Source organism: Microchirus variegatus (assembly GCF_963457635.1).
Source record: "Microchirus variegatus genome assembly, chromosome: 19".
In the NCBI taxonomy this organism is placed as follows: domain Eukaryota; kingdom Metazoa; phylum Chordata; class Actinopteri; order Pleuronectiformes; family Soleidae; genus Microchirus; species Microchirus variegatus.
In genome coordinates, this window is record NC_139820.1 from 15,712,114 (window position 1) to 15,856,292 (window position 144,179).

The 144,179-nt window shown below is 41.3% G+C and overlaps 5 protein-coding genes across 6 annotated transcripts; 3 read left to right on the plus strand and 2 right to left on the minus strand.

The window, feature by feature from the left end:
- The first annotated feature begins 7,568 nt into the window (after nt 1-7,568).
- On the plus strand, nt 7,569-58,024 carry ndrg3a (ndrg family member 3a). Its single transcript, XM_083906179.1, has 17 exons — nt 7,569-7,680; nt 30,287-30,370; nt 31,750-31,782; nt 44,117-44,222; nt 44,327-44,447; nt 45,034-45,096; nt 46,198-46,258; nt 47,051-47,137; nt 50,603-50,659; nt 51,187-51,290; nt 51,607-51,672; nt 52,630-52,681; nt 52,780-52,827; nt 53,392-53,427; nt 53,571-53,622; nt 56,972-57,010; nt 57,802-58,024. The coding sequence occupies exons 2-17, from the start codon at nt 30,314-30,316 to the stop codon at nt 57,972-57,974; spliced, it is 1,155 nt and encodes a 384-aa protein (XP_083762305.1). The 5' UTR covers nt 7,569-7,680; nt 30,287-30,313; the 3' UTR covers nt 57,975-58,024.
- Nucleotides 58,025-61,025: 3,001 nt separating this feature from the next.
- On the plus strand, nt 61,026-64,250 carry LOC310941000 (src-like-adapter 2; the record flags this gene model as incomplete). The annotated part of the gene is made up of 7 exons (XM_083906071.1): nt 61,026-61,098; nt 61,452-61,551; nt 61,643-61,729; nt 61,979-62,082; nt 62,230-62,382; nt 62,459-62,588; nt 64,127-64,250. The coding sequence occupies 7 exons, from the start codon at nt 61,026-61,028 to the stop codon at nt 64,248-64,250; spliced, it is 771 nt and encodes a 256-aa protein (XP_083762197.1).
- Nucleotides 64,251-66,132: 1,882 nt separating this feature from the next.
- On the plus strand, nt 66,133-86,300 carry trpc4apa (transient receptor potential cation channel, subfamily C, member 4 associated protein a). The gene is made up of 18 exons (XM_083906177.1): nt 66,133-66,259; nt 68,993-69,121; nt 69,223-69,339; nt 69,443-69,500; nt 69,615-69,670; nt 69,790-69,918; nt 71,380-71,581; nt 72,289-72,474; nt 75,294-75,436; nt 75,518-75,649; nt 76,668-76,726; nt 76,813-76,998; nt 77,149-77,239; nt 77,353-77,493; nt 77,594-77,705; nt 78,136-78,248; nt 79,906-80,112; nt 83,968-86,300. Exons 1-18 carry the CDS (start codon nt 66,134-66,136, stop codon nt 84,103-84,105), a joined length of 2,325 nt encoding a protein of 774 aa, XP_083762303.1. The 5' UTR covers nt 66,133; the 3' UTR covers nt 84,106-86,300.
- Nucleotides 86,301-86,515: 215 nt separating this feature from the next.
- Nucleotides 86,516-108,070, minus strand: myh7ba (myosin, heavy chain 7B, cardiac muscle, beta a). Of its 2 annotated transcripts, XM_083906174.1 has the most exons (44): nt 108,036-108,070; nt 107,606-107,746; nt 106,829-106,932; nt 106,366-106,509; nt 106,132-106,288; nt 105,988-106,015; nt 105,643-105,739; nt 105,089-105,109; nt 104,905-104,997; nt 103,614-103,677; nt 103,426-103,524; nt 103,248-103,351; nt 103,025-103,163; nt 102,796-102,914; nt 102,502-102,651; nt 102,169-102,339; nt 101,891-102,070; nt 101,678-101,810; nt 101,520-101,596; nt 100,527-100,614; nt 100,330-100,447; nt 100,102-100,225; nt 98,524-98,660; nt 96,822-97,077; nt 96,480-96,722; nt 96,193-96,369; nt 95,970-96,115; nt 95,775-95,865; nt 95,309-95,698; nt 95,100-95,226; nt 93,554-93,672; nt 93,279-93,475; nt 93,010-93,193; nt 91,557-91,722; nt 91,337-91,461; nt 90,490-90,605; nt 90,208-90,400; nt 89,724-89,927; nt 88,954-89,079; nt 88,712-88,882; nt 88,498-88,602; nt 88,255-88,350; nt 87,994-88,128; nt 86,516-86,663 (listed from the first exon to the last, which is right to left on the minus strand). In XM_083906174.1, the coding sequence occupies exons 2-44, from the start codon at nt 107,700-107,702 to the stop codon at nt 86,652-86,654; spliced, it is 5,823 nt and encodes a 1,940-aa protein (XP_083762300.1). In that variant the 5' UTR covers nt 107,703-107,746; nt 108,036-108,070; the 3' UTR covers nt 86,516-86,651. The 2 variants fall into 2 exon arrangements, with proteins under 2 accessions (XP_083762300.1, XP_083762301.1); XM_083906175.1 differs by lacking the exons at nt 105,643-105,739; nt 106,132-106,288; nt 106,366-106,509; ... (1 more) ...; nt 107,606-107,746; nt 108,036-108,070 and having other exon boundaries at nt 86,519-86,663; nt 105,988-106,004.
- Nucleotides 108,071-137,769: 29,699 nt separating this feature from the next.
- snai1a (snail family zinc finger 1a) lies at nt 137,770-139,840 on the minus strand. Its single transcript, XM_083906180.1, has 3 exons — nt 139,620-139,840; nt 138,693-139,208; nt 137,770-137,975 (listed from the first exon to the last, which is right to left on the minus strand). The coding sequence occupies exons 1-3, from the start codon at nt 139,693-139,695 to the stop codon at nt 137,791-137,793; spliced, it is 777 nt and encodes a 258-aa protein (XP_083762306.1). The 5' UTR covers nt 139,696-139,840; the 3' UTR covers nt 137,770-137,790.
- Nucleotides 139,841-144,179: the final 4,339 nt, after the last annotated feature.

Consider the following 144,179-nt stretch of genomic DNA (forward strand, 5'->3'; position numbering starts at 1 on the left):
TCCTCCAAGCTGACTTGTCATCCTGGTACCGCTCGAACCCTCCAATTCATCAAACAACGCTTCTGGTGGCCTACCATGTCCCAGGACGTGGCGACCTTCGTCTCTGCCTGTCCCACATGCTCCAGGGGCAAGACGTCCAATCGTCCTCCGTCTGGTCTTCTACACCCTCTTCCCATCCCCCACCGCCCATGGTCACACATCGCTGTAGACTTTGTCACTGGACTTCCTCCCTCCAATAGTCACACCACTGTCCTCACAGTAATTGACCGTTTTTCTAAATCTGTACACTATATCCCACTACCTGCGCTTCCCTCTGCCATGGAAACTGCCAAACTTCTGGTCCAACACGTGTTCCGCATCCATGGTTTCCCTAATGACATTGTGTCCGATCGTGGACCTCAAATCGCATCACAAGTGTGGAAGGCATTCTGCTCTGCTTTGGGGGCTTCTGCCAGCCTGTCTTCCGGCTATCACCCCCAATCGAACGGACAAACAGAGAGGGCAAACCAAAATATGGAGGTAGCTCTCCGATGCGTCGCCGCCCACCATCCAGAAGAATGGAGTACATTCCTGCCATGGGTCGAATACGCACACAATTCCCTCATCTCTGCTTCAACTGGCGTTTCCCCATTCATGGCATCCCTAGGCTACCAACCACCCCTGTTCAGTGTTCAGGAGAGAGAGGTCGCAGTTCCGTCCGTTCAAGCTAACCTCGAACGGTGTCAAGCAGTGTGGCTTCAGGTCCGGACAGCACTCCAGAAGGCCTCCCAACAGTCTCAACGACAGGCTAACCGTCACCGCACTCCCGCTCCTGAGTACACCCCTGGCCAGAAGGTCTGGTTATCCACAAAAGACCTCCCTCTCCAGGTCGAATCCCGCAAACTGGCGCCCAGATTCATCGGACCTTTTCCCATCGACAGAGTCATCAACACCACATCGGTACGTCTCAAGTTACCTCCTTCTCTCAAGATCCATCCCACGTTTCTCTCATTAAGCCCGTAGTCGAGTCAGATTTGTCAGGCTGAGTTTCCATTACGCTACCAACAGCCTTTGATCTGACGTCAGAGGCGACGGGACAATCGATATAGATGATATATCTATAGCTGATTCAGATAGTTACGTTAAATAGTGATTGTTGTGATTATTTATTGCATTTAAATGTGCCTGGAACTGTTGAGGTTTTGGTGACGTGTGCGCACTGTGCCGCCTGCGCTTCGCCGTGCACCAAGAGTAGACCAGGTTAGAGCTGGACCCGTTAAGGTAAAGCGGGGTTCCCAGTTCCTCCAGTCCGGGGAGCATAGGTACGACTCCTCCTTGAACCACAAACTGCAGACCAAGGTAAGCCCATACCAGTACAAACACACATTTCTCCTATGGATATCTATATTTAATTTATTCATATATACCAAATAAGAAATGAATGTGCGTCATCTGTGAACGCGTAGTTGAACATGCTCTGGAAAAGAGTAATTTCCTGATTTACAAAAAGTATTTTTGTTTATGGATTTCTCAGAGGATGTGCGTAACCGCAGCCATGTGCGCGCACCGCTGTGCCAGTTAAGACCTGCCTTTCAAACGTGCTAAATATAGACACAAAAATAAGCACCGCAATCAGTTTCAGGTTTGATAAATCACTTTGCGCGTGCTAAAATAACATTTACATTTTCTCCTCCCATCACACGCAAAATTGCGTGTAAACGCCCCACTTTGCCTATGCATAAGGCAAGAACGATAAATGGGTTGCGAGTGCTATGAGGGACGCACTGTTAGTAGATCAGCGTCAACGCAAATCTGCACCCGCAAAGCTTTAGTAAATCAGGCCCTAAGTGTTTAAGATTGGCATCTAGCTGTACCTGCGCTGTTTATGTAAACACTCAGTTCAGTTCTGCCAGCAATGGTGTTGGTGTCAACATCACTTTGACCTAACCCTGAAGCATTTGAATCATTTAATAGTTGCATTACGTACGTAGAGCTTACTCTATTTAGTTTGGGCATTTCATTTCTGAGCAGGGACTCCAAAAATAGGGTCAAGGAAGAAGAGGGTAGTTGTCCACCAATTAATTGTGCTTGAAGAACTGCGTCAAAGCAATATCACACTGTAGGTGGTGCTGTTGCATCGAAGAAACTGCGGCCTATTCTTCAGTGTCTAAACAGCTGTACTTTCTTACCTTCTATTACAGTTTTTCTCAATTGTTTACACACAAATACTGGTACTTGAGACACAATGACCACAACAGGTAACTCATGCACCAACCCCCTCAACCAACTCTGCTAAACTACAAGCACAATTCCTGCTTTACAAATTGCAGTTGTAAAACACACTTTTTTCAAAACACTACACACAATTCTCTGCATTTGGCACAATTTTCATGAAGAAAATCTCTTGTTTTCACAAGGAGCAAACTGTCATTCAAAATTCTAAAGTTAATTTCCCTACTATGCAAACTGACTCATCACATGGGAAAACACCTGTCACACAGGTTTACAATTTGAAATCTGTGCATTAGCATAAAAGGGTTCTGTTTTGTATGTAGACCACTGTATGTGCAACTTTGTGTTGGTTGGGATGTACACTGTGTACATTGTTTTTGGTGGGAAATACATAGGAATAAAATATATTTGTTACTGTGTATTTGTGTGTTTTGAGTATAAAAACAATCCTTCCGGGGTGACATAGGGCGATCAGCGGGGTCACACCCTGGACAGTTAGCCAGTCCATCACAGGGCCACATATAGAGACAAACAATCATTCACTCACACTCTCACACCTACGGTCAATTTACTACACCAACCGTGGGCCCCCTATAAAAACAATATTCTAAAATATTTTACACACTTATGTATGTAGTGTCTGTAGTAAGTGTAACACTAAACACTAAAAAAAAGGCCTAAGTCATTACGATCAATAGAGAAGAAGTGTTTTCCATTCTTCATAGTGTTTTACATTGAGCACATCAGTGTTCAACTGGTTGTTATAAATGTTTATTCATATGATGGTTTGTGTGTCATTTGAAAACAAAATACCATTTTCAGAAGAAATAACATTGTTTTGAATGTAAAGTTTCATTTTGCAGGAGAATTGAGGGGTTTTGCCCATTGTTTGTGTGTTTTTTTTGTGTAGATTTGTGTGTAGAGTTGTGAGAGCATGAGGCATGCTTTCAGAAAATGTGTGTAAACAATCGAGAAAAACTGTAATATGTGAGACCAGAGATCCGTCCTCAACATGTCTGTAAATGTAAATTTGAGTTAGCCATTATGTGTGATGCCCTACACAGAGGAAGCAGACAGGGCCTGGAGAAAGCAGCGAGCATGCGTTTTTTTTGTTGCACAAAATGAAAAACACACGTTGCCCACTTCCCTCCCTCCCTTTTGTGAATGTTCACTGTGTAAAGCTGCTTCTACAGAACTCAGAGTGTTGGATTGTCTGTTTTCAGTCCTGATTATGGTCCGTGCAGGTAGAATGATGTGCAGCAAGTGTTTGCTCAAGTGCTACATGTTGTTGTTGTTGCTGCTGCTCCTTATAATAAACTGTCGGTCACATAATTGCTGCTGTCCTTTCAGGAGAATGGTCCAACAACAGTGGGCGATGAGTTCTCGGATCCAGGTGTCATCGTGACTTACCAGGGAGCCAGGAAAACAACCATGCTGGAGAAACAATTTGTGAGTATTATTCAAAAAGAACGTAACATAATATACAAAAATGACTTTGGATATTGCATATATAATCCCATTTGCTTTTTGAAAGTTAGGACACAATGGACAACGGAAAAATACCATTTACTTCTATTGCTTTATCCTCCATATGAGGGTCGTGGGAGGGTGCTGGTGCCTGGACAGGTTGTCAGTCCATCACAGGACCCCCATAGAGACAACCATTCACTCAATTTAGAGCAGTAGTCTCAGACACGCGGCTATATGTGATTCTTTTTTCGCTTAAGTGCCCAGCAGCGAACGCAAGAGTCCGCACATCCTCAGCGGCCCGCCACGCCCGTAGAGCTGCAGTCTCTCCACCAGGGGGTGCCAGGGGGAGATATAACCGCGGTGTTCAACAGAGTCAATGGCCCTTTAGTGGGAAGTTCGAGGATAACACTGACTATGGGATTACGGTAATGTGACGAAGACAGGACCCAAGCGTCTTGACATGCGTCAAGACTCAGCCAACGTTCTGAAGAAATGTTCATGTTTTGAACAGTTATTAATAAAGATTGAGAAGACTGGACAGTTGTACTTTTTTTCTCAGTACTTGATGCGGCCCAGCCTCACCCAGACCCTAACTCATGCGGCCCCCAGGCAAATTGAGCTTGAGACCCCTGCTTTACAGTATAATAACAACAGTATGGTAATACATTTGTATTAGGGAGGAAATATTGTGTACATTTCAACGCGATTTCCAGCTTGGTAATAATCTTGTAACCTCCTTTAGGTCCATTATAATCACTATAAAAGTACTTTCTCACAACAAAATTATTATAATTTTCTTTTCATATATATATTTTATTTGCATTTTTTTACTTACTTTACAAAACATACCACAACAAAGAAAGAAAACACTGTTACACTGAGAAAAACAGGCTTAATCAGCATTGTGCAAACTCATTTGAGTAATTTATGTGTGTGTGTATGTGTGTATACATATAAAATGTACACTTTTAACTTCGAGAATGTTTTTATAGAAACACAATTGCAAACACTAACTCTTTCTGAAGTTGACAAAACTGGATATCATGGCGTAATGAGACAGTTATAACAGGACTATTTCTTGTTATAATGGAAAACATGTATCCCTTTCTAACTTTCTCGAGTGTCCAATTAATTCCTATATTGCATGTTTTTGTACAGTGTACGTAATCATTTGTTAACATGGGCATTGAAATGAAAACATCCAGTGTGAACCTGTAAAATATTTATAAATAATAATAAAGTAATAACACACACACAGAGCAAGATGAACCCCAGAGATGTACAGTATCTTACAACCCAACACCAAGAAACTAAATCAGACTGGTACCAAGATGGCCCCTAAGACCCAGACGCTTTTATCATGGTAATCCTCTCTTTGCATCTGTTCTTTGATTTTCTGTCGCTCGGCAGCCTGCCTCATCTTCATCCACTCCGGGCTCTCGAAGTCTCGCTCGTTGACCAGGTTTGTTGGAGGTGGATGCTGATTGGCTACTTGAGTACAGCAGCTATTTGGACACCTGTTCCTCAGCTGATGGGACGAGTAAAACATGTAAAACTGTGTTTATGAACTACATACTAGTGAGTATTCATATGTGTTATAAACTGTTTATGGCAATGGTGCTTACTAACATGCATATAAGTAGCATACTAGCCCTTCATTAGTAAATATTAAGCATGTATTTACCCTAACTCTAAGGGAGCAGCCGAAAGAAAAAGAAGAAGTAGAAGAAGAACATCCATTGGCCTCAGAATGCACAATTACCTCCGCAAATGAGGTCATGTTTTCTCCAGAGTTTGTCTGTCTGTACATAACTCAAAAAGTCACGGACGGATTTGGATGAAATTTTCAGGAAATGTCCGCAATGGGACCAGGAACAAGTGATTACATTTTGGACGCTATCACTGGTTACAGCACTCACTGTCTGACCATAACGTTATCACTGGTTACAGCACTTTCCCTCTAAATGATTAGGCTAAAATATTTTTATATGTTGCCAAAATATCAATGCTAAGAGTAGGATCACATACACAGGAGCTTCCCCTTACTCTGGGACAAACAACATGTCTGAGAATGGTGGTTGAGTCATTTTCCAGAACTCAACATATGTAAATATTACTACTCCAAACATGAGTCACGTCAGTGACGTTATTGTCTAAAACCAAGATTATTCAGTGTAAAAAAATGAATATTCATTTATATATAGTAATATGTTATTATTGTTTATTAATAATCACGTCCTTGGTTTAAAGGTACCATATGTAAGAATGTGGCCAAAAACGGTTACTACATTCAAATTCAAAATACAGAGGTCTTTTAGGTTTCGTTTTCTGATGTAACTGGCAACCCGTGGTTGCTTGGCAGCTGAGACTCTACTGACTGCAATGATTGGTAGATGGCGGTAGGTGGCGCCACATGCCAAAACATTATTTCAAAACATAAACATGATTTGCAGTCTGCAAAATATCATTTTTAATACAAATATTTTGGCGGTACTGTTGTTGTTGGTGAGTTCAGTTTGTTATATGAACATTATTCCTGAGTCTCTGTGACATATTAGGAGGATTTTATGGCCAGTTGCGTTAGATTTATTACATAATGCACCTTTAAATGCATTTATTGTCAGTGTCAGGTGAGGGAAGACTTAACTGATGCAACATCGCCCCTCAGTGGCGTCTTCAGTGAATTACTTAGCCTTCAGCAGCTAGTCCTGATACACTTAACCTCATCCTTTGAGACTCGTTAATGTTTAATATAATGTATTCACTTATACCTTGGCGATTCATAAAGCCGTATATTGCGTCAAAATGCCCGAATACACGATACGAAGTGGAAGCTACTGCATAGTAACAAGCTATCGCTTTCACAGCCTCCTTCTGTCAAGACTAATAATAATAATAAATTTATAATAATCTGTCCTCACACAGAACTACTTTTTATTTATCAACACTCGGTAAAAGAGCAGACAGAACAACACAGCCAAGCATGTCATTCGCTAACTAACAGCTAATTGTGGCTGTGACTGCCTTGGTTTTATCTGACTAACTTGTTAGCTAGCTAGCTACTTCACCCACCTGCTTCGTTGTAGCAGTGCTTTCAACGCCAAGTAGACCGTACAGGTCCCTTTGTAGCATATCGCTGGCTTATTTGGACACGTCTGTCAACAAACAGCGCCAATATATAATAATTCCAGCAGTAACTGCAAGCGCAATGGCATCGTTCAGCTTCGTCTTCTCCTTCTTCTTTCTTATAAATGGCGTGTTACAGCTTTTGTTTGCGTATACCGCCACCTACTGTACAGGAGTGTGTAAAGGGACTGGATGGGATAGGCTCACATTCTAATTTTTGGAAGGAGAAAATATATAATAAATAAATAACTAAGTACAATAATAATACATACATAAATAAATAAATAAATAAATAAATAAATAATCAATCAATCAAACCTAAATGATATCATTAATCTTGTATTCTTTAAGTAACTGATTAGGGCTTTAATTCTTTTCCTCTGCATACCTTGTTCTTCTAGTATGTTGTGTATTCCTGTTTCTACTTCCTGTTTACTCCATTCCTGTCTGAAAACATGATATTTTGTACAGTACATTAATACATGCTCAACATCTTCCTTCATTTTACATTCTATACATGGACCATCACTTTTCCCTAATATCTGCAGGGTTGAATTAAGGCCTGTGTGCCCTAGTCTCAGTGTTGTGTACACTACTCAGATTCGTCTTTTTCTTCTTCCCCATGGATGTATGATCAAATCTGGATAGAGCACCGCCCCCTTTGGCTCCGCGTCCTCTCATTGGCTGCTCACTCTGTCTGTGACACAGCGTGTAAACCCCGCCCACAGCCACGGACAAACACTAGTTCGAGCACAGCGGTACGGGCACACAGTGTACGTGTGAACCGAAACACGCGTTAAAATCCAAGACATCCTTCACCATATCCAGCGTGGAAGTGAGCGGAGCCGCGGACACCGAGTTTCCATTGACACGGTGAGTGAGTCTCCACCGTCACCTGCAGATGTGGCCGATGCCACAGCAGAGGAGCTGCTCTCTCTCAGCGGGATCATCCGAGCCTGTGTCCACGCTTCTGTCTCTGTGTCTGTCTGTGTCTGTGTCTCTCTCTGTGTCTCTCTCTGTGTCTCTGTCTCTGTCTGTGTCTGTCGTGTCGTCAGTTAAGAGAAGGACCAGCGGTTCATTTAGCGCGAAAGCAGATAAAAGCACACATTTACAGCAGCTGGACAGCGTCACAGCCAGGCAAGTGAATGGAGTCCAGAGCTGCTGCTCTTCTTCAACACTGATGCGACATTTTTCCTCTTTTTTATTTTATTTTATTGACACATTTGACAATTGTCTCTTCCTCACTGCTCTTCTGTCTCACCTCGTTTGATTGTGTTACAGTGGCTACATGCTAACGCTAAGCAGTCCACTCGAATTCTTACAGAAATGAGGCCAATAACGACGGAAGCGTTACGTTCCGTTTTACATTGATTAACATACGGAGTCAATACATTAGCATCACCTCAGCTGTGTTGTGCTAATGCAGCCATTCTTTAGAGCATTAACAGTGTTTGAGAATGACATTTTCTCATCACTTCAGAGGTACAAAGGTCAATGTGTGTGTATTATCTTCTATGTCTCAGTCAGGACTGTGAATCAGATCAATGGCAGTCACTGGTGTAGCTGGAGCTGCACGTGACTGATGACAAGGTCACGGGTGGCCCTGCAAAGGTCATGCAGGTGGGAAGTGTGTATGGAGGGGGTGTGGGCATCAGGTGCTTTCCCTCTTTAAAGGTCCACTCCGTAAAATTAAGGCGACGGATACAACAATTAGACTTTTTAAAATTATTATTTTATTTTAAAAAAATGTAAGCGCACATTCACCTGATTTTATGAATAGTTTTTCATTTCCCCAGAATGAGCCTTTCACATTAATGTCAGGAGCAGGGACGGCTCTATGGAGGCTGCCATTTTGAACTGCTCTGTGTTTACAGTAGCCCATAATGGACAAACTAAACGTCTTTTGAGTTTTGATGCTAAACGAGGGCTACATATATTCTCCTGTTTACTTGGTAGGGAAGGTGAGGGATATTCAACTGCAACAACAAACTTCACCTGTACATGTTTAAAATAAAAAAATAACCACTGCCAGCCAGGACTGCAACAAGTAATCTATAATTAATTGATTATTAAATGAATTGTCTACTAATTTTATAATTGTTTATCCGGTTTGAGTGAAGCTTGGAAGTTCTCTTAAAAGTGAATATTTTCTGCTTTCTTTGCATCATATAACAAAGAAATTGTTATATCTGATTTTAATCTGAATAATTTTGGTTTGTAAACAAAACAAGACATGATCATTTTTAGCCGATTTTAGCCGATTCCTCATTCATTTTAACATAGAAATACAATCAGTTAACATCCAATATCCAACTAAAAATACAAAAATGAATCACTACCTGTATGTGTAGTTTATTTAAGTATAAACATATTTCACAACATAGTACCTACACACAAATAAGTAAATGAACTAATGACCAAGAGCGCAGAGCTCTCTCTCTCTGTCTCTCTCCCGCCCTGTGCCAACAATGCCTCTCTCTCTCTGCGCACACAAGTTTAAATGACAAACAAACAAATGCTGAGTGCTGATCAAAAGTTTTGTACAAGTGATTTAAGGTCCTGACTCTTGTCCCAAATATGACAGGCTTCATTCAGTGATTGAAACAAATATATAAACATTAATGAAACATTTACATGCAGAGCGCTAAGGCTTATTAAAATCAGAATATTTCTGTCTGACCGGCCGGTCACTGGCCGATTAATCGGTGCATCCCTACTTCTGGGTGTGAGAGGTTTTTGACAATAAAAGCTAGTTCATGTATGTAAGTAGACCTCCATAACTAACATATATGTGCAACAGGACCACTCTATGTGAGCTTTATGTTAATGTGTTATTAAAGGTTTGGCATCATTTAATATGTGAAAGAACTGCATTGGAATAATCAGTAATGGTAGATATTGTTGAAGATTGTCAAGGTTGTTTATAAGATTGTGACATAGATAGTGTCATGTGATCAGCCAGGCTTACACAACAAGCAACAACAGACATGTGTTGTTCCTCACAACATCATTACCAAAGACAGTTATTCAGTGCAAGTAGATGTTAATCTGCTCCCTGTAAGATGACATGTAAACCAGTCTTTAGTTTTATAGGCTAGGTTTGACTTTTCAGGTTTATTGCCTCTTTGTTAAGAGCGCTGCTCCTGGTTGATTATTACAGTGAAAACCTACCGCTTAACTCATGGGCGTGTCACAGGTCAATTATTAAACCATATGTTGTTCTTGAGATTTTAAAAACTAAATTTTTTTGTCTGGTCTCTTTGCTCTGACTGTAGATACTGCACTGAATTTATGAATAATTTAAAACATTTAGTATCTCTGCTCTTTATTACCACTAGTTTCAAATGATCAGTTTATAGGATTCAGTAACATTTGGAGGTGACTCAGAGCCCTCTGCGTCAACGCAGAGCCTGTCTCAGAGCCTCTGCGTCGTCTCCGACTGCACAAAATAGTTTTTAAGTGTCCGTCACTCCGTCGAGGGACAACGGAGATGGCAAGGGCTGCGATTGGTCCTCAGGACAGGCCAGCTATAGCTGCTCTGTGCCGGCCACAATGCGCAAGCGTCCACAGAGGCGGAGCTGATCACCGCTGACAACGTCACTGCCAAACTATAAATATGTTATATCTTAATACACACAGCACATGTTTAGACTCTAAGGGTGCTTTCACACTTACAGCATTTAGTGCGCACCAAGCGCTGTGGTTCAGTTTGTTTGCGTAGGTGTTAATGCAATCTCTGTACTTTGGTGCGCACCAAATCAACCGGTCCGAGACCAGCCTGAAGGGGTGATCTCAGACCGCTTTATCCACTCTACTTTGGTGGTACGAAACAGTCCAGTGTATTGCATTATGTTATATTATTATGTTATATTATATGAGATGAGATACAGGATTACCGGGTGCGTCAGTGGGGCGGGGCGTCAGCGCCACGGTTTTGCGCTCTCCTCTGCCCAGCATCAATCCCCACCGGGCACATTACAGCAGCGCTGCCATGGGCACTGCCTTGCGAGCCAGCCGTATTCAGCGAGCCAGCTGCAGTGACCGCGGCACTTACGTTCCGTGCCGGTGACACGCCAGGTGAAATCTGGGGTTAGTCTCCGGTGCCAATGGTCTTTGCGGTCTATTTTGGTTAGTTTAGAACTCTGCATATGTGAAAGCGAACCACACCCACGTCTGTTTGCTACATTGTAACATTTTTCTTATTATCTTAAATCTGTGTTCCGTGACACAGAAAAGTGAGAAACGGCCACTGTTTCAACAACAACAGTCTTTCTCTCTCGGACGCCATTGCTCACTGTAGCCAAAAGCACAACAACTTTGCGTAGCGACCCCTACTGATCAGACTGGAAATTGCAGTGCGTATCCGTCACCATGACGGAGAACTATGAAGGCTCCAGGGGTCTCCGTGGTTACTCAGTCGGATAACCATAGGCGCGGGAAGCTGTTTGATGTAGGGGGGGCTGGGGGCTGGGTTGTAACATATGACGTCACAATGATTTCGTGGCACACGTTTTCAGCAGGTTCAGTAGACCGTTTCCACTCACTGCCATTTAGGCTACCGCTATGACAAACGAAATAAACAATGATTTCTAATGACAAGTTTCAGGTTTTATTTTTTCTGTAGCGCGCACTCACTATTAACAACAAGGTAGCCCATGCAACATTGTATAGAGGCCACAAACTTCAGTGATAGGAGTAGGAAAATCAAATACCTGTGATACGTAGCATGTTCCATATTTCAAAAAGAATATATATATATATATATATATATATATATTTCTTGATTAACTTTACATTTCAGCAGACAAAGGAATTTAAGATTCCGCCTCAGGAGTAGGCTATCCACAGATCAAAGAGCATAACAAACTGTAGACTCTCTTTTTGGAGTCCCTGCTCGAAAATGACATGCCCAAACTAAATAGAGTAAACCTCTGCAGTTACAGAGGAGCTCTATGTGGATTATCTTGATATCAAAATAAAGATAACACTTGTGAGATTCCACCAGAGGTGCAAGTTTCACTGTAGATGCCACTGTGTCAGAGTAAATGTACATGGAACACAGCATAACTGAAGGATTTTTTTTCTCTCGCCTAAATTTTTTTTAAAGCAAATATCACCTTTAAAATATGCAGTAAGGAGCTTAAAAACACACAGAGGTCATGTAACAACATGTGGACATGAGCTGTGCAAAGTCTGATGCTGCTGAAATAAAGCAGAATTAAATTACAGAGGTTTTAGTAAAGAGATGCCTGGGCGTTCTCACTTTTGGCTCAGCTTGGCACCATCTGTGCCATTTGAGATTTCTTAGCTACCAAATTATTAAAAACCAATTAAATTTTATTTATATGTCAATATTGGTCTAAAAAGAACTTGTTTTGAAAAAAAAAAATAATCGATGTTCCCTGTGCGGTGCATAATAACAACTCTGTGGCTCTGAAGTGTCGTCAGTTACGCAGCGCCATAGCTCTGGCTTACCTTGGTCAATTAGGGTGATTGACAGCTCGTTTTAAACCTCTAAACCGGTAGAATCAGACCCCGGTCTCCAAATGTGTGTGAATCACTTCATTAGCGAGTCAAAAGGACATAAATGCATATGACGCATTTGGGCGGACATTCGCCCTTCTCTAATCAGAACGATCTAATGTCGCTCTGTAATGATCAATCAGACCGGGATTTGTCCCCAAAGCATGCTGGGAAGTGTAGTTCTTCATTAGAAGTGGTTTTGTTCCGGTGGAAATAATTTGTTTTGATAAACAGCAAAGGTAAGACAATATTTCTGGTTGTATTTCTTGAAAGTCAGTTGTTGTTTTTCCCTTATTTTGGGGCTGGATCTGTGAATCTTGGTCGTAGAGTAATATAAAGGGTACCGCTGGAATCTTTAGATTCTCCATTGTCCAGCCGACACGTGTTTTTTTGTTTACATAATCATGCTGGCGCTCCGGTGCCGCTTTTCATTGTGTGCGCTGTGACGGTTTTTTCCGCTCCTACTGTTTGATCAATCGGTGTTTTAACTGTGTTTCGTGAACATAAGAATGATTTATATGAGCTTTTAGCTGAGTTTCTGACCTTTTCTGTGGCATGTCTGTGTTTGTTAAAGTTAGATATGGTTTTATGACGCTTTTGTCGCTGCGTCTGATGCTGCCCCCGATCCCGGGGGCAACCGTGAAGAAGAGGTTAATGACATTCTTAGAAAAAAGAAACAGAAACGGAATGCTAGATACAAACAGCACTGGACCAGTTGTTTTTGTCGTACACACTTCAAATGAGTTCAAACCCATGCCTAGCACACTACACACATTATTAATCATTTTATTTATTTATTAATTTTTATATACAATATAAGATGCTAATCCACAGCTCGACCAGGGTGGGCTGCAGCTGACGCAGCACCATATGTTCCCGCGCCTTTGCGGATAACGCATTACGCAGTCGGAGAAGTATAATGTGGCCTTAATTCTTAGTTTCACATGAAGACATGAAGGCAGTGATTAAACCTCTGGGCTGACAGTCACTGTGACTGCCGTTCACTTGTATACCTCAGCATTACTGGGACTCGTGGTTTTCCACCTCTGCAAAACACAACATTTTCAGTGACGTTTACTGTCATTTCAATCAATCAATCTCAATCAATCATTTGATAAGTTGTAACTTCAATGGGGCTAGAACTAACGTTTATTTACATAATTGATCAATCTGTCGATTATATTCTTGAATAATGGAGTAATCGTTTGGTTCAGAAAATATAAAACACAATTGTTGATCAGTGTTTCTCATACCTTGATATGATGATTTTCTTGAATGTCTTGTTTGGTCAACACATTTCTTTGTTAAAAGGAACCAGGAAAAAAAATCATATTTAAGAAGCTAAAATAAGAAGTTGTTTATTTATCAAAAAAAAACACTCAATTAATTGAGTATCAAAATAGCTAAAGATTTGATGTAGTAAAAGATTCATAATTGAAGCAGCTAATAAAACACCTTGGTGTTTTCTTTTTTATTTAATTTACTTGACTGACTTAAACTTACCACACAAGGTAGCACTGGACCAGCAGCTTCTGTGTCCTTGAGAGCTGCAAATGCTGTTTTTTATCTGGGTTAAAAAGTGCATGCTTTTCTTTGCTGTTGCTGTCGATTGTTTTTCTTTTTTTTATTAATTGGTTTGAGTGTTTGTTCAAAAATGAAAACAAGCTTCATGATGTTTCAGCTTCTTAAATGTCAATATTTACTGGTTTCTTTGCTCCATAGAACAAAGAAATCATTAAAATGTAATTACACATGACCTAGGAAAATATAATTTCCAGGTTTGGTAAACACCAATCAACAATTTTTAAACTTTTATAAAATAATCAACAGAATAATCAATTATGAAAACAATCCTTGGTTGCATTGTAATTCATTTGTACACATGTGCATGCGTTATGTGTCTTCTTCTCTGGCTTTGGTGTCTCTATGTAGCAGTGCGACAGCACCACATATAGGTCTGGCATATGTACTACAGCATTTAGAATGGTTTTTTTGTGCATTTGGTGTGGGTGAGGACATTTCCTGAATAAACACCACACAGTGTTTATGAAGAACTTTTTAAAAATATGACAAAGAAAAAGATGGTATAGTAACATCTCTGTTTCCATGTCGATAAGCTGGTTCTCTTCTCCAGGGGGTGCACACTGAGCAGACACTGCTGACTTTTAATTAGAAGAATTAGAATTAGTCATTTGTGCACACACACCAATTAGTGATATCGAGTGTGTCCTCTGCATTTAACCCATCCCTTTTTCACAGTAGTAGTGAACACATAAGCAAGCTATGAGGGATTGCAGAGGTGCCTCTTGGCCATGGGCGGTCAGTACCTACCATCCAAACACACCTCAGAAAACACAGACTATCCCTTTAACTGCTGGGTTGTTATTTAGAGTAAACACACGAATGACAAAACACCTGGCATTGCAGCCGGCAGGTTTGAGTGACAGTGTCCACACACTTTTCTTATCTGCGGGCCCAATTCCAATTCCTATCTTAACCCTCAACCTTAACCCTCAAGCTCAACCCACAATCTTAACTGGCCCTCAAAACCAAGTGTTGAGGATTATTTTGTCACTTAGAAATGGGACACCCCTTAAATGCTTATACGTCTTCAGACTGTCGGGGGCAGAATAACGCCAAAGCTGCGTCCAGTCTGTCAGCAAACGATCGCTTTCGGCGCCATCTTTGTTATGTGAAAACCCGCAATGCATTATGGGTAGCCCTTGCTCTCGAGGGTGGTCTCGGAAAATCTCAATATTGAGGGCGATACAGCCCTTAAACTTGCCCCTCAACTTAATTTTTCTGAGAATCGGGACAGCACTTGCACTAGAGGGAGTGCACATTTTTGAGATTGAGGGTTAAGATTGAGGGTTAAGCAAGGAATTGGAATTCACGCCTCAACTCTCTGTTCTCTCTCTTTCTATCCCTCTGATAGTTTGGATTAGGGCTGGGTGATATGGGTGATAATGTTTTAGATGCCATGGATTTTTTAATATATATATATTTGATATTTAATTTCACAAATGTATTCAATGTAATAAATATGATGATTATCAATGCAACAGACTCATGCTATTATGATGACAATGATGAACATCTTGTCTCATGTCGCATATAGAGATAATATGGATTTATTGCCCAGCCTAATATTGATTTGGGGGTCCCTGCTGAGTGTGTATGTGTAGTGACTTGTACATGTCACACATGTTGAACTGTTGAACACGTGAGGTTGAGAGATGCTCGTCTTTGTCTTCGCTGCATTCTTGAAAAAGAAGCTGACTGTAAGCTAAGATGAGCTTTCTGTGACACGATGATGAGGAGAGGATGACTTTATGTAAATGATGGTGAATAAGGTCATTCCATTTCAGCAGTGCCACCAGCTGAGCCCACTGGCTCCACCCCACCCCATGGTTACCAAGGACACCAAGCATCCACACTCAGTACTTGTAAGGAAAGACACCAGAGGAGTCACCTCTGTCTTTCTGTGGGAGACTGATGTCATGGTGGATAACTCTCCTGTGAGCACACATTCATTCAGACGGGTTAGGGTATAAAACGTCACTGGATACACTGTCAATGGATTTTCTCGTCTCTGTGCTCCGTTAATGTTTTATGGAAGCAGATTCTGTTTCCATCCAGCTTGTTGAACTGATGCTGTCTGCATGTGTGTGATAGTGTGTGTATCAGAGAGAGTCGTGCCTCTTGGCCACACTGGCTGCGGTCTACAGATTCTACTGGGCCTCAGGTAGGAGTCCACTCTTATGGAAGCTTCACCTCCATCCACTAGCTCACATCCAGGGTTGTTAACCCAATAGCATCCCTCTTGTACTGTCTTTCTCTGGTTTGTGAGCAGAGGAAATCCCCACAGACTGAGTAGCAGCTCATCCAGAAGAGCAGAAAGGGGCAGGTTCTCTATTAGCAGGAGTGAATGCAGTGGCCGACAGGCTCAACCATTCAGGCTTATTTATAGTCTGATAGCAGGAGGACCTTAGCGAGGAGAGGCTCGTTGAGCACCTCTGTCTGACCCATCACAGCAGATTTATAGACACTCATCTTTCACATGGTTCAGTCCCTTTGAACAAGTTAACGTGTATATCTCAGCGACATCTTTGTCATGCTTATGTGAGAAGGTAACGCCTATAGGCAGATCTGTATAGATCCAGAAAGATCCAGTGGATCAAAATGCAAACATTTAAGGTGCCAGTATGTCTTGTAGTGCTCTTGTAGTTAATATATTACTGTTTGAAGGATCAGCCGTGGAAGAGGTTATTGTGGGGGAATTAAAGAGAAGATGATAAACCTTCATCCCCCAGTAAGCACCCCCTGTGTCTCTGTGAATAAGTGTTTTACAAACTTCACTTTCCTGTTGGTCAGCTCTGTCTGATAAGCGAGATAAAGATCATTTCCAGGTTGGGAAACACTGATCAACTTTTTCTGGACCTAACATTTGAGACTCATTGACCGATTCATTTGTTATTAATATAATTGTCAGTCTGATGACATGAGATGAGATGTGTGGATGCATTCTTTTAGGACACATTCTGACTTGAAGTGGATGTGACTGGATCACTGAGAAAACATGTTGGTTCCAGGTCTGAATTATTTGTACAACAACAACAACAACAACAACAACAACAGCAGTGAGTTTGACATTGTCTCAATTCCTCTTGTGCAAAGAAAAGAATAAAAACGGAGACAGCATTGTTTATGCTTCCACAGCTGCCCTAAATTATTTATTATCAAATAATTGTTAATGTTTTCTGTAATGGTTAGCACACCAGTATAAATTATATATTTAATTATATATGTATGTGTGTATATATATATATATATATATACATACATGTACATACATATTGGCTGGCCAATCACAACATAGTCTTCTGGGGTGAGATAGCGCGGCTGACAAGAGCTTCAGTAAGGAGAGATTTTGATCGGCTCGTTTACAGCAACTAGGAGGTTTTTGACCATAAAAACAACTTAATGTATGTAAGTAGACCTCCATAACTCACATATATGTGCCATAGGACCACTCTATTGGAACTTTCATACCACTTGCGGTACTAGTTATTATCAGCACTGTCCCTGCACGTCGGGCTGTGGAGGCAGAGTAATTTTTTACTCCTGTTTAGTGCGGTCCACTTCCTGTTGGGAGGTCACGTTTTGCAGACATGTTCAGGGCGGGTCCGTGGTCTCACATATCAAGTTTTAGGTGGATACAACAATACCAGATATTGTGAGTTACAATATTCAGGGTCCCTTGAGGTCCCAAAGAAATGACACTTTTACCATATCTCAGAAAATGATGATGATAAAGACATAAAACTGGTACTTAATGATGCATATTGTCCATGTTTATGTTCAACTTCAATTGATAATATAGGGCTAAATTCATTTGTTATTGAAGAAAAACAGATTGTTCAGCCCAGATTTAAGGCCGTCTCAGGCACTTAATTTCAGAGGCTCGGTGGACCGAGTAAATATTATTCAAGCAATCTAATATTCCACAGATTTTCTTTTGTTTGCTATTGTCACATTTTAAAATTGGGTACAAGTTGAATTTATTGAATATATCGACACAATTCTCTTCTTTTTGGCTTTATACACCACTACTAGTGGATTTAACAGAAACAAACAAGATGTGCTTTAACTGCACACTTTCAGCTTTAATTTGAAGGTATTTACATCCCAGGTGAACAGTGTAGGAATTACACTTTACTTAACTTACACTAGGAATTATTACTTTCTAAAACACTTACTTTATTTGCCTCCCACTTTTTAGAGGACCAAAAGTAATGGGACAAACTAAATCATAAATCAAACTTTCATTGTTTAATTCTTGGTTGTAAATCCTTTGCAACGGTCTTCAGTTCCTGCTTGTTCTTTGGGTATTTTCCCTTCAGTTTGGTTTTCAGCAAGTGAAATGCATGCTCAGTCAGATTCAGGTCAGGTGATTGACTTGGCCATTGCATAACATTCCACTTATTTGCCTTATAAAACTCTTTGGTTGCTTTTGCAGTATGCTTTGGGTCATTGTCCATCTGCACTGTGAAATGATGTCCAATGAGTTCTGAAGCATTTGGCTGAATATGAGCAGATAATATTGCTGGAAACACTTCAGAATTCATCCTGCTGCTTTTGTCAGCAGTTACATCATCAATAAATACAAGGGAACTAGTTCCATTAGCAGCCATACATGCCCACACCATGACACTACCACCACCATGCTTCACTGATGAGGTGGTATGTTGTGGATCATGAGCAGTTCCTTTCTTTCTCCACACTCTTCTCTTCCCATCACTGTGGTACAAGTTGATCTTGGTCTCATCTGTCCATAGGATGTTCTTCCAGTTCTTCCAGTCCCTGTATTTAACGCTCACCAATGGTTTACATCTTGTGGTGAACCCTCTGTATTCACTCTGGTGAAGTCTTCTTTTGATTGTTGACTTTGAAACACTTTCCTATATGATATATTTAACTGACATTTCTTATCCAAACAAACAATGATTTATAAAGGAAAATAACGAAAATTTACAGGGGTGCCCAAACGTTTGACATGTGACATGACAAAAAAAGAAATCTTTCAAAAACTTGTTTAAAATTAAATAGCCTTTTGTTATTTATTTCTCAAATTACAAACGGAATCGTCATAAGATTCAAATATTAAAACTAATTTTTTCTGTTCAGCAATGTAAGTAAATAACTAGACATCTTAATCAAAACATTTTTGAACAACAATAATAATATATTTTACCATTTAAAAAAAATATATATATATATGTGTATATATATATATATATATATATATATGGGTGTGTATATATATATATATATATATATATATATATATGGGTGTATATATATATATATATATATATATGGGTGTATATATATATATATACACATTTCTTTTTTTTAAATGGTAAAATATATTATTATTGTTATTGTTGTTCAAAAATGTTTTGATTAAGATGTCTAGTTATTTACTTACATTGCTGAACAGAAAAAATAGTTTTAGTGTTTTAATCTTATGACGATTCCGTTTGTAATTTGCCAAATAAATAACAAAAGGCTATTTAATTTTAAACAAGTTTTTGAAATATTTCTTTTTTTGTCATGTCACATGTCCTACACAAACATGATACACATACTAAATTCCGAAGTGCTTCATACATGTCCTTGCCTGACACAGGCCTAATGAGTGATTTCAGCTTTCTATTTGCTAGTCTGAAAATGTCATCAGTGGAAAATATCACTGTTGGTCTAAATAGGTATAGTAAATATAGTATGCTCGTGTTTAGAGATGACAAATAATATGAATGTATGAAGCCACTTGGCTGTTCACTGTGTGTCTTTATATATTGTGCGAGGTTCCGCATACTGATGATGTCCGTTGATAAATGGTTATAATTCACTACTGTCATAAGCTAGTCTGTAATCTCATGAGACCATTAGCAGATAAAGTTGTCCTTCATGTAATAGTGCAATTCTGTAAAAGCCCTCAGAGTGTAATGAGATGTGGTCTTCACTTGCACACAGTTGCTCTGCTTTTAGTTTGATGTGTGCATGGATATTACAGTGTTTGCCTGTTTACATTTGTGAGTATGCTGCTGTCCTCCGCCCTGCATGGGTATAGATGTTAGAGTGTCAGTGTGTTTGTCAACACAGTTATTCTTATTATTTACGGTGATTATTTGTAACATATTAAAAGTTATTATATCACAAGGTGGAAGCAGCAGCACCAAGCATTTATTTAGTGGACTGCATGCATAATTTACCGGGGTCTTTTAATGCATCTCATTGTCTCAAAATGCTGTAATCCTACATTACTTTCACTAGCTCTCGTGCTGGAGTTTAGAATATTTGAACATTTGCTGAATAATTCCATTGCATTTTTGCTAGAAATGCCCCTCTGTACTCATTAGGACCAGGTTTTGGTCTCCTTGAGAAGCGGTCCCCAACCGGTTTAATGGCTGAATAATATATGTCGCACAAGTAAGCGAGTTTTGCGATCCACTCCTTGTCACTGAAATGTCCTGCCAGCGGTGACTTCTTTTCTGAGAGAAATCTCTGCAGCGGCTCTCGTAATTCAACCACTCTGGCCAGCAATCTCCCTCGGGATGCGTCAAGAGTGAGTCATAGACAGATGTAATGGAGGGAATCCGGTCATTTTTCAAAATAAAACATTGTTCAGACCCGGATAATAAATAAAACGGAAATAATGTAAGTTATTTATTCTTTCTGTGCGGCCCGGTACTGGTACCGGTCCGCCGCCCGGGGGTTGGGGACCGCTGTCCTTGAGGACTACTGGTCTTTACAAGGCTAGTTCTAATGCCAGAAGAGGTCTTACAAACACACTGACACACACAGAAGAGACTTATTGTTGTACTAGCGAGGGAAAATACATGCAGTTTTCCCTCTATATAATCACATCCCTATTGTTTCACACATATTTCATACACATATTAAGCCCTTTTCCAACAGTCAAAATAACCACTAACATATTCCAGCACAGTCCAGGTTTCTCCAGGTGTTTCCTGTTGGAATCTAATGCAAAGATAAAGTCAACATACTTTTTATTTATTGTAAACTTGAGTGGCTGTAGATTATATTAGATGAGCCTTTTGTTGAGGCTAAAATGTCGGCCTGGCCAATATATCAATCGTATATCTACAGTATATTGTGACAAACGACATGATCAGGTATCTGTGATTAATTTTCATGGGTTTAAACACTGTTGCGTTGATGATCATCATATTTATTATATTGAATAAATGAGTGAAATACTTAATATTATATTGAGTAAAAAATGACATTGTATTTTCAAAGAGAGTCAATTAATAACACATGTTTAATATTAATTGTTTGTGTTTATAGTCAATTTCATTGTTTCTAACATATGTCTATATAATAGTAATATATTAGAAGAAATGATTTTTAAGTAAGTAATAACTGTGTTTTAAACATGTAGTAGTTATAATAATACGATATTATTTAGAAGCCATATTGTCCAGCCTTACCTTTAAGCTTGACAGAAATATTTGATTTATTTTGTGATATATTTCGATCTCAAATGATATAAAAAGGTAAATCCTCCTGCATCGCCCAGCCCTGCTGAAGTGGCAGACATGTTTTCAGTGCTGGTTCCTCATGCTGGAGCAGTCACAGCACACTCACTCAAGTGTCAGCACTTCATTCAAAATCCTAGGCTTTCACTTTGAGTGAGACAAATATCAGAGCACTTTGACAGAATGGTGACTCATTAAAGACCTGTTGGGTAGTTTTTGTCTTTTTTAAAGAAGTGAAAATAATCTGGCACCATGAATCGTGAGAAGAATAAGCTAAGGAGAATGATGATAGAGCCTGAGGAGAACAAGCTGACATCCAATTTGACAGATGTGACGCATGGTGAGCTGTTTGTGAGTTTGATCTGGTGTTCATGTGTGTGTACGTGCATGACGTTTGTGTGTCTTTGTTCATTGTGTTTGTTTGTGCGCATGGGCGTTGGTAGTGCTCGTGTTTTTGCTGACATCGTCAGCAGGGGATGTTCTCTGGGATAGATCAGCTTCTCTGTGATGGAGAACAACACATCAGATTTTTAGCCCTCACCTCACCTCTGAACAGAATTGAGCAAACTAATAAAACTCTCCTTTCTACTCCACATTGTTATTGCACCTAGTCTGAGGCTACAATGCCAGACAAATGGATTTGCCTTTTCTAATTCTCGATCCAATGCAGTAAATAAAGCAGTAATCTGCAAATGAGCCTTCTCATAGTCTTTACATTGCAGATTGCAATTTTGTTGTGTATGTAATCTGCATAATTTCAAATAAAGGCTATTCTTCTATTGCTTAAACAAATTTATTAGAGAGAAAGTGATTTCATTTGGAGAAAATGATTGATAGACACTTCTGAAGCAAAGCAACTAAGCTACTCTGTTGACTGATGACAAAAGTCATATTCAAGGGTACAAATTAAAATAAACAAGGAGACAAATCTAAAAGAATGTCTAACACAATATACAAAACAATATAAATAATGAAATACAGCAGTGGCAGAATCTGATTTTATAATATTCTCATTGTGCTCCAGGATGTCAGTGTGTCATCTCTCTTTCATTCCCTGGAATTAGAATGCTTAGCGTTAGAACAACGCACGGTTGTTGTGCTTCTGGCTTACAGTGAGCAATGGCGTCCGAGAGAGAAAGACTGTTGTTGTTGTTGTAGCGGAATAACATTGAAACAGTGGCCGTTTCTCACTTTTCTGTGTCACGGAACGTAGTTTTAAGATAATTTGAGGCGAGAAATTGGCCATTTAGAGTGCAAACATGTGCTGTGTGTATTAAGATATAACGTATTTATAGTTTGGCAGCGACGTTGTCGGTGGTGATCAGCTCCGCCTCTGTGGACGCTCGGTGCACACTGTGAGCCTGCACAGAGCAGCTTAGCTCGGCCTGTCCTGAGGACCAATCGCAACTCTTGCCGTCTCCATTGTCCCTTGACGGAGTGACAGACACTTAAAAAATATTTTGTGCAGCCGGAGACGACGCAGAGGCTCTCTGACAGGCCTCTCGGAGAGTCTCTGCGTCGACGTAGAGGTGCTCTGCGTAACCTACGTAGAGCACTTTACGCAGGAGTATAAATTGGGCTTTAGTCTGAATCATTCATACTAATACACTGGCTGAGTGCAGTAAGGATGTAAAACTTTGAGGGGGTGAATGGTGAGAGACCATGAGGTGGGAATGGGGGAAGGGCTGGAGAAGTGTGAAGGAGTGTTTCTTTCTTTGTGTACAGAGACGCAAAAAACACACCTTAAGACTGTGTGCCAGATAGAGCTGCACGATGTATCGTCTTAGCATCGTCATCTCGATGTGTGCATGTGTGTGTGAACATCGCTCGCTCACTCACTCACAGTCAGCCCCTCCCCCGTACAGATGCTGTCCCTCACACCCCACACTGAAGATGAGCGATAAACAAGAGGTGAGAGAGAGAGAACAATCTTTTTCTTTGCCGTTTTCAAAATGTGTCCCGTAAACACGTCGTCATTTCATCTTTGAATTTTGTTTTATGGGACTTGCAATGTTACATTTAATCCACAATCTGGATGAAATTAAGATTACATTTATTCTGATGGTTGAGTATCTGATCCTGCATACATACATCTAACATCTTCATTCTAATCCCATGACCTTTGACAGAGATATGATTTATTTTGCTCATAATGAGACAGGCATTTCTTGAATATGTGAATGTAAATGTTGGTGCCATCAATGGGTAGATTCTTACCAAATGTAATGGAAACCTCCTTGGGTGATCATAATCTGTTTAAAAACTGTAGACAGGAAGTTGCTAATAGGACAAACTTACAGATAATCACACACCTATGAAAACATAAAGTAAAAAATCTTTCTACTCCAATGACTGCCTAATTTGTGGTGCAAATGTTATCACAAGGTGACAGCAGCAAGCTTTTGGTTAGTGGACTGCATACTTGAGCTAAGTGATGACATTTGCAGGGTTTCTTGAATGCACCTTCAAGCTGCTCCTTGAAGCTCAACACGCTGTAGATTCTGCAGAAGTGATGGAATTTGTTGTTGTGTCTCATTTATAAAGAAGTAGTTGAAAGCTTTTAGCTGCTTAGTCTGCAGAAAAAAATGCATAAAAGCTTTGCAAATTGCTGTTGCGGTGAGAAGCAAAGCAGTTGCAGAGCAATCCTGTACTATGTGCATCTTCATCCAGCCACTGAGTCCTTTCTTACACGTGTGTTAAACCTATGCTACTTAAACTTCAATCAAACTTCATCAAACAACCTACACAAATTTGAGTGGACAGAGGGTAAGGAGAGTGTATCACAGAAGTCCTCGATCCTCCACCACAGAAAAACATGGCTGGTCACCAAGATCCATACATTCTATTACTTAATTCAGGGGTATTCAATTAAAATCAAGTTACTAAAATGTCCAACGGTCCAACAAAGGTCCAAACCTCATAATGTCTACATTGCATCCAACAACTGCACACATTTCCTTATTTCAGCTCTCAGTCCACGTCTTACACTATACATGGGTTAGAGTTGATGATCATTACTTATCTGTTTTGAGTGCTAAAGTAGTAGTAGTTAAGGTGTACACAATGAATACTATAAAATCTGTCTTCATTTTAGGTCATTACTACCTCCCTGTTGTTCAGTTAGTTGGTTTTTCTCATGAGTTTTGTTTTTGATGTGATAAAAACAGAGTCGGATCACAGATGGCATCATTCACAGCTGAGATTGACTTGAGCCGAGTTGGAAAAGTCTGTGTTTCTGCAGAACATTAGCACCACAACTCCACTCATAAGTTACCAGGCAACACAAACTCTGGCTGCAGGAAACGTGACCAGTGCATGATGGAAAAGTGTCATCTAGCTATAACGTTTTCTCCACTTCAGAGGGTAATGACTTGAGAACCTTTAAGAATTGTTTGGCTTTGTATCACCATGGTAATCTGTCCGTACCGTTTCCACAGACAAGAAGATGTGGGATGAGGATTAGGGGAAGTGTACATTCATCTCTTGGCCCTGTCTGCTGACTCTGTATCCGCATATCCATGAAGTTTGACACCTGCACCATAGCATTAGGATGATGTTCCAGGATGGATTGGATGATGCTGTGCGAGAGTGATAATTGGGTCAGCATTGAAAACCTCCTACTTTCCCTGAGGCTGACCTGACATGAGTGAATGCTGACCATAGCAGTGTAGGAATGGTGTTTATTTGGCTAGCACAGCTACTCTGACCCTCACTGTGATGCCTTCTTAGCTCTGAGATGAGCTGCTGGCAGCTACATACTGAGCAGATGAGGGTCAGTGTGTAATTTGTCTTACTCGTCGTTTTCAAGTGGAACAGACTCTGGTGACAAGGAGAACATTTGTAGAGCAGTCCTTTACAAGAGGAGCTCACTCCTTTCCCTTCCCCTCTTCCTCATTCAAACGTGGGTCTGCCATTTGTTGTTTTCATGTTGGAGAGCTATAAATAAATAGAGTTGCGGACTACAGCTATAAAGGTATTTTGTGAATATGGGTCAAATTGAATTTTCCTGCAGCTATAGGGGAGAGCTTCTCCTGATGCTATGTTGTGATTACACTAATCTTCTCTGTCACATCCAGATGGTCTGCATGGTTCATCTGAGTCTGTGAGATTGTCAGGGATAAATGAAGCTGAAAGCTCATGTTAAGTCTCACGCAATCAATTTCTCAAATTTTTTTTACCACTATGAGTATATATCCCTCTCACATCTCTCCCTGAGGGCTAGCCCAGCTTAGAATAAACATCAGCAGCCAGCTTTGTCTCTATGGCAACAGCTGCGCATGCGGAGAAGGTTTACCAGGGTTGGGATGGTGGTTGATGCTGCTGACTGTGATCTGGTACTTCTTTAAGGGGATATGAGGTAAGAGCTGTTGGAGACCACAGTTGGCATTTTTGTATGTGAAATGGACACAAAATGAAGAATCACGTGATATTGGTGAGTCACTGATGGTTGTTACTTGCTTGAGTAACTGGGTAATGGGTCAGTTGGCCTGTGAAAGCCACACAGCCAATCTGTCAGTTGGTTTAAGCTCATCCTGACTCCTCACTGTCATTATTGTCATCTACAATTAAAGCATCCTTTCTTTGCCTTTCAGTGGTGGGTTGATCCAGGCCAAACTGCTCGAGCATGCAGAGTATTTGTTTTTCTTTTTTCCTTGTTCACTTTTATAAATATTATTTAGTTACACCCTTGAGCCTGATTTGTCAGCAGGGATTTTGCTCTGCGTGTTTTCTCTCCCCATGCTGATATCTGAGTCCTTCCAACACTCGCTGTTCCTAGTTTGTTTTCTGTAATTTGAGGATTGTGCTCTGTTGCATCCTTCTGCTTCCCTGGTTGTTTCCAAGCAAAGTACATTCTGTTACCAAAGCAGGATGACCTCTGACCTGATTAATGCGTCATCCAGCAGCTGTGTGTTCACACCATTGTCAGGCAATCACAGCCATGATGTGACGTCATTGCTGGTTGCAATACTGTCAGTGGCCACCAGGACAACAAAACAAAACTCCAGTCAAAAACATACCTGCTGTTAAACTTCTCAGGATGCTTCTCCCTTATGACATGGAAATAATGTGCAAATGAGAAAAGTACAGCATCAGTGCTCGACTGTTGGATGAATTATGGTGAGTGTCAGAGTAAGTCATGAACGGGTCTCAGGTTTTGAAGAATTTCTTGGTTGACCCTTGGTTGACCCTCTAATTTCATGTCAGAAAGTATTTCTGATTTCCATTCCATCTGTATTCTTCTCCTTGCTATTAGCGTTTCAAAAGCAACTATGTTTTCTTTATTACTAGGTGTTAGAAAGTCGCCTCCTTGGACCCCCAATATGGCTGTTGAAGGACTAGGTCATACATCTAGATCAAAGGCTTCATTTAGAATCCTAAATATCAATGTCCAGAACATGTGGCATAGATCTGCTCGGTCCGGTCTGCAGCGGTCGCATATGTTCATATTGGAATATATTTTACTATAGTAGCAGTGAGGAACTTTAAACATTCACCCAGCTTAAAGCTCTGTCCCATACAGAGCTTTTGATATGTTCCCATTTTGTTTTGATGTCATCCATGGCTACATGACTGTCTGTAAGATATATTCTAAATGTGAAGACTCGGGCAATTTAGAAAATGACAGGATATGTGTTTGGGTAAAATGACGTATCTGAAGGTATTGGAAAAAGTTTGATTGAGATTTTGAATTTATTTGTTCATTCATTGAAGCTGGGAAAACCTTATTTATGAAAAGACTTTTGCATGTAGTAAGGCCCAAGAGTTCCCACTGCTTGAAAAGATGTTTATTACAGATGGGACTAAGGGTGAATTCCAATTCCTTGCTTAACCCTCAATCTCAAAAATGCGCGCTCCCGCTAGTGCAAGTGCTGTCCCGATTCTCAGAAAAATTAAGTTGAGGGGCAAGTTTAAGGGCTGTATCGCCCTCAATATTGAGATTTTCCGACCCCACCCTTGGGAGCAAGGGCTACCCAGAATGCATTGCGTGTTTTCACATAACAAAGATGGCGTCGAAACGATTACGCTACAAATGAAGTATTTTCTTTGTTAATAGAGATATAAAAATTATGAAAACCATGGTATTATCTTAGTTTAGACCCATATTATGAATTACTGACGTCATTGTTGAGTAACATTTATTTTTATTTTACGATCTTTTGTCAATAGCCGGCCGGTGCGCACACGCGATCATTCGCTATCGTTTACCCTTCAATAAGCCGTGGTGTGTGGTAACTGTCAGCTGAATATGTCCGTGGTTGTGGTATTTGTATGAGTATCATCTTATAACTAACTGACAACCTAATAACTTGACTGAAATATAATAATAAATAAATAATCAAGACGTAAATGTGTTCTTCTTCTTCTTTTTTGGTGTTGACAGACTGGACGCAGCTTTCGTGTTATTCTGCCCCCCGCAGTCTGAAGACGTATCTGCATTTAAGGGGTGTCCCATTTCTAAGTGATAAAATAACCATCAACACCCTCAGACAGGTGAAATGCATCCAAATCCCCCGTGTTGAACTTACTGCCGAGGAGAAGCGTTTGGGGATAAAGGAAGTTTTGATGTTAGCGGTGCAGTGAGGGATGACACCAGAATCAAACAGAACAATGCCGAACTGTAGATCAGTTAAAAAGATTTAAAAATCCTGAAACCTCCTGTTTAGTTGTCCTTGAGAAGGCATGTTGATTCTTTTTGCATAAACAAACATTATTACATTTGAGCTATGATGGTGGTGAATTAATTTATAAATACAGGTCATTATAAATTAGTTGGTTCTTTTTATATTTTTTTATTTTACAATTTAAATACAATAAACAAGAGGTGTTTCCTTTTAATGTGTCCATTGGTAGAATCTGTAAGCAACAATAAACGAGTTATATTATAAAGGATATTGGCTAAATATCCATATATCGTCAAATTGTAGTATTATTTGTTGCCAATATTGCCCACCCCTATTCTGATTTTGGAAAAAGAAAAATGTGATATGATCCACCTGTGATGTAAATGCTTTACCAAACAACATGGAGGAAAGAGACATGTGGCAAGTAGAATTGAGCCATCCTTTCTCTTGTTGTTAGGCTGAGAGATTTAACCAGTCCCCAAGGTTATCTCCTCTCAAGGTCATTCCCTGGGTGTTGGCTCTGACTCGTAAAGCTTGGTCCTTTGCCCAGAATTTCTGCTTTTTGATCATTGATCATTTGTCTTCACTTTTTCTCCCAGTGAAGCTCTGACCAAGAGGTGGCAGAGGCTGTCTGTGCTTTTTCTGTGAAACATGAGCCTCTGTCAGGTACAGCCAAGTAATCCAATACCACTTCCTGTTCTCACCTTGTGCAAACAGGCAAGGCTGAGTAGGTGTCATTTCAGGGACACTTTTTTTTTTGGCCAGCCTTCTTGTTGTTCAATAATTATCTGCCTGGAAAATCCCCTGCGATTCAAGGGTAAAACGGATGATGTGGGCTTTAGAGCTTCATGTGAAACCCAACCTAAATCCATTTTCATAAGTCGGTGTGCATTTTTTCACATCACCAGTGTGCACTGTGTGACCTTTACTTTATCTTTATCTGTACAGTATTCAGATTCAGAGTCTCATACAGCACACACTGTGCCAGTATGGAGTTCTTCCTCACCAAACTCATCAAACCATGTATTTATAGTTCTGTCTTTGTGCATTGGAGCACAGTCATGTTGGAATAGAAAAGAGTATTCCTCAAACTGTTGCCACAATGTTGGAAGCATAGCAGTGTCCAAAATGTCTTGCTATGCTGAAGCATTAAGCTTGTCCTTTATTGGAGAGTAGGACCCCAAAGCCTGACCGAAACACCTGAATTCAATACTGACAATGATTATTAGCGACAACAACCATTAAACATCAATCAGATATCAATGTAGGCATCTTTACTTCATTTTGAAATAATTTATTGGTTCAGTTTTTTTTTCTTGTTCAATATAAAATCATGTATTAAAGCTCACATAGAGTGGTCCTGTTGCACATATATGTTAGTTATGGAGGTCTACTTACATACATTAACTTGTTTCTATGGTCAAAAACCTCCTAGTTGCTGTAAACGAGCCGATAGAAATCCTCTTTTCTGACGCCGTTTCCCAACTGCGAGATTTGAGACTCAACTCTCTCATCCAGAAGACAGAGTCTTGTGATTGGCCAGTATATTCAGCACACCCGCTCTCAGAAGCACAGCTCCCTCCTCTGGAACGGTGGATGCACTGCTACTCATTATCAAAACATTGTTTTAACAATGTTTAAAAATAGCTTCTTCACGACTCCCCGCCGCAGTCCCTTTTATGACTTTGACCCGGAGTCAGACCCAGAGTCAGAAGACACTGTCGCTCGTGAAACACCTCCACAACGGACGTTATTCTTCTTCTGTGGTTCAATGTACGCAACCAGATGTGCCCGGACGAGTGCCCGGAGCAGGAGGATCTGCTGTTCAGGAGAACCGGTGTTTACGTAACCGGACCTGGTTTTTTAAGAGATCTCGCTGACCCTGAGATTACAATAAAACACAGCGTTCTCAGCAGTGGCTGAACTGTTTGTTAAGAACCTTCAGGGCTTCTTAAACAAGGTAATGACGCATATACACACTAAAAAACAGCGTTAATAGGAACTTCTGGTCTAGGTCCGCTTTAAGAAACCATACATAAACCATATTTGTTCAATATTCATGCACAATTATTTGTACTGCAGTTCTATTTATGAGTGCATTTAATGGGGAATTTCTTTTTCAATCTTTTTCTTTTTTTCATTCTTTCATCAGTATATATATAAATGGCACTGATTTATGATGAAGGTATTATTATTACTGTGGTCCTCTCACCATCTAATTCATTTTTGATAAAGTGATTGTGATGTTTTCCTCTTTTTCCTCAGAGGAGTTCACAGTGATCAGAGAGGAACATGGATGAGCTGCAGGATGTACAGCTGACTGAGATCAAGCCCCTGCTGACCAATAAGGTGAGTTGCAGGCCCATGAAACTGCAAAACCTCACACACAGTTTTGAGGACACTGCATTGCCTTCCATTCATTTGGACAGCCTAAACCAAGTGTTGTCCCTAAACTTAACCATAAACATTTTAATGCCTAAACCTAACCACAATTTAAATCTGAGCCTTAACTTAACCAGTTCCTCCTAAATGAGATTCTGCCTCATTATGACCAGGAACGACTGGTCCTCACAAGGTCAGTAATTATGCCTGAAATGTAATGAATGCACACACACAGTGTGCTCTAAACACAAATGAACATCCCATATGGTTCTTGCAGGCTTATGCATATTTTGCAATTCCATTCATCAAAGTGAATGATTCATATATCTTCTCAGCTGTTGGAAGGGAAAAATGAAAAGAAGGGGGAGCACGGGATGGTAAGTCAATTAAAAAGAGAGCTTTTTACTCTCTGTATTAGGCAAGATAAGAGAATCTGAGAGAAAACCAGGTCTTGATTTCAGAGATATCTTCTTTTAGGTGACTAATGTACGGTCCATCATAAAACAGCTGAGTGAAGGAGACTGGCACTGACCTCTCACTCCACCTAGTGGTCAGCACATTAAAAAGAGACAGCAGTAGTTTTGAAATCAGTTGGAGATGATGATGATGACGTGACAGAGATAGATGTGGTGAGGGGTGTACAGTATGTACTGCACTTCTGCTTGGCTGTGACAGTGTGACATACAGTACACATGAGGAGATAAGAGGGAGCGTGTAATTACGTCCCAGACAGTTGGCATGACAACAAATGAAACTGGTGCATCACTCCATCGCTCACATACAAACTCTTGATCTCTGAGGGAAATGCAATAGTCCTCACACCCTGTCTCCATATTAAACCAGGGCCAATGTTACAGACAATACTGACATGTGGTCGATGTATTTGAAATGTCTTCATTGTGTCTATGCAGCTGGATTAGGGTTAGGATTAGGGTTTACCAGCTCAGAACTGTATCACAAGAGCTGATTATTGATATGAGACATAACTTAGACACAGTCAGGGAAAGCATCATACACTTTTATGATCACTTTAAGCCTCATCCCAATCAGAATTTGTGTTCACATTTAAGATTTTGACTCCACTTTTCATTGTTTCTTTTGTATAAGATCACAGCATAATCTGATCAAGTCTCTGTACTGGACAACAGCATTAAAGACAATAAAGATTGTAAAATTGTGTGCTCTTGGTGCTAGCATACATGTTTATTCATGCATACACAGTTCAGAAGACGAATGTGAGATCATCTCATGTAGACCATACTGTACGTCACTAACGGGTGCACTCATATGGCTTCTTTCAATTCTTCTTCTCTGTAGTAACCTTCCCCCTTTTTCTTATCATGCAGAATGCTCGCAATTTCCAGGACTTCGACTGCCAGGTGAGAGGTGTTTTTCTGCTCCATTAAAAAGCATTGCTGAACGATTTTTAGAGGATAGTGATTATGGCACTGGGACATGGCCCCATTTTCAACCCCCACCCTTTTGTTTGTCTGCTTGTCCTCATCGATTTTACCACTCAACTCCCGTTCTCTCAGTGGATAAATAAGAGTCTTCCACCACTGCAGCTTTTGTGTTATCCAGGTTTCTTATTTGTTCTCAGTGACAGTGAGGGGTCGGCTGTGTGGTAGAGTGGCTCATCTTCCAACTGAAGCGTTCAGAGATTTTAATCAAGGCTCCTCTAGTCTACATCATTGCTGCCTCTATCTTTTCTCTATATCTCTATATTTTCTGCTTCCCCTGGGTTCCATCCTAAGAAAACATGGCATCTCATTTAATTTTTATGCCGACGACAGTCAGATTTATGTCCCACTGAGAAAGAAAAATGCCTGTCTGCAACCACTTCTATTATGTCTTGATGACATAAAAGCATGGATGTCACTGAACTTTTTAAAATTTAACAAAAAGAAGACAGAAGTGATAGTGTTTGGTCCAAGCGGCTCTAGTGAACGCCCCCCTGCTGATTTGGGCCCTTATGTGAAGCCTTTAGTCACAAACAGGTTTTATTATGGACAGTGATTTTAAATTGGACCGGCAAATTGGGGCAACAGTAAAGTCCAGCTTCTTTCACCTCAGGCAGCTGGCAAAGGTGAGGCCATTTCTGTCTCAAAAACACTTTGAAACAGTAATCCATGCCTTTGTTACATCTCGGCTGGATTACTGTAACGCTCTTTATCTCAGCCAGTCCTCCCTCTCACGTCTCCAGTTGGTCCAGAACGCTGCTGCTCGCCTCTTAACTGGAGCACGTAAGAGGGAGCACATTACTCCCATTTTGGCCTCCCTTCACTGGCTGCCTGTGCATTTTAGAGTCCATTTTAAGATTATTTTATTTGTTTTGTTTTGTATTGTTTTAAAGTTTTATTGTTTTAATATATATATATTTTTTTTAATTGTCTCCTATGTTTTATGTGCCATGTTTTATTCATTGTATTGTTAAGCACTTTGTCCCAGCTATAGCTGCCTAAAGCGCTCTATAAATAAAGTGGAGTTTAGTTGATTATGAAAGGTTTAGTTTGTATCATCCATTGTTATTACTGAGGAATCTGACATCAGATCTTTCCACAGTTGGAATGCAATATGTCCTACTTTAGCCGTTGCTGCCTGTCGTGGCTGCTGCCCGAGGCCATCTCGTGGACCGATTATGAAGTACTATTCACATACACACCTGCATTTATAAGCATAGGGAATACAAAAAAAGTGAGGGTAGAATACACAAGCCTGTATTTCTCTGTGTTTTGATGCACAGGCTCCAACATTTTCATCCTATCTGCTCTTTGTAATCAGATTACACTCTTCATAGCTTCATACCTTAACAAGCTAGTAAGTCACAGCCATGACAGTAAACAGTGGAAACAGATGGTGATGTAAACAGTGATGGCATTGACGTGTTTGCCCTTTGTAAGTATTACAGTTAGGCCCATAAATATTTGGACATCGGCACAGTTCTCTTTATTTTGGCTCTATGCACCACTACAATGGATTTGAAATGAAACGAACAAGATGTGCTTTAACTGCACACTTTCAGCTTTAATTTGAGGGGATTTACATCCAAATCAAGTGAACGGTGTAGGAATTACAACACTTTCTATATGTGCCTCCCACTTTTTAGGGGACCAAAAGTAATGGGACAAACTAAACAATCATAAATCAAACTTTCATTGTTTAATACTTGGTTACAAATCCTTTGCAGGCAATTCCAGCCTGAAGTCTGGAAGGCATAGACATCACCAGACACTGGGTTTCATCCCTGGTGATGCTCTGTGAGGCCTCTACTGACACGCTCTTCAGTTCCTGCTTGTTCTCAGGGCATTTTCCCTTCAGTTTGGTCTTCAGCAAGTGAAATGCATGCTCAATCAGATTCAGGTCAGGTGATTGACTGATAACATTCCATATTTACCTTAAAAAACTCTTTGGTTACTATTGCAGTTTGGTTTGGGTCATTGTCCATCTGCACTGTGAAGCTCCGTCCAATGAGTTCTGAAGCATTTGGCTGAATATGAGCAGATAATATTGTTGGAAACATTTCAGAATTCATCCTGCTGCTTTTGTCAGCAGTTACATCATCAATAAACACAAGGGAACCAGTTCCATTAGCAGCCATACATGTCCACACCATGACACTACCACCACCATGCTTCACTGATGAGGTGGTATGTTGTGGATCATGAGCAGTTCCTTTCCTTCTCCACACTCTTCTCTTCCCATCACTGTGGTACAAGTTGATCTTGGTCTCATCTGTCCAGAGGATGTTCTTCCAGAATTATAACAGCTTTTTTAGGTGTTGTTTGGTAAATTCTAATCCTGTCTTCCTGTTTTTGAGGCTCACTAATGGTTTGCATCTCGTGGTGAACACTCTGTATTCACTCTGGCGAAGTCTTCTGTTGATTGTTGACTTTGAAACACATACACCTACCTCCTGGAGAGTGTTTTTGATCCGGCCAACTGTTGTGAAGGGCTTTTTCTTCACCAGGGAAATAATTCTTCTGTCGTCCACCACAGTGGTTTTCTGTGGTCTTCTAGGTCCTTTGGTGTTGCTGAGCTCACTGGTGCATTCTTTCTTTTTAAGAATGTTCCAAACAGTTGATTTGGCCACACCTAATGTTTTTACTATTTCTCTGATGGGTTTTGATTTTTCAGCCTAATGATGGCTTGCTTCACTGACAGTGACAGCTCCTTGGATCTCATATAGAAAGTAAACCGCAACATATTGAAAATGCAAATGTCACTCCTGGAATCAACTCCAGAACTTTTACCTGTGTCATTGAAGGTGAAATAATGAGGGAATAGCCCACAATTGTCCATGAAATAGCTTTTCAGTCAATTGTCCAATTACTTTTGGTCCCCTTAAAAGTGGGAGGCACATATAGAAAGTGTTGTAATTCCTACACCGTTCACTTGATTTGGATGTAAATACTCTCAAAAAGCTGAAAGTGTGCAATTAAAGGACATCTTGTTCATTACATTTCAAATCCATTGTAGTGGTGCATAGAGCCAAAATAAAGACAACTGTGCCGATGTCCAAATATTTATGGGCCTTACTGTATATACATTTTTATATTGTTACAATACAAGAATGCACCATTTGTGACTTTTTGCAGATATCTCATATGCCAACATAGTGGGAGTGCCTGGGCCAAAATGAATAAACACAAATAAATGAGAGTTGATGCCGGTTTAGAATCTAGCTCTGATTCTTTATTTCATGTCATCCTGCTTATGAGATAAACATGCTGCAAAGGTACCATTGAGCACCATTGAAAACACTCCGGTCCAGAACTGCCTTTATGATTTTTAAAATTCAATGACTTAGTGATAGGTGTTAAAATGGACCTCTTGTCTCTGTTTGTGTGCTTGATCTAGGTGGTAGTTGGATAGGACAGTCCTTTGTTAGTCCCACAGTGGGGACATGATGTCACAGAAGCAAAGACTGTGAAGAATAAGCACACATATCCATGTCTATGAATGTGACTATTTACATTATACAGTGTCCAGGTGATCTTTATAGTGTAATGTGAGAGTGAGGAATAGCAGTCCAGCATGTGCAGAGTGTAGGCCCTCTCTGCTCTGTTACATGGATATTATGATATTGTGCTTGTGAAGGGTTAAACCTTTCACCAGCCCTTTCTCTCTCTCTTTTCTGCAGTCATGTCTGCTCGCTGCATCCTACCAGAGCTAAATATAGCCACGCAGTTAGGGCTGAAGCAGGCATATACTGCATGTTCCCCATCTACTGCTCCATGTTAATGAGATGATGCTGTTGCTGCTGCTGCTTGCTGCTGCTGCTGCTGCTGCTGCTGCTGCTGCTGCTGCTGCTTGCTGCTGCTGCTGCTTGCTGCTGCTGCTGCTTGCTGCTGCGCTCACGCAGATGCTCATGATGATCTTCTTTGAGGTTCACTTCAAGTGTATTTGACCTTATTTCAGTGGCAGCCATTTTGACCTTACACAGTCACAGTCATTAGCCTCAAGGACGGAACAGAAGTCCTTATCATTCTCATTCTTTGGTAGAATCAAATGTACATACAGTACATCCAAATGTAACATTTTTTCTGTTTTAAGTGACAGAAATTATGAGAAAATGGCAGTTGATTAGTATCGATTTGTCAGTGCTACAGTTTATATTGACTAAACATATAAACTACCAATAATATGAATTTGTCTTCCTCTGGATGATTGGCTAAACTCAAACCTAATTTATTTGGACTGGACTGTAATAAACACAGCAGGAGTTCTCCTGAAGGGCCATCACTGTGGCCATCGCCATCTCTCTGAGCAACCTCTGTGACACTTGAGACTTCTCTGCTGCTAAAGCGCCCACCACAGGCCGTACACTGGTACTGCATGGTCATGTCAGCATCCCACGACCTGATGAACCTTAAGGGTATAGTGCTGTGGTCCTGTGGTTCTCCTGTGATGTCCAATCACACCACTTGAAAGATCCTTTGTTTTGAAGTTTATACTTCAAAATCACCAGATTGGATATTGGAAAGAAAAAATGTCAAATCCGATGAGAACCAGAAGTCCTATATATTGCATACCTCACTAAGTAGAGCCTGTAAAAATGTAAAATAAGAATCAGCAACAGCATTTTAGCTGAGCCATTGTGGCCTGTTCTTCATGAGAAGAATATTTGTTCCACAGTTGGAGAAATATGTCTTTAGTGAGCACAAATTGGTTGTGAACAGCTTCAGAGTTAAAGAAGGAGTGTAATGAACTGAGTTTGTTATATTGGTAATGATATTGGACACAAAATGTGGTATTGTGCTATATCCCTACTTCAAAAATGTAATAGAAATAGAGAGAGAGAGAGGGTCTGATGCTGCCCTCATGTTCTCGTATGTATTTTAAAAACTACTCCAATACTGCTGCACCTGATACCACTCTACACACCTCCAAGTGAGCGGAGCAGGTGTGTGGCAATAAGTGTATGTGTGGCAATGTCAGCAGTTTGGAAATATTTTAAGATAAGCAACGACGACAAAAGTAGAGCTGACTGTAACCTGTGCTCTGACTGTAAAAGAGGAGGAGGAGCTGAAACAAAGTCATTTGATAAAACATCTAAACACGGTGGATCGTGTTGGTGTAATGGCCCTTTTCCACTATGGTCCCAGCTCGGCACGGCTTAGGTTGCTTTTCCAGTACAAAATACATATAAGTACAAAATACCTACTCAACGTGGGCGGAGTCATCGCTGCACAACTGCATGAAACTGTGGTGACTTTGTTTTACACGCACACACACACATTGACACAGTGACTATTGACTTGTAAAGCAGTTGTTTTCAGTGTAACTGAATCACAGACTCCGTCTGACAGTCTCTGGACTGAAATACAGCAGCAGGGTTTGTGATGCCGCTCACAATCAGCACTGCTGTCCCTAAATACACCTCCTCTGTTATAATATGATATATAATATTTCCCTGGTAATTGTTGGAGATTAACCCACATTTCTAGGATTAAGTCTTTTTAACTGATCTACAGTTGAGCATTGTTCAGCTTGACTTTTGTGTCAGACTTCTCTTCCTGTGACGACGTCATGCATAGTATCAGCTCAGCGGGCTTGGAACCTGACCAGAGCAGGTACTAATGCTAGTGGAAATGCAACTTTGTCGTGTCGCGCCGTGGCGAAGCGAGACAGTGGAAACACACCATAAGTATTGAATTCAGACCCAAATGTTTTAAGTGGAGAGCAAAACAGTTATAGTGAGTGAAAAAAAAATGTTTTGTCAAGTAATTTAAGACATCTAAAAAAAAGTGCTCATTCAGGAAAAAGTGATATTTTTGCCTCAGAGGTATTTGTTTTTATATATGGTATGCTCCAAATCATTTTTAAGATGTCATATAATTGATGAATGGTTATAATTCTACTAATGTCATAACTGTGCTTTATTTGATGGACTTTGGCTGAGAAGTGAAATCTTCTGTCTCAGTTGGCCCAGCAGAGGGCGCCATAAGGCAGCTTATTATGTGGCTGCAAGTCTCAGTATGCTGTGTTTCTGTGTAAATGTCCTCGCGTCATTTTCAGACATTATCAGATGTAAGTTGCATCTGAAACCAATCAAAAAGATTGAAATGGATTGTCTTCTAATCATGATGTAATTTTCCATGTATTATTCAAGTCAAAGATGCTGTTGAACTGTGAGTGTTGGTCTGTGTGCAGAGCAGGATCAATTTGCTGAGAACCTTCATTACTCATTGCATAACACAAAGAGACACCTGCTCTATTGAGGACAGAGTCCGTCACACACAGGTCAATGTGACTGACTGTAGGCACTGGAATAGCTGATTTATATGCTAATAATAGCTTTAGCAGGAACAAACACAGAAACATGGAGTGAATGGTGTGGAAATGAATGGACTGAATATGGTTGTCTGTGTGGTCTTATTTGTTTACTCTGGTTCTACAGGAGTAATGTACACACTGACATACAGTAATGGTCAGTGTCGCTCCCTAAAGGAAAAACAGCAGCCAAACCTGCTGCTACACTGAAGAGCCAATCAAGAGCCCTGCCTTCTTTTAGCCCCTCCCCCTCCTGCAGAGGTGTGACGCCCTGCACTGCTGTGTATGACACACACACACACGCACACACAGAGGAGATCCATCAATAATATATGATATGGCTCTAATGACTGAAGTCATTGATCCTCTCATGTAGGCTCATAATTGTGCAATAAAAATAGTATCTTGATGGAAAGAGAGGAAAGGAAAGAGGCTGTGTTTTCTGGTAAATCTGAAACATGATGAGGTTTATTTTTAAAAGAAGATGCGCATGATGATGTGATTTCTCAATCTGTGTATCATTCGTTCATTTGTGTTTCAGAATAAAATGAAAAAACGGATATCTGTTTGTTTAGTTTCCAATTCACCCGACAGAGTAGGAGTGAAGTATTGTTTTAGTGGCTCTGTGTCTGTCTGTCTGTCTGTGCTCTGTCTGAAGGCGCTAATATGACCAGCAGAGACCGCCAGAGGCTTGTTGCGTGAATGGGGAGAAGTCTGCCATCACCGATTGCCTTGTTTGTTTTATTTTGAAAAACAAATGAATAAATTATACACAGATTGTCCTGCAGCACTTTAATACTGCTGCATCTCAGGCAGCTCTGACTGAGCGATTCACTCAAAAACATGTTTTTTCCTCCATTCGCTTTATGATGCATCACTTGGGTGATGTTGGATTTCTCTGTTTGGGCAAAGTGAAGCTAGTATTGAGTTGGAGGCATTTGTGAAGTTGCTGTGATGAGAAGCCATTTGTGAGCCAGCATCAGACTAAACATGATGTTGCAGCATACATCCCAGAATGAACTCTCTCCTCTCCTTTCCTCTGTGACGTTAGCACCCTGCCCATTCTCTTGGACTGCCTCTGCATCTTTTGCACCCCATCACCCCTTCTCTGTGCACCTACCCCTCCCACCTTTTCTCCCACTCTCCTCCTCCTCTCCATTCTCCTCTAAACCCCTCCCTCTCTCTTTCTCTCTCTCTACCCACATGACCCTCAACAGTCCAATAAGCTGCACTGATGCCTGGATGTAGGGACGCGATGTGACTACCAAGCACAAACTGCAGTCTCCCTCTTCTCCACCTTCTGTGTCTTTCTCGTCTCTGTCTCCCTCTCTCGTCTTACCCGCCCTCCTCGTCTGTTTTCATTCAGACTATTTTCCAATCTCCTCCTCATTCCTTCTGCTGTGTCACTCTCTGTCCTTTCCTCCTCCCTGTCACTGCTGTGCTAGCCTCCTCACTCTACATTCCTCCCTCCTTCCTCTTTCTCCTCCTCCTCCTCCTTTGGGAGAGCTTCAAAGCTGCCCAGCACACACTTGCACATAGCATAACACCCTTCTCTCCTGCGTGGGAAAAACATGTCAGCTATTCTGGACCTGGACCAGATTGCATGCTCTGGGAATGGAGTGGTGAGTGACATGCATCTTGCCTGCCTTGACACACCTGGCTGGGTCCATGCAGCAGGGGCTTGTGGTTCAGATTAGGAGAGAGCGGCTGGTGAGTGTTTTCTCCAAAGACGTGGAGACAACAGCTGGCTCCAGGAAGTGGAAAGCTGTTGGTGGTCTCTGCCTGGTTGCTTTTCACCACCTCCAGCAACACGGCTGAGACTTAAGGTTTTTTCTTTTGGGGCAGCTGCTACCATGGCTTCAACATTTGGTGTGTGTGTGTGTGTGCGTGTGTGTGTCCGTGGGTGTGTCCCCACAGGTCACACAGTGTCCATGTGTGCTCAGACTTGGCTGAACATGTGCAGGATGCAGTGGTGCATTTTAATGTGATGCTATGAAAGATGAATGTGTGTGGTGTGAATCTGCAGATGCTTCAACCACATAATGTGTGTGTGTGTGTGCTTCTCTGTGCGTGTTTGTCGTCCATCCACGCGGTCATTCATGTTTGTGTTATTTATGGGTTGCATGTTTGAGTTCAGCTCTAATGGCTTTCTTTCTGTGAATCCAGGATTCGCATGTCACCCTGTTTAAAGATGAATATCAGTCGATGCATGTAGGTGCATGGAGCCAGCGTTGTGTTCTCTATGCTAGAGGCAGGCTGTGAGAACACTCACCTCCCCCCACACACACTTACACTGTAGCAGCAGCCACACTCCTGCCTCCTTGCACAGACCTTGAGTTTGTAATGTCAGCACTGCCTTGATGACACCCGCATAAATACTGATGTGTGTGTGATGAGATGACATGATTCCACATATGTGAAGAACACACACAGCATGGATGTGTGTATGTGCACACAGGCTGCAGAGTTTCTGCCCTGTACTCCTGGCGGCGGGGGGGGGGTATAACAGCATGGCATACTGCTCTCCTTATCTCACCTCCTTCACTCTTCTTCATTTTGGTACTGAAAACGCAAGAGCACACCTCCAGAGGAAAGCTTCCCAAACATGCACACCCTCACTTTCTGTGCACTTTCCGTGCACAACTGAAGTATAAGGGACAGAAGGTTGCTGTCATTGCAGCGCTCTGCTTCCCTTTTCTCCTCTGGCTGTCGAGACTAACAACCCCGCCCTGTTTTCGTCTGATGCCTCACCCGCACACACACACACACACACACACACACACACACACACACACACACACACACACACACACACACACACACACACACACACACACACACACACACACACACACACACACACACACACACACACACGTACACCCGGGTGTGCGTTTGTCTGCTGGAAAAAGAGAGGCAGATGAGTTCCAGATCAATACATCTTCTATTAAACCATGTCAAGACCTAAATGGACAGATAAAAGCTCCTTCACTTCCTTTTCAAATCCATATTTTCCCTGAAGTCTTCTCCCTAGTTTTGGTTAGTCATACAGGTCTCCTGCTCTCTTCACGCTCTTTCCTCCCATTTCCTTCTTCTCTCTCTTTCTCCTTTTACTCTCTGTCTCTCCCACCTTCATTCTCCAATATTAATTGTAAATTAAACACCATTTAAATTACTATCACAGGCTGGCCAGAGCTGCCTGCTTTCTTTGGCACATGTTCAACACACTGGCTACACGCTGCTAGAATGACTGCTGGTTAAGACCGAGGGCCTTTCTATGTGGAGTTAGTTTGTGTGTGTGTCTGTGTGCACACGCGCATGACCAATCACTGGATAAAAATGTTCACCATACACAAACAAAAGGAGGCTGACTCCTTTTCTACACTGAGTGTCCTTGACTCTGTCCTTGTCTAAAAATGAAGTGTGTGTAGCACCACATCCATGGAGCGATTCCTTTCCTCTCTGTATAGAAGTGGTTCAGTGTTTCATATCTCTAAAAAGTTGTCAGCAGATTGGTTTCCTTCAGGGTTTATATACTATCTTAGGAAGAGAGGTCACATGCAGTGAGATTGCTTTGTGTTATTTAGCTCGTGCACAGTTTATTTAATATTTCATGTGTGATTTCCAATCCCAGATGCAAATTACTGCAGCCTCCGTCCCCTCTGAAGACACATTTGTGACACTTATCTGTCAGCCACACACACGCACACACACACAGGGAGTGTAGGGTCGGAGTCCCCCTCGCTCTACAACCATGCACGTAGCTGCTGGGGATGGCAGCACATTTATTTTTGCATGTTTCGATGCCTGATACAATAGCACTCATTTTAGACCTTTAAACTTAAACTACGAAGTTGTTTGTGTGCTCATGTATTCACCACCTACAGCCATTTCAAGCTATTTCAAAAACATCATTCTGCAGTGTGGAGCAAATAGTCTTCTCCCACAAAGAAGAAATGACTCGGCTGAAATGCTGTTGCTGATGATTATTTACGTTTTTACACTGTGTACCCAGTGAAGCATGCAGCATACAGGGTTTTGGATTGAATCAGTTTTTACATGTATTGTATTGGCTCGTCCCAGGAGCTCCATCCTTGTATCTTGTCGCACTAACCATGGGAAGAGTGATGTGCTTGTTGTTTGTGTGATTATAATATGATGCTGTGTTTCTTTGTCACATCCTGTACTGTACATCACCACATGACTTCCCACTATGTCACGCCCTGCACCAATGACTGCAAGCCGGCTTTTTTGCTGTCTCATCTTTCAGCCGCTTTCCCTGTCAAATTTAATGACCTTTAAGCCACTTCTAGCACTACGAGGCACTAATATGGGGCTCTTTTATTAAATAGATTAATATTTAGATAGCTGGTATTGACTTTTACAATTTTAATGGGTCATTTCATAATGTTTAAGTGCTTTGGGTTTCACACCATGCCCGGTTAACTATTTACCCAAATGAAAAGAATGTTTCTCAGAAAACCTATTCAGAGCATTGTTTTGTCTGAGGGCACAGGGGTTGTGTGGTGGAGAAAGAGATAGGAACATGTTCTGCATCCTTAATCTGAGATACAATGTGCTTTTTCTTCTCTGGCGTCCATTATCTTCAGGCTTCTTTATAGCCTTGATGTAGGGTGAACCTATTCAACTGCTTGTGGTACTGTAGCTTGAATATTATGATTATTCTTGTCTGGGGAATAATGTGTGCAATGAAGTATTTGTCCTTGGCTGAGATACTGTTCATTTAAAAAGATAATGTCCACAGATAAGAAATATCCCACGGGTTAAAGGGACAGTTGTATGGTGGTATGAGGCACTGCACATGGTCGGTGCTGACCGTGCTGTGCTCGTGGCACAAGTAAAAGCTGATTTTAGCCACCTAATGAAAACTACACCATTTGTTTGATATCAAGAGTATTTTTGACACTTTATCTCACCATTGGACGGTCTTTATTCACTTTGCAAACCCCTCACTTTCCCCTCACCAAAGACCAAAGAGAGCTTCAGTGATTTTACAGCATCACAGCACACATAGGTTGTTGATCCACCATATATCGTGATATAAATCAAATCAGTATTTCTGTAAGGCTGGGCGATACGGCTTATACATTATATCTGGATATTTTTTGGCTATATATACTATGTGTAGAGAGGGTAAATGTACTCACTACACAAAATAAAATATCTGCTATTTATGATCTCTACAGTTATAACCTCTCATTTCAGATAAGACATGGTTTATTTATTTTATGTTAAATAAAGTACATTTACTTTACTTTAATTTATAGTCAATGAAATTGTGGCAATATCCAAAATCTAAGGCCAGATCGTACGGACCAAAGTCCATAGAGAGTATCAGTGATTTTACAGCATCACAGCACACACAGGTTGTCGATCCACTGCTGCGTCCACCTCCATCAATAAGTTCAAATGTGATATTTTGTATTTTTTATTCTTCAGTCTTGGGAAATTTTCATTCCCAATTTTCGCTAGCGCACAAACTTACCAAATGAGGCAACAGCAGCAGCCCAGCAGCTCCTGTAGCCCCATGATCTAAAATCACTGGTTTTCTCTATGTGAGTTTTCACAAACTTCACTTTCTAGTCAGAAACAGTGAGATTGGAGTTTTAGCTTCTATAAATCATTTAACGTCTAATGTGGAGACTACAACGAGAGTTTTGTTTTGTTCATTTTATGGTAATCTCCATTTGATTGGGTTAATTTGACACAATAAATGAAACCCAGCCACAGGGGCCACATCCAGTGTTCTCCTCGTGCTGGTCCCAAGCGTGGATAAATGGGATGATTGCATCAGGAAGGGCTTATTAAAAACTCTGAATATTATTATTATAATTGAATATTATATATGGATAACTAAGAAGAAAAAAATGTGTGTGTTTTATTGAGCTGTATAGCTTTATTGTTTGCTTTTCTCTGCAGGAGCATGATATAGAGACTCCTCATGGCGTTCTCCATGTGACGATGAGAGGTGTTCCCAAGGGCAACCGACCTGTCATCCTCACCTATCATGACATCGGGTTAAACCGTGAGTCACACAAACACATACTCATGCACGACGTCCATTTACCATCAATCAGGTCTTCAACAGTCTGAACTACTGCTCTGTGTCCTCTGGTTCCACCTTTTTAGACAAGTCATGCTTCAATACCCTGTTCAATTATGAGGACATGCAGGAGATCACACAGCATTTTGCAGTGGTTCATGTAGACGCACCCGGCCAGCAGGAAGGTGGACCTCCCTTCCCCAGTGGGTGAGTTGTCTGGCCACTTTTACACTCTGACAAATGGGAATGCCTTCATTTTAGTGGAGGAGGAGCTGCAGTCAATGCATTGATGTGAGCTGAGAGTGCACAGTCATTCTTAGCAATTATCAAACTCCTAAGTGTTTGAGTATTCATTTAAATCTATAGGACTGGGAGATATGGGAAAACATCTTATCAATATACTGTTTTATTTCATATGATATATATCATGATATAAATCAAATCAGTATTTCGGTAAGGTTGGGCGATATGGCTTATAAATTATATCTGGATATTTTTTGGCTATATACTGTATGTATGTAGAGAGGGTAAATACACTCTAAAATAAAATATATTTTCTCTATCTATTTCTCTACAGTTATTACCTCTTGTTTCAGATAAGACCTGGTTTATTTATTTTATGTTAAATATGGGATATTTCCTTGCATTAGAAACACAATTTGTAGTAAATGAAATTGGGACAATATCCAAAATCTAAGACCAGATCGTGTCTCATGTCATGATATAGATGTAATATTGATTCATTGTCACTTCTTTGATTAATCCTCACATGCATGAATTCATTTGTCTCTAGTTATCGCTACCCCACCATGGAGGAGTTGTCTGAAATGCTGCCCTCTGTGATGACTCAGCTCAAGTGAGTATAGCTGATCAATGCTCATGTGCACACACTGATGGTTATGTTCCAGTCCAACAAGCCCTCCAACTCATACGACCACATAGGTACGAATACGACCCATGAGAGCGTTTCTTACGTTAGCGCACCCCCGCCCCGTAAACAGGCGAGCATTGCGGATTGCGCCATCATATGTATGGTCAGACAAGTAAATCTGAAGTAGTAAGTACAGTAAACGTGTTTAATTAACATTTGAGAACCATAGAACATGTTGGCAGCGCATTTTAATGTTGTTTCGCCATCTAGTATAGTATCTAGAATTAATACAGTGGATAATATTATAAGTGCTAATATTAACCGAAAACAGCGTTAGCTAGCTCATTTTAATGCGCCATCTAGTATGGTATCTAGAAATAATACCCAACCCAGTTACACCTTCAACAAATGGGCTTATACTGAACTTTTATTATGCCTGGGTATTTTGACACTTTAGAACTACAGAACTTGCAGCGCACCACACCTCTCCATGTTGCCATCTTGTACAAATTGTAGTTCTTCAAGCTTTCTTCCGGGTTAGGGTTATCTTAGCACACTCGCTCTGTTTCACCGTCTAAAGGGGGTGCGTTCAAAGGCAGAACTTCCGCAACGTTTGAAAACAGAACTTCTGGGGATCGTATTTGGATACTTTTTTTTGTTGTGTAGTGAAAATGTGGCTTAAAGTTTGTTCAGACATAATGTGGCTTCCTACCTAGACGGTGCCCCATATTAGTCAATCCATCAGATAGATTAATAATAAACGTTGATTAGCTAAACGTTGCCGCTTGTGAACATACTGCAAGGACGCAATTGGCGGACTTACCAATGCTACGATGTCCAATCACGAAATGATGCAACTCCGCTTAGTATGTCTTATTGCAATATTTGATTGGTAACGAAGGTCAAAGTTTATGACGAGTCCCGTGAGACACCGGAGGGTCGATATTTACTCGACCGCAAGAGGTCGCTTGATTTTAAAACGTAACTGGCGGTCGTAATAGGCTGCTTGTACAAACGACCTATGTGGTCGTTTTTTCCAGGAGGACAGTCTCTCCAGTCTCATGGTAACTAGTACTTTCTTTGCAGGGTCAACACTGTGATTGGCATCGGTGTGGGAGCAGGAGCGTACATCCTCACCCGCTTTGCAGTGAGTCCACATCACTATCACAGCAGTCACATCACCTGTTCCTTTTTTGTTCTTTTCCTCTGTTCCACCTCGACATGCTATCGATATGTAATGACGGTTCTCAGGCCACAAAGCTTTATACACTGAGCATTAAATCCTCCTGTGTGTCCCACACAGGGCATCAGGTTGTTCCATAGTTGGCTACATGTGCTACCATTCTCCACATGATGACTCATCTTGGCTAGGTCTTGGCTTGGATTTTTTAAGCAATTCCAAAACTATAGCCCCTAATTCATCCCCCAGTGTGTATTCATTGTTTCATGTCTTCATTTAAACAGACAGGCTTCACTTCTGTCATGCTCCGACAACTTTGCAGTGTTTTATAATAATAAAAATAATAACAATAATAATAATAATAATGCAAAGACTCATGGGTACATGCAGGATGGAACTATACAAGTAAAGCTTGAGTCCAGTACTTCATGTGAGATGGGGGCACATGAACACATGCTCCATTAAGATATAATTTTTATTAGGACCATATGTGAAAATCCTTTATTTCTAACTCAGAATTCCTGAAAAAATGACTGACTGACTTTTTTCCAGAATTTGGCCCTAATCCTCCTCTGTACTTTCTTAAACAGTATCGATTACATCATTTTAACCCATTGACGGCGGGAAAGCATTGCGGCACTTCTACCATTGACGCCGGGAGAGCGGCTGCGCGTTTTATTCTCTCATAGAAATTTGAATAAAACAATCAAAAATATACTATGTGGACAAGAATGGTTGATTTTTTTTTCCTCTTCACAGCTGAACAACCCCACTCTGGTGGAGGGTTTGGTTCTGATTAACGTGGACCCCTGTGCAGAAGGATGGATTGACTGGGCAGCATCAAAGGTGAGGTTTCTTTGTCTTAATGTCTTCTATCTGAAATCAGAAGGAAACTAGTTTTAGAATTATGACATACTTAATAATATTGTTGAATGACATATTATTATGTCTCTGAGCTTCTCCATCCCTACGCTCCTGCTCGGTGCCCCATACATACATACGTATATATATATATATATATATATATATATATATATATATATATATATATATATATATATATATATATACATACATACGTATATATATATATATATATATATATATATATATATACATACATACGTATATATATATATATATATATATATATATATATACATACATACGTATATATATATATATATATATATATATATATATATATATGTATATGTGTATATATATACATATATGGGTCAATGACAAATAAAGCTTCTAAAAAGGTATTTTTTTAAAGTATTTTCAAAATGGATGTAATGCATATTTTTGAGTCGAGAACAATGTGTTTGAACATTTCTTATATATTGAATAACTATTCTAACTGTTTTAACTCATTTTTTAACAGTATTTTTAACTTCACAACAAAAGAAATGTCATGTGGCACAACCAACTATTTATATAAAAAAAAAAAAAACATTCCTAATATTTATTTTGAAATTAATTATTTGGCAACTATACCTTAAGGTGTCTACACTAGATAAACATTATTATTTTTTATCATTGTGTTTTTTTTTTTACAATAATTTAAGATTTTTGCTTTCTGAAGGTCAGGTTTTAAGCATCCTTAACATCCAATTTTACATTTAAAGACAGGAAAATAAACACACAAATACACAACTTCATATATTCAGTATAATAACTTCACACATTACATTTATAAACCATTTGGTCACTTTGACGTATCATTTATTGGTTTAAATTGGTTGCACCACTTGACAAATATTGGTTGCACCACCTGACCACATTAGTTATGACATGAAATATGCTGAAAAAATGCATTTTCATTTCAAATAGTAACCTGTGTTTTAGACATCAGTTAAACCTAACCCTAACCCATCAAAAACAATTCACATAACATTACATCTTTATGATGAGGATCGAGCACAGTCACGATGAAGTGCAGGGGATCTGGGTAGATGTTACTAAAACGAGGTAACAGACTCTTAAAGAGCAGAGCTCACTTTTCATTGTTTTCACACCATGTTCTCAATCTTTGTGAAGAAGACACTTTAGCGCTGCAATTAATGGAATAACAGATGCATCAGATGAGCTGATGTCTTTAGTTAACTGCTCAGAGAGAGAATGTTCTCTGGTGTGAAGTCAATGTCGCAGGGAGTTCATAATCTGCTCCTTATGCAGCCAAGTTTCGCTTTAGCGCAAAGAGACGTTCCAGCATTGAATAGTTGCTGTTTGGATGCAAGCATTATTTTCTACCCTTGTCATGAAGGTCACACAGAACACTTTTTTAAAAAACAAATAGTTTTATGATAAAATAATTGTTTTTCTAGTTTTACAATGGTTTACATTAATTTTCCACCTGACATGGAAAGTGTACCAACCTACATATAGTTGAAAGTAGTTATTTTTATCAGTATTTGACAGAGATCAACACAACTTTTTGCTTAGTCCCAAGGTTCTCTGGAGTTCCTCTGGCTGATGCAACATTCAGTTTACAGCTATTGTCTCTTGACTTCAAAATAAAGTCCAATGTTTATGGTTGCACCACCCTGATATTTAGGAAATGTAAATTGCTAAACAAGAGTTTTGCAGTTATTTTAGCAGCTTTAAAACTATTGATATAAGGGAAAAAACATTATTCAAAAGACTTCAAACATAAAATTATGCCAGAATATTTTATTTTGAGTTTATCATTATTAAAATAAAATGTTTAATAGTTTTCTTAGTCTGCTCACTTGCTCGGACAGCTGCATCACCTGATATCTTAGGGGTTTGAGAAGCCAAAACATAAAATAATATAATTATTTGAATTTACTGAAAAATGTATGAAAATTAATAGGTTTTATGGAATAAAGTGATAGATGTCATGAAAAGATAAATTATGTTTTTTTTTATATAATGGACTTGTCATTGTCATTGACCCATATATATATATATATACATATACAGTATATATATATATACATATATATATATATATATATATACACAAACCATTTACCATTTATTATTAATTATACCTGTTGTGGTTTTGAGTTGAGAGTCCAAAGTTAATCAAAACCAAGCTTGATTTTATACAAAAGAAACTTAACAGAACAGCAAACTGAGTCTCTCTGTGCTCACTTTTTTGGATTACTTTAATTTTGAGTGGATTATCTGGCTTCAGTTCCAGAGCACAATGAGCCACTGTACTGCTTTATTCTAATACTGTATGCAGTATTATGTTCAGGGACCACATTCTTTGTTGTGTTCGTGTTGCTCACAGTCATGGAACGTGTTGATTCAAAGGAATAGTTCAGGAATTTTAACGTCTGTTAGCATTAGAGAGCAACAAAGAAATGTATCATCTGCTCCCTCATAGTGGCACTGACTCATATTGTAGCACAAGAGCTTTAGAAGCACCTGGTGTACAGTTGGACAGTTTCTCCCCTATAGATCTCCCTGAGTTAACATCATTAGTTTCATCATCTAAACCATCAGCCTGTTAGTTAGAGCCCATCCCTATGAAGCTGTTTAAAGATGTGTTTCTTTCAATTAACAGTTCTATATTAACTCAAATTAATCTATCCTTATTAACTGGATATGTGCGCCAAACTTTTAAAGTAGCAGTGATTAAACCCCTCCTTTAAAAAAAAAGTGGGCAATACACGCTATTAAGAACTGGGGTATGTAAACTTTTGATCAGGGTCATTTGGGTAGTAGGGTATGTAAACTTATGAGCACGACTGTATGCTTCCTTTAGGGAACATTATTAGAAAGCACAACATACACTTTCATTTTAATGCAGATGACACACAGTTATATGTATCAATGAGGCTGATGAAACATTAAGTCCTGGATGACCTATAACTTGCTACTTTTACACTCGGACAAAGCTGAGGTCATTATACTCGGCCCTAAACACTTTGTCACTTTAGATGACATCACCATGGCCTAGATTAGATTACTTCCACTCATTACTATCTGGAAGTTCCGATAATTATGTTAAAACCCTTCAGTAAATTCAAAATACTGCAGCTCGAGTTCTGACAGGAACTAGAAAGAGAGACCATATAACTCCAGTGCTAGCTTCTCTACACTGGCTCCACGAACAGTTTAGAATTCAATTTAAAATCCTCCTCCTCGTGTACAAGGTACCTGAAAGGTAAGAAGGCGAGCCTGATTGGTTTGGTGGGTCACAGCTTAAAGGTTGTGAATCACTGTGTCACAATATTGTAATGGCAACATACAACTGTATTTCTTCACAGCTATCAGGACATGAATATGCTTGAATGAAATGAACTGGATCTGTGTTCTGCTCCTGTGTTGCAGTTGTCTGGATGGACCAGTAACTTGGTGGATGTCATCATGTCTCATCACTTCAGCACTGTGAGTTTCTCTTTCACTGCAGTGCAAAAATAATCAGGCTTGAAATGAAACGATATCATTTCATTTCAGTTCCGTGTATTTTTTTTTTTAATCAGTGTGGATAATATCTAGTACATATCACTGATTTATTCAACATAATGAATATGATGACTATCAATTTAACAACTTTTAAAACCAGAAGAAGTCATCATGTTCTCACTCACGCTCACTCTCATCACTCATTCTCTGTATTAAGTCTGGAACTGAATCCCCGGATGCTTTGCTGTTATTTATGTAATAGCTTTCTATTTCCATCCTCCTGGAAGCAGATACTGTGATACGTAGATTTCAGGCTCTAGTTTAATACGTGACAGTGTTCTGAATCTTAGCGCATTGTTTATATACATAATCCCACTTCTTGGCTGGATGTTTAATGCAAATGTATCCTTGTAGATTTAATGAATTCATGTTAGCTTTATTGTTTCTGCTCAACCAAACATGAACAATATTACTCTTCTGGTTACTATTGTCTCTTTCCTTTCCTCCAGGATGAACTGACAGAGAACCAGGAGATCATCCAGACATACCGTCTCCATATCGCCCATGACATCAACCAGGACAACCTGGCTCTCTTCTGTGGCTCCTACCAATAGTAAGATACAGCAAGTTATTAAAACATAGTAAAAACATGGTGTATATGCAAATGGTGGCTACTTTGAGGAATCTAAAATATGAAACATATTTAGAGTTTCACACTTTTGTGATGACTACATAATTCCTTATGTGTTCATTCATAGTTCTGATGCCTTCAGTGAGAATCTATAGTGGAAATAGTAAATAGTCATGAAAATAAAGAAAAACCATTCAAATGAGAAGGTGTGTCCAAACGTTTGAATGTTAGCGTGTAAAGAATTGTGGTGTCTTAGCGTCCTCACACTAGCTGATCAAATTTTCTCTCCTTGCACCAGCCGTCAGGACCTGGAGATCGAGAGGCCAATCGTGGGTCTGAATGAGGACACAGTCAACACACTCACGTAGGTTTTATGACTAACTGACACACATTTGTCCCTGAGCACAGTGATCACATGTGCAATCCACTGCCACTGAGTCTGTGTGAAAAATGCCCAATTTTAACCAATGCCAATACAACCAAATGATGTTGTGTAACAGACCAAGATTGAATGATTTTTTTTAAAAGTACATACTAAGCAGACACTTTTAGAAACTGTCACACTCATCTCTAATTATACAACACAACTTATTTTAGGTATTTGAAGGACATTTTGACCAAATCCCTCTTTTCTTTTACCGAGTCAGTCTTTTGTTCAGCTCTGACTCAGTGGGTTAAGTGAATCGCCAAAGATTCACTCGCTCTTTTCTCATTTCCTTCTCTTGGCTGGCTTGAATGAATAAGAACTGGAATTTTAATCTTTTTAGGGAGGTCCCCAATCCTGATCTCATTTTTTATCAGAAATCAGCACAATCACATCACGTTTCTTTCACATTTTCTACACATTTGAATTAATTGGTCATATTTTACCGCAATGCCTCATGTCTTCACCATTTCTCTGCAGGGTAACACCCTCACTCATACACAGTCTGGTTTCCATGACTCCTGGAGACTTACTCTGGCCTTAATAACTTCTACTGGCCTAACCCTAACCTTAACCACACAACATGTCTTCACCATAAAATGTAATTAATCATTTACATTATGGGGACTAGATTTTTATCCCCTTAAGGCAGTCAAGTCTCCATAATGTTACTGTATAAACATATTTATGTCCCCACAGCATGAGTTGGAAACACACACACACACACACACACACACACACACACACACACTCACTATGTTCAGATGCAGTTGATGAATGTCACTGTGACTCAAATTTACAAAAAGAATAGTCTTGTTTGTACAGAATATAAACATAAAGCCTTTAATATTTATATTATATTATATTATATTTACTGCCTGTTATATTCCTCTGCAGATGCCCTGCATTGCTGGTAGTTGGTGACACATCACCTGCTGTGGAGGCTGTGGTGAGTCACACACCAACCATTACTTTATTTATTGTTTTTATGCTGTAGTTTCTCTTTCCATTAGCAATTAGTAATAACCTTTTTTTTGAATTTTTAAGGTGGAATGCAATTCCAGGTTAAATCCAACCAAGACCACCCTGCTAAAGGTGAAGGTTTTTTAAAGTATATCATTTTGTGATTTTTGTTTTATACTCCTGCGTAAAGGGCTCCACGTCGGTTACAGAGACCCCTCTACGTCGAGAGAGCCTCTCCGTCGTCTCCGGCTGCAGAACATATTTTTTTAAGTGTCCGTCACTCCGTCAACGACAACCGATAACGTCGCCGCCAAACTATAAATACGTCATATCTTAATACACAAACCACATGTTTAGACTCTAAATGGCTAATTTCTCGCCTCAAATGATCTTAAAACTGAGTTCCAGGACACAGACAAATATTTATTTCAGGTGAGAAACGGCCACTGTTTCAATGTTATTCGGCTGCAACAACAACAGTCTTTCTCTCTCGGACGCCATTGCTCACTGTAGCCAGAAGCCCAACAAGCTTGCGTAGCGACCCCTACTGTTTGGGTGGGAATTTGCAGTGCGTGTCCGGCACCACGAAGGAGAAGTACGAAGGCTTGAGAGGTCTCCGTGGTTACGCAGTTGGATAACGCATTACGCAGTCGGAGAAGTATAAATGTGGCCTTGACACTGATGATGTTCTTTCAGATGGCTGATTGTGGAGGTTTGCCCCAGGTTGTGCAGGTGGGTTGTTGTGCTTTTTTTTTTTTTTTTTTTTTTTTTTTAAACACATCTAGCAGTTGTCTTGCCTTCTTGAATATTATTATCTTCTTTTAGATTATTATCTAATCTTATCTATAATAACTTTTATGTTTATCTTTCTACAGCCAGGAAAACTTGCTGAGGCCTTTAAGTACTTTGTTCAGGGCATGGGCTACAGTAAGTAAATATGTTCATATCTCAAACTTAACGTGAGTAAAACAGATAAATTAACTGGAGGAAAGTTCAATGTCAAAATTGTTTACATACTAACTCTTCTTTGGGCTGACGTGTTTGTGGTCAAGGTTTGTCTCTGTTGTTCACTCAATTTCCTGTTGACGTGAGTGCAATGAAAAGTTACTCGCTGGGGGTTATTTTCACTGCAGTCACCTCAGAGCTGGTACTAAACAAACGCCCTGCTGACGGAGTTTGGACTGCAGCCACCGGTTCATGAAAAGGCTGAGTTTTTTTTTTGTCAGCCTGGTCACGAAGAGGCAGCCTGTGCACCGAGGTGGATGCTAATGCAATTTCCTCTCTGCTCTTTTCAGTGTGTAGCACCCACAGTCCTCAGTAGGTGAGGTGTGTGTGTGTGTGTGCGTGCCTCTATCATGTCACGTGAACTGAACAGCAGTTCTTTCAAATCTGAGTTTGCGTGGGTATGTTTGTGTTTTTCTTTTCTAACTCGATGTGTTCACTGATGCGCTCTCTTATTACAGAGACATTAAGTTGTATGAGGTACTGAAACACTGTTAGCCCTGACTGACAGTCTTTAGCTGAATCCCCAAAATCTTATCTGCATTTCATCCACACAGAAACAGTGTTTTGGGAGTACTTATACAATTTTCCCAGAGACGGGATTGAAACGGCAATATCTACTAAACGTAACTATATACAGTGTGTGTATCTGTGTCAGTACATGTCTGTGTGTGCACAGACCAAATGGCTGAGTCGGATAGAGTTACACTACAAATCAAGATGGTGGTTGACAAAGAAACTACAAGACTGCTGCTGTGTTTCTTTGTTAAGGACACGTTTGTAGGGTGAAGTCCAAGTTTAGATGAGAGGTTAGAAGCATGCACAGCTAGAACTGAACGCTAGAAAGCATGGACATCACTAATATTAACCTAAATAGACAAGACAACAACACTTCCGTTCGGCCCAGTTACGTTACCAAGTCTTTGAAAGATGTCCTTTAGTGGTGCTGTCTGCTGGTCCAGAGGCTGTAAATGGATAACTGTGTTTTTGGTGTCTGTTGCTCAGGTTCCTCCTCACAAAGTTAGCTAATTGGAGCTAACTTGACTCAGGGTCCTTGGTTGATCCTTAGGCAGGCTCTGGTGTCACTTCCTCTGATGGGAGCATAACAGGCTGCTTGGAGATCAGCAAAGTGGGTTGTCTTGTTGCTGGGAGCTTGTTTAGCTCTGTACTGAAGGATCTTCAGTTGGAGAGCTGATGTCTGGCCCTTGGTGGGCTCTTGAGATGGGGCCTCTTGAGAGACCCTATGGCTCTCTGGTCTTTGAACAAAGGGCCATTTTTTAAAATTTAGTTTCTGTGATTGTATACATACACATGTAATGTATACTCTGAATAAAAAGAAACAATCTTGTACTTCGTACACAGCATGCATGCTATATGCACATGCTCAACGTCTTCTTTTGATGTAGCAGCGTTACAGCGCCACATACAGGCCTGGCATATTTAGAGTGGTGTTTTGTGTGGATGAAGACATCTCCTGACACGACTGCTAGTTTTACAGAGGACTTTTTATCAACGACAAAGAAAAAGATTGTTTAGTGAAAGTCCTGTTTCCGTGTGGATGAGGCCCAACATGGCTGCCAGCGGGGACATAAGGCCATTTAACCAATCATCACTGTGAGATGACCTTTTCTCACTAGAAACATAGAAACACTCACTCTCCCACACCAAAGGACATAGTGAACATCAGCACTTTTTGTCATGTCAACTTTCAGCACTGATTTTATCTGTGGACATTGGTATAAGAGAGTTAGTGTTTTCCAAAGCGACACAAACTTCATTAAAATGAGCCATATCTCAATCTTCAAAAACAGCAACAAACAAAATCCTTTGACTTCAGCCTATTTCTTCTTGTCAGTTGCATATTTAGACAACTTGCTATTCATTGTTCTTTATAATGTATAAATGAATATCTCCATCATCATCATCTGCAAGCATGTTCCTGGTGCTGTGACTGTTATCAGTACCTCATACAACCACTCTTCAAAGCTGAACTATCCTTTTAAGGTGCATTCTTAAACAGGCACGTCTCCTGCAGGTCGGACTGAACTGCAGTTTGTAGTGTTTTTCTAAAGCTGTGTCTTGTTTGATCTCTTCTGTTCCCAAACCTCTCTCTGCTGTAGCTCATATTATGTCAGTGTTGCCTCAAAGACCACTGAGTCCCCCTGTTGAGTAAATGCCAGCGCAGGATTAAAACGGATTAATTTTTCTTTAAAGCATTGAAAGAGTGGAAAATAAATGAAGACCTCAGCATGTGCCTGAAAGCTGTTTCTCCCTCTATAACACACTGGCACTCTTTGAAGGAAAGGAAACAAGGAAACAGCAAAAAACGGAACAAAATATAAAACTATTTTAATTTTACAAACGGTCAGTTTTTACCTGCTGTTGCTGTGAGTTGGAAATGTTGCTTAGTAAGATCTGAAACATAGACACAATTTGTCTTTCTTGACTTTATTGCATATTTGGTTAAACAATCATACAGAGTGCAGACAGTCTGTGGACAATCTGTAGGAGAGCATGACAAAGAGTTCAGGCTTCTCCTGCAGAAAAAAGACTGAGCATAGATGGTTGACACCAGTCATGATATCAGACGGGAGTATGTGTCTTTTCCACCTTTATTTAATTTAATACAACAAAATGAAGCAGGAGAGCAGCAAAAGTGAAAGGGATGGTCCACAAGACTGTAGTGACGCCTGCTTTGATGTGGCTTGGAAACAGAAAGATTTGTGTTTGGAGTGACCAAGATGAGCAGGATTAGAAATGAGCATATATGAGAGACGGCTCAGGTTAAACAGTTTGGAAATAAAGTAAGAGACTCAAGGTTGAGATGATTACGTGCAGACGAGTGATAGAGATTATATTGGACAAAGGGTGTTGAAAATGGAGCTGCTGAGCCGGAGGAAAAGAAGAAGACCACAGAGAAGATTCATGAATGATGTGAAGGAGGACAAGAGGACAGTTGTTGTAACAGAAGAGGACAAGATGGAGGCAGATGATCCACTTTAGCCATTCCTGATGGGACTACTTTTTTGTTTTTTAGTGTCAAATAATGATATAATTATATAATAAATAACTGAAAATAATTCATCTTTGGATGAACAGTTTGTAGAGGGATCATTAAAACAGGACTATGGTCTATATTTCATGTGATTCCAGAACAGAATAGTAAAAAGCTATAAAAGGGTTTTCCAGATTTTCCATCAAAGTGGGATATAGCAGTGTAAAAAAATGTCTCCTTTTCTGTCTCTTCCCTTCCTTCTTCCATGACTGCATCCAGTTCCCTACGTTCATCTCAGTCACCTGAGCAACGAATCAGGTATCAGGTTGTTAAGCAGTCGTCAGACTGAAGGCCATGTAACTGTTCACAGTGGATGAATGAGTGTATGCAGAGCGTGTTAAATGTAGGCAGTGTGCTTTTTCTGCATATTACGACACACATTCATCTCCCTGCAGGAATTAGCATGGAATGTGTCCTCAGTGTTCTATTTTCCTGCATGAGCTGCTGCTGCTGTTGCTTCCATTTAGTTGAGTTGGATTGCAAACATTGTGTTTACTGCTTTCATGTGTGTTTGTTTTTACAGTGGACACAAGCAAAGATACCTTTGTTACACATTTTCTCTAATGACTCTTTGCACAGCAGCTATGAACAGGTCACAGTGGGAAAATCACAGGTGTAAATAATCAGCTGATGATGACCATGGTCCATTTAGCATTTGTGGGTGCATGCTGGTTCACTGTCGCGCTGTCCTGACTTGTACAAACTGAACAGAGCCATCATTAAATGGAACTAAACCCCCTCTTCTGCAGCAAACTCCCCCAATGCCTGATTTTGAAAAATGCCAAACAAGTGGGCTGAGACCTTAGGGAGAGATTGGATCAGTGCAGTAGCCTGGTGTTTGACCAGAGAGCAGTGATACGTTTATTCAATACTTTACCCTAAATGTCATCAGTAACACCTGTGCTCTTCCTGTTCAAATCAAAAATGGCTGCTGTACAAAGACCCATTTTATTTTATTTGACTGGCCTTTGCATGGTAAAGCTATTGTTGTGTTGAGCTGTGACAGTGAGTCTGTGTGAGTGACACTGGTGCATGTGTCTCTGTTCCAGTGCCGTCGGCAGGAATGACTCGTCTGGCTCGCTCACGCACCACCTCCTCCTCAAGCATCACCTCCACTGAAGGAAGTCGCAGTCGCAACAACCTCAACAGTCTGCTGGAGGGCAGTGCCAGTGGGGGCCTGGACAACCAGTCCAGACCCCAGACCATGGAGGTCTCCTGCTAAACCCCCCACCCAGCTCTCTGTACCTCCCATAGTAACTTATATGCCCCAAATCTCTCTCTCTCTCACTCCTCTCCAGTTCCGCGGGAGGAGCATCTGTAATGAACTGTGTGATTAGTAAAGAAGATGTAATAAATATACTAACAGATGCATATCATTAAAAATTCTATTGAACACACAAGTTAATTCACATTATTACCTAAACCCACCACTTTATTTAGATGTGTTGTATATACAAACCAACTGTCCAACATCACCCTGCTGTATTTTTTTTTCATGTTGTCCTCATTTGTGTCTTCACATGCTGTAGAATTCTTTTTACCCCTATAACAACAACAATAATAATAATATTGTACACCTGTAGTGAAATCTCAAAATGTACTGATAATAATTCACCTTCGTATTTGACAGTTTGTAGAGGCCAGGTCAAGGGCTGGACTACCCCTGAGCAATGCACCCAATCCCCAATGCTCATTGTTAATTGGACACTCTAAATTGACCCCAGCCAGTGTACTCCTGGTGCTGGTCCCAAGCCTGGATAAATGAGAGGGTTGCGTCAAATCACATATGTGGATCATCAGTAAAATTCTCTACAGGATCACAGTCTATATTTCAAATGATGCTTGAACAAGTGATGTTGAGTGACCTGTGCAAAGATTACCAAAGTATCTAAAACTAAGTGGAAGCTGTGCAGAGGATGCTTTAATACAGAGAAGAACGTGATATATGTATGCACCAGTCATGACACACAGGACGTGACTCTTTCTTGCTGATTTGTGTTTGAACACTTTGAGTTCCTTCACTGAGAGGAGGCTCAGTGGTGCTTCTCATTGTCTGCTGATTCCCCTCATTTATATTACTACTGAATAAAGCTATACCATGAAAACATGTCTGCTGCGCTTGTTTATTCGTGCACGTCAGAACAATTATTCAGCAGTAGTGCAGTCTTTAGAATGAAAGCGAGAGAATGCATTTGCTTGTCGTCTTCACTCAGAGGAAAAGTGAGGTGACTGTGGTGCGTATGTTTCCATCAACCAGTGTTTTCACAGATGACGTGGTCTATATTTAGCATCCAACAGTTGTTGTACAAATGAGAATCAGAATAGAAGGAAATGAAGCAAAATGTTCATCTGATGTACAAATCATGCACTCAGGCTTATATATATATAAACATATATTAATATTTATATATATAAACTTCCTGATAACAGCTTTGCAATACAACCAAGGTTAATATAGAATAGAATGCCTTTATTGTCATATTGCATTAAAACGCATTGGAGTGCTGCTCCAGTGAAGTGCCTAAGCCACACATTCATAGATAAAAACAACTGCATTAATCAACATAATCATGTCACTCACACAATCAAATAATAGTAGAAATATATGAATGGTTTGTATTTATAAAGCTCTTTTCTCATCTCGATGACCTCTCAAAGCTGCTTTACACATGCATACAGTACATCTATGTTATCACACATCTATCATACTTCCATCTTTTCATACACACACTGTATTAGGAGTTTTATGATGGTGAGATCTACGACTACAGGCTGTGACAGTTACATTCCCACCAACTACACAGCCATGGTGACACACGGGTAAGTGTGTGTTTGTGTGTGTGAGGAGTCTCCGTGTAGGTGATTCAGCACAGACGTGACCTGCTGTGATAAAGAGGTGTTTAGTGTTACCATGCATCTCTCTTACAGAAACACAGTACATCTCAAGAAATGATCATGCTATGACCTCATCAAAGCCTTACAAGCATTACTAAAGGAGTCTATGTTGGCTGCTGTGTTACTGCAGTCTCTGCAGCATGATGGTGGAGGAGCACAGGAGTGGGCTGATAAGAGCAGCTTCATTGTTCATCTTCTGCACAACTTTGTCTCGTATCTGATGAATGGAATTGAATGGAAATGTGCTCACACGTTCCCATCAGCAACATTCAGCTATAAAACTGAAGTGTCATCCCTTCAATATCAATCACTCAAACCCCCACCTATGACAAGGTGCACACTGTCGTGTCAGTGAAGGTATTTACGCAGATATTCACGATAAACCATAAGCAGCGTGTACGTGTTCATAGGGATCGTCATGCTCTGCTGTTCTGAGTCACAGACTGGTGAAGGTGTTGATCGTCACAGGAAACTGCATCACCGTGACAAACAGACCATAAAGAACACACACAAGGAAGAGTCTTCTCAAACACGTCTCATCTGTGGAGGAATGAGCAGCTGACTCCACTGTGTGAACCTTCTACACTAACAGTGAAGGAGGTGAGTGCATCATGTTGTATTGTGTGTATGTGTATGTGTGTACATTCATATTTAGCATCATGTAACATATCGTAATGTTTGTCTTGAAAGTCATAGTTTATGTGATGTATGTATGTTGGGTTTATGTTACACATTATGAATTACATGTTGTTTTTACTGGATAATGTTTTGAATATTTGTGCACATTTAATATTCTTCTTAACTTAGTGGAGGTGCGGGCATGTGTATCATGTGTCGCCATCTTGTCTTCCTGTTGAGGGCCACATTACAAATAAGTGTGTGTTCATTTTTTAAATATCAGGTTGCAGTGTTTATATACATTTTCAATGTCAAATAAATCAAATCAAATCTATTCTGACATAAGATTTTTCTTCAAGGAAACATTATTTCATTTATTTATTTATTTTTTACCTCAATTAATGTAAAAAAAAGTATTATTTTGTGAATTATAATGTACTGTACTAGGCATTAAATCGCTTTTATTTGGCATTACATTTACTTGTTTCTACTGTCATGAGTGTAAGATTGAATTTTTACCGTTGTTTTTTGTGTGGAAAGTGAACAGAGGATATCAGAGCTGCCTTTTGTTGTGGTGAAGCTCTTTCCTGTGTCATCTCACCGTGCAGCACTTGTGAACTGTTTCACTGATGATGTGAACACGGCCAATCATCAGAACGTGTTATTAAAAAGCTTTATCGATGTACCTTGTTCACTATTTAACCCTCTCTTTTTTTCAGTTTTCAGCCTGAAGACATTCCAAATCAAGACACCAAAGAACATGGGCACCTGCCCCATCAAGTGTCAAACAAACCTGCCGGGCTTTGACAATCCACCTGAACCTGCATCACTAGGTAAGATTTCTTCTTCTTCTTCTTTGGGCTTCTCCCACAGCAGATCATCTGCTTCCATCTTGCTCGATCTCTTTTGCCCTCTCTTCTGTTGCACCAGCTGTTCTCATGTCCTCCTTTACAACATCCATGAACCTTCTCTGTGGTCGTCCTCTTTTCCTCCTGCACAGCTGCACCATCTTCAACATTCTCTGTCCAATATAATATCTATCCCTCCTCTGCACAGGACCAAACTATTCAAACTGTGCTGCCCTTCAAATGTCACTACTTGTCTTGTAGACTCTCCTAATCAATTCCTAAGACTAAAATAAAAATAAGAACAATGCGATCAATCATCTCCTCCTTTCCTTCCACAGAGCTCCAGGAGCCTGCTGTTGTGTCCCTCTGTAACTACCCTTCCTTTGGTCACACAGAAGTGACCATGTGCATGGGAGAATGTCTCACAGTCTTGTCAGAGTATGTGATGCAGCTCTTTGTGCTTCACCTTCACCCTTGTTTTTACTCAAACAGACACAATTAGTCATGAATGCATTTTTTTTTCCAATAGTGATGGGGATTTTATGATGGTGAGATCTACGACTACAGGCTGTGACAGTTACATTTCCACCAACTACACAGCCATGGTGACACACGGGTAAGTGTGTGTGTGTGTGTGTGTGTGTGTGTGTGTGTGTGTGTGTGTGTGTGTGTGTGTGTGTGTGTGTGGGAGACTCAGTGGAGACAAGCCTTCTGTTCTCTCCATCAGCCTCTGCCTCCTGTAGTTTCAGCACTCCTCCAGTGGGGGATGTCCTCATAGTGGATTTTCCAATCTAACAAACAGCAAACACTTTCTTTCACTGTCTTTGTTGTCCATTAATGGCTCATGTGTCCTCCTTCTTCTCAGGTGGATGTTCACAGGCATCAGCAGGTACAAAGCAGTGGAGCTGCTCCTGCTGCCCAGCAACCAGAGCGGCGCCTTCCTGATCCGAGAGTCAGAGACAAACCGAGGTTAGAACTCTTTCTTTCTTTCTTTCTTTCAATGGCTGTGTTTGTGACCATACATTGAAATGATGCTAATTTACTTGAATGGTTTTGTGTCATTGAACATTCTTACAGTAGTTCATAACTAAATCCCTGTATTATTTCTGTCTATAGATTGTTACTCACTGTCCATCTTGAGGAGAACCAACCCCTCATATTTAGATAATGTGAAGCACTTCCGCATCTCTCAGCTGCAAAATGGCTGGTTCTACATCTCTCCGTGTCTCACCTTCCCCTCCCTGCATCACCTGGTGGAACACTATACAGGTTGGTACTGAGCTGTTTCCTCACTCCAATCATTCCACAATACACAAGTGTAAATATTTCCTTTCTCCTTTCACAGAGTCTGCAGATGGGCTGCCCTGTCGACTGACACAGCCTTGTTTCATCCAGGGTTTGAGTAACAACAGAGAGGCCAGGCCTGTACCTATGACTATCAGGAGGCCGACCATCAACTGGAAGGACATCAGCAGGTCAGGATGACTCTCTCTCTCTTTGCTTCTAATAATTACGACCACAAGATGTCACTGTTACTTGGTGTGAAGCACTGAGAGTGAGCTGCAATGATAAATAGAGGCACGCAAAGATGTTGATTCAGCTAAATCAGGGGTGTCAAACTCAATCACAGAGGGGACCGACATTAAAAAGTGTGACCAAGGTAAAGGCTGGACAAGGTCAAATAACATAACATTCAGAACAAAGCAAGCTATATTTGAAATAAAGAGACAAATCAGATAAAGATGTGTCATGTTAAGATATTAGTGAATGCAATTATTTAGCCATGGAATAGCTTCAGAAGGGCTAAAATTGACTGTTGAGCACTCACAACATAAATGTAGAGGAGTGGTAAATATTGTTGAAATGAATGATTTTCCAATTGAAATCAGCAAATGTCCGTCTGTCTGACCTGAGTTCATACAGGCCTGCAGTCACATATATCTTAGCCAATCATTTGATGGACTTCTTTTTTACTAGACAAGAGAGGGAGCAAAATACAAATTATAACTCCCCTCTGGTTCCGGCTCTGTGTTTCACATTTAATTTGTCTAAATCTTTTATGGGCAAGGTAACTTGATGTGTGAAGTTTGTCAGTGGAGTCAATGGAGGAACCAGAATGATTATCTTGCTTTCAGACCTACTCCAAAATCTAGACATTTTCCTGAAATCATTTCGAGCAGATGAGAACACAAAAGCTGCTCTGAACTTTCCTGGCTCCTATAGTTGAATTTCTGGATTTCAAATGCCACTGTAACTCTGCAGCTGTGTTCATCACCCAGTATATGAACAGAAATATTGTTTCCTGACATGAACTCCAGAAAATGTCCACACCCAATTTGTCAGAAATGATGTCAGAAAATAGCTTTAGTCTCCAGAAATGAACATTACCTCACAGCAAGAAGATGGCCAGTTCACAGCCTGTTTTTGCTGGGTTTCCTCATGCAGTCTATACATGTTTGCCCTGCGTGATGGACTGGCGACCTGTCCGCGGTATACCTCGCCTTTTGCCCTATGTCAGCTGGAAGTGGCCCCCTGAACCTCATGTGGAGAATAAAGCTGTAGAAAATGCATGAATGCTAACAACAGCTAGTTTGTCAGTAGCCTAACGTCTGTTTCTTACTTTATGATCAGCAACATTTTTTTTGGCTACGGCTTTACATTTCGAGGTGGCATCAGAGTTTGGTCTAGTTTGGTGTCGGGCTCCCCAGGACATGTTTCCCAGGGGCCCCAAACTCCCTTGAACACCTCTGTCTATGTGCCAACTGAGTAAGCACGTTGTGTCTGCCAAGCGTCAGTGTCTGTAACAATATGAATGTAATAGAGCAAATAATGTTTAATATCTAGATGATCATTATTTGTCTCCCTTTTTACACAGTGGTTAAAACAGAAGTGTCATCTACGTATGTTTGTGACACTGTGGTAAAAAAAAAAAAAAAAAAGGTGTAAATGAAGCACTGCTGTCTTATCACCAACACAGTAATCACACTGAAATCCTCACCTGTGTCCTCACCAGGTCAATGATCTTCAAGAGGAAGAGGACAGAGTCAGACAACTCCCTGGTGAGTGACGGGCTGAGGGAGGCCATCAGCTCTTACCTGCAGATGACTGAGGGCAGTGGTGACAGCTGGGACATGTGAGGAAGAACAGTGAAGAACAGTGGACCAGTCAAACAGACAGAGATACAGTTAAGCCCAGACCAGTCCAGGAGGTCACCTGCACACTCACATGTATTCTTCATCATACACCATACTGTGGTGGAGGAGGATTGAGACACTACAAAACAGCTTACAGCTGTGGGGGTTTTGTGCCTAATGAGGCACACGGGGTAAGAGTGAGCTGAAACTGTGGTCACGTGATTAGTAACTGTTTTGAATGTAACATATTTATAATCAGGGCCCACGGTTGGTGTAGTGGTTAGCACTCTTGCCTTTGCAACAAGAAGACCCGGGTTCCTGGGTTTGAGCCCTGTTTGGAACAACTTCGGAACAAGGGCCTTTCTGCAAGGAGTTTGCATGTTCTCCCCGTGTGTGCGTGGGTTTTCTCCGGGTTCTCCGGCTTCCTCCCACAGTCCAAAAACATGCGATATGGGGATTAGGTGAATTGGTCACTCTAAATTGACCATAGGTGTGAGAGTGTGAGTGAATGTGGTTGTTTGTCTCTATATGTGGCCCTGTGATGGAATTGTCCAGGATGTACCCCACCTATCGCCCAATGTCTGCTGAGATAGGCACAGGACCCCCTGCGACCCTCTGGTGGAGGATAAAGCGGTAGATAATGGTTGGATGGATGGATATTTATAATCTAAGTGCCGTTTGAATGTGCACTGTGACATCTTTGTAATATTGGGTGTGTAATTGGGATCCAATAGTTCTGATATAACGTAACACAAATTACTCAGTTTAAACTTTCATTGACTTTGTCTTTGTGTCTGCATTACAGAGCACTCCTTCCTCTTCTTCTTCTTTCGGCTTCTTCCTTTAGGGGTCACCACAGTGACATCTGACGTCTTCCATCTTGTCCTCTCCCTTGTGTCCTCTTCTGTCTTCTCCTGCTCAGCAGCTCCATCTTCAACATTCTTTGTCCAATATAATCTCTATCCTTCCTCTGCACGTGACCAAACCACCTCAACGTTGACTCTATTACTTTATCTGCAAACCTTTCAACCTGAGCTGTCCCTCATATATATATGCAAATTTCTCAAATCATGTTTATCGCAAAGAAAATCTCAGCATCTTCAGCTCTCACACCAGTGTGAAAAATGCAGTACCATCAGACCAGGGAGGATGTCATTCTTTATTTGTGAAAAGCAGCTGTCAAAACATTGCATATCAAGATGGCAGTCTCTGTAAAAGCTTGCCTAAAGAAAACCTTGAGCTCCATCCTCTGAGGTTGCTCACTTGTTTTCGATGATGCATACTCTTTAAAATGCTTTCTTTTTTTTCTCTTGTGCAGGTTTATTATAATATAAGCGTGTTGTTCTTTTATACATATTGCAAAAATAAATTGCACTTTTTGAGCTTTTAATTAATTTCTTTGTCATTACTTTCAACTCTATAATCGGATCAAACTTTATTACTTTGCCACCATTTCTATTAGTTGTATCATTGTTCTAGCGCCAGGCTGAGGTTACGTCATGAAGGGCATCTTGTGTAAAAGAATCTCCACCAAATTCAATACACAGTTAATTCGCCTTTCGAGACTTTCGCCTCCCTTCTCTGTAATTGTATCTTTTTATGTTCACATATACTGTATGTATGTTGTGCAAAAACTAAACTAAGCTATACTAAGGCTACACATACCAAATCATGTTTTATCCTACGCAAAGATACACTTGTATAAACATACTTATGGGTAGAGAAGTCTATTTAATTTCTGCTAATAATCATCCAAAAGGTTACACACTGAATGTATTTGGTTGCAGTATGAGCATCTGCCAGCAGGTGTCGCATAATTGCCTCCAACACTTCATCAAAGCTTTTTCACTTCCTGCTCGAGCAGCTCAGTTCAGGAAGAAGAAATAATGGCGACGCTTGTGGGGTCCGAGTCCCCTTGTACTGGAGCAAAACGAAGACATTGTCACCGCAATATTGTCACTAAGTTCACGGCCAGTAAAATTAGTGGCCAGGGTTTCAGTCGAGGCACACAGGTAAGAGGAGCGATGCGTGTTGTCTCAGTAGTCACAGCCGAATGTTGATCCACTGACACTAGGGACTTGCGCTTGGACTCTGGCTGAAAACGAAGGCGTTATCCTGGGATAGGATTAGGAATGTAGTCGCCTATGTCAGCCCTTGGTTAACAGTTAGCTACAACAATGTGGCATGTTTTTGTTGAAATACATACCACTGACCTCTGTATTACCGTGTCTGTTTGCTGACAAGACGAATAAGGACAGCACAGCACTACAACAGCCGCAAGACTGGTCTTTTGTTGTTAGCTCTGCGGTAGCTTGGTAGTGCAGGCCAGGTTAACGAAGTCACAAAGGCAGACTTTTAAATGAGATGTCATGTACCGTGGGTTGATAGTTGGTGTTACATGATAGCCAACCGTGCAGTTACAGAAGCACTTAATCAGCCAGTGTTGCTATGTGGCAGTAATGTGTGCTAATATTAGCAAACATGGTACCATCAGCTAGCTAGCTAGCTAAGGCAGCTGAACAGCGTCGGTGATTACGTAACGAACGACACAACCGTAACTATCGTCCATAAAAGCATTCGCTACAACAGCTGTGCGGACACGTTAGTGTTAACACATTTATTTTATATTTTACATGTTATTTGTTGCTTGGAAGATAACATTTGGGATACTTTCAGCGTGATGTTAGCTAACGTCAGCAGCTTATGCTATGCTCATGTTACACTTTCTACACGATTACACAAGAAGTGCCAGTTTCGAGCCATTATGTTAGCGATTTTCAACGTGAAACCCTTGACGTATTGTAGAAGGTTCATTGTGAAAAGGTCGTCTGTGGTCTCTAAGACTGTGCTCTGTGTGGCAGAGATGCTTCATGTGTCAGTGCCTCTGACAACACCACATCTTATCAATGAGAGCTATGACGTCTTACAGTCTTTATTTACGAATGGTTACTGCAATATGCTTCAGTGTTTTTTTTATGTATCTCAACACTTCGAGCATGTACTAGCTCTGTATAGTCTTGATGTAACACAATATTTCTATATGTTTAGGATGTATTCTAATATATACGATATATCTCCCGATATAAAGCTGCACACAGGTTGCAAAGTTTTCTTTTGAGGTGGTTGCACTTCTCAAAGAGTGACAGTACACTGTAAATACTATAAATACACTGTGAAACCTTTCATTTCAGATAATACTTGGTCTATTTATTTGGATTTTAATGTTAAATGAGGGATATTTGCTCCAATCGCTACAACGCAAATAATCAGATTTATGAATATAATTAATTAATCTTCTATGGCTTTATCTTCCACATGAGGATGGCAGGGGGAGCTCCGCCAATTTCGGCTGAAGTGGCGAAAGGCGGGGTACATCCCGGACAGTTCACCAGTCCATCACAGGGACACGTACATCGACAAACAACCATCCACTCTCACACCTATGGTCAATAGTGTCCAATTTACCTAATCCACATATAGCATATTTCTGGACTGTGGGAGGAAACCGGAGAACCCCATTACACTTTAAAGAGGCACTTAATAATACTTATATTTTAAGCCTAATCCTTTAGGTTAAAGCAAAATGTGACCATATTTATAGGCAATTTCATTGTTTCTAAACCATGTAAACAAGTGCAAAAAAAAGCATCATTATTTTTATTATTATTATTACCACCTGAAATGAAAAGGTCATAACTATTGTATAATGTAACCATATTAAAGAGTTTATTACCACTCTCCTTTGAGAAGCACAAACATTACAAAAGAAAACTTCATAGAAACAACCTGTGCAGCTTTATATTCTAATAGATCTCGTATATGTTGACATAGGCTGGACTATATGGACTATATTGAGATATTATTTATAAGCTATATCGCCCAGCCTTACGTTTAAGCTTGACAGAACTATTGATTTGAATAATATGATATATCAATATAAAATTGTTATTTATCTGTTTTATCCAGCCCTATGTGGAATGTGATAAATATTCACGTTTTATCAAACACTTTTACCTGTGTTTTATTTAAAGCGGACTTAGACCGGAAGTTCCAATTAACGCTGTTTTTAGTGTGTATCTGCGTCATTACATTGTTTGAGAACACTGTGTTTTATTGTAATCTCGGGCTCAGCGAGATCTCTGAAAAAACCTGGCCCGGTTACGTAAAAAGCAGTTCTCCTGAACAGCAGATCCTCCTGCTCCGGGCACTAGTCCGGGCATATCCGGTTGCGTACATTGAACCGCAGAAGAAGAATAACGTCTGTTGTGGAGGTGTTTCACGAGTGACAGTGTCTTCTGACTCTGGGTCTGACTCCGGGTCAAAGTCGTAAAAGGAACTGCAGCAGGGAGTCGTGACGAAGCTATTTTTAAACATTGTTATAACAATGTTTTGATAATGAGTAGCAGTGCATCCACCGTTCCAGAGGGGAGAGCTGCGCTTCTGAGAGCTGGTGTGCTGATTATGTCACTTCCTAGTATTGGCCAATCACAAGACAGTTGGGAAGGCTCTACGCTGGCTGGCCAATCACAACACACTCTGTCTTCTGGGTGTGAGAGTTCAGTCTGAAATATCGCGGCTCAGGACAGTATTAGAAAAGATTTCTATCAGCTCGTTTACAGCAACTAAGACCTCCATAACTAACATATATGTGCAACAGGACCACTCTGTGAGCTTCAAATATATCTAGACTGCAGCCACTACTTTCTGACACTGTTCAAGTTTGCCTCTGCTCTTGTGATTTACAGTTGCCAGGAGGTTTGCTCCTGGAGAGAGATAAACGGGCCAAGTGGAATGGCATCCCTACTCTGCTGCAGAAGCTCTATGAGAGCAGCCATCCCAACAGCGACCTCTCTCATGCCCACAGCTTTCTTAAGGTAGACATGAAGCACAATTTCACCCACCAATAAAGTTGCTTTTAGCCAAGTGATTGTGAATGTGCCTAGGTAATGTAAATGACCTGTGAACAATTTGTCAGGTTTTATCATCTCAGCTCTCCATGGAGGCCATGTCCTTTGTCACAGAGGACAGGAAGACCGCTCAGGAATCCACCTTTCCCAACACACACACCTTTGACCTCTTTGGTGGAGTCGATGTAAGTGTGACATTTCTTACAGACGTACCTCATAGGCACTGTCATGTGAAGTAATGGAAGCTAAAAACAGGATTGAATACTCATTTAACTGTTTTCCTTGAAGCTGCTCGTGGAAATCTTGATGAGACCCACACTTTCTATGCAGAAGAAAACACCCAAAAGTAAGTAGGAGTCACATTCTCACAGTGCACATCTGCACTAATAAAGATTTTAAAATGTTTTCACGTGATCAGTAACTTGAGTTCAAATTACAGTTTTGTATTCTATTTCAACAGTGAATGATGACCTGGTCAAGGACTGCCTTAGCGTTCTCTACAACTGTTGTATATGTGTAAGTCAAATGTCAGAGTTGTTTTACATCTTTCTTCAACTTAGCACAAACTTAGTCTGTGCAGTTACATGGTCTAAAAACAAACGGAGCTTTTATAGATGACTTTTTTCAATTCATAGACAGAGGGTGTTACAAAGAGCCTGGCAGCGAGGGATGACTTTGTTCTGTTTCTCTTCACCCTGATGACAAATAAGAAGACCTTCCTACAGACTGCTACCCTTATTGAAGATATTCTTGGAGTCAAAAAGGTGAGTTATACTTATACTATAATTCCCAGGCTGACAATAAAACAAAATTGCCCTACTGTCTCGTGAGAAGGTCTTTGTTATCTTAAAAATGCAAGTTTCTTAAACAAGCAAATTAATATTTAATCGTAATACAGTTGTTGTTAACTGTTTGCTCTGCGCTATCAGAGCCTCTAATGTCTATATATATATATATATATATATATATATATATATATATATATATATATGTATGTGTGTATATATATATATATATATATGTATGTGTGTATATATATATATATATATATATATATATGTATGTGTGTATATATATATATATATATATATATATATATATGTATGTGTGTATATATATATATATATATATATATATATATATATGTATGTGTGTATATATATATATATATATGTATGTGTGTATATATATATATATATATATGTATGTGTGTATATATATATATATATATATGTGTGTATGTATACATGTATGTATATGTGTGTGTGTGTGTGTGTGTATATATATATATATATATATATGTATATATATATATATGTGTATGTGTATGTATATATATGTGTATGTGTATATATATATGTGTATGTGTGTGTATATATATATGTATATGTGCGTGTATATATATATATATATATATGTATATGTGCGTGTATATATATATATATATATATATATATATATATATGTATATGTGTGTGTATATATATATATATATATTTATATACATTTGTGTATATGTATTTGTCCAATTGTCTCTGAGCCCCTGAAAATAGACAATACTGTATTTATGTATAAAAATGCTAATAATTCCTCAATGATCAATACAATGCCTCTGTTCAATCCATCATTCCATTTATACCGCTTTATCCTCCAATCTCAGCTGACATAGGGCAACAGGCAGGGTCACACCTGGGACAGCTCTCCAGTCCATCGCAGGTCCACATATAGAGACAAACAACCATTCACTCTCACACAGTTAATTCAGAGTGTCCAATTTACCTATTCCGTATAGTGCATGTTTTTGGACTGTGGAAGGAAACCAGAGAATGCAAACTCAATGCAGAATGGCCCTTGTTCTTCAACCGTGTCCTTAGTCCACACTTCACAATGACATGACATCTTGATAGTTTCATTTCTAATTCACTGTGGTGGTGTACAGAGGCAAACTTACAAAATGTGTGTCTTTGTCCAATTATACAGTATATGGCCATAATATAACTATATTGAATAATGTAGAACAAATGCATTGTGGTGAGATTTTTGCATATCACCAGGCCATATTTTTTACAATTTGTAACACCAATATAGAAGTAGGTGCTTCTCACTATCTGTCATGCTCGTCAGTCCCTGATGACCCTTTTCTGTAATGCTTATTGTTTGACATCTGTCCTTAATGATTCCAGTCTACTGAAACATTTTTAACTGTTCATGTCTTGCATTTTAAGGAGATGATCCAGTTAGAAGGTATCCCCAACCTGTCAGGTCTGGTCCAAAGCTTTGATCAACAACAGCTGGCCAACTTCTGCCGCATCCTGTCCGTCACCATCTCAGAACCTGATGTAGGAAATGACGACAAGCACACCCTGCTGGCCAAAAATGCCCAGCAGAAACGTAACGCTAGCCCCTCACGGGCAGAGGTCAATCAGGGTGAGTTAATGTCATTTGGAGCTTTGATCAGACCCAAAAAAGTCTGACCCGACCCGAGCCTGTGCACATCGTGTCCGTGCCCAGCCCGGTCCCGACACATTAACTGTAATTACGAGTTTGAGCCCGATTTAAACCTGACAATTTTTTAATATGTTAGCCGCAAATGTACACGTACGTCCACGTCCTCCCCACAGCGGGAGCTTGTTGTACCTGCTGCCACAGTCTAATTGACAACAATAACAGAGCCACTGAGATCTGCTTCCATGAACGCATATGTTGCTAATGAGGATACGCTTCCTGGTTTTTAAATGATGCGTTCATGGTCACAGGTTTTTACACCTTCACACAATACGACGTGCTATACCACGCGAACACAACGAGGGAGAACTAACACAAATGCTTGATCAAGGGCCTGACCCGGCCCGCCCCGAGGATAGTGGCGGAAAAGTAGGTGTGCAACGGATCACAAAACTCAAGGTTCTGATCGTGTCAGGGTTTCTGAGTAACAGATCGGACCATGTTTCGGATCAAAAACAACACAAAAAGGCAAAGTTGGGGGGTGAGCCGTACGGATCATGGATCAGCTGTGATCCGTTGCACCACTACGGGAAAGGGTCGGGCTCAGGCAGAACTCTACTGTCATTACTCTCACGATAGCAGTTATATTTTTTGTAATGTGAAATATTTTCTTCATATTTGAATTGCAGTAACTCTGCTGAGCATCCCGGGGTTTATCGAGCGGCTGTGTAAGCTGGCCACTAGGAAGGTGTCCGAGGCCACAGGAGCTAACTTCCTGCAGGAGCTTGAAGACTGGTACACATGGTTGGACAATGCTCTTGTACTGGATGCACTTATGCAGATGGCCACTGAGGAGGCTGAACAAAGCAGTACAGGTGAGGCAACAGTCACCATTTCATGAACTTGTGAACTAGAGTTGGGCAATTTCCAAATTTTTATACTGTATTACGTAGGGGTTACACCATCTGATCGACTATTTAACCACGCCCTCAGTGTGACGTCCTGCAGGTGTGCAGAGGAGGAACAAACAGTGTTGTGGTTGTAGCACGAATACATGTTACCTACCCCCGTTAACCCGAAGCTGCTGCCAACTATTGATTTGGGTGATGCATCGGCCAAACTCCCACACTCACTGGTGTGGAAATATTTTTGCTTTCCCCGTGTGTTTTAAAAACCACGGTGTGTGTGCTATTTTATGCCCATGCAAAGCACAGGACATCTCTGCATGCACCATAAGGACTTGGACGTAACTACAGCGATAACTAGTGACCTAATTCAGTGGTGGGAAACCCTGGATTTAAGCATTTAATTACTGGAACCACGCTACGAAAGGCCAAGCAGGTGGCATCTTACCACAATGGTGTTTGACCTTCAGAGCAACACAGAGCTACATGACTCTCTATGACATCTCTTCTTTTTACAGTTTCCAATTGAATGGCTATTGTTACATTTAATATTTTAATGTGTGACAATAAGGCCTTATGGTGCTTTTCCACTACACGGTTCCATGCATTTACTTTTTTTTGTAACTGCTCTTGTGAGATTCCAATTGAGCTGAGCCAATACTATGTGTGACATCGTCAGACTGCCATCCACTAATTGGTCAGTGTCGTCACTGGAAGAGTCACGAGTGCGACTTCCGACATAAGAATCAAACCGAACAATGCCGAACTGTAGAATCAGTTAAAAAGGTGTACAAATCTTGAAAACATGGGTTAATCTCCATCATTTAGCAAGGAAATGTCTAAAATCTCACATTGAACAGAGAAGTCGGGTGTATACTGCTCTTCATTGTGAGCCGCATCTCGACCCCTTCCGCTGTATTTCAGTTCTGTGACTGTGTTCTGTCTGTGCTCCAGTCATGGAGGAAGTACTGACCGATTCTGTGAACAAATATTTTTAGTGAACTGAGTCTAATGTTTGAATGAGTTATGATGATATAAAACCAATGATCTTAGATTAAACTAGACAAGTCTAAAAAAGGCAGACCCATCTGTGCTAAATGAGAGGAAAAAAGATGGCATTGCGGGTGTGGAAACTATTCTACAGTGTACTACTTTGTTTTAGGCTAAAAAACATGGCTGTAATGTCCATTATTGACCATCAAAGCAGCAATGATAAAAATGAGGTGCAAAAAAAAGCAGAGCAGCACAGGTGTGTCGCCAGATGGCTCAGTTTTCGAACCTGCGCTTATTCTGTCCACCAGAGTGCAGGATCTTGACTGTGTGAGATGCCGTCTTCATTCGTGTAGACGGCTCATTGTTGTGTCCACCACCCCCGTCCTAAACATTAGCGCAAGCTCGTTCGCACTGCACGCACGCACACACACGCTTGGACATGCACAGCCACTGGAGAGAACAGCTGTTGTCATGTAGGCTACAGTTACTGGTAACTGGCCACACACTCATCCTACAAAGCAGCCTTTGAGCACCACAGACAGCGGCTGAAGCTCCACAGTCACCTTACTGACCCGCCCTCACCTATTCCATTCACAAAAACGGGCCAGTGACTCGTCCTCCGCAATGCGCGCACCATCATGTGAGAGCGCAGGGAGTCTGGACAGCAGGATCACCCTTTCATGCACGACCTCATTGGTCGTGAACTTTACGCATTTGTGACACAAATTTTTTTTGTCGAGGTGCGCACGTGTCGATTGTCGATCGTTTTGTTGACAAAAAAGTCCCATCCCTAGTTGTGAAACCCCTAGTATTACACTTGATTTGGGTGACAATGGCTCAGTGGTTGAGCATGTTGTCATGTGTCCTTGGGCAAGACACTTGACCCCATGTTGCTCCTGGGGATTTGTCAGTGAAGATTCTCAGTCATCTAGGTCATAGTCTTCTTCAGTAGTTGGCTGTAGGTGATTGGACTGGGTTAGGTGCTCTCCTGATGTGTTTCTGTTCCCTTGTGTTTCCCTGCTTGGTTGTGGGTATGTTAGTCGCCTGGTGGTGTACCTGTGCCTCTGAACAATCCTAGATAAAAGCCTGACCCACTAAATGCAGGTCACGTTGGCCACAGTTCTGACTAGGCGTGTTGGTTGTCATCTACAACAACACAACAAATCCAGTCTGGAAATAATTAATTAGTGGTGCTCAGGTTCAAAATCAGCCAATTTTTTTATGTTAGACATTCTCTCCTTTGAGATGTGGTCTAGGTTGGTTTATACTCTATTAGTTTTTCTTGTTTATCCAATTCATCATGATAGTTTTCTTGGCAATTCTTAGGCTAGTGATTAGTATGATAGCAATCCCAGATACACACACACAACACACCCACACACACACACAATAAATAAAAAAAAGAGGGATGATGCATCGTAGGACACCATGGTTTCTTCAGGTCCAGCTTTAATCCCCTAGTTGCAAAGTCCTGGGAGATTCTGATGGAATTCACATCCATCCACATGTAAATGGGTATGAACGGTGTGTCATAGAAAGTTTGCTGCGCATAGATGTGATGTATGAATGTGTGAGGTAAATGGCAAAATTGTAGTGTAAAGCAGGTTTGAGTGGTCATCTAGACTATAAAAACTAAAAAGTCATCCATAAAGCATCAAATCAGGCCCTCAATATATGCATATTCTGCAGTGTATGTTTGTTTTCATTGATGATAATGAAACTGATACCATAGTTATTTTTATATATTGCCATATATTATAACGTCGTATCATAACATCATTACCCCTCACTTTCAGAGTCTTCAGATGAGAGTTCACTGGCTACAAGCCCATTGAGACATCAGCTGCCGCAGTCCATGAAGATTGTTCATGAGATCATGTATAAAGTGGAGGTCCTCTATGTGCTGTGTGTCCTCCTCATGGGCCGACAGAGGAACCAGGTAGTTGGCAGCACATCTCCTCTGTGTGATGGAGTGAAGTAAGTTAAAGTTGTCTGACCACTGCTTTGTGTTTCTGCACAGGTCCACAAGATGCTGGCTGAGTTTCGACTCATCCCTGGACTCAATAATCTGTTTGACAAGCTGATCTGGAGGAAATACACTGCTTCCAATCATGTGGTGCACGGCCAGAATGAGAACTGCGATTGTAGTCCAGTATGAATTTAAAATCCTTCCTGTCAAAAAAAACAATATTTAATACAACTTTATTGCCCCACAGGAAAATGTTTTAGTCACTAAGGGTTCAAAAGTTACACACTATACTGCAGCTGTTGCACACACTCGTACACACTATTCTGGTCTATCTGCTTAAGTGGGGACCAGAGTCTGCAACCAGTGTCAGTGTTTGTCAAAGCATTTTTTTTACATCCATGAGCCGAGACTCTGGCTCATGTATGTCATGAAGCTGCATTTCTTAGACATGCATAAACATGTTTTTTTAAAACTACTGGAGAGAAACCTTTTTCGGTTTCACTTTTTTCACATGTTCTCAGCCACTATTTTCACAACAGAATGTGTGAAAACTTGCTGAATTTGCTTTACAGGTTCAGCTTAGCAGAAAAAATAGCTAAACTGCAACTTGTTTGAAAAGGTTCACAGTTGTGATGATGATGATGAGATGGATGCACAGTCTTGCATGATGTGCAGGATATGATACTTGCTTCATTTCACATAGCCTCAGTGCTAACATGTTAGGCACTCTTCTGCCTGTTGTCTCTTATCTGAAGCAGCAATAGAACAGATTACTAATGGAGTTGAAGGAAAGACGGAGCCTCCACAGCAGAAATTAGTCCTGTAAACTCTATAGTGGATCAATTCATGAGAAAGTTATTCTTTTAATTTGAAGTATTGTTTTCGAGACTATTCATCATTTTTACACCCACACACACAAAAAGAGATAAAGTTTATCTTAAAAATGTCAATAGACATATACTGTATATCAAGGATGTGCGTGTGTGCCTGTGCTTTGATGCACACAGTGTAGCCCTGTGTGTGTATGAGAAAGAGGAAGTTAGTCTGTCAGTGCTGCCACATTACTGTGCAAATCTCAGGGCACAACCAGCTTTGTTGTTTTTATGTCCATCAAATGTGTTAAATTTTCAGTCCCATTTTACATGGCTATGGGTATAAATTCAATATTTTAGAGTTAACACAATTTATTCTCATTTTACAGGAAATATCTTTTAAAATCCAGTTTTTGCGGCTACTCCAGAGTTTCAGTGATCATCATGAGTAAGTGACCCTAAATTGAGTCTTGGATCTGACCTCTGGTTTTCAGTGGACAATAATTTAAAAAAAAAATGCTGACTTTGTTTCAGGAACAAGTACCTTCTGCTGAATAGTCAGGAACTGAATGAACTCAGTGCCATATCCATGAAGGCTAACATCCCTGAGGTGGAAGCTCTGGTCAACACAGACAGGAGCTTAGTGTGTGATGGGAAGAAAGGCCTTCTCACACGTCTCCTCACTGTCATGAAGAGAGAGCCTCCAGACTCATCTTTCAGGTCCATGATCAATATGTAGCAAATTATGACGATGTTTAAACCGTCAGCCTACTTGAAAACTTACATTACATTACCACATTGAAACACCAAACTCTGCTAATAAAAAGGGATAACAATCAATTTCTCAAGATTGTTCTGCTGTTTCTGTAGATTTTGGCAGGCGAGGGCAGTGGAAAGTTTTCTCAGAGGCGCCACCTCTTATGCAGACCAAATGTTCCTGTTGAAGAGAGGATTACTTGAGGTAAAAGTCCATAATTTCTCACCCATCTATCACTCAGATCTCTTTGATCAGGGTTTTTTAATATTAGTTTGTTACTCTTAATTAAACCATTGCTAACTTCTTTCACTTTACAGCACATCCTGTTCTGCATCATAGACAGTGGCTGTACATCCAGAGATGTTCTGCAGAGCTACTTTGATCTGCTGGGCGAGCTCATGAAGTTCAACATTGATGCCTTTAAAAGATTCAACAAATATGTCAATACTCCAGAGAAGGTATAAATGTACATCTGACGTGTATATACTGGCCTTATATAAACCCATTGTCAACATGGGTTTAGAATGTGTCTAAATGGAAATGATTTTCTCTCTGTAGTTTCAGACCTTCCTGACGCAGATCAACAGCTCCTTGGTGGACTCTAACATGTTGGTGCGCTGCATCGTCCTTTCATTGGACCGTTTTGAGAGCCAGACTGAAGATGTCAAAGGTGGACTTTAAAGTTTACACATGTAGACTAGTTAAGGGGATGCAATTCACCATTATTTACATAATCGGTCAATGCGTTGATTATTTTCTTGATGAATTGTTCAGTTCATAAAGTGTCCACCAGTGTTCCCCAAACCTTAAAATTATGTTCTCAAATGTCTTTTTTCCACAAACTAAAATGATTCAGTTTTAATGACTTATTTTGTTATATGGAGCAGAGAAACCAGTAAATGTTCACATTTAAGAAGCTGAAAAATCATAGAACCTGTTTAAATGATTAAAATATATTTAAAAGTAATCCTTGCAGCCCTAGACTGTTTGTAGCTTTGTGCCGAGTTGTAGACCTTCTTGTTTTAGCTTTAAGATCAGATGTTGACAGATCTGTGTGTGTGTGCGTGTGTGTGTGCGTGTGTGTGCGCGCACTCCCTCAGTGGTGGAGGTTCTCTCTGAGTGCTGCCTGCTGTCCTACATGGCCAGAGTTGAGAACAGGCTCTCCTTCCTCTTTCGACTGATCAACATCATCAACGTACAGACTCTCACACAGGTCTTGTTTCATTCATTCATTCAAAAGAAATACTATATTATTGAGCTTGCAGACTTTAAGGGATAGTTCAAGTTTTTTTAAGAGTGGTTGTATGATAGACTGATACATTGTCAGCACCAACTACACCATGCTGGTCTCTGGTCACCTGTGTCAGAAACGAGCCTGAGACACAGACCCTCATTCTTGCTGAAAACATGGCTACCAGCAGGAATGAAAGGGAAAACTGGTTTTAGCTAAACCAAACTTGACCAAATAAAATCCAAGTCTACTTGAGTCTATGATGTATAAAGAATATGTTTTCCACTGTTTTCAAACTGAAACTGTAAAAAACACTCTCCAAACCACATTCCAAAGTCATATTCAGCATTTTTAGCTTACAGCTGCTGGCCTACTGCTGCCTTGTTTGGTAACTTTGTGTCACTGATTAAAATCTTACAGAAATTAAGGGAATCAAACACAACAACATTAGCATATATCACTAGGGCCCTATGATTTCTGCGTTAACGGAATCGCGGACGGAATCGCAGAATTGGCCAATGGAAACGGAATCTAATGTTAAATGCGGAATATTGCGGAGATTGACATAATGTGACTGAAATGTCATCGTGAGGAGAAGGAATGTTTGTCTGGGGAAATGTTCTGGGGAACGCTCATTCGTGGCACCACCTGTACATCTCCTCACAAACACTCACCAGGCCAGGATTTCCCCCAGTGCATATTGCCTGTTTATTTACTTATCAGGTTTTCAAACCTGTGCTTATTGTGTCCACCAGAGTGCAGGATCTTGACTTACTATATACACTTTTTTTATACACCACAGATTTTTCTGAACCGCGGAACAAGCGTGTTGCGCCCGCATGTAACCGGCGAGCGTCCCCTTGTCCAGGTGCCGATTGAAACTAGTCACACAAATACGCCATTATTACGGTTATATTGTTATTGTCAATAAAAATGTTATATTTAGTAATGCACCGATAATTCGGCAGCCGAAACGCAGCGAGTTCACTGTGGAACAACAACTATTAAATGCTGGAAAGTCTCTTTGCGCAAAAGTTAAACTTATGAACTCTCCGCGACATTCACTTCACACCAGAGAACATTCTCTCTCTTTGAGCCGTTAACTAAAGAGATCGGCTCATCTGATGCATCTGTTATTCCCTTAATTGCAGCGTTGTAGGGGTATAATTGCGTGTAGAGAAATTATCCAGTCGGATATGGAGAAGAGCACGGTGCTACCACTTTTTTATTTATGTTAATTATTTTACTTTTAAATGTGACCAGCATTGCATGGCTTTGTTTTAAGATTCACTGGCATTTACTTAATTAGGGTTTAACTTAAATGAAAGTCAGTGGATTCAAGAAGAAAGTTGTATTTCAATGGACATTTTATTCACTGACACAAAAAGCACACACTCTATGGTGGTAAAGTAAGTATAAAAGGTAAAAAACAGAATAAAAAAATAAATAAAACGGAATTCTAAAAAATTAAAATGGAAAAAACAGAATTTGGAAAAACTCCACCTAAAATGAAGCTAATACTACAAAACTTCAGCAGATTCTCCTGAACTTTACGGTCCCTCAGACTGGCTCTATGCACAAGGGCACACTCGGCACAGATTCTAACAAAGCATTTAATATCCTCCTCTTTTCTGTGTAGGAGAATGTGAGCTGTTTAAACACCAGCTTGGTCATCTTGATGCTGGCCAGAAGAAAGGCTAAACTACCCTTCTACCTCAATGCTCTGCGGGAGAAGGAGTATGCTGAGAAGTACCCAGGCTGTCTGCTCAACAACTTCCACAACTTGCTGCGCTTCTGGCAGCGTCACTACCTCAACAAGGACAAAGATAGCACCTGTCTGGAGAATGTGAGTATCTCAATGTTTCCTGTTTAGATGAATCTTCACTTTATATCTTCATAGGGTCTTTCTTTCATAAGTTCCTGTGTCACATTAAAAACAAAGATCAACAAACATTTCCATATTTGCTAAAAACACAGTGACAGTTGACCATTCACTTTATTGGATCATGCTTCTACCTGTTAAAAATATATAAATAGTATAATTTGTCTATACATTTTTTATAAGTACACCTCTGCATAACATTGTACATTGTATGTTAGGGCTGGGCGATATGGCCGAAAAATAAAATCCCTGATTATTCATATGATGTACTATGTGTTAATGCATGACATTTTACACACACATACACAGTGTTTCAGTGCTAGTTAATTAAACTATTTTAAATACGTTCTCCATAAACCTAGCATAGACTCCGTGTCTGTCTCACAGTCTCTGGACTAAAATACAGCGACAGCGTGATGCCAGTCACGGATCATTAAATATTTTTTTCGGCACTGTTCGGCTTGATCCTTGTGTCGGAGGTCTCCGGAGCAAAGACTCAGTCACATACATCGGTAGCTCGCCACTCGCAATCAGTGGTGCTTAGGGTGCATCATTTGCCCCACTTTTTTTAAATTTTTTGAAAATCAATCTGTACCTAGAATAGATTTTTTACACTTACTAAATTAAACTTCCATGCAAAATTTTATTAAATTCTATTGATATCTAAGGGGTCCACCGAGCCTCTGAAGTTTCCAACAAACGACGGACATACAAATATTGTTTCTTTCTTAAATAACAGCAAAGACAATAGATCTAGCCCTATAATGTCAAAGAAAGTTGAATATAAATATGGACATTGCGCATCATTTGGTGCCAGTTGTGTATCTCTATCATTATTAGTTCCTGAGATATGGCAGTTGCCATTTGGGGGGGGGGGGACAAGGCATTCGACAAGCATTTTCCAACAGCATGAAAGCAAGCCATCGATAAAATCTTAAATTATATTCCATTAACTCACAATATCATAACATTATGTAACTAAAGATTACCCTATTCTAGAACCATGAACACCTTAAATTTCAAAGTGTAAAGGCCACATTATACTTCTCCGACTGCGTATGCGTTATCCGTCTGCGTCACCACGGAGACGCCTCGAGCATTTATACTTCTGCGTCGTGGTGACGGACACTCGCTGCAATTTCCCGCCCGATCAGTAGGGGTCGCTGCGCAAGGTTGTTGTGCTTCTGGCTACAGTGAGCAATGGCGTCCGAGAAAGAAAGAGAGAGAAAGACTGTTGTTGTTGAAAAAGTGGCCGTTTCTCACTTTTCTGTGTCACGGAACGCAGTTTTAAGATAATTTGAGGCGAGAAATTGGCCATTTAGAGTCTAAACATGTGCTGTGTGTGTTAAGATATGACGTATTTATAGTTCGGCAGCGGCGTTATCGGCGGGGATCAGCTCCGCCTCTGTCAGGACGCCCGGAGCGCACTGAGAGCCGGCACAGAGCAGCTTAGCTCGGCCTGTCCTGAGGACCAATCGCAGCTCTTGCCGTCTCCGTAGTCCCTTGACGGAGTGACGGACACTTAAAAAATATTCCGTGCACCCGGAGACGACGCAGAAGCTCTTCGACAGGTTCTGCGTCGACGCAGAGGACTCTGCGTAGCTACGCAGAGCACTTTACGCAGGAGTATAAATTGGGCTTTAGACAAACTGTAAACCTCCAACAAACATATCATATGACTGAGCAAATGGGTAATCCATGAACATAGATAAAACATACAGAATTCTTAATAACTAAGCACCATATGATTCTCCTCTTGCAGATCCTATGTAGTCTGTGCTGAGCTTCACATTAAGCTCTGTGCTGTAGTGAGCTTTATCCTCGTGGCTAGTGACACCAGCTTGGGACGTTTCAGGATGTCATGAGGAATGAAAACTGACACACTTGTGTGGTCGCTGTTTGGAAGGCTGCTGCAAAGATTCATCATCATCAGAATACTCACCATCTCTGCTGCTGATGGCTCCCTTAGATGTGGATGCCTGTTCCTTATACCCGCGTTTCCACTCATTCTCCGCTGGGCTTCCTTCCTCTTCACCTTTGCAGCAGTCATCTTGTCCAGAGCACCAAAGGTTGCTTACCGATCCGTTTTCATTGAGTGGAGAAATGTCAGATCTTCATGGTTCTTCATGAGCTGTTCCACTTCATGAAGCTTGACCTGCATCTTCTGTAGCTTATGCTGTGAAGCTGGCAGCTCCCTCCAGTTCTTGTCCTTGTCATTTTCATCTGACAAGGCTATTATCTTCTGCATGGCCTTGATGTGAGATATCATTGGGATGTTGCGATGGCTTTCTGGTAGAAGATTTGAAGTTGTGCCATCACCAGTTTTGCTGCATCACATTTGGAACGCAGCTCAGATTCTCTGTCTTGGAAATGCCACATCAAACATCTGAGGACTTGATTACACTTGGGAAGCCTGGAACCTGTTATGATGGCATCATCTTTCCTTATTGTAGCTTCCAGTTCATATATGGACTTGGACTTCCTTGTTGCTGCTGATTTGGCTTGGGCTGTCCTTTTGCAATGGCTTAGCTGCCATCATGACAAAATACTGACAAGGACTACAGGATAACAACGGCAGCAAGAACTTGCTCAAGAATAATGCACAAGTCTAGATATACATGTATCTTTGTAGGTGTGGTTCCATTAATATGAAAAAAAAAGGATTTTCATAAGACCATGACTGGACTTCACATCTGCTTTTTATAGATATTGGGACAAAGAAATGCATACAATTTGGGGGAAAATGCAATATTTTAGAAACCAATGATGATAGAGATATCAGACTGGTACCAAAAGATGTGCGATATCCACATTTATATTCAACTTTCATTGACACTGTAGGCCTAAATGCATTATTTTGGAAGTTATTTACAAAAAACTGATTTTTCCAGAGCGGGGATACAGGCTCTGCTAAGAAGCAACTTTAGAGGCTTGGTGGACCCCTTAGATAATATTCAATCCAGCTAATATTTTACATATTTTCTTTTCATTAGTATTGTCACATTTTAAAATTGGGTACAAGTTGAATTTCCAAAATTGGGGCAAATGATGCACCCTAGTGGTGCTGTCCCGACATGTGCTACCGCTGCCTTTTGTTGAAATGGGCTTTTCAATAGAACGGTGATAGAGCTTACATCGCTGTGGCATCTGCAGGTAAATCCACTGTCACCCTTGGTGCGCGGTTGTCAAATTTAATCGAAAATTGACGTACCCGCTTTCCTGGCGTCTATGGTATAATAAAACGTGCAGCCGCTCTCCCAGCTCTAATGGTAGAAATGTGGCAATGCTTTCCCGTCGTCAATGGGTTAAAGAAAACAAAATATAAATCAACTTGCAACAAAGAATAACATTGTTTTTTAGTCTGTAACAGAAAAGATTTAAGGTACATCAATTTGTGGATGTGCAATTTCACTTAATTCAGGTACGGCAAAAACGGCATGTTCTCAGGGGTCACATGCGCCCTCCTGGCATCGCACCGCACCCACCCAGGGGGAGCCCGCCCCACTATTTGAGAAGGATTTGGTTAGAATCACATGGTGGAGTAGTGGCTAGCACTCTTGCTTCAGAGTAGGAAGGTCACTGGTTTGAATCCTGGTTGGATCTTTGTATGGCGTTTGCATGTTCTCATATAGAGGATAAAGTGGTAGACAATGATTGAGTGAGAGCCTCAAATGACACTACTGCACATTTTGATTGATTACTTAATCAAAAAATCAGTTTGATGCAACATCAACCCTGTATGCATAGTGAACATCAACACCCCACTTCCATATGGTGTAGTCAGCTGCTTAATAAAGACATTATTTTGATTCTCCTCAGAGCTCCTGTATCCCCTTCAGCTACTGGAAGGAGACGGTGTCGGTGTTGCTGGTGTCAGACAGGACTTCTCTGTGCGCCATAGCCAGCTACATTGATGAGCCTTTCATGGATCTGAACAGAGACCTGCTGGAGGATTGACCAGCAGTATGTGCACTCATGGTGCTGAGGGTGAAACAGGGCAGAGGGGTCACAGGGAGTACGGACACCTAAAGCTGGTGATGATGATGACTCCACTGAGCTGAGCCATTCAGGCGCCTTTGACTGTGTTACTGGATGTAAAGACTCACCTGTTTGCATGGAGGCTATCACAGATGGACGAGGACCTAAATAACCTGTCTATCATCCACTGACTCGCTGCTCTTCGTCAAAGAGAACCTGTACGCCCATCCCGGAATCAGCAACGTTGTTTAACAGAGGGAACATTGGGATGTTACACCTGCTTTGGTTGTTTGCTTTAGGTGTAATTCAGATAGACTTTTATATAACCTATACAAAATTCTATCAAGAAAACAAAATGTATGATTCAACAAATATGTTATAAAAAATGAAATTTCATGGACACGGTTTGGGAAAGGCCACATTAGTCATCCACATATGTAAGTTAGTGGTTAGAGGTTCCTTCCCCTGCTACCTACATGCTCTGTCTCAGTGCCACTCCACTGCCTGACCTGTAGGGGGAGCCAGTGAGATTGGACTTTTTTTGTAAGGGTCTCGTCAGTAAACAGCATTTTTTTTAAACCTGTCTGTGGGATTTTTATTAGGTGGCTGATGTTCATTGGTGCTTTCTGGCTCGTCTCAGAACATTAAGGTTGTGAGTCAGCTGATCGCTCTGGGCTCCTTTCACCGAAAACCATCCACTGTGTTGTTGCTTCAGAAGCTTCACACACAGACTTGTCCCTTTTCCAGGTTATTTCCTGACCTGTTTTTGTGTTGTTGTGGCTTTTAGCTCTGGATAAACTGTAGAATAAAATATTGCACAGATAAAATTGCTCTTACTGTTTATTATATTTTAGCACGTGTTAATTAAAACACCATTATTTGTTCAGAATGTGTACCCATGCTGTGAGAGATGCTTTGGGAAAGCTTTGAGAATAAACTATGCAGGTGTTGGTGTTAACATAAAACTCTTAATTGTTTCACATCCACACTTGGGTTGTTTTCTGTAAATCAGCCCTCAGCCTAACATTGTCATCATAGGTCTCAATTTCTTTGGTTTTCCTCAAAATCTGCAATGCGACGACACACTGAGAATCTTTCTTTGACTGCTCTGTTTTCTTGGTGCTGCTAGCATTGATTGAGCATTAGCACAGAGAGCACCTGTGTTTGTGAGGCTGTAGATGGAACATGCAGAGCTCAACAGGCATTTAGTGTCTCACATTCAAACTTTGGCCCCCGACCCATGACAAGTACAAATGAATGAGCTACCTCATAATTTATCCTTAAAGCATACAGATCAAATCACTTCTAATGACACGTGTACAGTCTGACTTGCAGCATTGTCATGAGCCATACCACATGTTCATGTTAATGTTTAAGGATGTGTCTATAGTCTACTCCTGATGCTACGACTAACTATTGCTATGCTGCCTTTGGATGCAAACACGTCCTTTCCCACTTCTGAAGCCTTGTATTTGCTTTGAAGCTAAATCACCAGAAATGTCTCCTTGTTTTCTAGCTTTCAATCAGCATGTCTTAAAAAATCTCTTCAATAGTTATGCATATTCTTTGGAGAATTAGTTCTTATCTGTTGTCCATTGCAATGAAGTTATTGCAGCCACACTTTGTGTTCACAGGTCCTCGGCTTCTGACTGGTGTAAAGTGAAAATAACTGTTTATTGACCTGATGTGACTTAACATGGGCTTTATCTGCATTGGTGTCATGGATATATAAACCCCTCTTGGAAGTTCTTGGGTCTGTTGCTATAAAAACATGAATGTTGTGAGATCGACTGTCCCGGACTTCTGTAGCTGTGTGCTGTGAGTTTCTGAGAGAGTGAGATTCCTTAAGAGTTCTGCTGTAGGTGGTGTGAAGTTTTTAGTAGGCCTTCCACTTCATACATTCATACCTGTGTGAGAAATGGTCAAAAATGTGCTGCAAAGTGTTAAATATATAGCATTATTTGACTTTGATTTTAGGTTTATTTAATGTTTGGCATGAGAAATGATTTAACACACACTGCAACCATGTGGTGCTTCTTGATCAAATGTATCTCACCTCACAACCATTAACAGCATCTATGATTTCTTTAAAGAACACTATCTTTTGCAAATAATAATTAAAAACAAAACAAAAAAACATTTTGTTTTTTGTGTTGACGTTTAATAAAAATTAACTTCCAAACTCACACTAATCCTGTTTCACATCAGGCAAAAAAAGATTCACATTTCAGTTTTTCATGGAACTCTAACCACATTTGTGTAACCAGCTCTAACACTCTCACCTCCATCCTCTAATGCTGGTAAACTTTAGTTTAATTTTTTAACTGTTTGTCAAATTAGTACTATAATAAATTCTTCTTTAGACCTTTGTTGGATATCTATTGTTGTCACACATACACACTCACACACAGTGGAGTCATGTTTTTCAGGTTTGAGAGTCTTTATTTGTGCAGTCACAGCTGAGCACATCTGTTGCAGTTGACTCGCTGTGATTTGTTTGGGTTCCAGCGATGAGACTCATTTCGTCACTCGGCAAGCTAAAACACACAAGACAAGTTTTTATTAGCGATGTCGGCAAGTTGCACATGACCTCACCAGAGGTGACACGTAATGCAATATAAACGTCTTTGTTGTTTTACAGCCGTTGTCTGATGGTGAACAGCCCAACTCAAAAAGTAAAGGGTGGTCTTTGATAAAGATGTTCTAGGGATATGGGTTATGGGGGACACATGGCACCATAGTGGCTAGCACTGTTACCTAAAAATGACCCAAGTTCGAAACACGGTCTTACTGAGGGCCTTTCTTTGTGGAGTTTGCATGTTCTTCCCATGTGTGAATGGATTTCCTCCAGGTTCTCCAGTTCCCTTCCACAGTCCAAAAACATGCAGAGGTTAATTGGACACTGTAGGAGTGAGTATGAGCGTGAATGGTCGTTTGCCCTGTAATGCAGTGGTCCCCAACCACCGGGCCGTGGACCGGTACCGGTCCGTGGGTCGTTTGGTACCGGTCCACACAGAAAGAATAAATAACGAATAAAAATAACATTATTTCCGTTTTTATTTATTATCGGGGTCTGAACAATGTTTTATTTTGAAAAATGACCGGATTCCCTCAATTACATCTGTCTATGACTCACTCTTGACGCATCCCGAGGGAGATCGCTGGCCAGAGTGTTTGCAGCGAGAGCCGCTGCAGAGATTTCTCTCAGAAAAGAAGTCACCGCTGCAGCACATTTCAGTGACAAGGAGTGAGTCGCAAAACTCGCTTACTTGTGCGACGTTTTCAGGGTACACACCTACACAAAAATAATAAATGTACTAATGGCCAGACCTCACTCACTCGCACTCGTTACTCTCTCTCTCTCTCTCTCCGCGCCCGCTCTCTGCGCATACTGATTTTGATGAACAACAAACAAATGCTGATCAATAGTTTTGTGCAAGCAATTTAAGGTCCCGACTCTTGTTCCAAATATGACAGGCTTCATTCAGCGATTGAAACAAATATAACATTAATGAAACATTTACAGCCGTTTTGTGTATCTTATTTTGAAGGCACGTTTAAGCGTTACCATACGACCAGAGGGCGTTAGGGGACCGGTCCGTGAAAATATTTCCTGACATTAAACCAGTCCGTGGAGCAAAAAAGGTTGGGGACCGCTGCTGTAATGGACTGTTGACCAGGATGCACCTCTGTCAAATGGGATTTTGATTGACTTGTAGACGATGAGTAAATGTTTTGGTGATTAAAACTCTTTGTGTCTTTTGAGGGCATTCTGTAGTTTTACTTGTACCAAAAGCCTTTCAGTAAGTGATACAATATGTCCTATATCTTACTGATCTTTCAAATGTCGGTATTGAATTGACCGACCTTGCTGCCTTGGTCCCGTGTGCGGACCCGGAGCTTGTTGACCTGTGTTTCAGCCGTGTCAGCTCTCTCTTCTGCATCATCCAGCTCATGCTGGAGCTTCCTGTACTTAGACAGGTTGGTGTTGGCCTGCTCCTCCTGAACAGGTTTGAAACAAAGTGTACACAGGTCTGAATGATGCTCACACTCGTCAGTTACTTTTATACTATAAACAGCTCGTAAGGTGTAAAGAAAGTGACTTATACCAGTGTAAGTGTGACTCACCGCTTCTTCTGTCAGTCTTTTGTAACTCTTCACCTTGACCTGCAGTTTATCAATAAGGTCCTGCAGACGGACCAGGTTCTTCTTGTCTTCCTCAGCCTGCACAAACACCAAATGCAGTACAGTAAGTGGTCAGTACTTGCATAGCTCTGTCACACTTCATTCATTCATCATTCAGAAGCCAGGGTTTGACCTCCTTATCACACCAAACAACATGATCCATTTGTGCAGATGGTGGTGGTTTACCTGGTAGGAGAGCTCTTTGATTCTCCTCTCATATTTGCGTACTCCCTTCTGATACTCTTGGCTCTTCTTTTGCTCAGTCTCTAATTCAGTCTCCAGTTCTTTGACCTACCAGTGAGATAATCAAATCATCCTTCTGCTCGTCGAAAAAATTACACCAGTTACAAAAAAGGCCAAATGTGGCAGTGTTGCATGGAAACTGATCTCCAGCTTTTACCCTGGCCTCCAGCTTCTGAACCTGCTTCTTGCCTCCCTTAAGAGCAATCTGCTCAGCCTCGTCCAGACGCATCTGCAGGTCCTTTATGGTCTGCTCCATGTTCTTCTTCATCCTCTCCAGATGGGCACTGGTGTCCTGCTCTTTCTTCAGTTCTTCTGCCATCATGGCAGCCTGCAAATGTCAACAATCATGGTTAAAGTCTATATACTGTAGTCTTGATGTTTTAAATGTAAAGAACTTACATCAGTGATGGCCTTTTTGGCCTTCTCTTCTGCATTGCGACACTCCTGAATAGCATCATCGACCTCGTTTGACAGCATGTTCAGATCACTCTCCAACTTCTTCTTCTGGTTGATCAGTCCAGTGTTCTGGAGAAAGGGAATCAGTTTAAAGACTTCTCTTTATACTGTTTGTGGATTTTTATCCTGGTGTTCCTAAAGATCATTACAACTGTGAGCACTATACTGTGATTATTTACCACACTCACTGAGAGCTACATGCGTCCACACTTGTATCCTGTGGGAGACCAGCATTTTCCACGCTTCGTATCCAGTATTCACTGGGTGAATTTTATGAATAGAAGTGAACAGAGAAGATCTGTTCCCACACAAAATACATATCTTTAAGTGTATGTACTGTATGTAGCATACAGGTAAGCAGTACAGACTTTTCATGCCGAATGAAAAGTTCAGACCTGGCAACTTCAGTCTTTATTAATCGGATCCCTTTACTTTTCCCGGGGTCAACGCACATACAAGACGGAATAAGATGACAACAAGAAAACCAAAAAATATGAAGAAAACCTAACATTTCTGGCAGATAATCAAGTGAAAGTAAAAGAGAAGAAACAAAAAACTTATACATCTGTTCTCAGTCCACCTCTGGATGTGTATTTTGTGATCTAACCTGAAGGTGCATTCACACCTGAACTTAGCACTGCACACTCACTACACACTAAGTGACCATCACTGATTAGGCTCAGGACAAACGTTGTGTGACAGCATCTTCCTACCTGAGAGTGTAACAGATTGACTCTCTCAGTGGCCTCCAGGAGCTCATGCTCGGCGAGCTTGCGCGCACGGTCGTTTTGCTCCAGCAGAGACCTGAGCTCCTCCACCTCAGCAGCCAGAAGGTTGTTCCGACGCTCGGTCACTGCTACCTGCTCCTTCAGCTCCTCATTCTGATGAATGGTCTCATCCAACTCCAGCTGAATGTCCTGGAATCAAATGAAAACAAGTATGATTATTCAAAGGGAAACTCAAAATGTAGGTGTTATACATAGGTGTTTGAATAAAGGGGAGGAGTCTGGGAGTCCTGAGAGACACATGTCATTTTAATACTTTACACTAAACTGTGAAGATTTGCACCTGGATCAACAAATACCATTACTATACACTGGTTTATACCTGAAAACATTCAGGATTCAGGGTTTTAGTTCTGCTTTCATTTGACAGGGTGTCAGGTGAGCCCGTCTCTCGGTCGCTCTATGAACTCACTTTGATTTGAACCTGCAGGTTTCGCAGAAGTTTCTGAGACTCTGCTGCCTGCCTGTTAGCGTGGCTCAGCTGCACCTCCATCTCATTCAGGTCGCCTTCCATCTTCTTCCTCAGACGCACTGCTTCATTGCGAGACTTTGCCTCAGCATCCAAAGTGGCCTGCATGGACTCCAGCGTTCTCTGGTGGTTACGCCTTTAAGTTGAAAAATGGGTCAATTAAAAAAAATTTGTCCACATGTTTGTGCTTGATGGAGGATGACAATGAACATCGGTAAAACTCACCGAAGGTTGTCAAGTTCCTCCTCCTTCTCTGCCAGTTTCTTATCAACATCAGCTTTAATCTGGTTGAGCTCCAGCTGAATCCTGAGGGTTTTACTCTCTTCGTGCTCCAGAGTGCCCTGGAATACAATCACAAGGGAGTGAGATTTCCTTTATAATATGAAGGCTATATAAAAATAACTTGTTACAAGGGAGAAATTGTATTTTGTAGTTATTCTTTTCACTTCTTTCTGATATATAAAAGACTATTTCTTCAACAATAGTTTAGCAACAACATCGTATACTGTATGTATGTCAACTATTCAACCGAGGCAGCCAACTCTATGCTTATTAGTTAGATAGAAAAAAAGAGGTGAAATAAACCTGGTTAAACTCCTTCTTCTTTTTCCAAATTTTGAATCCACAAATATAAATTGTCGAGGACGAAACCCTGTTTAAGTAATATGAAGAATGACTTGTCAATAGTAAACGTTTTAAAAGTATATCTTGTCGTGTCATAATTAAAGCTTCTTTTTGTATTGTTATTATTTTATGGATTTATAATTGTTTGTTTGTTTACAATGATCCAGGCTGCACCAAGCCTGTTGTGTTGTTGATGATACGATCGATGAATCCTCCACAAACACATTTGAAGGAAACGATGGTTGGAGATCCAGAGCCTGGATCAACCTGAGCTGTGTTTCTGTGAACTTTTCATTTATTTGTGCTTTATAGTCTATCTGCTTCCCTCCGTTTCTTTGATACTTGATACTTTGGTTGTTATATATAGCGTCCTTTGTTAACTCAGCCTCTTCCCTTCATCCCCTAGTTCTCTGGGGTCATAACTACAGGTATGAAGTTGACTGCTTACTTCAGCTTCCTCCAGTGCAGCTTGAATTTCACTTTTCTCCATGTCCAGACCCTTCTTCAGCTTCTCCAGCTCATTGATGGTCTTTGCTCCCTGGCTGAGTTGATCAGAAAGGTCAGCTATCTCCTCTGGGGAAACACAGACAGAAAAGTAGCATTGAGTCATTCTTGTATCAAAGTGTCTCCAGTGCAAATATAAACCTGGGATATAATGTCAGCTTTACCATGGAGGTTCTTGTTCTCCCTCTTGATGGTCTCAAGATGATCCAGAGTCTCCTCATAAGAGTTCTTCAGTTTGAAAAGCTCTGTGCTCAGGCCACGAGATTCCTTTTGAGAAGTCTCCAGCTCTGACTGGCACTCTTCATATTTCTGCTTCCACTCAGCCAGCACCTGGAAAGCACAATGATGCTTATTTTCAGCTGATTCAGTGGGAAAAAGTAAATTTCAGTGGAAGTCCTGACACACTGTCAATGAGCCCCCACGTCAAAGGCAGGTAGAAACTAAGGGTGAATTCCAATTCCTTGCTTAACCATCAATCTTAACCCTCAATCTCAAAAATGCGCGCTCCCTCTAGTGCAAGTGCTGTTCCGATTCTCAGAAAAATTAAGTTTAGGGCCAAGTTTAAGGGCTGTATCGCCCTCAATATTGAGATTTTCCGAGACCACCCTTGGGAGCAAGGGCTACCCAGAATGCAGTGTTTTCACATAAGAAAGATGGCGTCGAAAGCAGCGAAGCGAGTGCGCTACAAATGAAGTATTTTCTTTGTTAATAGAGATATAAAAATGATGAAAACCATTGTATTATCTTAGTTTAGGCCCATATTATGGATTACTGACGTCATTGTTGCATAACATTTATTTTTATTTTACGATCTTTTGTCAATAGCCGGCCGGTGCGCACACGCGATCGTTTGAGGAAACAAGAGTAAATAAAATAAAATATGAAAATAAAATAAAATAAAATAAAATAAAATAAAATAAAATAAAATAAAATAAAATAAAATAAAATAAAATAAAATAAAATAAAATAAGACAGTGAAATAGACAATAAGCTAAATGAAATAAAATAAACAATACAATAAACAATAAAATAAACAATAAAAATAAAAATAAAATACAATAATAAGTAGACAATCTGGAAATATATACAATATACAGTGAATGTAAGTATAAACAAATGAAAGAAGTTAGATGAGAATGGGTAATTATAGTTTGTTTGTTGTTTGTTTGTTTGTTTGTTTGTTTGTTTGTTTATTTATTTATAAAGAGTCTGTCAGCTGAATATGGCCGTGGTTGTGGTATTTGTATCATCTTATAACTAACTGACAACCTAATAACTTGACTGAAATAAAATAATAAATAAATAATTGTGACGTAAATGTGTTCTTCTTCTTCTTCTTTTTTGGAGTTGACAGACTGGACGCAGCTTTGGCGTTATTCTGCCCCCTTCAGTCTGAAGACATATCTGCATTTAAGGGGTGTCCCATTTCTAAGTGACAAAATAACCCTCAACACTTGGTTTTGAGGGCCAGTTAAGATTAAGGGGTTGAGCTTGAGGGTTAAGATTGGAATTGGAATTGGCCCTAAACCCCTTAAGAGGAGCATGCGTACCTTCTCTAGTACGAGTCAACAGGAGAAAACATATATTGTGTATATCACTGTTTATCTTTGCCAGTACCTTGTCAAAGTTGCGTTGCTTCTTGTCGAGGACAGCGGCTGCAGCATTGGCACGCTCTAGGTCAATGACCAAGTCTTCAATCTCTGTCTGGAGCCGATGTTTGGTCTTCTCCAGGGAAGAGCACTTGGCATTGGATGTCTCCACCGTTTCTTCAGCCTCCTGCAGACGAATCACCAGCTTCTTCCTATTAAGAGGCGAACTTTGACTGCCTGACTTTGACAGTTACATTTTCAAACAGTAATTCTGCAGTGTTTGATTGTGTCACTTACTTGGCTTCCTCCAGCTCCTCAGTTCTTTGGATGGCATCAGTTTCATACTTGGTCCTCCACTGAGCCACATCAACATTGGCCTTGGACAGAGCTCTCTGCAGCTCAGCCTTGGCCTCCTGCTCCTCATCATACTGCTCTCGCAGAAGATCACAGTCATGTCGAGATGACTGCAGTGCGTGGGCCAGAGAGCTCTTTGCCTTTGGAGACAAATCAAGCAATTACCTAAACTGTAGGAACTCTGTGTAACCTCTACGTGTTGGCACTTTGTAACTGACCTTATTCTCCTCCTCCAGCTGTTTCTTCAGCTCCTCCACATTCTGGCTGAATGAGTTCTTGGCCCGCTGGAGCTGAGACACCATGGATTCACGCTCCTCCACCTTCCTCCCCAGCTCATCTGCAACAGGAGCACAAAAAGGAATTTGATTACTTACCAGTCTGTAAAATCATGAAGCAAACGTTTCTTTGTGGATGAGCAACCATGAGCAGATGAATCAAATCCAAAATATTAGGCCCATTACTTTTCATTTGATTAAGACTTTAGTTCAGATATATATCAGTCTGTCCATTTTATTGATTATTTATTTATTTATTTATTATTATTATTATTATTATTATCATGTTTACTATTTGCATTAGGAGGCGACGGTAGCTCAGTAGGAGAACGAGTCATATTTCAATTTGAAGGCTGTGGGCTCGATTCCTGGCTCCTCTAGGACTCTTAGGACTCACCCCTGACGACAGCAGTGTGTGAATGGGTTTGAAAGATGAGTGAATATGGGTGAATATATAAAAATAAACCATTTACCATTTATTTTTGACTGTTCTATTAACTAATAACTATTATTCATTTTGTTTATTTTTGAGTCATTTGATCACATATTTTCCAATTTTTTTGGCACCATTTTACAATGAGGGTAAATGAATTAACATGACATCATGCTGTTATAAGTATTTACTAACTAACATCACTCACCATGTATTGTTATTGAGGTTAACGAAGTTATTAAATCAAATATTATTCAAGTGTCTGTAAAGCTACTGTTAAACATGACATTAGAGGCTTTAAGTAAGTGTAAATGTCTTGTTTTAATTAACATAAATAACGTTTCTGTGTCCCTAAATTTGAAAATGTGACACTTCTTTGATGTTTAATAAAATATTCATTGACACTGTGTTAAGTTACTCAAGCATACTTGTGAGCCTTATTAAAGTAAGTGTAAAACATGGACTTGTGATTTCACAAATGAATAAGCAATACTTAACGATAATTAAGCATTTAAATGACACTTAAGCAAATGATTAGCATCTGTGCGACAGGAGTATAAATAAAGATTAATAATAGGCTCAATTGTGCTCATATAAGGCTTTGTTTAGTGATACATGACTTTACACTTCACAATACATCATGAATATGAACATCATGAACAAACAGGAAGTCGGACATTTTGAATTTGGTGTCCATCTTGGTGATTTTCGTAAATACGTGTATATTTGTACTCAACACTTCAAAGACCAAAAGTCATCAAAAGTTTTGCGGATTCAAGAGGGCGCTGCCATGGCTAACATCTGAAGTTTGGAAGTGTGCTATAACTTCACCATACGTGGACCGATCGCCTCGGAACTTCACAAGAGGAAAACAGAAGTCAGAGAACTGCTGCACAGCTTCATGGCTTCATGGCTGCATTTAGTAAATGCTTATTACAGCTTTTACTGATGTGGTTTAATGTAACTTTATTGTAAAGTGTTCCCAAATATTTTTTGATGAAGTCACTATTATCAACACTTCAGGACACATGATTGGTTCTGACCATTATGTATTACCTCTCTCAGTCTGAGCTCGGGCTCTTTGTGTGCTGGTATCGTTGAGCTGCCTCTGGAGTTCTTCAACCTTAGCTTTAGCCTCATTCATCTGGTCTTCATACAGCCGACACATTTTCTCTGAAGTGGCCTGCAGGCAAGACATGGACGTGTTTTTTTTTTATAACTTAGTTTAATCCCACTCTGTTTTAATTATTTCTGCTTGTCTCTACCTTGCCCTTGGAAAGCTGCTCCACGGTGGAAGCCAGATCATCAGCCTCCATCTTGGCCTCGGTCCTCTCTTTCTCAAGCTTCTGCTTGACTCGCTGCAGGCTGTCGATTTGCTCACTTAGCTCTGCAACGCTGTCGGCGTGCTTCTTCCGCAAGGCTGCCGTTGTAGCCTCGTGGTGCAGCATGGCTTCCTCCAGGTCTCGCCGCAGCTTCAGAAGATCTGCCTCTCTTTTCTTGTTGACCTCCACCTGGGCTGAGGTTGCTCCTCCTGCCTCTTCCAGGCGCTCGCTCAGCTCCTCCAGCTCACGAGCCACATCACCGCGTTGCTTCTCCACTTTGGCTCGACAAGCCCGCTCAGCCTCCAGCTCTTCCTCCAGCTCCTCTGTGCGAGCCTGCAGGAAAAGAACAGTCAGTCATTTTTATCAAAATGCTGTTTTACGGCTCTGAAATGAGGAGAAGAGTGCACACCTGTAGCTCCTTGATTTTTTTCTGCAGTTGATTAGCCACTGCTTGTTCATCTTCAATCCTTGAGCTAATTGCATTCATTTCAAAGTCTTTCCTGATAGGATATATTTGAAAATTGTTACTTTACAACTGTTTCAAGGACAAGATGATAATATATATGATATATATATATATATATATATATATGATCATTCTCACTTTTTTAGCCTCTCTTCAAGTTGCTGTTTATCATTCTCCAGGTCCATACAAGACTCCAGGGAGAGTTTGAGATCTCCCTCCATCTTACGTTTGACCCGTTCCAGGTCCATACGCAGCTTCTTTTCCTGTTCCAGAGAGCCTTCCAACTGATTGACACAAAGAACATGTTTTTAGGTATACAGTATAGATTTTCCTCTGCTTTTGTAAGGCAATAAATACTCACATCGTCGACTTGTTGCTCCAGCTTTGTCTTAGCTTTGGTGAGAATGTTGACTTTGTCTTCCTCGGCCTGCAGGTCATCCAGAGTCTGCTGATGAGCCTCCTGCAGAGCCTTCTTCTCTTTAGTAAGCTTCAGAATGGCTTCATCTAGAACTGCCATTTCCTCAATCAGGTTCTTCACCTGCAAGTAAATAAGAACTGTTTTACATTCGAAAACACATTCATTTTTTTCTTTTCCCACTTCAGTCTGATCCTTTGGTGGAACTTTCAGAGCTAAATCACTGCTCTCACCTTGTTCTCAGTTGCATGCTTTTCCTTTTCCACTTTAGCCAGAGTGATCTCCAGATCATCAATATCTTTCTTCAGCTCAGTGCACTCGTCCTCCAGCTTGCGCTTCTTGCTGAGCATATTAGAATTCATCTCCTCCTCGTCCTCCAGCCTCTCTGTGATTTCTTTCACTTTGGCCTCCAGTTGAAGTTTTGTTTTGATGAGCAGTTCACAGCGGTCCTCAGCATCTGCCAGATTGTCCTGCTCCTGTGGCACAGATGGAGGACCACAAGTATAGGTAAGTGTATTTGACCAATATGTGTATTTGTTAGGGCTAATTTTGTTTGGATGCTGCACATCACTTACTGCCTGTAGCTGTAGAGAGAGGTCATTCTTCTCTTGGATCAGGCTGACCTGCCTCTCCTCCAGCTCTTTTCTCTTGGTCTCAGATTTATCCAGAGCCTCCTTCAGCTTGGCCATCTCCTCCTTCAGTGCGGCCAGCTCCTTCTCTGTGGCTGCACTCTTTAGCAGAGGCTTGATTTTGAAGAAGAGCTTCATCCAGGGCCAGTGCTTGACAGCGTTGAAAGCACGGATATTCCATTGGATGATCATCAGAGCCGCCCTGAAAACACAGGATTGAGAATAAAATGTCAAAGAGATGACCAGACAAAAACCACGGGTAATAACATTTTCTTAACTAAGAAACTGTGATTTAATAAAGCCCATGCAGTATCTCTATACCACAATGAGCTAGAAAACCTGAATTACATGCAATAGCTTGAAATTATGAGCGTAACCTAGTGAGCAGTTAACCTAAAACTTATGGCTACAGTATATAAAATACCATGTATTGATAACTGACAGTAAAAGACATTATAGGAATAGAAACAAGTATACAGGTATATAAATTACAAATAAATAAAAAACAGAAGACAATTAAAAATGTCACATTTCCTTTCAGTTTAAATGGTGTTCTAGTTGCTGTGGGATTATGTTTGGAAAAAAAAGACAATTAGCTGACACTGATGGCACACTTTAAAACCAGAGGAAGGAAAGCTGAGAGCGAGAGTCTAAAAAGAAGTTCATGAAGGTTTATTGTGGACTTCCCCGTTTATTTATTTAGTCACTTCTCCTTGGTGCTCGATTGGTGGCACTAATTCTGCTCCCTTGTATCTAATCACGCACCAAGAGATGCGACGTGAAATCATACACCGACTGAAGCTTTTGATGTATCACGACTGTGACCAAACGGGGTTACTAGATTGATTTAGTCTCAGTAGGACAGCGTCTCACAGGCCTAAATATGGATACAGAGCACATTGGTCAAGGACTGACTTTCAGTGTTTAGTGTGTGAGCTGAAGTGAGTGTGCATGCAGCGGGTGGAAGGTGACTGAAGGAGGGAGGAGCTGAGTGCATTTTTGACATGACTCCTCACCGAGTGCCTCTCAAAGGTGAGTGTCTGTGTTTATTTAGAAACTAAAACCCTCTGTCCAGCAGCCAACTTTAATCCTTTGTCACCCGCCACATATTCCATCTATGCACACACTTAGAAGCACAGGCGCCGCGAACAAAGGGGGCCAGGGGCCATCGGGCATCCAGGGAGGGGGCTGAGGGTTGTATTTTTAGGGAGGGCCTCAGCAGTTGCCTCTTGACACATGTCGCCACCTGACTCTGAGGGAGGCCAGTGTCAGCATTGTTTCATTTAGAGAGGGAGGGTGAGATTTGGGGCCCTTAAGAATAGTAGGGCCATACACATACCTGGTAACCATATAAGGCCAAGCACACACCTCACACACACACACACTGCTAACACTGCCCTCAGATTCCAGGCATTCTAGAGCAAGGCAGCAAATACTAAGGTATAGAGTGACACAAGCTGAATTGTGTTGCTGTTGAACAGAAGTTCACAGAAGCAAACAGGTGCTGTTTCTCTTTTTATACTCATGTCTTTGCCTTCCTCTGAGTGCTAAAGCTCAAAGGCTCTCCTGCAAACATTATATATTCATTTGGTTTCATGACAAATATTCTATTTGGATGAGAAAAGTCAAATGGATGATGGACATTTACTTCTTCACTGTCATCCTGTTCAGCGCCAGCCTCATGATTTTGCCTCGAGCGGCTGCCTGCAGCAGTGTCAGCACTTTGGCCAAACGCTGGTCCCTCAGCTCTTCCAGATGGCCCAGCAGTCCAGCCTTGAAGAACACCTAAGGAACATAAGTCCACATGATGCTGAGTGCCCAACTCTGGTCAAATACAATAACAATCCAAACAATAACAAACAAACAATCCCAAAGAAAGCAATACAATTATGAAGCTGATTACATTTTATATCTTTAAATTAATGACACTTTTCCTGTAATATTTTTGTGGCAATCACAGCTGTGTGCAATGGAAGAACTAGTATTATTACAGCAGAACATACAAAAGAAAGGTCATATACTGGTAGGTAGGAAGTGTGGTTATATGAGAACAACTGACAACATGGCTGCCACTGAGGACACAAGGAAAACAGTTTAGCTATTAAACACGAGGCACACCTAATGAACTCTGTACTCGCTATTATATCTTAAATGTTTGACACTTTTGTTCACAGACTTTTCCAACAGGAAACTGAAGTTTGTGCCTCTGTCTAACCCACTCACTCCCTGCACCAACAACAGTGATTATACATCACAGCAGACATGAGTTGTTGATCCATTGCTGCCTCATCGTTTATTTTAAATATTGTATGTATTTATATTTTGAGACTTTGGGTGTTCAGATTTACCTGACGGTAAAGGCCACATTATACTTCTCCGACTGTGTATGCGTTATCCGACTGCATAACCACGGAGACCCCCGAGCCTTCATACTTCTGTGTCGTGGTGACGGATACGCACTGCTATGTCCCGCCCGATCAGTAGGGGTCGCTGCGCAAGGTTGTTGTGCTTCTGGCTACAGTGAGCAATGGCGTCCGAGAGAGAAAGACTGTTGTTGTTGAAACAGTGGCCGTTTCTCACTTTTCTGTGTCACGGAACTCAGTTTTAAGATAATTTGAAGAGAGAAATTGGCCATTTAGAGTCTGAACATGTGCTGTGTGTATTAAGATATGACGTATTTATAGTTTGGCAGCTCTGCCTCTGTGGACACTCGGTGCGCACTGTGAGCCGGCACAGAGTAGCGTTAGCTCGGCCTGTCCTGAGGACCTATCGTAGCCCTTGCCGTCTCCGTTGTCCCTTGACGGAGTGACGGACACAACGCAGAGGCTCTCCGACAGGCTATCCATCGAGGCAGAGGGCTCTGTGTAACCTATGTAGAGCACTTTACACAGGAGTATAAATTGGGCTTAAGGGTTTCTCAGAAGAAACCTCATCTTCCAGTCAAGATGGATAATGTGAGATGAAGTGGTTTTCTGATTTTATGATGTGAGCCTTTTGTTAAGTCTCTGGCTGCTTCTTGGTGAAGCAAAGTCAGTGCTCACAAAATCTGAACTACTACTTTAATATACAGTTATCCAATTTAATCTGTCACACCATATGATTGAATTAGTTTTTTTTCCCCACTTCAGATTTAGCAAAGATCTTTTTACGCCGCCTTCCTGATCTTCCTGATGCAACCCTCCCCTTTATCCCAGCTTGGACTGGCACTAGAAGTGCAGCTTTTTACCTTGGTGTGTCCAAATTTGTATTGGCTGTGGTCAATATCGAGTGAGCTCAGCAGCTTCTCTGCAGCTTTCTTGCTGTCGACAAACTTGTCATCTGGGATGGCGTGTGGATTCAGGATGCGATAGCTGAATGTAAGAAACGAGAGTTCCCACACTGATTATTACTGATGTCATTCCGATGATACCTGAACAGTCAGTTTGACCTTCTCAGTGAGTCTGGCTTGTCTCACCGCTGTTTGAACTCAGCGTAAAAGATGCGGTTGGGGAAACCCTTCCTGCAGATCCTGATGCCTTCCAGCACACCGTTGCAGCGAAGCTGGTGCAGCACCATAAATGGATCCATGATCCCTGTACAGAGGAGGTTTCACATATTAGCCAAGTCCACATAACTTAGCACCTGACGCTAAGTGGTTGTGCTGTGTGTTACCTGGAGTCTTGGTCTCATTAGGGATGATGCAGCGAACAAAGTGGGGCTGTGTGCTGCGCAGGTTGGTCATTAGCTTGTTCAGATTTTCCTGGTATGAAAGAGAGAAGTTTAGAATTTAGACATTTAGAACTGAGCGTAGAAACCCAACAGTTCACACAATAAGGAAACACTAGGCATCAGTGGAGGGAAAAACAGAAGAAATCTGTGACAGAACCAGACTCAAAGATGTGCAGCATCTGCCTCGACCGGCAATTATAAGAGCACAGAGGCAGTGGGACTTGGTTTAACCCTAGAACACTATCGCTCAAATTCAAAACGATCACTAACGCCAGGTGATTTTTACCCCAGATAATAAATACACCCCAAAAAAAGTACTTACAATACATGACAAATTTGAGTAGTGTTCTTCTATTTTAAACTGTGTCATGTCTAACAAAATGAAAGAAAAGCATCACGAGGGGACCGTATAAAAATGCTCCAAAATTACTGGAAAATTAGGAATTTGGGAACAAAAAAAAAAAAAATAATTATGAAGATGAAAACTTGGTTTTCATGAAAATCACACACATTTATTTGCTCTGCCAAACAACCGGGCAATGGTGTTCTAGGGTTAAATATTAAATATATATTCAGTTGTCTTTTTTTTATTTTTTAAATCCGTGTATATGCTACTCTGTATCAAATATATATATACAGATATATATCTATATATATCCTGATAATGCAAATTCTCCACTTTTTTTTAATCACAAAGTCATATATTATCCCATCCCCGTAAAATAAAAAGCGTTTATAACCTTCATTCTGCAGCAGCTTGTGTGTGAAATCTTCGATGTCAGGGAGAAAGGAGCCAGCACAGACTTAAAGTGATGTTCATGTGATCATTGCCCTAAACATCACTGCAAGTCTTAACTGCCTCCATCCCATCTGTCCACTGATGTCCACAATCATCTGAAATGTTGGGCAAGTAAACAACACTGCTGTCAGACTCACCTTATGAAGCTGAGACACTGTCTGGAAAGAAGCTGCCTTCCTCCTCTTCTCCTTTCCACCAGTCTTTGGGTCAGAAGCTGTCAGGTGATTATCACAGGGATTAATATAACCATGTTAAGTTAGACTGCAGACTATAGTTAGGGTCCTGTTCACTGTACCTGAGTCTGAGCCGATGTAGTTCTCATAGAGAGTTGCAAGTAGCTTGTTTGCAGACTTTTGGAAACATGTAACCACCGTCTCATTCAGTGGGTCTTTGTTTTTGTCCAGCCAGCCGATGATGTTATATGGCACCTTCAAAATAAAAGCGGTGGGGTTCATTTCTGTTTGTCACAATGAAATATTTGAGCTCTTCAGAGAGGAAACACACTTACCACCCCAGCATAATGCATCAGCTCAAAATGGGCCTCGTACTTGCGTTTCTTGTCTGGTCGTGGCTTTTGGAAATTAGGTGACTTTCCATAATGATTATCATACAACTTGGCTTTAAAGCTGCTGTTTGTGGCCTTGGGGAACATGCACTCCTCTTCAAGGAGGGACATGATGCCTAGTGGCTGGAGGAAGAGCAGGGTGTCATTACTATTCCTCCATCAAGCTCTGATTATGTCAAATGTTGATTTGTGTCCCACTGTGAATACAATAGTTTATTCACCTTTTCAATGAGATCAATGCAAGCTTGGAGGTCCAACCCAAAGTCGATGAAGGTCCATTCGATGCCCTCACGCCTGTACTCCTCTTGCTCCAGGATGAACATGTGGTGGTTGAAATACTGTTGCAGTTTCTCATTTGTGAAGTTGATGCACAGCTGCTCGAAGCTATTGAGCTGCAATAAAAGAGGAACAGGTGTTCATGACGTGACAAGACGCCCCCCCGCAAGACAAGAGAAAGAGGGTGAGGTATAAATCAAAAATGTGTTGTATTTTGAACCCAAAATAACAATAATGAAGGCAATCTAAAGAAATAGCTGTAATATTGGTCAAGTTACTTCAAAGATCTCAAATCCAGCGATGTCCAAGACTCCTATGAAGTACTGGCGTGGCAGGGAGGTGTAGAGCGTGCGGTTGATGCGTCCTACAAGCCATTTGAACATCCGGTCATACGTTGCTTTAGCCAGAGCACCAACAGCATAGTTCACCTACAGCACACGAAGAACCTATCATACCACACTTCTGCTTCTGCTTCAGTTACTGTTTGTCTCATTTTTCTTAATTATGCTGCATCTGTCACATTACCAAACTGAAATCATAAAACACAGACAACAGACGTCACATTTTCCCACCTGTTCGACATTCTGTCCCTTCACCACGTACTCGTTCCCCACCTTCACCCTTGGGTGTAGGAGGCCTTTTATGAGATCAGCTGAACTGACTCCCATCAGGTATGAGGCCTTGTCTGCACCTGGTCACCATCCAGAACAAACATGAAACCAGAGACAGAGTCAATAAAAAAAATCTTGCTTTTACATCTGCATCTACTTTTGAGCCACACATCAAATCAAGAGTTTATACTTTCAGTGCCGTCAGTCTCTGCCTGCTCCTCGCGCTGTTTTTGTTTGAATTTCATGTTTCCAAAGTGCATGATAGCTCCCACTATTTTATAACAGCCATATTTCTCATCGGGTAGGAAGCCAAGAATGTCCATGGCATGCTGCAGAGAGGAGAAGTTTGATCAACTCAACATCCTGTTTTCTAGATTGATTGATTTCCGTATGGAAAACATAAATCTCCTTACATCAGTGGCCATCAGCTCCTGTCCGTCATCCAAGTTCTCTACGGTGGTGACGCCCTGTGAGCAGACGTGGTAGTCGTACGGGTTGGAAGAGACCAGCAGCATGTCTGGAACAGAGAGTTAACACCTTGACATCACAGTCCTGCAGCAGTAAGGAATGAAATCAGCAACAATAACTCACCTAAAAGTTCTGGTTTCTTCTGCGACATGATCTGGTAGTAGATGTGGTAGCTCCTCTCGCCGGGCTGCTGGAATATTACTCTGGATTTTTCCAGAAGATCTGAAAGACAATTAGAGGTGTTCATATTGACCGTGAAATATAAAACAACATCAAATGCATGATCTGACAGTCTATGATCATTTACTCACATATATCAATATCAGAAGAGGCCAGTTTGCCAGTCGGTCCAAAATGGATCCTGATGAATTTGCCCTGAGTGACATTAAGAATTTACCCTCATTTTCATTCATTCATTTCAAAGGGTCATGTGAGGCACTGGTGCCAATCCCGGCTGACATAGGGTGAAAGGTAGTGCAGACCCTGGACAGGTCACCAGTCCATCTCAGGGTCACATATGACACGTTTCCACCAGCTCGCCTTCGCCTCGGCACAGTTAAGTTGCGTTTCCACAAGCATTGTGCCTGGTACTTTTTTTAGTACATGCTATGGCGAGGTTCCAAGTGCACTGAGTAGGTACTATGACTGACGCCGTCAGACTGCTGGCTACTGACTGGCCAGAGTGTCGTCACAGGAAGAGACGTCCGACAATAACTGTACATCAGTTAAAAAGACTTGACGACGAAACATGGGTTAATCTCCAACAACTACCAGGGAAATGTCTCAAATCTCAACATTTAACAGAGGAGTCTGGTGTATTTAAGGCAGTCCTTCTCAAATAGTGGGGCGGGCCCTCCTGTGACCACGGGGACCACGGGGACCATGCCGTTTTTGCCGTACTAGAATAAAGTGTAATTGACCATCCACATCCACAAAGTGATGCACTTTAAATCTTTTCTGTTACAGACTTGTTGTAAGTTGATCCATATTTTCTTCATCCAAAAGGGGGCATAACAGAAAATAATTGAGAAGCACTGGTTTAGCAACAGCACTGCTGCTGTATATCAGTCCAGAGACTGTGTCAGACAGAGTCTGTGCTCTGGTCGTGGAGGAAGGACTGAACACATCTTTTTTTTATTTACTGATTGAAAACAACTGTGTCACTAGTCACTCGTCTGTGTGTGTGTCGTGTGAGATGTAAAACGAAGTCACCGCAGTTTCAGGCAGCCACGCGTTGAGTAGGTACTATTTTTGAGGTGGAAAACCAACCTGAACCGTGCCGAGGCGAGGCGAGCTGCGACCATAGGTGGAAAAGGGGCTTTAGAGACAAACAACCATTCACTCCCACTCTGAATGTCCAATTTGCCTCCAAACCCTTTGATCTCCAAACCTGCATAATTTTGGAGTGTGGGAGAAAACCAGAGAACATGGAAAAAAACCCACACACACAGGGAGAACATGCAAGCGCCAGGCCTTGTTCCGACCGGCAAAACTCAGGTCTTTTGCTGCGAAAGCAAGATTGCTAAACACTAGACCAACCCTCATTTTAACGATATACAATTCACATATATACTAAACAAACAGAATTTTCCAGGTACTCACAAAGCGGGATGAGTTATCATTCCTTAGCGTTTTGGCGTTACCAAACGCTTCCATGGCTGGGTTTGCCTCAATAATCTGATCCTCCAGAGTTCCCTGGAATAAGAAAAGGTTGTAATTAGAATATAAGGATGCCCAGTCCAACCACGATAAAAGTGAATACATTACTTCTACATCTTAAACTCACCCCTGTTTTTGTGGCAGGACCCTGTTGTAAAAGACGAAGGTGAAAATTGAGAGTGAGACAAATATTGTTTCAAGCCTGATGAAAACAAAACTTTCACAAACAAAAGGGAACACCATGACCAACTGGAAAATTATAAACTGGTTAAAGTAGTGGTAAAAATGGCCACCATGTGGTGAAAAGGGGAGGAGAAAGGAGCTTCAAACAACATAGGAAACTGAAAAACCAAAAATCAAAGCATTATGAAAAGATTAAGGAAAAAGTTTGGAGCCAAAACAACAATATTAACAAAAAAAAAAGAGGAAAAGGGGGAAAAAAATCAATGAGGAAGCAAAGTTGAGTGGCTGGAAATGGCTGCACAACACATGAGAGACTCAGACATGAACATCCTCGGTTCTCACATTCACCACTTTGACAGGATGGAAAATGTATGGACACGGTTTAAAGGGGATACACTGGAGGATTTCTGGGACCAAAAAAAAAAAAAAAAAAAAAATACAGCAAAAAAGCTTTAAAAAAGGGAAAAACAAAAATAGGGGTTGCCACATCAGCCTTACTCCTTTTTTGGCAGTTGTATCCCCAAGAGCTGCCACAATGGCAAAATACTGAATGACACGTTTCGTGTTGACAGTTTTGCCAGCACCGGATTCTCCGCTATAGGAGTGTGAAAAATAACAAAGTGTATATAATATACAACAGGTACAGAAAACACTGTGCACAAGACTGCTAATGGTAGTGTAAAACAAAATCCCTGCAGACAAGATATGAAGCACACACAAACTGTTAAATAATATATACATACATACAGTATACATACAGTATATATACATATATATACATATATATATAGGTTGTTTCTACTCTAATTTGTTACTTGTGTGTTTGAAGGAGTTCACACTTACGTGATGAGCATGGACTGGTTCTCCCGATCTGATGAAACATTTAGAAAGATGAATATATCAGTTGTTTGTTCCACTTATACATTCGCTTATATGACTGCATGTGTGCATTGTTGCAACAGCAAAGTGCGTGAAAAAAGAACTCACTTCGCAGCATGTCATTGTAGGCATTGTCTGCAATAGAGTAGATGTGAGGCGGCACCTCAGAGCGCCGCTTGCCTTTGTAGACAGCAACCACAGGAGCTGTGTAGACAGGCAGCCATTTGTATGGATTCACTGTCACACAGAAGAGCCCGGAGTAGGTCTAAGGACACAAGACATCATGTCAGTCAATCTGGGGGATTATGAAACAGCCATCAGCCCATAACCAGATATACTCACATAGATCATCCAGTTTGAGTAACGTCTGCGCAGGTTATCCAGCACAGAGGCCTCGTTCAGGTGTGTCAGCATGGCCATGTCTTCAATCAGGTCAAACTTAGGAGGATTCATCTGCTGGAGGTCACCTTCCTTCACTGTCACAGTCTGAAATATCAAACACAAGCAGAACGAGAGGAGCTTGAGAAGCAGTATCAAGGTTTTTAATTCATAATTGTGTTAAATCAATTTAATTTATGTAGCCCAACGTCACACATCGCCTCATTAAAGTCTGTACAGCAAGTGAAACCCTTAGACCCTCACATCAAGTGCAGCAAACATAGAAATCACAGAAATGAGCAGGAATTATAACCGATATAGCAGATAAACAATAAAACTACAAAACAATTACAAAAGTGCAATAAAGCTGTACACACCTGACTCCAAATCCAGATAAAACAATAAAATCAGATGGTGGAGTGCTTACCTTCCCATCTTTGGTCTCAACAATGATTTTGTCACCACTGAACTCCTTGATCTCAATTGCAATGTAGGCTTCTTTGTCATCAGGGATCCAGGCTCGCTTCTTACCTAACAGAGCAGCAGCCGAGGGAGTCAAACAATGAGTAAAACAGAGAATAAAACAGAATGAAACAGAATAAAATAGACTAAAATAGAGAATAAAACAGTGAGTAAAACAGAGAATAAAATAGACTAAAATAGACTAAAATAGAGAATAAAACAGTGAGTAAAACAGAATAAATCAGAATAAAACAGAATAAAATAGACTAAAATAGAGAATAAAACATTGAGTACAACAGAATAAATCAGAATAAAATAGACTAAAATAGAGAATAAAACAGAGAGTAAAACAGACACTAACAGGGGGAAGTAAAACTGGTACACAAATAATATATGAGGGTTAAAAACTGACCCATTTTTTTACATTTAATTTGCTATCGGTTGTTTTTAGACAGAAAAACAATAACTTCTTTTTACTTTAAAGTTCACTTTTATGATTGATAATACTAAACTAAATAAAAAGTTAGATTCTATTGTGATATTTTTGTTTCACAAAAAAAGAGAAATCAATGCAACCGTTCCATAATAACTATGTTGAATAAATCATTTCCACATATTGTTAATATATCTCATTCTCAACCCGCCTGCCTCTTCTTTAATATTTCACATTTCAATGAATATTTCTGCTTCAGTTATTGAATGCTGATCTTTTCCATCTTTCACGTGTTCTAATCAGACCTACCGTCAAAAGGGATGGTGTGCTTCACCATCAGCTCCAGTTCAGGTTGGCGTAAATAAAGAGCGGCCTCCCCGAACTCCTTCAAGTCAAAGTGCGACATGGCGGCAGCTCCTCTGCGGACGCACCGTGAGACTGTGGAATTCCCTTGGTAAGGAAAACAAGACTGTGTGTTAATCGACAGCAGTGACCGTGTTAACCTATTTTCTTTTACGTTGCTATATCGACGAAATCAATACGGTTTCATAACAACACGCCTCGTGCGCAAAGAGCGCAAATCCATCATCACCAAATGAGGAGAAAAAATTCAGAAAGTTGCAGCGGGTGAAGTGAAAAGAGCCAGTGAAGGTAAACAGTGTAGAGAGGTAAATGAAGGCTCTGTGAGAAGTTTCAATGGTCAGCGACCCGCGCGTAAAATGCGTAATTATCAACCTACCAAACAAAGACGCAACGTTCTCCACTGACCTCAGGAGGAGCGCAACCAAATGACAGTGAGCTGAGATGAGTCCTGCTTTATATTGTGTTCCTCAAGGTCACGGTCAGTGGACATTTGTCCCCCATTAGCATATGCCACCTCCTTCGTCGCCGATTGGTGCTGAGCGTCTGTCTCAATTGACACAAAAGGAAAGCTACGTTTTTGTCATTGCGCTAAACCCCAGCCGGCTATTTTTGTATCTCAGTTATTTTATGTAGTATACACAGTGCAAGGGAGTGTGGGAGAGATGCATTAGGAGCATCCCTGTGTGTGTTGGGACTGGGGAGATCCTTTCACTCCCTACATTTTGAAGGGCACTGTATAGTTGCATTGAAGCAGGACATGTGTGTCCAAGAAAACCTGGACCCAAACATGAAACAGTTCTGACAGAACACAAGTCAAACTCATTGCTTTTCATCCCTTTGTTGAACACAGCTGGACATATTCCACTGCAGGTGACTCTGCTGGTCATGAGCTGATGTTGACCTCTGTAGTCATGCAGCTTTCGTGTTGTTGAGTGCCAGCAGGGATGTTTGCTATTGTGTTTGGCCACAGAGGATGCAACCTTAGAGGAGATTATTTCAGGAGTGGTGTGGCATTAAACATGCTTCTATAAATACACAACTTTATATTAATAGCGAGAAACATGGCGCGTGGCTTCTACCAGGAAAAAAAAGACGAACATGAGAGGCTATTTAGATAGAACACGTGAGGAAACATTTGAAAAATTTACTTTTTAAAATGCGTCTTCATAGCCAAGGTCGGAAACTTCCAGAGAAATTAACGATTTGGGCTTCAGTTTTAAATGTTAAATGTTGTGTAACTGTCCACTGACATTACAGCGTGTTATCATTCTTATATTATGTGTCATAACTGCCATAAGTTGCTGTTGTAATTTTGTGTTCCCAGTAATTGTGGTGTAAGCACTGCGTCTCTCACACTCTGGCTCCACCAGATCTGACCTTCACAGCAAGGGGAGAGGTTGGTGCCTGGTATGAGAGCAGGGTGACAGTGCAGCAATGGGGGTGTGGGGTGTGTGTGTGTGTGTGTGGGGGGGGGGGGGGGGGGGGGGCACCATAGTTTCTCAGAATAGACAAAGCCAGAGTCCAGCATTCCTGATGTGGAGATTGACTGTTAACTGTTGGCTGCAACGAGTTCACGTAGATAAGGGAAAGATGGAAATCTATTGTCAGTGTGCACTGTGGAAATTTGACCAACCCTAAGAGGCGATAGGCTCACCTACATACAATATTATAATACAATGAAATAGTGTCTTTTTTTCCTCCACACAATCATAAACACACACACACACAGAAAGAAGAAAAGATGGGCAGCCATCTTTGTTGACACCACTATCTGTTCCTGTGGCAGACTAAGAGGTGTTGCCGTGATGGCCTAAACTTTCTTGGGCATCAGTTAGATAGACGAGGTCTGAGCTATTCTGGGACAAGGGGCTCTTCAGAGGCAGAGGCTGCTTTATGTACTATGTCACTTGGTGCAGCATTTGAAAAGCTGGCATGCTGATAACACATGAGTAGGGGATGAATCCCAAAGTCCCCAGAGCCGCTGGCTTTAAATAAGTTCACATACTCCGGCACGTAAACACACACACACACACACACACACAGGCGCACACACAGGACTAGCGTCGTCTCTAACACATCTCTCAGCACTGCTATACAACAGCCCCATGCAACAGCTGACTTCCAGAGCAACAGCTTTCCTTTCATCCCCAGTCTTCCTAAAAATCATTTAGATGTTGCTGTGGCCAGATTTTTTAATGCTCACATTTTGCTTATTGCACATTTGTACAGCTTTGAATAATGAACACACTGGTGTCCAGCTGAAGGCCTTATCCCCAAAACACTGGCCCAGAGTCCTTGGTTCATTCTTGGGGATTGGCCAACCCAGTGTTTGGTGATATGTGAGTGAGGAGCCGACATTTTGGGCATCAAAGACTTGATCTGTGGGTCGGTCACAGTTGTTTTAGATCATCATGCGCTGAATGCCAGCAGGCTTAGGCAGTGAGATGGAGAAAGATTGGGAATTATGACTGTAGTCATTCTCAGCCTCATTTAATCACACACAACCCAGTCACATCGCTCCACTCATCTGTTCATCACAAATACTGCCAAAGGATGTATACCAAATCTTCTGTCTATATATCTATAACTGTACAGCCAGTAAATGCACTTGGCTTTACCTAATAACCTCATTATATATGTATATATATATAGATATATATATCTATGTATATACATATATACATTGGCCTATAAAATGACATTAAAAAAATCATATTGAAGGAAATGTTGTCAAATCAAAATAACTTCAAGCCCTGTTTATTACATTAAAAGAATTCAATCAGAGCCCACATACATATACACATATGTCCACGTATACTATGTGGACATATCCTGGATAAGAGCAGCGGGAATCCTATCAGACGGGGAGAACTGGACCATTCCCTAGCTCCTGAATGTGATCTTACTTAATGATGATTCTTCTCTGACATCAGCGAAAACCACCCTTTTCTGTGGAACAAAACTGCACTACAGTTAGTTATGAGATATCTACATGATCAAAACATAAGAAAAATATTCTGTCATGAGAGGAATGTAATAAAACATGTTGAGTGGTCAAATATCACAACTACAACCTCATTATTATTATTATTATTATTATTATTATTAATAATAATAATAATAATAATAATAATGATAATAATAATAATAACAACATTTCTATTGAATAATTGGATATGTTGTCATGAATACAAGTGTGAATACATGCATATGTCAAAACATCCATATACTGTATTTTTACATTTTAGATTTTTATTTACTCTTTTTACTATATAATAATAATAATAATAATAATAATAATAATAATAATAATAATAATAATAATAATAATAAGAAGAAGAAGATGAATGATTAACCATACATATTTTGTATATTGGTACTTTGAGTCCTGGTTGTCTATTGTCTATTATTTAACTTCTACGTTGTTTTTAACTAGACTGGCTTCAAATGTGCGACATAAATAAAGTCTGCTGCTTGTTTGACAGAACGAATATTAACACAACTGTCTGGTTGTATTGCTGTAACCTTAAAATGGGCAGTGAAGCAGGGTTTCATTTTGGATCAAAGCATTCATTGCTGGTGGATATTTCTGTAATCGCCCTCTGTGCGGCCCACAATACCTTGCAGCAACTGTGCAGGCTCAGGTCTTAGCCATTGGTTCATTAGAGTGGAGACAGGCAGACGCGAGGCACAAACACACTCTAAAGCCCCAGTTACTCTTCCACGCTCACTCCACCCTGTAAAAACACACAACAGACTTAATCAGTCTTTTAGCAAGCCTTCAGGGGTTTGATACCTCAGCTATTAGCCTGTGGCTCCAGACAATGCCCCATCTTTCATTGTGCTAAGTTGTGGTGTGGGTCAGAGGGCCTGCTCAACCCTGCCAGCCCTGCCCTGTATGCATGGCAGCCCTCAGCTGTCTTTCTATTTCAGGATGCATGCAGGCATACCTCGGCCCAGCTGGGGCATCAGAGACAATGGGCGTGCTGCCTTATCCAAACACAGGCTTTCAGACAATCTGACGCACTCCAGGATCCCAGTGAGAGCCCCACTACGGCCCCACCACAGCCCCCCCACAGCCCCACCACGGCCCCACCACAGCCCTCCCACAGCCCTCCCACAGCCCCACCACGGCCCCATCACGGCCCCACCACAGCAGCACCCCGGCCCCACCACGGCCCCACCACAGCCCCACCACGGCCCCACCACGGCCCCATCACGGCCCCACCACAGCTCCACCACGGCCCCACCACAGCCCCACCACGGCCCCACCACGGCCCCACCACGGCCCCACCACGGCCCCACCACGGCCCCACCACGGCCCCACCACGGCCCCACCACGGCCCCACCACGGCCCCACCACAGCTCCACCACAGCCCCACCACGGCCCCACCACGGCCCCACCACAGCTCCACCACGGCCCCACCACAGCTCCACCACAGCCCCACCACGGCCCCACCACGGCCCCATCACAGCCCCACCACAGCTCCACCACGGCCCCACCACAGCTCCACCACAGCCCCACCACGGCCCCACCACAGCTCCACCACAGCCCCCGCTGCTGCCCAATAAAGAGAAAGCAAAGGGTTAACTACACTCTTAGAAATAAGGGTTCCAAAACAATCCTTCTACAAGGGCTGAAGTTCTACCAGGAACCATTTGCTTCTTTACCGAAGAAAGGGGTTTTCAAGGGTTCTTGGTAACACTAACGGTTCCACTAAGAACTATTTTGAGCCAGAGAACCATTTAAAACCCCTTTCCTGAACAAGGATAAGGTTTTTAAAGGGTTCTTGGTGGAACCCTCAAAAAGGGTTCTCCTATGAGGACACGCTGAAGAACCTTATATGGTTCTACTTAGCACTTTTATTTATTTATTTATTTAAGAGTGTAGGCTGCGCAGCCTTTGTGTGATTTAAAATGGACATGAATGGAGTGAAGTGGAAGCTTTTTGCTGATCTTGTTTGCTGTACATTGTTGTGGATAAGATACAGAAAGACGAGGAAATGTTTCATTACTCATCAACAAATGTATTATTTATTCATAATAAAGTTGAAATGTTACCACACATTGATGCCCATGTTTTGTTATTTTAGTTCCACTGTTTCTTGATGGTGAGCCATGACTTCACTGCTGGATTTTAAATAGACTTGGAAGAGACGACTGCCTGAAAAGAACTTCAGTGAGTGACCCACAGCATCTCCCTGTCAGAGTGTAGACATAACCTAATCTAATGTTCTCCTATTCCTATTGGGATCTCTTAAAGATGTCAAGGGATGCAGGTGGCAGTGTTCGGCCTCTGACCATAATTGGTATTTAAACAGAGCTGCTGTCACATTGAGAGGCATTTCAGTGAGTCGCATGTCAGTCCTTTCACAGTTTACACATTTCCTTTATACACACATCCATGGTCCAACTGCACCGCTGCTACAGAAGACAACATCACCTGTCATCCACAGCGACTACTCAAACACAGAGGGAGAGGACACAGACGACAACACCCGTGGACAAATGATGACACCTGAGGGAACCTTTGGCTCAAGCCACAAACAAGTTTGAGGCCAAACAAAATGGCCAAATGATTGTTAAGTTATAAATGTATTTATTGTTTTTTTCGACATAATAACCTTTGGGTTGTCAGTTTACTTAGCCCTTTGTGGACATGATTCAGTCTTTAAGTGAGGGAGGCTCTTTTTCAAGTGATCTTCATGTTCTTCTGCTCTGCTTCTCCCTTAAGGGGTTGTGATTAGGGATGCACCGATTAATCCCACCGATTTTCACGTGATCGGTCCCAATCGGTGACCGGCCGGTCAGTCAGAAATATTCCGATTTTAATAAGCCGGTCAAATGCACGCGCAACACACGTGCACATGTATCATTTTTGAGCAATTTAAAAAAAAAAAATTAATCGGAATCGGCTAAAATCGGTATCAGCAGGTCAAAAATGGCAATCGGTGCATCCCTAGTTGTGATAGCGAATCATCTGCCTCCATTTTGCCCTGTCAACATCGTTTATCCAATATAATCACTATCCATCTGCACGTGACCAAACCATCTCACCTCTCTTACTAGAGATGCTGAACTTGGCTTTCATTTTATTGTTGTTTTGTTTCTTTTTTAAAAATAGATAGAATGCAGATATAAGTGATGGGGAAAAACAGTTTTCAGTGAACTAATTCATCAAAATTTGTTTCAGCTCAGTATCTCTGGGATTTCAGCAGTGCTCTGTTAAAAATTGAGATCTTAGCAATGTCCTTGCTAAATGTTGGAGATGAATGCACTTTTTTGGAAATTGTAAGCATTTTTTAACTGATCTACAGTTTGGCATTATTCTTGAATCTGCTGAGGCTGACAGTTGAAGCCACTGAATCACAGTGTATAAGTTCACTGACTCATGCACAGTACGTTCAATGTCACTTTATATACTAGCACACCGTTACCGTTTCCTTACAGTGGAGAGGACCTGAGAGGTCTCAGTCTGATGTTTTTGTTTCTATCACTGAGTGATAAACTCACTTTTGTCCCACCCATTGCCCGCTGTCAGACAAGTCCCAGCTGTTTGTTGTGATGATCATTTGTGATTGACACAACAAAGATAAAAAGAAGAACAAACTAAACTTCTGGTTAGGCAGCTGCCAGGCCACTTGACAAAACTGGTGCACAGTGATCTGATGGGCTTTGTAAAAGCCAAACTAACACTTTAAAGCTGACCAAGACCGGAAGTTCCAATTAACGCTGTTTTTTAGTGTGTATCTGCGTCATTACCTTGTTTATGAAGCCCTGAAGGTTCTAAACAAACAGTTCAGCCACTGCTGAGAACACTGTGTTTTATTGTAATCTCAGGCTCAGCGAGATCTCTGAAAAAACCAGGTCTGGTTACGTAAACACCGGTTCTCCTGAACAGCAGATCCTCTTGCTCCGGGCACTAGTCCGGGCACATCCGGTTGTGTACATTGAACCACAGAAGAAGAATAACGTCCGTTGTGGAGGTGTTTCACGAGCAACAGTGTCTTCTGACTCTCGGTCTGACTCCGGGTCAAATTCATAAAAGGGACTGCGGCGGGGATGTTTTGATAATGAGTGAGCAGTGCATCCACCGTTCCAGAGGGGGGAGCTGCGCTTCTGAGAGCGGGTGTGCTGAATATGTCACTTCCGGGTATTGGCCAATCACAAGAGAGTTGGGAAGCCGGGATGAGAGTTGAGTCTGAAATATCGCGGCTGGGAAACAGCGCCAGAAAAGAAAAAAACAAGTTAATGTATGTAAGTAGACCTCCATAATTAACATATATGTGCAACAGGACCAATCTATGTGAGCTTTTGTCTAAACCCAAAATCGTCCAGTTGCTGTCCTCTCTTTGGATGCCACGAAGGCCCGTGGGCTTGGTACAGCCTTTCTCGACATGACTGATGATGATACAAACATCCATGGCCTGTGTTGCTCACAGGTCAGCACAGCTCTCCCCTATTTTCATTATTTAACCTATACAGATTAAATAAAACTTCAATAGAATCAAGACAGCCTTGTCCATTAGGTCCACTGTTGTTGTGCTCTCTTTTGAGCCATTGGCTCAGGCCATGTGCTGCTCACCTAACAACCACAACAGCCACATGAACAACGAAACAACATTAGAGGAAAGAAAAAAGAACATTTCTTTTTTCTTTCCTCTAATGTTGTTTCATCCTAACGCACTCTGTCATTCATCTAAACTCAAATGTTCCCACTATGCAATGTTATATTACACAAGGACCACATTGTCACTTTAGATGACATCACCATGGCCTCCAGTTCCACTGTGAGGAACCTTGGAGTTATTTTTGACCAGGACATGTCATTTGATTCACACATAAAACTAATTACCAGAACAGCCTTCTTCCACCTGTGGAACATTATGAAAATGAGAAACATTCTGTTCTGAAAGGACGCTGAAAAACTAGTTCATGCCTTTGTCACATCTAGACTAGATTACCGTAATGCCTTATTATCAGGATGTTCCAACAAGTCTGTTCAAAACCTTCAGTTAATTCAAAATGCTGCAGCACCAGTTCTGACAGGAACTAGAAAAAGAGACCACTCCAGTGCTAGCTTCTCTACACTAGCTCCCTGTACAGTGAGATAATGTATGTTATAGTTTGGCGCTATACAAATAAAATTAAATTGAATTGAAGGTCCTGTTCTTTGACATCAGCTCAAAGTGTGGAGGATGGTGGACAAACTGTAAGGTTGTTCTTCTGTCTGCCATATTTTATAATGTTTGACTATCATAATCATGGTAGACACATCAAGTTTCCCAGCTGGGCCCTTGGTGACATTTTTGGTGATGAGAGTTTATTCCCTTTTCAAGATTTGCATACTAAGCACTTTTATTACTTATGTATCAGTTAAAGTCAGCAGTGAAGGCATTTCATCACGGCGCTCCCTCACCCAAAAGTCATTTGACAACATGCTACATACTTAGATAAGAGAGTCCTTTATCAGTCCCACAGTGGGGAAATTTACAGCGTTACAGCAGCAAGACAGTAAAGATAAGGATAATAAATAATAACAATGCAAGAAAAAGTACAATATAAAACGATATTAACACTAAGACTATATAAAAAAGTTAAATAGAGTTCAAAGGAATAGATTGTATAGTGTACATAATAGACAATTTCCAGAATATATACACTATGGACTGATAAAGGACTAATGTATGCATGGGTGTCCTGGCTTCCAGGCTCTGCTGTGTTCTCACAGACCCTTGGAATAAGATGTAATATTGAAAGCAGAGTAAACACAGGCTTTGCCTCCAGAAACCCTGACCACTTACTAAAATGTATTCTAGATTTGAGCACAGATCATAATGCCTGGGAAAAGGATTCTTCCTCCCTGTACTGTTTGCTCATCTGGAAGCTATCTGAGATACCTGATTTACCTTGTTTTCCCACTTCATTTTCATTCATTCTTAATGATGTGTCACATCGAGTCTGTCAGCTGTTAAGATGTGTGACCTTTCCTTTCCACTCCTTTCCTCTCCTTCCATTTCTAGTGAGCATGAGAGACGGATGTGGGTGTGCAAGTGGTGTTACAGTAGATTTGATCATTTTTTTGAAAAGTTTTGTGTGTCCCCCAGTTTTACCTCTTATCTAATGTGCACATTCACAGGTACATTCGCTTTGTTTGGTCCCACCTGAAGAGTATATATTTGAGTTCTGTCCTCTGCTCCACACACACACACACACACACACACACACACACACACACACACACACACACACACACACACACACACACACACACACACACACACACACACACACACACACACACACACACACACACACACACACAGATGACAGAATGTAATAGTAAACACGAAGCAAACATTATCACTTTTTTAACAAATATGTAGAGAAGCAACATTTTCATCATTTTGGTTGCAGTTCGATATACTGCTGGTCTAACGACAGTCCTTTCCCTATCAGTGATAGAGCCATTCACTCTCACATTGACACCTATGGTCAATTGACCTAATCTCCATATTGCATGACTCCATGCAGAAAGGCCCTTGTTCCAACAGGGGCTCAGACCTGGGTGTTCTTGCTGCAAAGGCAAGCGCGCTAACCACTACACCAACCGTGTGGCACTTGGATTTAAATAAAATGTGTTTTTTGTTTGTTTTTTTGTTTCATTTTCAAGACAAAGACAGTGGAGTGGAGGCAGGTGCAATTATGCTCACAACTGAATAGGTAAACTGTTGAGGATCTGTGCTGGGGTTTTTTATATTAATAGTCATTGAGTCATATTTTCAAACCCAACTGAATAGATCCTTAATGGACCCCTAAGGTTGCGGTTGGTGGTACAACCAAGTACTGAGGAAGCTCTCGGAGAACTGAGAGTTCAGGCTAACAATTCTTTCAACCAACACCATCCATGTGTTCAGTTCATCAATCCAACAACATCTCTGTATCTGCTCACAGTGCTCTGAGTGTGGATTTGGGGAGGCAGCTGGTCTTACAGATGTTACCAATACCTACCAAGAGGGTCCTCATCATCAAGCTCACTGTTCCTTCGGAGGGAGGAATATTTCCAGCACCTCAAGTACTCTGAGCTGACAGAAGAGTACAGCGTGGCTGGCTGGTAGCAACCATTCACCCAGTTGAAGTCGGATGTAGGGGTTTTGTGCTAACGTCTTCGCGTGGCAGTGACAACAGGGGCAAACTTACAGAAGAGGCAGAGAAGACGAGCTACTGTTCTTTTTCCCTCTTTTCTGTCCCTCACCTCTCCTCTGCCCAACATTTTTTTCTTTCACTCCAACTGGCCAAGGCAGATGCTTCACATCTTTCAGGGTCTCTGCAGCTTTCAACAAGTCACATTTAAGACTTTTTAAGACTTTTTTTAAGACCATAATGAATACAATTTAAGACCCATTTCAAATCCAAACTGGCAAAAAAGTGCAAAAGACATGAAGGAAATTTGGAGCCATACATCGTTGAACTTGCAATTTGGCTTAGCTGTGGGCTTTCATTAAGTTTTCTCCACTGCTATGCTAAGCTGAAACAGACCGCGTCGCACAGCTAGCTAGTGGTGCTTGATAAATTCTCAACGGGCAGCACAGGTGGACTACTTTAGTTCCGTGTTGTAGTTAAGTTATCACATCCTCAAAAATAGAAACATTTCAAAGCGAGACTAAAGTTTGTATGCATGGTTTAAATAAAAGTAACGTTGATAGATTTTTAAGACCTTTCAAAACTGTATTCAAGACCTTTTATGAGATTTTAGGAGAATTTAAGACATTTTAAGGCCTTAAATTCAAATGATTGGATTTAAGACTTTTTAAGACCCCACGGATACCCTGATCTTTGGGTTTGGTTCTGTCAGAAATGTCTTACTTTTTCTCTCTCCACTGATGCCTAGTGTCTACTCATTGTGTGAACTGTTGGGTATCCTATTTTCCCTATGTGTGCGTGGGGTTCTCCGGTTTCCTCCCACAGTCCAAAACATGCAGGTGAATTGGTCATTCTAAATTGAGTGTAGGCGTGAGAGTGCGAGTGAATGGTTGTTTGTCTCTATATTGTGTCCCTGTGATGGACTGGTGAACTGTCCAGGGTGTGGCCCCCGCCTATGGCCCAATGTCAGCTGAGTCACAGCATAATCACAGCACCCCTGTGCCCCTCTGGTGGAGGATAAAGCGGTAGCTAATGAATGGATGGATGTTTACATAGTCTTTTCATTTTGGCTTTTGATGCCAAGTGATTTTGATGATCACTTTCATCATGTGATAATCTTTCAGTGGAGGAGGCACACTTTCACTCTCCTCCTGGGTTAATGTTCATCATAAATAATACAGTGGGAAACTGAAGTATGTGTATGTGTGCATGAGCACAACAGCGGGTGCAACCGAAACTTTTAGTCATTGTGGCTGTGACTGATTTTATTCTGCCTTTATTTGGTCTTGTGGACATATTGTAGATCCTTCATCTGGAAACAGGCTCTGTCAAGCAATACTATCAGATATGATGGAGAGTGTGTTTGTGTGTATACAACACACCTCAACCTCATTAAAATAAACACTAGGACAGTTTCAGAGCCAAAATCAAACAGAAAGATAAAATGCGGTTCATTAAATATTCGTTCCCTCCGCTCCAAAACATTATTCGTAAATTAATTAATACATGAACACGGTTTTAACTTACTCTGTTTAACAGAAACATTGCTTCAAGTTAACGATTACATATCTAGAAATGAAGCAACGCCCCCACCTACATTAATGCCCATACCCCCAGAGGAAATGGCAGAGGTGGAGGGGTCGCAGCAATATTTAACTGTACACTTTCTCCCACCCCCCGACCCACAGGTGCTTATAAATCATTTGAGCACCTTACTCTAAGTCTGTTAGACCCAAACATCAAACAAAATAACAGACAATTATTCTGCATCGCCCACTCAACCCCTACTCTGAATTCCTAAGTGAATTTGCAGATTTGTTTTTATCAGATTTAGTGTCACGATCCAAGTCTCAACCGCACCTTTATTATTTATTATTGTTCGTTTTCCCCTGCTGCTTCTGTGTGCTCTCTCTCCCCTCTCTGCAGGAGGCGTGGCTGACCTACTTTCCCTGAGGACACTGGTGATCAACTCCACCTGCGCAGCTCCGCCCCACCTGCCCCTGATGAGCAATCAGGAGCGCTCTTAAGCCGGAGCTGCCCGTTCAGCAGCATCAGATAGATGTTTCCCACCAGTCGGTAAAGTGACAAGTCTAGTCTCTCTCTAGCTCAACTTTGACTTCCTGGATACTTACCCAGCTCTGTCTCCAGGTCACCACGTCTCCTGCTCCATGAGAGGCACGGATCTTCGCCAGCGATTCCCTCTACTCCTGGGATTCCCTCCGCTCAACTCCGTCCTCGCCACCTCATTTTATGCTCCACGAGAGGCACAGATCTTCGCCAGCGATTCCCTCTACTCCTGGGATTCTCTCCGCTCAACTCCGTCCTCGAGTGAGTTTGTTCCAAGACGGAACTCTTCCATGAACATTGACTCTTGCCTAGAAGCTCCTGTCCTCCCCCGGCGCAGCTGCATCGGCCATTACCCCTTGCCTTCCCTCACTCATTTCCTGTTTCGCTATCATCTCCTTAGTTGGCTAAAGGTTTAATAAATATTATTTTGATCATACACTTCATGTCTGTCTGCATTTCGGGTCCAGCCTAACAGCTAGTCGCTTCTCCTTAAGAGAAGCATAACATAACGATCTGACCAACATAGACCCAGCAAACAGCGACGCTCTTCACCAAGCGCTAGCAGCACAGGGCGTAGTGATAGGATGACACGACACCTTACTCTCAGAAGTAGTCACTTCCGTTCAAGAGGTTTCCGCGAAACTCGCCACATTATTCCACCTATGACTTCCTCAGCTAACGTCGCGACTAGGTCTTTAGTGTCCACCGTTTCTGTTCCTGTCTCCACCGCACGTGAGGCTTACGTGTCTATTCCGGAACAATTCTCCGGAGAAGTCGGTAAATGTGCTAGTTTTTTGTTTTTGACTTACAACCTACCACGTACCCATCCGACAGTGCTAAGATGGTTAAGTTGATTAATTTACTCTCCAGAGGGGGATAGCCGAGAGCGGTTGGAATGATCCTGCGTTACGCGCTTTATTTTTCCGAAACCTCAACAAGGAGTTAAAGGACGAACTGGCGACTCGTGACGAATCCCCAAATCTCGATTCACTCATCGATTTAGCTATCTGTATAGACAATAGACACCGGGAGAGACAACGTGAGAAGAAACGAACCTCACGTCCGTACCCCGTTTCCACCCACCATGGCCATTAGGGCCATTAATAATCTACCCACGCCCTCACTCCCCGCGGCTTCCGGTGTCAATCCCGAGCCCATGCAGCTGGGTTGGGCTCGCCTCACCCCCACACAGAGACAACTCAGGCTGAAGACTGGCTCGTGCATCCACTGTGGGCAACCAGATCATTTCCTCGCCTCATGCCCGACTCGCCCAAAAGACTGAGCTCACCACCACACGCAGGAGTGCTGGTGAACCCATCACCCTCATCCTGTCTGGAAACCATCACGAGGTCCTCCAGCTCTTCCTGATCTCCTCCTCCATAGCCCCCAGTTTGACTGGACCAGAGGCCAACTCACCAGGTGGAGCGTCCACTGCCACTCCCGGTGCCTTCGCTCTGCTTGTGCAAGTCCTGTCTCAACACCTGAGACTGTTGCTGAGCCTCCCAACCTCTCCGCAGTCCCCAGTGAGTACTATGACCTCGGGAGGTTTTCTCTAAACACCTCGCACTCTCACTGCCACCTCACCGCCCTTACAACTGTGGCATTGACCTGCTTCCTAGGGCCACTATTCCTACCAAGAGACTTACAATTTTTCTCGCACTGAACGTCAAAGCATGGAGTACTACATCAACCAGTCTCTGGTCGCTGGTCTCATCCGTCCCTCCTCGTCTCCGGTCGGTGCTGGTTTTTTCTTCGTCAAGAAGAAGGACGGATCCCTCAGACCCTGCATTGACTACAGGGGCCTGAACGAAATAACGGTCAGGAACTGTTACGCCCTGCCCCTGCTCGCTGCCGCTTTTAGCCCCCTCAGCAAAGCACGGATTTTCTCCAAACTCTGCCTCCGTAACGCCTACCACCTGGTTCGGATTCGGGAGGGGGACGAGTGGAAGACTGCATTCAACACTCCCATCGTTAATGCTGAAAAGTGTTCTTTCCACGCCCAGTCTATTCTGTTCCTAGGCTTCATCGTCGAGCAAGGCAAGCTCTCCCCCCGACCCCGCCAAGGTCTGCGTGGTCAGGGACTGGCCCACTCCCTCCAGCCGCAAGCAGCTTCAACGTTTTTCTGGACTTTGCCAACTTCTACAGAAGATTCATATGCAATTACAGTAGAGTTGCCGAGCCAGACTTACCTCCCCCTGAAGACATTCCTGTGGTCCCGTGAGGCCGAAGCTGCTTTCGGTCTACTCAAAGAACTTTTTACAACCGCTCCCATACTGTCTCATCCATCCTCAAATTCATTGTGGAGTTAGATGCCCAGCGTGACCCCAACGATCAGAAACTCCACCCTTGCGCATTCTTCAGCCGTCGCCTCTCTCCTGCCGAGAGGAACTACGACTTAGGGAATCAGGAGCGTCATTCTGGCTCTCCAGGAGTGGAGGCACTGGCTGGAGGGGGCAGCTCAACCATTCATCATGTGGACCGATCATAAGAACCTCTCCTACCTACAGAACGCTAAACATCTCAACTCCCAGAAGGCTCGGTGGGCACCTTTCCTGGCCCATTTCAACTTCTCCTCACCTTCCGCCCTGGCTCCAGGAATGTAAAATCCAGGAATGTCCCACCAATTTTCAACTGACCCACCTTGTCTGGAACCTGACCCCATCGTTTCCCCTGCCTGCATAGTGGGGGCTGCTTCATGGCCTGTGGAGGAGAGGGTCCGAATGGCCCAACGAGCAGAACCTGATCCAGGAGGCGGTCCTCCCAACTACTTGTTTGTTGCAAACCCCATTCACCCTGAGGTTCTGCAGTGGGCACATTCCTCTAAACTCGCCTGCCATCTTGGAGCCGCACGCACCCTGCAGTTCCTCAAACACTTTTGGTGGCCCTCCTCAACCCTCTCTCCATCCCTCGTCCCCCCACCCCCCGACAACAACACCACCATCCTTACCGTGGTTGACCGATTCTCCAAGGTGGTAAATTTAATTCCCCTCCCCAAACTACCCCCTGCCTGTCTCTCACTGTCTATTCTTTGTAATTGTGTATTGTATGTTTTGGGGAGCATCTACTGCACGTCTGTCGGTCCAGGGAGTGGATCACTCACCTGTGGTTCTCCCTAAGGTTTCTACCCTTTTTCCCTGTTATAAAGGTTTTTTCCCTGGTAGTTCTTCCTTACCCTGGTCGAAGGTCTAGGGACTACGGTGGCCCTGAGGTGCAAAACACAAACGCAAATCACAAAACACAACACAAATCAAAAACACAAACGCAAATCAAAAAACACAACGCAAATCAAAAAACAGGAACGCAAATCAAAAACACGAAAACATTAACTCACAATGCAAACACAGATCACACAACGCAAACACAAAAGCAGAAAACACAAAAACATTAACTCACAACGCAAACACAAAAGCAGAAAACACAAAAACATTAACTCACAACGCAAACACAAATCACACAACACAAAAACAAAAGCAGAAAACACAAAAACATTAACTCACAACGCAAACACAAATCACACAACACAAACACAAAAGCAGAAAACACGAAAACATTAACTCACAACGCAAACACAAAAGCAGAAAACACAAAAACATTAACTCACAACGCAAACACAAATCACACAACACAAAAACAAAAGCAGAAAACACAAAAACATTAACTCACAACGCAAACACAAATCACACAACACAAACACAAAAGCAGAAAACACGAAAACATTAACTCACAACGCAAGTTTCGAATCTGGGGCTATCTGTAGTGTGCACTTCTACATGGAACGGCAGCTCTACCAAGTGAGTTAAAGTGAGTTAATGTTTTTGTTTTTTCTGCTTTTGTGTTTGCGTTGTGTGATTTGTGTTTGTGTTGTGAGTTAATGTGTTTGTGTTTTCTGCATTTGTGTTTGCGTTGTGAGTTAATGTTTTTGTGTTTTCTGCTTTTGTGTTTGCGTTGTGAGTTAATGTTTTGGGGTTTTCTGCTTTTGTGTTTGCGTTATGTGATTTGTGTTTGCGTTGTGAGTTAATGTTTTCGTGTTTTTGATTTGCGTTTGTGTTTTTTGATTTGCGTTTGTGTTTTGAGATTTGCGTTTGTGTTTTGCACCTCAGGGCCACCGTAAGGGACAGAGGATGTTACAACCCTGTGAAGTCCCGTGAGACAAAGTGTTTTGTAAACTGTGGGCGATACAAATAACATTTGATTGATTGATTGATTGATGGATTGATTGAACAGCAGAGCAGGTGGAGCCAAGAAGCATTTATACCATCTGAAAGACCAGGATTTTCGAGCAGCAGAATTCACCTCTGATACTTTTTCATGGGTGCTTCTTTGTGTTGTCAGTCCATCTTGCTTTACTAGCACAATGTTGCTATTGCTGCCATCTGTCTTGACATATTACAAATCACTTCCTCTGTGCAGTTCCAGAATGTCGCCAGAACTTTGAGGGCACGATGTGAACTAATTAGACAATGGTTGAATGTAATAGACATTTTATATTTAAAAGTTACTTCAGTTTTAAATGTGTGCCAATTTAGTGGCTAATTTACCATTAGACAAAACTTTAGAAAATAATGAATCACAGTCATATAACAACAGATTGACATTTTTCCATCATCTAAATTAGAGCTCAGATGTGCGGCAGTGTGTGAATAGGTATGAAAAATGTGTGATAGAAAGATGTGCTGGCACATAGATACAGTTCGTGTATGAATGTGTGAGTGAATGGCAAAACTGCAGTGTAAAGCAGTAGTCAACAAGACTCAAAAAAAAGCTGAATAAATACCATTTACACAATGTAATTAACTATCCATTATTGGCCTGTGTATTTTTGGGAATAGCAGCATGGATAGCTACCGGCTGCTATCCATGACTTTGAGTGATCCTGCCAACATTTAACAACTAGTCAGTGTTATGCAGGGCCCCAGGACGTTGAGCAGTAAGAAGCTGGACGTGGAGCAGGTGAAGAGAGTCCTGAGGGAATGCCTGTGTTCCTGCAACACTCAGAGCTGTAGCAGAAAGTTTAGCTTGGCAGTCATAGAAGTGCTAACCTCCTGGCTGCAGGCCTGACACTTGGACAGCTGGTGCAGTGTGTGTGTGTGTGTGCGTGCGTGTGTGTGTGTGTCTGTGTGTGTCAGTTTTCCTCTCTTCTCACACTACAATACTGTGTTCACAGTCTGTTGTCATCCCCTAATTGGCAGTACCAGAATAGTGTGAACATCAGAGGTTGGCGTTTAAGAGAGTCTTCTTACCTGTGACTGATGTAAACACTGTGAATTAGAACAACTATAATTGGACATTCTTGTTTAAGTGCAAACAAAAAAAAAATCAAAAAATAAGTTTTGCAATTGTCAACTAACAGCACGGAAAATACACTATAAATGTACTGTTTTAAACAGGGCTGTTAAATCATGGCTAAAGACGGTTGAAAATGTTGTACTTAATATTCTTTAATGATCTTTTGTCTTTTGCTGTTTCCTTTTCCTCTTTTATACTAAAGGTTTTATATACTAATATTTTCCTCAATACTGTCCTGTCATGTTACGTTCAGTTATCTATCAAATTTTATTATTCAGTTCTTAACTTGAATAATGTATCTATACACTGCCTTTCATTCTTCTGTTCTAAACATCCTCATTCTTTTCTTTCACACTGTGGAATCTGCTGCATTTGTGTACACAAATGTCAATGTCACATGAAAATAAAAGTTATTATGATTATTATTAGTGTGCGTTAGTTAACAGTCAATAGCAAATATGGCCTTTGGTAGAAGCTGTCATGATCCTGACCTGTGCTGCCCTCTTCTGTCACAGAGCATGAATCACATCTCAGACTGAATATTTAGAGCTGTTTGTGCAGTGTTGATTTATACCGGATGTTAAAAAGCAGAGGTGGAAAATGCAAAAGGAGTAAGTGAGTAATCTTGAATAAATATTTCATACAAGGGTATTTTTAAGAGTATAATTTAAAGGTAATATTTGAATTACTCATTAGTAATCAGAATGGGACGATACCATTGTAGTAAAGAGTCCTGAGAGTCTTCCTAGTGACGATGAAGGCTTGTGAAATCTCATTTAAATCTCATAATACATGCCATCAACCTTTTATCTTTGTGTTTTCTTGTAGTTTGTGCATTTGTTCTCCATCCTCATTCTGCAGGTCATTACATTGTCTTATAGCCAGACTGGACAAAGGATTACTCATATAAACTTTAACATATGCCAATTATTTAATTGAATTTAATATGTATAAATAAGACATAAACAAAATGTACCAGTGGATTGCTGTAAGTGGTGATATGATGGGCTACACAAATAAGAAAGAGGCCTTCTCCTGTAGAGGGAGCAGTGCTACTGTGTGATACAAGTAACAAGAGAGTTTGTTCACGTGTTTGAGGAAGCAGGAAAGGAGAGTTATGAGCAAACTGCACCTTGCAAGCAGCTGGTTTTACTGAATGGTAATCCAACGGGAACAAAACCAGTAGTAAAAAGGAAAAGGTAACACTTTATATTAAGTACAGTAGCATGGTAATATACTAGTAATCGTAATAATTACACGTTAATAATTTCTTACTTCTAATGCAGTTTCCAGCTTGGTAATAACAATGGTAATACTATGCAACTAAGGTGATAATATAACAGTAAAAACACGTCATTTCCAAAGTAATATCAAGGTAGTAACTTGGTAACGAGAATTACCATTGACTGCCATCAGTGTAATACAGAAAAAGGAAATATTAAAACTAATAATTGCCATATTACAAAGTAATATGACCCACACATTTCCATTGTTATTACCAAGCTATTACTTTGTGATTACCATAGAAAAAAAAAGAAATTACCATAATATTAATTTCCTATAGTAAAATTATTTTGATTACCGTAGTTACTGTACTGTAATGTGAAGTGTGGATCATTGTGTCAGGTTGATATAAACATCACATTACATCCATCTGGCTGTGTTCCCTCATAGACTGAACAGGTTATTACTCCTAACACACATGAACACGGTGTTTCTCAATGACAGGAAGGGGCTATCTCATAGGAAGTGGAAGTAGGAGCGTCCCTCTTTTTGTCACACGCGCACACACACACACACACACACACACACACACACACACACACACACACACCGTTAGTGCCGTCCACTTGCCTGCCCATCCTGTAGCTGTGAGCAGTGTGAGTCAGGAACACCCCCTCTTTGCTGGACTATTGCAGCCTGCTAGTATTTTGGTAATCGTCATCCTCCCTGACCTGCTGGCCCGATCCTGGCGCCAGGAGTCTCCACGCCGCCCCCCCCCCCCCCCCCCCCCCCCAACCTCCTCGAGCTGACTACCCCCGACCCCATGGATAATTCAAACCAGCTGTTGCAAGGTGCCTCGGCTACTCCCACCAACTATACAGTACTCTCACACTTGCCGATTCTACAGCCTTGACTTTGTCCCATTGTAGGTTTTTTTTTTTGGAAGCCTCTGTCTTTGCAAGAGGTCTCATTGCTGCATAAAATAAATCTAAGTCAATCACAGGCCTGTTTCAAATCAGCACTGTATCTGGATTTGATGTTGCAACATGGAAGCACACATTCATTGAGTACTTTGCAGTTGCAAGGAGTCAAACAGTGATAGTTGTTTTCCTGGTCCCTCATAAGTGTCAGTGACCTGAATTTCTCCCATTCCTCCGTCCAATCAGTCTTAATAAAGTGGAATGTGCGTCACAGTGAAATGAGAGTCCCAGACAAAACTGAGTTTTGTTGTGATATTCCGCTCTCTCTTTATTGGAGTCACATGAAGAACACGAGTGTCCTCCGTGATCAAGTGATATGGTGGAGGAGATTGACAGTTACTGCCAAGGAATGTTTAATGAGAAGAACGAAAAACAAAAAGATGATCTGTTACAGATCATTTTACTCCTGAGCTGAATTTGTGTAGCAGTAAAGGAAATGTTTCCAGTCCTGTTGTGTACTTGTCTTTAGTGTATTTAAGTGTTTTTGGCGTTTGGGGGCTCTGTGTAAAGTAAGGTGCCTCTCTGTCTATGGCCTAACCACAGTGGGACTTTGGACTGAGATGGAGGGGAACCCCAAGCTTTTGATCCCGACTCCACAACCCCCAGCACTGCGGGCTAACAGCCCATGTGTGAAGTGCATACATGTGTGTGTGTGTGTGACAGAGATTTGGATTGTTTTTTCCACAGTGGTAGTTGTGCGGTTGCCTTGTAGAACAGCAGTTGATGGTAGTCAGAGACAGAGGCCCAATAGAGGGGGGAGGGGGACTGGTACAAAGAGCTGTTCTGGTGGAACTATGGAGGAAAATAGTTCATGCTGCATTGGGATTTCCTGCCTTAGCCCTGACCAGCCCCCCCCTCCCTCGGCTCTGTTCTTGACGGCCTTCAGCAGTATGGAAAGTGTTTGGACAGTATTTCAGCTTGAGTTGGGTGAAGCACTTGATTTAATGAAAGGCCATGTGGGGACTGTGAGGCAAGATGAGATTTGGTGTTGACCCAGTCTTTTGCAATCAGGTTTCCATCATGTTTTTTCCTGCTTTAATCTGTCCAGTATTGACTCACAGCACAATGTCCAGTCTGTAGCTCTTACAGTGACATGCAACACAACTGGATGGCGTTATGTGATCTCCTATCACCCACATCTGGAATACACATTACTATGACATTGGTGGTGCGAATAGAAGCACAAGCCAGCCATACCACCGCAACCTGTGCTCCATGTAGGGAGGACAGGTGTGTCACCATTTGGCTGAGCCTAGACATATCGCGTGGGTGTCAAAGAGAGGGTGTATGGGGGATAAAGGGGTCCTTCTCTTCCAGGGCTTTGATCTTAGGTGTCAGCAGCAGAGCTCAGGGGCATGTGTCACTCGTTAGCAGTGTGGTGAGAGTGTTTTGCTGGTGTGGAGCAGAGTGGAGAGGATGCTGTGAAAATGGCTGCTCACAGGGTGTTCCTGCTAATAAATGCAGGAAAGCAGTGGAGTGCAATTTAATAACCGTTCATCACACTTTGTGCTGCACACATTTATGCTAAACTGATAGCACAGGAAGTTGAATAGACAATTTCATCGAAAGGTCCTGCTGCCAGCACACACTGAGAGGTGGGAAATAGAAACCAGATGTCTGAGATCCACCATGAATATGTCAAAGCTCCCTGACTATGTCAGTTCCTCCAAGTCCTATTGGTGCATAGAAACGTTTGTGCACTGTCATCAGTAATGTCTATAATACTCCCTCCCTGTGGACATCTCATACTCTCTTGGCTGCAGCTACAACCCCGAGACTCACGGAAACAAGCTTTACTATTCCAGAAGATAGATTTTTGTGTGTGTGTTCTTTAGGCTTCAGACCCCACCACATTCCTCAAATTTCAGGGTAACTTCCCATATCCCAAGGCTCAGTCGGGTGGCAAATCTCTCAGCACTCCTTTGTGGATAGATTGCTTTCTCTTGGTTGAGAAAATAACAAGCTACAGAGTAATGACTTAACAAGCAACAGGATAATGGCTTCAACATGTGCAGGTCTGTGTTGCTGCATAGACTTGAGATTGTGCGAGTACTTGCTTACACACACACACTGTGTGTGTATTTCTATCGTTTGGAACCAACTGTGCAAAATCAACTGCTTCTCTGTTTGGCTGAATTGTTTGAAAGTTGAACTGCAGATGAGGAGATCGCTCTCCTACAGACCTGGAGCCTCTGAGCCATTGGTGGCATAAGCAGTGCGTGGTGCGTCACAATGACAGGGACGGCCTGTGGGTAAAGATGTGTGTGCCAGGTGTTTTCCATCATAGCCAGCTGCTCCACAGGCCTCCTACATAGAAGACCACTCCTCACAGTCTATCCTGTGGGTGTACCTGCAGTTGCTTGTATAAGATGATGCTGGAGACAGTGTGAAATCCAGTCAGGTGATCAATGACAACATGACAGCTACTCTACATAATGTGTGTGTGTGTCCATGTCTCATATATTTCTGTTTTGTGGGGACCATTTTGTTTGTTAGACCACATGGAGTGAGTTCATTCTGGGAAACTGAGGACAAAATATGTGTATGTTGGAGACTTCTGGGTTTGACTAGTGTTTGCTATCTGTGTTGTGATGTCACACAGCTGCTCCACCAGTCTGAACCCTCTTTGATCTCCAGAGGAACAAATGGGAAATGCTCAACACTTCAACCCTCAACAGTCGGTGAATTAATGCTCTGTCCGCTTAGAATGCAATATGTTGACGTTAAGTGATGGTAGAAAAACAATAAATGGCACTTTAAATGCTAATAACTATCCATCAGCTACACTGTTTTGGTCTGGGATGTACTAGGTCAATCAGAAAATATCTTACTAACAAGTGTATGTAGTGTATGTAAGAGGTGTATCACCTCCTAGCGTAGTGGAGGTGATACACTTCATTCAATAAATCGGTTAAGGGCTTGAATCCAGACACCGGCTATTATTATTGTTATTGTAATGGTTGTTGTTGTTGTTGTTATATAAAAATAACCTCCCTTTGCTTGTTTTGCAGGTACCCGTGACCCCTGGGCTGCAGGATCCAGTTCCACGTGAGAGGCTATTACAGTTTTTCCCAGACACTTTGGTGCTTTTCTCAGATCAGAATGAAAATTCTCATAACTATTAGTTCAACCTCCACAACATTTAGTCATTTGTGCACATCATAGTAACTATTTCTCCTTCTTCTTTTGGACATGTATCAGTTGCTTTCATACAAGTCTCTGCTGTTTTATGACATTATCATTTGCTTCTGTCATGTCAGTCAAAATGAACTATACTTATGGATGCTGAATAGTCTATAATAAATAAATAAACTAATAGCCTTCATTTCATAGCTTGAGTCATTTCATACAAAACTGTTGAACTAGTTATCAAATTCTCTCAAGCTAATTTTATACCTCTCTTTCTTTCATTTTTTTCCTGGAAATGTCTCCTAAATTGAACAATTGCTCTCAGGTGAACTTCAGCTCTCACTCATGAGGAGGTGTGTGAAGTATTAGCTGTAACCAATGACAAGCCACTTGTTCACTGTCACTCAGGGATGAATCCCATGAACCCTCACTTGGCAAACATATGTGAACCGAGCAGGACATAGTGTGAAACATTTCTACAATTCTGAAAGTCAGCATCGTGGAAGAGGGGAGAGGATGTGGGGAGGAAGGGGAATGGGACAAAACAGGGGAAGAGGGAGAAGAGACCAAACACATAGGCAGAGTCCTAATGAAATTAGATGTTGTCAATCACAGCATCACAATGGCTGAGGCTGGTCGGAGGGTGCAACCAAATGTTGGAAGAACCACTGTGAATTCAATCATTCAAACGTTTCTTAGGGAGAACAGGTATGTATAGTATTGGACAGTAATCCAACATCTCATAATATCTCACTTACTCCCCTAACTACAGTAATGTGTAACTTTACTGTAGTTATCAAATGGCTGCACACGTAGTGTATAGTGCTGTCTTGAGCATTTTCAGGTAGCGTCACCGAGTTCTGACCCTTTTTTGCATTGGAAAACACTGAGAGAATAAAGAGTCGTAATGAAAACGAGACAAAGCCATTTGACGATCTTGTTCATAAACGATGGTGTCAAGACGTCTCATTTTGATGACACTGGCAGTTTCATTGACATCAATACTTACTTTTGAGGAATGGACTATCCATTTTGAGCAAGTGACATGCTTTTGCAGGTTATCCACTAGGTTTTGCAGTTTGCACTAACTGTTTTGAGAAGAGTTAATAGTGATGTGAAAAGCACCAAAGTGACTGAGAAAAACATTATTATGCTGTGATTAATTATATAAAAATATTACATTCTCAAACTTAATCCAACTGTTATCTGCTGCTGGTCTCCCTCTTCTGCCTTCACCTTGCCACTCTCTTTCCTTTTCTCTCCCCCTTTCTGTCCCTCACCTCTCCTTTGTCCCCCATTTTTCCTTTCACACTAACGATCTGACTGAGGCAGATGATGCTCATCTTTGAGTCTGGATCTGTCGGAGATTGCTTCTTGTTGTTTTTTTTCTCTCCACTGACACCAAATGCTTGACCATTGTGTGAACGTTTGGGTTTCTCTTCTCTATATAATATTGTAAGGTCTCTGCCTTACTAAATCTAAAGTGCTTCGAAGTAATGTATGTTGTGATTTAGCGCTATACAAATACAATTTGTTTTGATTTGGTTGGAGTGGTCCAGTTAAATTGTTGTTAACTGTGCATGGAAATGCCAAACCTGCTCCAAACATGTCCATATTTATGAATCCCTGGGCACAGCATCCCAATGGTCTGTCATTGGCTGACCATTGGGATGGTGTGAAGAAAAAACAATCACGGCGCTGTTTTTGAGGAATAGAGTTGCATTTTGTCTACACACTACATTGATTGCAAGTGACAAACAACCAGCAAAAATGTTATGCACCTGCATGAGAGGTAATTACTTTCCTTATCAGCAGGTAGCAGTAGTCTGCAAACAAAACAAAAAAAAGTAATTATAATATAGAAACATATTCAACGGTGTTTGTGTTTGTTGATCTTGTCACTCGGTTCTCACACAGACACATAGACTTGTGAAAGCAAAGTGACTCATAGTTTGAAGATGGAAATGTCACTGGTGGTGCAGGGTGGTTTTTCACTTATGGAAGTACTCAGTACTCAGAGCCGTTTGCTTGCTTTGACATCCGTGTGTCTTCTCATCGGCCGGCTGCAATGAGCTCTCTCATCAACACAGATGACGATGTCAGTTCCAGTCAGCTGGAAAAGAGCCAACAGTGCTGCACACACACACACACACACACACACACACACACACACACACACACACACACACACACACACACACACACACACACACACACACACACACACACACACACACACACACACACACACACACACACACACACACAAACGATTCTTATTTTTAACAAACCAGAACCTTGAAAACCAAGGAACCAGCGGGAGATTATCTTTCTCCCAGCACACAGTGTGATGCTGTTTACACACAGTTACACAGTGACATGTCCCGACAGGTGGGCACAAATCTGTGTAACCACTTTCATAATACTCTGTCAAAGCCTCCGGCGACAGCTCAACGTCCCTGTGCACTTTGTCTGGGAAAATATGTTAAGGTGCATTCCACCACAGCAAACAGGTGAAATTTCCTGTCAGGTGGAGCATGAGCTCAACATGTGAGGGAGACTGTATTTCAGCAGTGCTAGTTATAGAGATAGATAGATAGATAGATAGATAGATAGATAGATAGATAGATAGATAGACAGACAGACAGACAGACAGACAGACAGACAGACAGACAGACAGACAGATAGATAGATAGATAGATAGATAGATAGATAGATAGATAGATAGATAGATAGATAGATAGATAGATAGATAGATAGATAGATAGATAGATAGATAGATAGATAGATAGATAGATAGATAGATAGATAGATAGATTATCAAGTAATGTATAAGATACAAAAACAGTGACATACACACAACATTTTGTTTGGATGCTTTCAAGAAACGCTGATAGCTCCAGGCAAAGGGCCTTATCAAGAAATGTGTGTCAGGACTGTCCCTGAGAATTTTAGGATAGAGATTGGGTTTACCCTCTCCCTTCATGTCCCACCATCCCCTGTGTGAGCCAATGTCCATTAAGACCTACAGAGGAAAACTGAAGAAGTCATGCACCATCCATCCATCTACCTCTCCCCCATATCCTCTCCCTCAGTCTGCTCCTCACTGGCATCAAGTCCTGAGCAACACATGTCTCTGATCGAGTCCAGCCTGCGTCATCAGTTAGTAAACGCCAGGCTCCAGGAAAACCAACAGAGAGCACATTCATAGCCGGCGACCCTGTGACTGGGTGTGTGATTCATTACTCTTTAATATGCACCCCTACCCCCATCCCTTCACCAACCCAAGCACTTCTCCGATCCAGCCTTGGGGCAATTCTACAGCCTGATCAAATCCATCATTAGACATACTTGTGGTGTTACTGCTGTTGGCCTTCTTATTTACCACATGCAGCCGCTGTGCCTCTGGCCTGTTTGCAGCTCTGTGGAGAGGAATTAGCTCTGGACTCTGATGTTTACATCAGTACATTGAACGAGCTGAGTCACAGAGAATGAAGAGCGCAGCAGATTTTCCAGGGTTGAGAACTTCACCAAACATTAGACATCGAAAGTAATTAACACCAAAACATCAGTGAGTAATGAACTGCTCTTGAGCAATGCAGCAGACATTGAGAGGTGCTAATCTTGGTGCAGTAGGCCAAGGGAATAATACATGAGGTGAGAGGTGTTTGGGAGTACAGCTGAGGATAAGTAAAACTGTATACTCTTCCTATTCTTATGCATTATGTGATGGTGGTCACACTTTATTTGAACTGGTGGCTGCTTTTGATAAAGTGGCTATAATGTTACAGTACAATGGTGACTTTCAGTTGACAGTCACAAGTGTGAGAGTCAGCATGTGTATTCAGGGTCTGTGTTATGGTTCATTTTGGGTAGGTCGTTAACAAGCACCAAGCCACAATGAGGTAAAGGAGTCAGAGGTTCTCTTCAAGACTTGAGTGTGAGAAGAGTCCAGTTTATGGGATTCTGACAGCTCCTTCCTGTCTCCCATGCTTTGAGACCAAACGGCTCCTGCACCATCTTTAGTTCCTGGCCACCCAGCTCCACCCTGAAAAGTTGGCTAAATGAGAAGCCAGGGGTGGGACAGCTGATGGGGGGATGGTACATGGCAATGGAAGTGGCAAAGTGCAGTTGTAGAAAGAGCACTTGAGCTGTGCAGCTCCTCAAACCAGACCTGCTTTTTTTGGACAAAGTAGGCCAATGTAAACTCCCACTTCCTGTTGGCCTTGTCTAAGAGGGAGAGAGATGATCCCTCTGTAAGAGAGAAAGCACTGCTGCAGAACTCTGTAGTGACTGTACACACAGAGGTCTGAACTGCTATTTTTCTTAGGCCACTGCACATTCACACACACATTCAGCCTGAACAGCACATTGTCTATAACCATAACCAGTTCGTTAGCTAGCCTAACCTAAATCTGACCACTATTTTAATAGCCCAAAACTTAATCTGAGCTTTTAGGATTAGGTTTTGGTCCCAAGAAGGACTACTGGTCCTGACAAGTTCAGTGTTGATGCCAAAAAATGTCCTATAAAAGCAGTAAACACACACACACACACACACACACAAATAGAAATACAGCCATAGAGGCAGGCAGATAGTGAGTGGGAGAGAGCGAGTGAGTGAGTATGAGACCGAGGAATACACAAACACAGTGGGGTTCAGGAATGTTAAACACATGCTTTATGGCATAAATAGCAGCCACTTTTGGTAAATTACAGTGAGTGCTCTGGCACTGTAAAGCACACAGCAGGAAAACGCTCTCAGATTTCACATCCAGGCCCTCCACTCTCCCCCAGGAACAAGAAAGAGAGCATATTGTGTTTTCATTTCTCTATAAAAAGGCAGGAATAAGTACAGCAGTGTGTGATGCAGCTGAGAGTTGGAATGTAGAAGGTTTCTAGTCGCCAGTCGAGGCTGTGTAGCATCTGCAGCTATATTGACCTCATGAGAGAAGAAGAATAAAGCTGTAAATACAGTTTTTTTTTTATAAACCACACCCCTTCTAAATAAAAGCAGCAGCTCATCAATAATCAAATTATTAGAGTCTCAGAGACGAACATCATCAAACAAACTGCAGAATAAAGTCCACATGAAGTAAGGGACTTCTTTGGATTGCCTGCACTAGCAGAGCTAACACCCTCACCTCAGGACATACCGGCTGACATCATCAAAACAGTCCTGAGCTAACCTCCAACATCTGAGATTCTTTATCCATCCAACAGCATCCTGGGTAAAATAAACCAGAACATTAACCACAGTCAAAGACCTTCATATTAGATCCACGTTAGACCTGCTTGGTGTTTGTGCACAGATGTTTTAGAACAAAAGTACGAGCAGTTTTGTTTAAAGAGTATGAGGTGAATCACTGCTACATGCTTGTTGGTAGAGATGAGCACATCTCCCTGACTCAGAGGGAAATAAGGAACTGTGCCGTGGAACAGCTTACCTCATTCAGTGCTAGCCCAATTGAGCCTCAGCCAACCAACTAACTGACAGACACACTGACTAGTGGCTTTACTTGCTGACTGAGAGCACAGGAGCCATGGGAACCTAATGCTCCAGTCTGGAAAGACTCTGACTCACTGTCCAAGCAGAGGAAGAGGAGAGTGTTATGCTTTCGCTGAGGACGGGGAAACATACATTAAAAAACATACATTACGCAGCTTACTGTCCTTCAAAAGGACAAATGAATCCATCTTGAATGTTGGGATTTACTGAAAGCAGATGCCAACTTTCACTCAAGTGGTCTTTCTTTGTATATATGTCTATACAAACGTTTTTTCACATTTCCAGCAGTGTTTGCACAGTAACAGTGAAAGTGGGAAGCAGGTGCATTCACCTGTTCCCACATATCACACCTTAGGTTCACCTGCACATCTGCAATTAAGCCTTAACACAATGGGCAGTTTGCTCACCGCACCTCATGTAAAGATCCTGAGCAGACGTCCCAGTTAATGATCAAACAGAGCTTTTATAACTAACTAGAAATGTCTTTAGTATTCCACAGAGATAAAAAAAAAAAAGGGGGTTGTTCTACACCAATGCAACTGACTACTTTTAATAAACATAAATTACTTTATTGAATGTAAATTTATCAGTTACAACAAACAAGAAAGTGAACACACAAGCATGGTACAAACACACATCATCAACACATTGCACTATAAAACACTGCCAAAAATGTTTAGGAAAGTTAAAAATTCATCTTTGTACTGTCCATTTAAATGATTATCATCACATACAAGAAAACCATGTCTTCATTGTGTAAACTTATGGTCTTTGGTCCCAGCTTTATTGCATTTTCTAAATGATTTTTGGTAATTTCTACTAATACTGCATTTTTTTTTCTAAAGCTACAATCCTGACAGAGGTTTTAAAAAAATGTTTGTTTCAAAGAAGTAATACAATTTTTTTTTTTTTTTTTTTTTCAAGACCCAGCGTTATTAAAATGACAAAATATGGCTTTGGCTCGTACTAACACTGTGGTAACCTTTGAGTGCATGGCTTTACCAATCACACAGAATAAAGCTTCTTTGGATCACAACAGACAAAATGGCTTTTCCTATATATTTCCTTATCCAGAATTCTTCAGGTAAGAAAGAAAGTTTGGATGCAGTCACAAACAGAAGCTTAAAGAATCCCTAAATCTAACTGACGCCGTTCTTTTGTGATAACATGCTTCCTCTTTTTTTTCAAGCAAACCAAGGGCAGTGGAAGTCACCTGTTATCAACCGGCGAAGGTCGTGGCTGTGACACCTGTTAGCACCTCGTCTATCTACACCACAGTACCAGGGACAGTTGTGTGTGTGTGTGTGTGTGTGTCTGTGTGGCACGCTGAGAGATTTAGTCCACCCACACACCCCTACCTCTCAGCAGCTGTGTCTGAGCCATGATCCTGAGTTGGCCCACACCAGGACAGAGACAGGAAAGAACACATCTTAGCCCAATTAATTCACTACATATTTGGTCTTTGGAATGGCATAGCAATGACGTAGGGGCTGAAATCAAGTAAGTGTCAATATTGCTCAGTATATATTGGTCCAGCCTCAGGACTTCAGACAGTTGTGAAAGAAAGGAAATATGCTCCACTTCAGGGAACAGGGAATCTAAGAGGCTTGTAAAGTCATTTCCATAATAAAGCGTGATTCCCTCCATGTCTTAAGTTAGGCCATTTCATGCTTTTTGTGGCCTTATAGGTCATTGACAGGCCCGCTGGGCTTGTACAGACCACATCTCTGTGTCCAGCAGCCCTCCACTGCCCTGAACTCTGAGTGGGTCCCTCTGTCACTTTCCACTGTGCCTCACACTGTGGGGGAGCAGCAGCCTGAGGAGCTGTGCTTCTGCAGCAGTGACATGCGGCTGAAGGTGCGAGAGCAGACGCCACACTGGTACTTTTTCACTTCAGCATGGGTCTGCAGGTGAGCCCGCAGGTTAGAGCGGTCAGCAAAGGCCCGGTTGCAGTGGGGGCAGGAGAATGGACGCTCACCTGGACAGAAAAGAACAGAAACACAATGTGTTTAATTCACTGGCACTCCTTTTAGATGGGATGTGAGGACATACAGTGATGACTCCATTCTCATACACACACACACAGAAGATAATGAAGAAGCACATGATAGGCTGCTGGGGTCACAGCCTGACTGAATTAACGTGATTCCATAAAAGCCAAATGAGATTAGCATGCTGTCAGGTTGCTGCAGGTACTTGAGTGTTCTGTGATAGCACAGAGCCTTTAGGCAATCTCTCAACTCTTTTGTTACTCATTTGCCGCTGTCTTGTCGTCTTCCCCTTCAGCTGTGATAATTGGCTGACGAGCCATTGTTGCTTGGACATTAATCACAATGAGTGATCAATGAGTGGAGGGTCTACAGAGGGCTTCACTGTGTCATCGTGTCTGCTGATCAAGTGTTAAGCTCATCAAATTGATTGCCACTGATATCCCAGGGATTGACCTGGTGACTCACATGACTGCAACTCAAACGCTAATTCAGTTGTACTGTGACCTCTTTACCTAGGAATCAAGTGATTCAGAGACCTTTACAGTGCCTCTGGGCCAAACAACAGAAACCACATAGAAGAAAAAAGACGTGACAACGATCACATGGTTAGAAGACTACAAAATGAACAAAAGATAACTATCAGTGTGTTCAGATGTTTAAAATAAAACTAAAGAGATTTAGTTGTGTTTGAACACAGATGTTACCTGTGTGTGTGCGGATGTGGCCACGCAGCAGCCATGGCCTGGAGAAAGCCTTTCCACATGTGGTGCACACACAGGGCAGGGTGTGTGAGCGTATGTGCATCTTCAGAGCCCCCAAGCTGGTGTATTCTTTGGGGCAGTGTTTGCAGAGGAAGAGTGGCCTTGCTGCTGCTGTGATGGGGGCTTCTCTGTCCTCCTCCTCTGGAGGACTGACGTGAGCCATGACGCCAGTGCATTTCATCCGCTGGCGAGGGGCATACGTGTGTACAGGTTCAGGGCTGGGGGGATCTGATGTGCGTCCTTCGTCCTCTTCTCCACTGCTGCTGGCACTGCTACTGAGGCTGGATGGGGAGCTGAGGTCCAGAGGGCCTGGTGTGGCAGAGGGCTCTATTTGGGATGTGGGCATGTAGAGGGTCGGCAGCACACTGAGGTCCCACACTAATCCTGCTGTGAAACAGGCAGCTGAGGTGTCATCTCCTGGTGAGAGCTCCGCGAGAGCAAACCTCTCCTGCAAAGTGTCTAAGAAGAGACATGAGAGGATGCTTAAAACACATCAGCCAGTGCTTGAAAATAAACCAAAATACAATCACATTTAAATGAATTTCAACAACAACACACAACACAGCCACTCTCTGAAATAAGACATTGTATTTACATTCAACAAGTACATATTCACTATTCATGAACATTGAGTTTTTCTCAACATGTACTGAGTCTAAAGCTGGAGCCATGGGAAGTTTTCATGGGCCGTTTCCTCCACGTATTCACAGGGGCTTGTTACATGAATAGTGCTCTGTGTGGTTACAGAGAGGGGGGAAAGAGCATCTAACGGCCCCAGTTTGAACATTCTGGTTTTTAACTGAACCAGGCACACACCATATATCGTGTTAATAAACAACATTTAAGGTAAATAACAGCTTCTTAACTCACCATTCTGACATTCCAGTTCACTGTAGTTTGGCTTTTGTCTAGCGAAGTACTTTTTGACCAAAAAAGATCGAGGCATTGTCCGTTTTCAGTGTTTAATAACTGTGCGTAAAAGTCTCCTGCGGCCACGACGCAATGTTCCAACAAACCAAACGGAAGAAACGAGAGCGTGGTCCTCGGATAGCTCCTCGTGTGGTCCACAGCTTACACTGGACTTGAGCAAATAAATAACCGTGCCCGTGTAGCATTCGTGAATAATGACTAAATGCTAGACTCTGTTCTGAAATAGTCTGACAGAGGCGGTAGGGGTGTGCTCGCCCCTGAGGCCCTCCCCACCTCCTCCAGTATCACTGCTCAAGTGCGCGCTGGAAGACGAAGCGCAGTCACAGCATTCAGGCTGATTCAGTCTGCACAAGTTTATCGAACAACCTGCAAGACCTGTCAGTCACTCACTGCCTCTCCTCAATGGTCCTCACCTGTCATGGAGAACACAGGAGAACCTAAATAAATACAGATATTGAATGCATAAAGAAGCCAGGGTCAACGTTTTAACATGGAGACCAGTCCAATCACCACTTTATACTCCATGTATTACCACTTTATCAATGACGCACATAACCTGTGTCAATCATTACGCTTCTATAGAGTAACTGCGCCATCTTCTGGTAAAAAGAGGAGACTGAAAAATGACTACATACTAAGTACCACAGAGTTTTTGCTGATGGCGAAGTATAGAGAAGGCCAGACTGTGGTCCTGTATGAGCAGAGAGCTGTGTGAGGGTGGTGCAGGACATGTATAAGGACAGTGACACAGTGGTGTGCACTAACCCTGGAGTGACTGATTCTTGTTTGTAATGGTGATGGACAGGTTGACAGAGGAGGTCAGGCTGTGGACTATTTTGTATGCAGATGATATTGTAATTTGTAGAAACAGTAGGGGACAGAGAGGTGGGAGTCAAGGTTAGTGGGCATATAACAGAATGCCTGTGTGTGAATGACAGTGAAACAGGTGTTCAGTGAAGATTCAAGTAGAGGTAGAGAAAGTGGCTCAGTTTAAATACCTGGGGTCAAACATCCAAAGTAATGGACAGTGCACGAGTCAGGTGAAGAGGAGAGTGGAGGTAACAAGAAGGCAGTGAGACCTGCTATGATGTATGGCTTGGAGACAGTGGATCTGTCTAAAAAAACAGGAGATGGAGCTGGAGATGTCAGAGCTGAAGATGCTGAGATTTTCATTGGGAGTGACCAGGATGCACAGGATTATAAATGAGCATATATGAGGGACAGCTCAGGTTAAACAGTTTGGAAATAAACGTGCAGAGGAGGAATAGAGATTATATTGGACAGAGAATGTTAAAGATGGAGCTGCTGAGCATGAGGAAAAGAGGCAGACCACAGAGAAGGTTATAGTTTAGTTATATTCACTGACATTTGTGACAGCATGATAAGCATGATATATGTGAGAATCCAGTTATTGATAGCCGTTCATTTTCAGTCAGATGAGCTAAAACATTGGTTCTCAAAGTGCGGCCCGGGGGCCAATGGCGGCCCACAGAAACATTTCTGGTGGCCCGCAATGAATTACAGTTGATAGTTTTAATCCAGGAGCTACTAAGCTTGTTAAATGTTTATTGGACATTACTGGATACAGACCAATAAGTGTAAACAAAAATACTGGGTATTCACCTGATTTCTATATGGTGAATTTTAGTGTATTATTGGGTTATAAGCTGGTAATAAGCAGGTAGCTACAGCCCCCAATTACTAGCTATTTACCCAGTAAATATATGGTAACAGAAATGTGTTACTCGGTTTTAAGCTGTAATTAGAAGGTAAGAACAATGGCCAAAATACTGGGTAATTACCCAGTAAATTATAAAGCGTTATTATATTAACGCTTATATTACTTAACGCTAAACTGTAGAACTGCAATCTGGTCATTAAAATGATTACAAATGGGATTTCTTTCTGGGTTTTTTTTCTTTTTTTTCCTTTGGCGGCCCTCAGTCCAATGTTGGGTTCCTAAATTGGCCCTCAGGTATCAAAACTTTGAGAACCCCTGAGCTAAAGTAATGATTTTTATGGTGCTCATGAATCCACAGATCCAATAAATGAATCATTCAGGAGCACCATAACACACAAGTAAGAAGATAATAAGAAAATATATTTGACAGTTGACAAGATACAGCTTTCCTCAAATGTTGCCACAGGTGGGCAGAGAAAGTACTCTGATCAGCCAGCATATCATCATGTTTCCTTTATGGCTGAACCAGCAGGTTATAACAATCATTGTTCAAGCCCTAACATGTATTGGTGTATGCATAATGGGTACACATATAAGTGTGCGCCAGTGTTTACGTATGTTTAAATGTATGTAGAGATCTGCAGTTAGATGTGCAGTATACATATTATGAATGCATGTTATATATAATTGGTAAAACATAGCGGCTGCAGTTGAGTAACTGCATCATATTCAGAAGAAAACTGGACAAAAAGGAGACTAAAAGAAGAAGATCACAAATGTTCAGGAGCTGATCAGTTATTAGACTGCTCTGCCTTTTAAATACGAACATGTTTTATCATTTTCCTTCATATTATTATTGTTATAGTTGCTCCCCTTTGACAGTAAACTTAAAATGACTGGTTTGTGGACAGCATGTTTAGGGTTAGGATAAACATATACAAATCAACTTTTCATACTTTTTATGGATCAAACATAGTATTATTCATTCATTTATTTATCTGTGTTTTAACATTGGAGCCCTGATGATGCTCGAGCATGTGTGACTGTGAGTAATGCACAGTATAGTTGTACATATACTACACACCAGGAGCAGTTATTTTCCTTGAAGATTTTAAAGATGTTTGTCACAGTACAGGTCACTATTGTCTGAATCACTGAGGAGTTGAGCACACACATCATACATGTGTGTATGCGTATGAGCAGGACGCCCTGATTGAATGTGTGAACAGAAAGATTAATGCTTTGTATTTATATATCACTTGGCTTAAAAGTATTTTACACCAGAGGTTCTCAAAGTGGGCTCCACCTTATTTATATATTTAAGTGAAAAGTATAAATGCTGACAAAATGCAATTTTAATAATCTGGAAGTAAAATATGGGACTATAAATGATGTCTGAAGTATTAGGTATGGAGAGAATTCCATCCATCCATTATCTAGCGCTTCATCCTCCACCAGAGGGTCGCGGGGGGGTCATGTGCCTATCTCAGCAGACATTGGGCGATAGGTGGGGTACATCCTGGACAATTCCATCACAAGGCCACATATAGAGACAAACAACCATTCTCTCACACTCTCACACCTACGGTCAATTTAGAGTGACCAATTCACCTAATCCCCATATCGCATGTTTTTGGACTGTGGGAGGAAGCCGGAGAACCCGGAGAAAACCCACGCACACACGGGGAGAACATGCAAACTCCTTGCAGAAAGGACTTGTTCCGAAGTTGTTCCTAACGGGGCTCTGCAAAGGCAAGAGTGCTAACCACTACACCAACCGTGGGCCCATGAAGAGAATTGTGTTCCTTTCAATCAAATAGAATAGATTTGAAACCAAAAAAGAGATTTGAGAGCAAAAAACACTAAGTTGCAATCAAAAAAGCATTTGAGATCAAAACAGAACAGGTTGCAATTGAAAAAAAAAATATATATATATATACATATGAGAGAACATATTTCTTGAAATTCAATCAAAACTAATAAAAGTAAAAACATACACCCATTTTGCTTATAAATCAGTCCTCTTCGCTTTCAAGTTAAACAACTTTGCTTGTAAATCAGTCCTCTTTCTTTGCAACTTCGAACAAGTTTTGGTTGCAAAGTCTCCCCTCCACCAGTTTCTATTGGTTGGTTTGACGTGGTTTGAAGTGGGTGTGACGCAGAAGACGTAGCTGCGCCGGAGTCAGGTCAAACCAACCAATTATTGAATAATGAGGGAACACAATTCTCTCCATAATTAGGCTGATATGTTTCACAATATAAATACATCTCACTAAGTATGATGCTTCATCAATGTTAGGAATATAGGATTATGCCTTTCGCATCCATTCATCATATTCACACAGTCCCTCTGTGTGCAGTGCTTTTCCTCTCATCCACACACTGCAGCCATCATTCAGAGACAGTGGGTACTGTATGTCTCAGTCCAGTCAACTTCATTTCTATATGTATATAGATGTATATAGAGCAACATCGCAAACACCATCTGTTTATCCTTTGTCTTTAGACCCTCACATCAGAGAAAGGGAGAAAGCTCAGCAGTCAGCTGAATGCACGCTCTGGATGAAAAGTTTCATATTTGGACACAATCAAATCAAACCACGTGCTCACTATGCAGCCTCTGATTGGTGTATTAATAGCGATGGGCGGAGACCTGGGCGGGGAATCTGCTGCCTTGTTGAGATCGATTGAATAATTTGAAACAACACAACACGCTCCGTGGTTTAGGCTTTTTTTTTTTTTTTTTTTTTTTTTAATATCCATAACAGTGAGAGGATTCACTGCTGCAACTGCGCGAGGCTCTGTGAGGGTCCCCGAGA

Bases quoted from the DNA above. Each gene is read 5' to 3' on its own strand.
- ndrg3a (XM_083906179.1), top strand. From the start codon at position 30,314: ATGGATGAGCTGCAGGATGTACAGCTGACTGAGATCAAGCCCCTGCTG. The intron at 44,448-45,033 runs GTGAGTTGTCTG...ATTTGTCTCTAG, and splicing joins GGACCTCCCTTCCCCAGTGG to TTATCGCTACCCCACCATGG. The intron at 52,682-52,779 runs GTGAGTCACACA...TGAATTTTTAAG, and splicing joins CACCTGCTGTGGAGGCTGTG to GTGGAATGCAATTCCAGGTT.
- trpc4apa (XM_083906177.1), top strand. From the start codon at position 66,134: ATGGCGACGCTTGTGGGGTCCGAGTCCCCTTGTACTGGAGCAAAACGA. The intron at 66,260-68,992 runs GTAAGAGGAGCG...TGTGATTTACAG, and splicing joins GTTTCAGTCGAGGCACACAG to TTGCCAGGAGGTTTGCTCCT. The intron at 80,113-83,967 runs GTGAGTATCTCA...GATTCTCCTCAG, and splicing joins ATAGCACCTGTCTGGAGAAT to AGCTCCTGTATCCCCTTCAG.
- myh7ba (XM_083906174.1), bottom strand. From the start codon at position 107,702: ATGTCGCACTTTGACTTGAAGGAGTTCGGGGAGGCCGCTCTTTATTTA. The intron at 95,866-95,969 runs GTGAGAATGATC...ATATCCTATCAG, and splicing joins CTTGAAGAGAGGCTAAAAAA to GAAAGACTTTGAAATGAATG. The intron at 89,928-90,207 runs GTGAGTTCATAG...ATTTGATTCCAG, and splicing joins ACCTGCAGGTTCAAATCAAA to GACATTCAGCTGGAGTTGGA.
- snai1a (XM_083906180.1), bottom strand. From the start codon at position 139,695: ATGCCTCGATCTTTTTTGGTCAAAAAGTACTTCGCTAGACAAAAGCCA. The intron at 139,209-139,619 runs GTGAGTTAAGAA...GTCTCTTCTTAG, and splicing joins TGAACTGGAATGTCAGAATG to ACACTTTGCAGGAGAGGTTT. The intron at 137,976-138,692 runs GTAACATCTGTG...TTTTCTGTCCAG, and splicing joins CCACATCCGCACACACACAG to GTGAGCGTCCATTCTCCTGC.